This window comes from Thamnophis sirtalis, unplaced genomic scaffold (genome assembly GCF_051295495.1).
Source record: "Thamnophis sirtalis isolate CommonGarterSnake01/CBP01778 unplaced genomic scaffold, rThaSir2_p1.2 scaffold_8, whole genome shotgun sequence".
Taxonomy (NCBI): domain Eukaryota; kingdom Metazoa; phylum Chordata; class Lepidosauria; order Squamata; family Natricidae; genus Thamnophis; species Thamnophis sirtalis.
The window spans coordinates 9409204-9544203 of record NW_028261388.1 but is presented as its reverse complement, the minus strand read 5'-3'; the positions used below and the strand labels follow the sequence as shown (position 1 = coordinate 9544203).

The 135000-nt window shown below is 43.8% G+C and overlaps 2 protein-coding genes across 3 annotated transcripts in view; one reads left to right on the top strand and one right to left on the bottom strand.

The window, feature by feature from the left end:
- The window catches only part of NOX4 (NADPH oxidase 4), a 117925-nt gene extending 72543 nt beyond the window's left edge, over window positions 1-45382 (top strand). Inside the window, exons 13-18 of the mRNA XM_087722073.1 lie at window positions 2547-2628; window positions 28531-28650; window positions 30311-30419; window positions 34133-34201; window positions 37802-37902; window positions 45201-45382. Of these exons, the coding sequence (XP_087578199.1) occupies window positions 2547-2628; window positions 28531-28650; window positions 30311-30419; window positions 34133-34201; window positions 37802-37902; window positions 45201-45321 (602 nt within the window). The 3' untranslated portion in view covers window positions 45322-45382. The remainder of the gene's footprint in view (window positions 1-2546; window positions 2629-28530; window positions 28651-30310; window positions 30420-34132; window positions 34202-37801; window positions 37903-45200) is intronic.
- A 21216-nt stretch (window positions 45383-66598) lies between these two features.
- Window positions 66599-129943, bottom strand: TYR (tyrosinase). 2 transcript variants are annotated; one of them, XM_087722071.1, is made up of 6 exons: window positions 129125-129943; window positions 108321-108537; window positions 88550-88697; window positions 77750-77931; window positions 68288-68290; window positions 66599-66909 (listed from the first exon to the last, which is right to left on the bottom strand). In XM_087722071.1, the coding sequence occupies exons 1-6, from the start codon at window positions 129941-129943 to the stop codon at window positions 66689-66691; spliced, it is 1590 nt and encodes a 529-aa protein (XP_087578197.1). In that variant the 3' UTR covers window positions 66599-66688. The 2 variants fall into 2 exon arrangements, with proteins under 2 accessions (XP_087578197.1, XP_087578196.1); XM_087722070.1 differs by lacking the exon at window positions 68288-68290.
- Window positions 129944-135000: the final 5057 nt, after the last annotated feature.

The following is a 135000-nucleotide window of genomic DNA, read 5'->3' as shown; positions in this document are numbered from 1 at the left end:
AAATCTGCTAACTGAGTTGCCGTTTGACCTCAGGGTGTGGGGGCAGCTTAATATGTTGGGGAGGGCAGCTGTAGTGGCCAAGTGCTAAGGCAGGACTTCCCTCAGACCCCTTCCACCCTCTTGTTATAATCTTCCGTCCTTCCTTTTCTTCTTTTCCCTTCCCTGTTCATTCTCCTTTCTTCTTCCTTCCCCTCTTTCCTTATTTTCCCTTCCTTGATCTCTTCCCATCTTCCCTTTTTCTTTGCCTTTTCTCTTTCCCTTTCTCCTTTCCTGTCCCTTCTTGGATGCTCAAATGGAAAAGGGGAAACATTTCTCCTTTTGTTTCGCTTTCATTCGTTTTGCTAGCCCTCTGTTTCCAGGGCAACCCCTGTGGGCCAGATCTAAGCTGGGTCTGGGCCACGGGCCTTGAGTTTTGACACCCCTGGACTATGCGAAAGAGACAATCAACCAGTCCAAAAGAGAACAAAAAGAATCCAGCATTTCTCCACCAGCAATCAGCACTCAGATCAACATAGATTAACTTTTACCAAGGTTAACATCAGACCAACAATCAATACCCCAATCTAGAAACTGCCAAAGAGCCAAGAGTAAACAGCCCAAACAAAGAATCTCTAAGACAACTCTCACTGACACCAACAGGGTCACATGGTCCAATCCGGTGCCATGTGGTTGCCTAGTAACTTCACTCCTCCTCTTTTTGACCACCTGTGGGAATGTCCTTGGTTCCCAAGAGAAAGTATTTTGTTTTGGCTACAAAACCTCAGCTATCTCTATTCCACACCCCCATATCTCAGCTTCAGTGTGGCAACAATGAAGCCTCAAAATGGCCTTGGTCAGGTCAGCTTCAGGGTTGACAGTTGGGCTCAGTTGTGAAGACCGTCAAGGACCGCCTGTATTTAAACCGCTTTCCATCTAATTTTTCAAGATTTTTTTCCCCCTAGCATACATGTTTTAAAATATATTTTTTTCTTCTGAGCGCATTAAGCCTATCTTGCTTGTTTATATTTTTAGAAGAAAAAGAACTCCTTATTTCTTCCTTCCTTTCTTCTTTTTTCTCTTCAATAGGTTTTAGACCAAAGTTTTTTCTTTTGACTAAATAATGAATGAAGATCTTTTATTCTTTAAGTTCTTAAAAGTTGATGTATTCCGCTGACTGATGATAACGCCGATGCTTTCAACAGCCGAGTTTTATTTTTCTAAAATGATCTTTGATTATTTCATCATCATATCGCTGTAACTCTTTTTAACTCTCCCAGAGAAAGCCGCACAGTTTTGTTATACAGCATCACTGAATCGCAAATGCAGCTGCGGGCAGAAAATAGCTATTTTTCCCCCTGAAATGTTCCCAATAATATTTTAAAGTGGCGTTTCTGCAACTTGGAAATTTGAAGATGTGGACTTCAACTCCCAGAGTTCCCCAAACTAGGGAATTCTGGGAGTTGAAGTTCACACTTTTTAAAGTTGCTAAAATTGAGAAGCATTGTTCTAAGATATTTGATGTAATGTTCTCCTGTATCTATCCATAAAAAAGCTTTAACATTTACTCTTACCTCAACATTTGCCTTTTTAGAACAGGAACAAGCCAGAAATCCAGCTAAGATTTTATTCCTAATGAAACCATAAAAGAAACTCTTTTTTGTTTGTTTGATCTGTTTGCTGGGAACAGGAGTTCCTAGAGTCTGTTCTGACCAAGGCTTCCCAAGAGCATGAAGCAAACTCCTGGTCCAGACAAAAAACCCTTTTATTAATTCTGCTCATTCACATCCAACAAAGTATTTCAAGGGAGGATTTACAGTCACAGAACTTCTCTGGCTTGGAGAGCTGACAGGCCGATATTTGCAAAACTTGGCAAGGAGTCTCGGAGAGTCACGAATCAATTAACTAATTGTCTCTTGCAAACTCCACTCCCCTTTTGCTCCTCTTTTATTTCCTCTGGAAGGGGCCATTCATTGTCCACCGATGGCCTTACTCCCCAGTTGACCCCTGTTCTTTAGATGTTCCCTTCGTCTGGAAACTCTGTGCATGCACACACTGGGAACAGGCTCCAGTTCATCTGCCTCACTGATGTCTAACTCTGAAGGCAGCTGATAACTGGCATACGGCTCTGGCCAGCTCTCTGCGTCTGACACAGAGCCCTCATCAGAGCCTTCCCCAGACTCCAGGACTGGCCCATGTTCCTCCCGAAACTCCTCATTGTCTGAATCTGCTGCCAGCTCTGCTGGCCACTGGCAGACCACAACACGATCCTACACTGTTTCCAGAGTGACCCTGTGGGTCAGATCCCAGGGGTGGGTTCCAGCCACCATTATTACTGGTTCGGTAGTAAAAAAAAAATTGCTAAGATCTAAGCCTTGAATTTGACACCCCTGCACTAGATCAAACATTTCTCATCACCTGTTATTACTACCTGACCATAACAGCTACGATAGCCTTAGGTGCCGTGTTTATACAGGCCTGGCCTAAATTCGGAAACTGTGTTGAGAGGGCCGATTCTTCTGCATCAAAATATTATGCATTTGTTTATGATTGTTACCCTCATTTTACAGAGAGATTTCGAGATCAGCTGCTCCTGTCTTCAAGCTGGGATGCCGCGATTCTGCCAGTCTTCCATCAAAGATCTTATCCTAAGTAAGTAAATCCAGGAAGACTTTTTTAAATGGGGAACTTTTGATATGACTCACGTGAGGTGAGGGTACCTGGAGAATCGACTGATGGATCCGTATCTTTTGAGCACTTACATTTGGTGAGATGCACCTAATTTGGCTTGGCCTTGTATGTCTGAATAACAAACACAGGCTTCTTTGTTTAGTTTATACGTCTGAGAGAGTTCAACTTTTTCGTGATACAGATTTTTAGATATTTTTTGTTTATAAGTTCATACACTTTGAAGGAACTTCTGCAAGCATATGTTGTGAAGTAGGTTTTGCTAGTATTGTTATGTCTATGTAAATAAGTACCATATTTTATCGGAGTATAAGACGCACCAAGGTTTTGAAGAGGCAAATTAACAAAAAAAGGTTTTGCACTCTGCAGACCTCCCCAAAATGGCCCATTTTTCACAAAAACTGGCCATTTTCTTTTCAAAAAAAGGTCATGCATAGCCTTTAGGAGGCTTATACAGTTCTCCTGGGGGTTGGGGGTGGGGGGGAAATCATTTCTGCCCTTTCCAGCCCCCAGGAGCTCTCTGAAAGCCCCCTAAAGGCTCTGCATGGCCATTTTGGTGAAGAGGGTAGGGTTTCCGGAGGCAAAAAATGTTGTATTCAGTGTATAAACCGCACCCAGATTTTCAGCCTCTTTTTTGAGGGAAAAAGGTGCTTCTTATACTCTGAAAAATACTGTATATTGACTTATTTATTGAATTTATTTGCTGCCCTACCTCATTTGAAAGCGACTCTGGGCAGCGTAAAAATTCCTTGTATGTATTGTACACTGCTCGGAATTGCAGTCTTCAAACTGGGCGGTCTTAAAAATTATTTAAATACTTTACGTGTACACAAGTATAGGTAAAGTGTAACAAAATTGGCTTTTGTAAAAGAATGAAAGTTGCTTCTGTTGGAAGAAAGGTCCATCCGGGTTCAGTTCCAAGTAGGGAGAAAGGCACTGAAAATCGCATGTCACATGGAGGCTGCTTGGAAAGATGGTTTAATGGTGAAGCAGAACCACCAAGCATGTGTGATTCTGGGTAGCTGACCACATGGAATGGAGAGTGAGAGGTATTTATACCCTCTCTTGGGCTTTGAACTTGAGCTTCCTGTTCCTGTGCCAAGAGCATGTATTCTATTGGTTGCTGTCAGACTCCCACGAGGTCATGTTTGTCTTGAAGTCAAGTTTGGTTGAATTTGGGGCTGGTGTAATGTAGGGGCTTGGTTATGCCATGTGATGAGTTCTGCTGATAGATAATCCTATTATGTCCTGGGGGGTCATGTCTTAATCCCATCACCCTGGAGCTGGAGGCCTTTTGTCTTGTAGATAGGCTAGTGCCAAAATATCTGCCAGGGTAGGGAGCTGGGACTCTGTTTCTGTCTCCAAGAACCTGTTTCTCAATTTCTCATCTTGGGAAATATAATATTCTGCCTTTTTATTTTATTTTATTATTTTTTTAGCAGATTTTTTATTATTTTTTCCCTTCTACAACATCTTACAGTCATTACATCAACATTGTTATGTCATCATACCTGTACATGTATATAATATTTCGCTTCTATATTTACACACCTTTATATACAGTTCTATATATATTTATATATATAGTTTTTTGGCTTAATTAATTTTATTCTTGTTTTGCAGCCATTTGTACCAATTGTTCCAAATTTCATAATATTCCGACTCTTCTTTATCTTTTAATTTCAGTGTTAATTTGTCCATCTCTGCACAATCCAAGGTGTTTTTTTTTATCACTAATTCATCCGAGGGGGTATTATTTTGTTTCCAGCATTGAACAAATGCTATTCTAGCTGTAGTTAGCAGATGTGTTAATATGTACTTAATTTTCTTTGTATATTTTCCTTTGATTATTCCCAGTAGAAAGATTTTGGGTTTGTATTTTATCTGTTCTCCTGTAATTTCTTGTCCAATATTTCCTAAAATATTTCATTCTTCTAGGAGACGGGTGGGTGCTAACTTTCTACGCTTCTTTTTTTAAAGACTGTTTCCTCTTTCTCACTCACTTTTTCCTTCTGCCTTTCTCCTTCTTTCTTTCTTTCCATCCTTCTTTCTTTCCTTCCTTCCTTCCTCCCTCTTTCTCTCTCCTAGCCTCCCTCGTTCCTTCCTTCGTTCCTTCTTTCTTCCCTCCCTCCCTTGCTGTATTGAAATGATTGGCAGGCCCCAGATATTGTCATAATAGCTGTGTGTAGGTTTGGCTGTAGGATGCTTGCTTACCACCCCACCTCTTCCAACCCCCCCCCCCCCCCCGAATTCTTGACTGTGTAATTTACATGCAAAGAACAGCTTCCCACTGCTTCTGCTCTTGATGCTTCCTGGAAGTAAGAGCCAAATGGACTGCACATTTTAGCTCCTTGTTCAGCTCCATCAAATCAGTGGGCAGGAGACCTTCTCTGAAAACCCCATATTGTTTGAACCAGAGTCTCACGCTGCTTTAGATTACAAGTCATACACTTTTTGAAAGGATAACAGTCTCTCATTATAGCACAGGGAACAGGACTGGCTGAAATCTTTTCTGTAACAAGGCTGATGGCTTGAGTGGGTGGGTGGGTAGGTGGGTGGGTTTGTATTTTCGTGCATGTTTCTAGCCCCTCTTCAGCAGTTAATTAAACCTTTACCTGTGTTCTTCTGAGCCATTGACTGCTGTTTATAATGACATTAATTTAAAAGAGAGAGAGAGAGAGAGAGAAGAATTCTGCTCATTACAGGAAATGAGTCATTGGCATTGCAGCTCGTTAACAAATAAGCTGAAGACTATTGATAGAACATACACGGATTCTTAAGAAATCCAGGCAAACATTCGCGCACGTATTGAGACTCCTTAAGCAGGAACTGTGGATTGAAAATGAGAGCTGGTTTGAATCATCTCTAAAGAAGTACTTGGGATCCACAAATTTGGCAGAGTAGCTTGTTGTGTTGTTGTTGTTGTTGTTGCTTATTTTGTATCTGACCCTTTCAAAATCATTGTCACCATACTACATGTTCCATCGATCAAATGTACAAGTACAGTTGAGGGGAAACCTGGCTCAGTAGCAGTCACTGTGAAAGGGATCTTGGAGTCCTAGTGGACAATCACTTAAACATGAGCCAGCCGTGTGTGGCAGCAGCCAAAAAAGCCAACGCAATCTAGGTTGCATTAACAGAGGGATGCAATCAAGATCACCGTATGCCAAACAGGTGCACACACGTGTGCTATCCATGCTAACATGTGGCTCCTCCCCCGTGTGCTACATGTGCAACCACACCATCTATGCATGTCTGTGACTTTAACAAGCTCCCCTTATGTGCTGTGTGCGCAATTGCACCATCTGTGCATCCATGCAGTTTTCCTGCACACAATGCACATGCACGAATGCCATCTGCGCATGCGGGCACAGCAGTACTCTCACACACATGTGCAAATTCATGCGCAGGAGATCTCCAAGACCAGCTGAGTTCCCTGAATTGCGCACATGCGCACCAGAGGCCCAAACACCAGCTGGGGTGCACACAAATGCGTATCTGCAGGTGAGTTGGGTGACAGCTTGCGTGTCCGGAAAGATGGGTCTGCGTGCCATCTCGGGCATGCGTGCCATAGGTTTGCCATCACGGGTATATGGTCTCCTGCTTGAGCAGGGGGTTGGACTAGAAGACTTCCAAGATTCCTTCCAATTCTTATTCTGATCTTTAGACCTACAGTTTTCCCCATTTCTTGTCTTATTTTCACGATGTACAAAGGATACAGATTGAGGATGAGATCTGACATGACTCCATATCCATTCTCATTTAGGAGCGAGCAGCCTTGAGATCTTTAAATATCACACCACTGATCTGAAAGTGTTGACATCAACCCCAGAAGTTTCCTTCTGAAAAAGGGATGAAAATGTTCATCTATCAGCAGTTTGTGAAGGAGAAGCCAGATTAATTTGGGGGGCTGCCTTATGCTGCTCTTTGATTAGCGATGTCACAGTTTGACACACCAGCTCGACTCAAACTTATTTCTCAGGCAGTGTGCTACTTTTCACTTTCTAATATTTATCTCTGGCTTATAGGAAACAAAGTTCTTTAGATTTCTTTTAGTGAAATTTAATAACAAGTAATAGGAAGAATTGTTAAAATAAGAAGGAAGGTTTTAATCCAGAAGTCAAAAAATAACAAAAAGCAGAAGAAAAAAAATCAATCCGTTCACTTTAAGAGGAGAAATGAGAAACGTTGCGAGCACTTCAATCCACAAAGAATAGTTACAAAGAAAAAAAACCTTTCCACAGCTATCCAATTAGGGTTAATTTCGCCGCTCAATTCTTTTGCTTAAGGATCTAATTTGGCTTTAAAGAAAAATTTCATTGGGCAGTCTTTCGCAAAATAGAAAAAAATACCTCACCAGATGGACTCACTTTCTCTTTTTATTTCCTTCCTTCTGGAACATCCCGATTTTATCAGCCTGGGGGCTGTCTGTTTACCGCCGGCTTGAAGTGCTTCCCTTGGGTCAATCAGGGACTTTGCGATGTCTGTGAGACCAGCAAGGCTTCGGCTTCCTGATCACCATCTCTATGGGACAGTTTACCTCTCATGGACCGTCCAGTGGCAAAAGTGTCAACGGTGGTCTCGGAGTATCGAGACCGCACATTGTGACATTGCGACGTGGATCCTCCTTCTCCTAAAGGTGCTTTTTCAGGAGGCCACTGGACTTTCTTGTTTTGTTTTGAAGACATTTTGCTTCTCATCCAAGAAGCTTCTTCAGCTCTAACAAGATAGTGGGGAATGGAAGGATTTATATTCCTTGCAGACAGCTGGTCATTTGCATCCTTTTAGAAGGTCGTTGTAGCACTGTGGGCAGGTGGGCCCTCCAGAGGTTTATCTGTGTCCCAGTGATGGGTTCCGGATCCCGTTGCAACCATATGGTTGCAACAGGTCCCAGCATCCTCCACATGAATGTGCGCAGTGTGCACATGTACAGTGTGTGCATGCATCCTACCATCTAGCATGCCTCCTCAAGCATCCACGTTGCTCCAGCAGCTTGGCAGAGCGTCACGCAATACAAGCATGCACATGTGCAGAAGCGCCAAAGAGTTTAAAGACAGGTAAGGATGACAGGCGGGCAGGTGGGCCTTCCAGAACAGTACCCGGTGCTCCGGGCAGGCACCGGTATGCCCATACCAGGGCACACCACCTGCAACCCACCACTGCTGTGTCCTCAGAGTCACCTGAGTAGAGCTCCTGGTTCCTTCAGTCTGCAATTTTTACCTCTGGAAATCCATTCCTAGTCCCACACCATTGGAAGGGTGTTCATCCCAAATTGTAAACCTCTATAATTTACATGACTGTGAATTCCTTTCATTCACAGTCAGCAAGGCTTATCAAACAGTCTTTCAGAGGAATGTTTATCCACATGCACCTTATCTCATTAGGAGTGCTGCCAGATAACTAGTGTCCAAACACAGAGCCAAGCAAACTTGGCACAGAGTCTCTCACAAACAGAACTTTCCAGACCGATGAATGAATTGTTTCCTGCAAAAGCCTCCTCCCCATTCATTCCTCTTTTGTTTCCTCTGGGAGGGGCCAATGACCTCCAAGCTGTGGCTTTACTCCTAAGTCAACCCTGCTTTCTTAGTTGTTCTTGTCTTCTGGCAGCTCTGCGCATGCGCACACTGGGAACAGGCTCCAGCTGTTCTTCTGTCTCGCTGCTGTCTAGCTCCCTCTCTGCCTCCAACGCAGAGCCCTCATCGGAGCTGTCCTCAACCTCCAAGACTGGCCCATGTTCTTCCCCAACCTCCTCAGTGTCCGACTCTGCTTCCAGCTACGCAGGTCACCAGCAGACCACAAGACTGAGTTTGGATTAGATGACTCCTAAAATCATTTCTTATGCTTAGGATTTTATATTCTGCTTGCTATTAGGATGCAAACTTGCATCTTCATGTAACCTGCTGTGAGTTTAGCTTTTCCTAAGTCAATGGATGTCGCGCAGTGGGGCCCAGCTGGGACGGGCATCCACTTAGCCTCTTTTCTCAGTCAAGTACATTGCCTCTGGCATGTTTTTTCATGATTTATTTTATCTTTATTGGAGCATTAGACAAGAGCCAGTAAGAGCTGGAAAGCTCTTTTTGCTTCTCCAAGGGGCATTTGAGTGAATTCCTATTAAGCTTCTCAAAGGGTTTCTTAGCCTCCGTGGGGTCTTTTTTACATTTTCCAATATTTTGACATTTCAATACTTTGCTATTCTACCGTTTTATTTCTGCCTGGAGCCAGAGGTATATTGACATCCTCTGCACTCTGGACCAATCAATTGGATCGACTGGAGGAAGGATTTTATTGCAAATTACTTGACACTCAGTCCTAGACAGGGTGGCAATTGGAGGCTGAGCCCTGAAACACCCCTGCTTCTTTCAAATACAATACAATACAATAGCAGAGTTGGAAGGGACCTTGGAGGTCTTCTAGTCCAACCCCCTGCCTAGGCAGGAAATTATACCATTTCAGACCTCCAAGGTCCCTTCCAACTCTGCTATTGTATTGTATTGCATTGCATTGCATTGCATTACAGTACATTACATTACATTACATTATATTATATTATATCATTTTATTTCCTACTATTATGTCTACAATTTTGTATTTCCACCTTTATTCACTTTCCGGTTTTGTAATTATTTTTTTTAATTTCTTGATCTTTCTTCTTTACTTTATTGCTTTCCTGCTTTTTTCCCTCTTTCCTCTAGCCAATTATACCATAAGTCCCATACTGAGTAATATTCGGATTCTTCTTTATCTTTTAATTCTTTCGTAAGCCTATCCATCGCATTCCAGTATTTTTTTTTATTACGTTTTCTTCCGTTAGTATGTATTTATTTTTCCAATTCCGTGCAAATGAAATTCTCACTGCCATGATTATGTGTAGAATTAGATATTTGATACTTTTCTTCTTAAAAGCCTCCAGTGTTGGAGCACCCACAACTTCTAGAGGCAAGTTGTTCCACCGGTTAATTGTTCTAACTGTCAGGGGATTTCTCCTTAGTTCTAGGTTGCTTGTCTCCTTGATTAGTTTCCATCCATCGTTTCTTATCTTGCCTTCTGGTGCTTCGGAAAATATGTTGACACCCCTCCCTCTTCATTTCCATAAACTACAATCTTAGGACCCTGGAAGTCTTGGGGTCCAAACTCCTGTCCAAATCTGGAATCTTTATATCATCCTGGACAAATGGTTATCCAATCTTATCTTGGAAACCTCCAGCAATAGAGCACCACAACTCCAGGTGGCGAACTGTTCCATTGATTACCGTATATACTCAAGTATAAGCCGAGTTTTTCAGCCCACTTTTTGGGCTGAAAAAAGCCGCCTCGGCTTATACTCGAGTCAGTGAAAAATTTGCCTGAAATGGAGGAGAAAAAGGGGCGGGGCCATGCCGCTGGGTGACGCTCGTGAATGGCCCGGCGCCCCTGTGAGTTTCCCCTCCCTCTGTGTCAGTTTGCCGCGCAGCGCGCACCGCACCATCCCCCCTCCTCACGTTCTAATGTAATGCAGGGCTGTCTTACGATTCCCCTTCCTCCCCCTCCTGCCGCTCTGCAACGATGTCCCACCTCCTCCTTGTTATGGCAAGCAGCCACATAACGATGTCCCAGAGCTAGTTTACTGTTTTTCTTTGAAATAAATATTCAAAAACATTATTGGTATCTATTTTTATTTTTGAAATTTACCGGTAGCTGCTGCATTTCCCACCCTAGGCTTATACTCGAGTCAATAACTTTTCCAGTTTTTTGTGGTAAAATTAGGTGCCTCGGCTTATATTCGGGTCGGCCTATACTCGAGTATATACGGTAATTGTTCTCACTGTCGGGAAATCCCTTCTTATTTCCAGGTTGGATATCCCACTGAGAAGTGTCCACTCTTTGCTTCTTGTCCTGCCTTCAGGTGCTATGGAGATGTATTAACCATCTCTTTCCTACAACAGGCCTTCAAGTATTAGAAAACTTGAAATGAGAAACACTGAGCTAGATTATCTATCATCTCTTGATTTAAAAAATCCCCAGCCGTAGAGGGCAGCAAAGGGAAGCATAAAATTTTAACTCTGCTTCCATCTGGTGAATTATTTTTGTTTTAAATTGAAAATTTTGAAAAAAAAAACTTTTACAAATGTTTACTTCCCTCCCCCTACCCTCCCCACTCAAACCCCACCCCCTACCTCCCCCGCCCCCCAACTTCCCAGAACCAATACTGTATAAATCTTTAACAAAGATATTCTAAAATAAACTTTTAAAAAAAGAATCGAGTGGATTCTTTTACAGCTTAAATCTGATTGCCTTACTGACATTTAAGCCTTGCTGTGTTTAGAGTAGAGTAGAGTAGAGTAGAGTAGAGTATGAATAGGAGTAGGAGTAGGAGTAGGAATAGGAATAGGAATAGGAATAGGAATAGGAATAGGAATAGGAATAGGAATAGGAATAGGAATAGGAATAGGAATAGGAATAGCAGAGTTGGAAGGGACCTTGGAGGTCTTCTAATCCAACTCCCTGCTTAGGCAAGAAGCCCTACACCTCTTCAGACAAATGGTTATCCAATCTCTTCTTAAAAACTTCCAGTGTTGAAACATTTACAACTTCTGGAGGCAAGTTGTCCCACTGATTAATTGCCTTTACCAATTGCCTTCAGTTTCTCCCACCCTAGCCTCAAATTAGTACCGCCAACATTTGACAACAAAACAGTTGTTATTTTTTTCAGACTTAAGTTTTTTAATTTCCTCCCCCCCCCAAAAAAAAATAAGTTTGTGGGCTTCTTGTGCAACGAAATAGTTCACATCTGCTCAACACATGCTTAAGGTTAGGTTCTTGCAAATTTCAGACTCCTCTGTGTCATTTGGTACAAGGGTTACACTTTGTTGGAAGTCACACAAGGGCTTGGTGATCTGTTAGTATCAGGAATTCCTCTCATTTGCAGCATCTTATTTTTATCAACAACCCACGCAATGAGTAAACACTTGTTTTGCCCCGCCAACATATTCTTTTCTTGAGGCATCAGTTTCCTGTTTAAAAATACAGTGCGGTATTTTTATTCCATTGTGTTCCTGCGCCAGAAATGGTATCCCCAAATAACTTGTGAGGGAAAAGATTAATTGCCTGGTTTTGTTTTTCTGTTTTGCTTTTTTAATGAAAAAAACCCAAAATCTTGCTCTTTCAAAAACATATAATTTGTTACACCCCCTTGGAACAAATTGTCACAAATCAAATTAAAGTAAAGTATAGAAAGACTGAGGGCGATATGATAACAGTGAAGCAACCTAGAACAAAGGAGAAATTTCCTGACAATGAGGACAATTAATCAGTGGAACTATTTGATTTAGATTTAGATTTAGATTGCTTTTATTTATAGGCCGCCCTTTTCCCTGAGGGGACTCAGGGCGGCTTACAACCTATAGGGAAGGGATACACGTAATGACATATACAGACAATACACAATTAAAAATAGAAGCAACATTCATTCATCATTCGGGTGGGGACGGATCCCAATCTTTAACCCCAGGCCTGGCGGGATAGCCAGATCTTAAGGGCTGTGCGGAAGGTCTGGAGGGTGGTGAGGGTACGAATCTCCACGGGGAGGTCGTTCCAAAGGGTCGGAGCTACTACTGAAAAGGCTCTCCTCCGCGTAGTTGCCAGTCGGCACTGGCTGGCAGATGGAACTCGGAGGAGGCCTAATCTGTGTGATCTAATCGGTCGCGAGGAGGTAATTGGCAGGAGGCGGTCTCAGAAGTTGTGAATGCTCCAACATTGGAGGTTTTTAAGAAGAGGTTGGACAACCATTTGTCTGAAATGGTATAGGGTCTCCTGCTTGAGCAGGGGGTAGTAGACTAGAAGAGTAGAAGACTTCTAGTATCATTTCAAACAAATGTTTGCCCAATCTCTTCTGAAAAACATCCAGTGATGGAGCATCCACAATTTCTGAAGGCAAGTTGTTCCACTGATTAATTGTTCTAACCATCAGGAAATTGCTCCCTAGTTCTAGGTTGGATCCTCTCCCTGATTAGTTTCCATCCATTTCTTCTTTCATACCTGTTATCAATTTAACAGGGTTGGAAGGAACCTTGTAGGTCATCTAATCCAATCCCCCTGCCCAGGCAGACCCATTTACACCATTTTTGACAGATGGCAGTCCAATCTCTTTTTGAAAGCTTCCAGTGATGAAGCTCCCACAACTTCTGAAGGCAACTTCTGTTCCATTGGTTGATTGTTCTCACTGTCAGGAGATTTCTCCTTATTTCTAAATCGAAACTCTCCTTGATCAGTTTCCATCCATTATTCCTTTTCTGTACCTTCAGGTGCTTTGGAAAGTAGCTTGACCCTTTCCTCTCTGTGGCAGCCCCACAAATATTGGAAGATTGCTATCATATCTACCCTGGTCCTTCTCTTCTCTTCTAGACTAGGCATCTTATTCTGCCCTCAAGTCCTTTGGAGAATAGTTTAACTCCCTCTTCTTTGTGGCAACCCCTGAGATATCAGAACACCTAATCCTTCTTTTCATTAAACTAGACATACACAATTCATGCAACCGTGTTCTTTGTATGTTTTAGCCTCATGCCCCTAAAGTTAATTAACAATAACTATTTGGCTCAGTAGTTGTTTCAGTCTTTTAATTTTTTTTTTTCACTCTAGCAAGAGACAAAATCCAGAATGTGTATGCGTCATCCCACAGTTCATTTTCTGCAAAGGTGTAAGGTGGGACTAAAGCTCACCATCTCCTGGTGATTGGCCCAAAGTCACCCGCTGGCTTTCAGGCCTAAGACGGGACTGGAACTCACCATCTCCTGGTTTCTGGGCCAGCATGCTCATCATTACACCAATCTGATTATGTTCCCCATATTATGACATCTTCACATCTGGGAATTTTATGTCCTTTGCCCGCTGATATTATAATATGTCTGATGTTACTTGCCCCCCAGCTCAGATGCCCAAGTCTGTCACTCTTCATTTTAAAAATGACAGATTCCCAAAGTACGAATAATAATCTTAATATAGTTTAGCACATTTACGTTTCAAAACTGTGACTCTATCCCTTCAAACAATGCGCACCTACCCAGGCATGTTGCATTGTGCAAGTTCTCAAACCTGCCCACTGACTTTTAAAAACAATTGAGCCATGCATTTTTGCTTGTAAGTCATGACGGCTGTTAAGCAGGTCACCGCGTCAGTGCTTCTGATTTCATGACTTTTGCAGCAAATCATTCAGTGAATGTGAACATTTGGGAAGTGAATGCAGTGGTTTACTTATTTTTACTTATGGTATTGGTGGCCCACCATTATTATTTCTACGAATAACACAAGGCAATCAAGGACAACTGCCGATGAAACAGAATTAGCAAGTACAGGCCAAATGAAGCTGTTAAGTGAATACACTGTTCGTGATGGGGTGTTGTTTAGCTGGAAAACAGAAGTAAACATCTGTTGACTTAAATTGCATAAATCACAGTCAAGTGACCATTGGGTGCTGCAAACAGCCATAAATGTGGGTTGCCAAGCAACCAAAATGTCATGTGACTAGAGGAAGATAGTAGCTATTGGAAGTTCAAATCTGGGCTGTAAGTCCCCTTTTTCATATAGTTGCTAGGCAACTAGTCATACGTTGAGGACTATCTGTAATTGTTTTAGGGACAAAGATCTTGATCGTTTGTGGCAGGGTTGTTATTACGGATCTCTGGCAACTTGCTTATCTAGCATAGACGTCTGAGCAAGAAAACCACAAAGGTTGGTTTCTCTTTTGAGAGATCGCCTAGTGTCCTCCTTTCCGTTTCTATTCTGCTACTATTATATGTATAAAATGTTTAAAGCTGGAATATCAAAACCTACTTCCCATTGTGACTGATGAAAACCAATTCAAGCCACATGAATTTAAATAGGATTATAGCAATAGCAATAGCAATAGCAGATTTTTATATACCGCTTCATAGGGCTTTCAGCCCTCTCGAAGCGGTTTACAGAGTCAGCATATTGCCCCCAACAACAATCCGGGTCCTCATTTTACCCACCTCGGAAGGATGGAAGGCTGAGTCAACCCTGAGCCGGTGAGATTTGAACCGCTGAACTGCTGATCTAGCAGTCAGCTGAAGTGGCCTGCAGTACTGCACTCTACCCACTGCGCCACCTCGGCTCTTGGATATACTCTAAATCCTACCTATGAATGTTAGAAGCATTAGCAGCGGCACTTAGACTTATATACTGCTTCACAGTGCTTTTACAGTCCTCTCTAAGCGGTTTACAGAGCCAGCTTATTGCCCCCCCAACAATCTGGGTCCTCGTTTTACCGGCTTCGGAAGGATAGAAGGCCGAATCAATGTTGAACCGGTGAGGATCGAACTCCTGGCAGTGGGCAGTTAGTCTGCAATACTTCTAACCACTGTGCCACATATCTCATCAAGTAAGCAAGTAGCGATAGCACTTAGATTTATATACAGCTTCATAGTGCTTTTACAACCCTCTCTAAACGGTTTACAGAGTCAGCCTATTGCCCCCAACAATCTGGGTCCTCATTTTACCCACCTCGGAAGGATGGAAGGCTGAAAGATCCTGAAAAATTAACATAGGCCTGTGCATTTTGGTTGTGATATGTGGAATGTGTCATTTGATTAGAAGAAATGAAAAAGGCAGTTTATGACAGAGCTCTTAGGGTGGTATTCATATTCGGTGTGGTGCGGTGGCCTAGAGGGGGAGATCATGCCTCACAATCACGGGGCTCTGAGTTCGCAGATATTTCTCTCTCTGGGCACAATGAGAATATATCTGCGGAACAAAACTCCACATTGGTGACAGGAAGGGCATCTGGCCAGTAAACACACTGGTAGCTCCATTCAGTTGCCCGGACTCCACCCTGCAAGGGATTATGGGCTCATTAAAAAGAAGATGATCGTAGAGTGGATTTCTCAACCCGGAAACTTTAAGATGTGTGGGTGTTTGATAATATTGATAAATATGAAACTTTATACAAATTGTGAGGATTATGGAGAGGATGTTTAAAGCCTTGATATTAAATATAAACAATTTTTATATGCGATATGGTATAAAGATGTAATATTATTGGATGATTTTAGGAGGATGTAATGAAATGCCGTAATATAGATTTACTTTAAATTTAGAATATTTCATATAAAAGGATGTAACAACAGTTATAGTCAAATGAATGTTTAATCATCGGAACAATTGTTTATCTATATATTGGATTGATGATATGAGAATTTGTGTAAATTCCAAGCGGGGACTATTGTGAGGAAGCACAAAGCTTTGTAACCAATCGACATACTGTATGTAACTGGAGGATGATTGTTATGTATTGTGTGTGTGTATGTCTGTTTGTTTTATGTTTGTTTAAAAATAAAATAAAAAATAAAAAAAGATGTGTGGGTGTGTGAACATCAACTCCCAGAATTCCTCGGCCAGCATGTTGGCTAGGGAATTCTGGGAGTTGACATCCACACACCACCTTAAACCTGTCAAGGTTGAGAAACGTTGTCTTAGGATTTCTCGAGCAGCCAGTGCAGCAAAAATTCTCTGGCCTTGAACTGCTACGCATCCTACCATATGTAGCAATATATGTTCAGCAATTTATTTTACCCACTGATATAGTAATTACAGTATACCTGGAGGCGCAGTTGAGGAACAGAAGGGAACCTGACATCTTTCTTACCATCTGCCAGTCAGCATTGACGAATGTTCAGCACTTCTGTAAAAATGCTAAATCTCAGCAGGTGGCAGCTTGTCCTGGTCCCAAAATGTAACCAGGTTGGATTTGGAAAGGATTTGGAAAGGAAACCAGTAGGGGATGCCAGGTTTGTAGGCTAGGTTGGGAAATTGAAAAAAAAAAATATAGTTAGGAACAAAACGCTTCTGTTTTACTGGGGCCAGTGGTGGGATGCAAATAATTTGAACAATAAGATCGCACAGGTTGGGCCTCCTTCGGGTGCCGTCGACCGGACAATGCTGGCTGGCGGCCCCCCAAGGGAGGGCCTTCTCTGTAGCTGCACCGGCCCTGTGGAATGATCTACCCGTAGAGATCCGGACCCTCACCACTCTCCCGGCCTTCCGTAAAGCAACCAAGACCTGGCTGTTCCGGCAGGCCTGGGGCTGTTGATTATATCCAGCCCCACTTAGACTGAATGGATGGTGTATTATTTTAATAATTGTATCTTTTCTTAAATTTTTAAATGCTTTTATCTTGCTTGTGAGCCGCCCAGAGTCCCAATGGGAGTGGGCGGCATACAAATTTTATTAAACTAAACTAAAACTAAACTAATTTAACAACTGGTTCTCTGCCCTAATGACCAGCAGGGTAGGTGGGGCTTGGTGATCATGTTACTGGGTGGGCATGGCCAACTCAACATCACTCAAGATGATGGGTGCTTCACCTCAACTCTTACAATGTAATCAGGGTTAACCGGAGAGGCAGTTTCTGTAAGCAGGGCAATAAAGATTAGGCTAGAAACAACACTAGAATGTTTCCTTCCTGCCTTCCTTACAGGATTAGCCCTATAAAGTGGGGAAAAACAAAAGGAGATTTCTTCCAATAACCGGTTCTTCCAGCTGCTTAGAAAGTTACCAATCGGTTCTCCCAAATAGGGGCGAACTGGCTGAATCCCACCACTGACTGGGGCCCACAGTGTTTCATGGATTTGTCCGTAAACCATCAGGAGTTGAGTCTGTTTTGAAGGACATTTTAGCTTTAAATTGTATAAAGGCCTGCATTTATTTGCTGAACTGTATAAACAGGAAGGGGATGCGGTGGCTCAGTGGCTAAGGCGCTGAGCTTGTCGATCAGAAAGGTCAGGGGTTCGAATCCCTAGTGCCACCTAATGGAATGAGCTCCCATTACTTGTCCCAGCTACTGCCAACCTAGGAGTTTGAAAGCATGTAAAAATGCAAGTAGAAAAATAGACACTACCTTAGTGGGAATATAACAGTGTTTCATATGCCTTTGGTGTTTATTCATGCCAGCAACATGACCACGGAGATGTCTAGGACAGTGCTGGCTCTTCGGCTTTGAAATGGAGATGAGCACCGCCCCCTAGAGTCAGGAACGACTAGCACATATGTGCGAGGGGAACCTTTACCTTTTATAAACAGGGGAAGTTCATGCAAGTTAATTCTGCAGCTAAATTCACAATTTCTGAATCACATGTTTCAGATAAAAGGAAACAGAGACAAGGAGTAAAAAGGAACATGATGATCACATGAACTCAGGACACTGCAACCGTCATAAATATGAGTCAGCCGTCATAAATATGAGTCAGTGGCCAAGTGTCCGAATTTTGATATTGGACCATGGAAATGTTGCAATGGTCGTAAGCGTAAAAAACGCGCAAGTCACTTTTTTCCATGCCGTTGTAACTTCGGTCACGGAACGAATGGTTGTAAGTTGAGCTGTAGTCCTTGACTTACGGCAGTTCATTTAATGACTGTCCAAAGTTGCAAAGGCACTGAAAAAAGTGACTGATGGTCATTTTTCACACTTACGACCATTGCAGCATCCCCCTGCCCATGTGGTCAAAGTTCAGACACTTTGGCAACTGGCTCACATTTATGACGGTCGCTGTGTCCCAGGGTGACGCGATCCCCTTTTGCGACTTTCTGACAAGCAATGGGGAAGCCCGATTCATTTAAGAACCGTGTGACTAACTTAACAACTCCAGTGATTCACTTAACTTCTGGGGGGGGGGGCAAAAACTCACTTCACAAATGTCTCACTTAGGAACAGAAACTTTAGGCTCAATTGTGGTTGTAAGTCGAGGACTACCTGGATGCAACTGCCATTGCGTTTTAAAATTTTCCTCTGTTCAGTTTCGTTGAATAAGTGGGAAAAAAACAAAGAAAGAGAAAGAAAGCCACTTTTTAAGGAGAAAAGAAATGAGGGGAAGGAAAAACTTTTGTTTTGGCGAAGGAAATCAAAGAGCTGCTTCATCAGTGAATTAAATATTCTTGTGTCCCTCCAGGTTTCCCCACCCCCACCCCAGAGCAGTGATCACCTCTGGCGATAGCAATCGAGTGATCGGTCCCTTAGCAAAAAAAGTATTTTCTGGTCTTTGAACGGGCTAACTGGACAGCTGGCAGGCATGCTTGACAGATGCCAAAGAGGCTGAACAGCCAGTAAAGCTCAGATCCAAACCTGTTCCAGGTCATCACACAGGTTTGCTGAAAATGTCGAGATCAATGTGGTTAGAGGGGAGATGCAATGTGCTCCCAGGTTGAAAATGTTCTTGCCTTGAGTAGAGCAGGTGTGAGTAGGAAGGGTGACAGACTGTGAGCAACCTGGCTGGTAACAATGCATGATTGATTGGGATACCTGCTCGAGTGTTTGCAACGTAATAGAATAACAGAGTTGGAAGGGACCTTGGAGGTCTTCTAGTCCAACCCAGGCAGGAAGCCCTACACCATTTCAGGCAAATGGTTGTCCAATCTCTTCTTAAAAACTTCCAGTGTTGGAGCACTCACAACTTCTGGAGGCAAGTTGTTCCAAAATGCATCACTGTTTGGCTTGATGGCAGCAGTGCCTCAGATAGAAGGTCCCTACAGAGAGTGGTGAGGACAGCCGAGAAGATTATAGGACGCTCGCTTCTCATTATTCAGGATGTTACTTATAAGCCCTATGTGCTTAGAGCTCAAAACATTGTTAAGGACACACACACACACCTACTTCACAGCCTCTGTTTCTGCTGCTCCCTTCAGGGAGGTTTCAAAGTATCTGTAGCAGGAGTGCTAGATTCTGTAATTTTAAACTTTAAACTTTAATAAAATTTGTATGCCGCCCACTCCCTAGGGACTCTGGGCGGCTCACAACAAGTAAAAAGCATTTAAAACATTTAAAAATACAAAATTAAAATCAGTACAACATCCATTCCATCAGTGGGGCTGGGATTTCATCAACAGACCTAGGCCTGCCGGAACAGCCAGGTCTTAGTCGCTTTATGGAAGGCCGGGAGAGTGGTGAGGGTCCGGATCTCAGCAGGTAGCTCGTTCCACAAGGCCGGTGCAGCTACAGAGAAGGCCCTCCCTCAGGGAGCCGCCAGCCAGCATTGTCCAGTCGACGGCACCCAGAGGAGGCCCAACCTGTGTGATCTTATTGGTCGTTGGGAGGTAAATGGCAGGAGGCGGTCTCTCAGGTAGCCAGGTCCGATACCATACAGGGCTTTAAAAGTAACGACTAGCCCCTTAACAGCTTTGTTGCTTATGCAATCCAACTTGTAAATCCATAGGATTCTTCTCCCCCCACCCCCGCCATATTACATGTACTGCATACACGTGAACTAGACTGTGATGTTTCTCTATGTCATATATGTGTGCATATGTGGGTATATGTTTAATGGTTCTCTTTTGAGACCTAGATACAATGAAATTTTATTTTAATGTATGTTGATTAGGGTATATTTAAAGTGACAACGATTCATTTTTATTTCTATTCTATTCTATCCTATTCTATTTTAAACTTTTCTGTTTCTATTCTGTTGTTAGTTGTGAAGTCGTGTCTGACCCATCACAACCCCATGGACAACATTCCTCCAGGCCTTCCTGTCTTCTACCATCCTCTGGAGTCCATTTAAGCTTCAGTGACTCCATCCAGCCACCTCATGCTCTCTCATCCCCTTCTTCTTTTGCCCTCCATCTTTCCCAGCATGAGGCTCTTCTCCAGGGAATCCTTCCTTCTCATTAGGTGGCCAAAGCATATGAGTTTCATCTTTAGGATCTGGCCTTCTAAAGAGCAGTCAGGGTTGATCTCCTCCAGGACTGACCAGTTGGATGGCCTTGCAGTCCAAGGGATTCGCAGGAGTCTTCTCCAGCATCCTGTTCTATCCTATTCTATCGTATTCTATCCCATTCTATTCTATTCTTCCATTCCATTCTATCTCCTGATTAACTGTTCTTGCTGTCAGGCAATATCTCCTTACTTCTAGCTTGCTTCTCTCCTTGATTAATTTCCATTTATTGCTTCTTGTCCTGCCTTCACGTGCTTTGGAGAATACCATGACTCCCTCTTCTTTGTGGCAACCCCTTAGACATTGGAATACTGCTATCATATCACCCGTAGTCCTTCTTTTAATTAATCGAGACATACCCAATTCCTGCAACTGCTTTTCATATGTTTTAGCCTTCAGTCACTTAATATCTTGGTTGCAACCTTTCTAGAGCCGAGGTGGCGCAGTGGTTAAATGCAGCACTGGAGGCTACTTCAGCTGACTGCAGTTCTGCAGTTCGGCTGTTCAAATCTCACCGGCTCAGGGTTGACTCAGCCTTCCATCCTTCCGAGGTGGGTGAAATGAGGACCCAGACTGTGGGGGTGATATGCTGACTCTGTAAACCGCTTAGAGAGGGCTGAAAGCCCTATGAAGCGGTATATAAGTCTAACTGCTATTGCTATTGCTAGAGTCTCAACATCTCTTTTCCATCGTGGCAACCAAAACTGGATGCAATATTCTAAGTGTGGTCTTCCTTCGGAATGGCTTTCTAATCACTCAGAATGGTTTTCATTCTGTGACAATACCTTTAGTAGAATCAATGGCCATCTCTTCCTTTCCCAGGCCCTTGGGAAGAACTCTTGAAGTGGACAAAAAAGCCAAATCCCGTCTAAACACTTGGCCGACTACAAGTCGACCATAATCGAGCCCAACATTTCTGTCACTAAGCGAGACAGTTGCTAATTGGGTTTTGCCCCCAGTTTACAAACCTTTCTTGTCACAGTTGTTAAGTCAGCAACATGGTTATTAAGCAAATCCAACTTCCCCATTGACTCTGCTTGTCTGAAGGCTGCGAAATTTGATCCTATGACCCCGGGGTACTGCAACTGTCATAAGTATGAGTCACTTGCCCCAATAGATGTAGCAAGCAATGTCCATCTGAATGTTGATCATGTGACCAGGGAGATGCTACAATGGGTCGTTAGTGTGGAAATCATTTTTTCCCACTGCCTTTGCAACTTCCAGCGGTCACTAAACAAACTGTCGTAAGTCGAGGACCATCTCTACTGTTTGCTTCCTCAGAGCTTTTCCCCACTTTGCAAACTTTTCGGAAAATGGGGTAGCTTCAACTGTACTTGAATGCTAGGCTTTGCTCTCTAAGGAGATTAAAAACAAAAAATGGCACACACATTTTTTTCAACAGTCTTTTGTATCCTAACAAAGAGCAAAGTCATCAGGGGTTGAGAGATAATAGCTGACCTCTGGCCTTGGTTTCGCTTCACCTAAAGAGCGGAGGAAGAAAACTTTTGGTAGAGACGCTGGGAACATTTTTCACCGCGTAGTAATCATTATAAGCTGCCCTATGAGCTGACCTCGCTTTGTTAGCGCATGATAAAACAAGCTGGACATTGCTTGCTACATCTATTGGGGCACTGAACTTCTGATGGAAATTTCAGTGCAACGGAAATGCAAGAAAACTGGATAAATTCCATATTTGAGTCTGTCGGTGTTTGCAAAAGATGATTGGGGCACCGAAGGCTAAAACATACGAAGAGCAGTTGTAGAAATGGTTCCACCACAAATCCGCGCACAACAAAAGCGTGCCTGACTAAAGCGCGGTGACTAAAGCGCGGTGACAAAACCGCGCGGCGAATGAGCGACTAATTAGCCCTAAAGCGCACCGACAAAAGCGCACCGACAGAAGCGCGCTGTAACGGAACCCTAAACCTAACCCTAAACCTAACCCTAAACCTAACCCTAAACCTTACCTTAAATTAAATCGCGCTTCTGTCGGCGCGCTGTTGTCGGCGCGCTGTTGTCAGCGCGCTTTTGACATCGCGGTTTTAGCACCGCGGTGTTGTCGGCGCGCTTATGACGTTCGTGCTTTTGTCAGGTCACGGTAGAAATTGGGTATGTCTAGTTTAACGAAAAGAAGAACGAGGGGTGACGTGACACCGGTGTTCCAATATCTAAGAGGCTTCCGTAAAGAAGAAGGGACCTGCCTATTCTCCAAAGCACCTGAAGGCAGGACAGGAAGCAATAGATGGAAACTAATTAAGGAGAGAAGCAGAACTAAGGAGACATTTTTCTGACAGTTAGAACAATTAATCAATAGAACGACTTCCCTTCAGAGGTTGTGGGTGCTCCAACACTGGAGGTTTTTAAGAAGAGATTGGACCAGAGGTGTCATTCAGCAGGTTCTGACCAATTCTGGAGAACCGTAGAGGAAATTTTGAGTAGTTCGGAGAACCGGCAAATGCCACCTCTGACTGGCCCTGCCCCCATCTATTCTCTGCCTCCCGAGTCTCAGCTGATTGGGAGGAAATGGGGATTTTGCAGTAACCTTCCCCTGTAGTGGGGAGGAAATGGAGATTTTACTATATACTTCCCCTGCCACGCCCGCCACGCCCACCAAGCCACGCCCACAGAACCAGTAGTAAAAAAATTTGAATCCCACCACTGGATTGGAGAACCATTTGTCTAACATAGTATAAGGTTAAGGTTTAATAGTATAAGGTTTAATGCGCTCTACATGGGGCTGCCCTTGAAGAGTGTTCGAAGACTCCAATTAGTCCAGAACACAGCCGCGCGAGCGATTGTAGGTGCACCCAGGTACACCCATGTCACACCTATCCTCCGTGAGCTGCACTGGCTACCCATTAGTCTCCGAATCCGCTTCAAGGTGCTGGTCGCTACCTATAAAGCCCTACATGGCATCGGACCTGGGTACCTGAGAGACCGCCTCCTGCCGATTACCTCTCTCAGACCAATTAGATCGCACAGGTTGGGTCTCCTCTGGATTCCATCTGCCAGCCAATGTCGGCTGGCAACCCCCCGGGGGAGAGCCTTCTCTGTTGCAGCTCCAGCCCTCTGGAATGACCTCCCTGTCGAGATCCGGACCCTTACTACCCTCCCGGCCTTCCGCAAAGCCGTTAAGTCCTGGCTGCTCCAGCTGGCCGGGGGGGGGGGGGGCTGTGAAATATCCAGCCCCACGGAAATTGTGAATGTTGCGGTTTTGTTTTTAAAGTGTTGCCTTTGTCTAGTTTTCCCCCTTTCCCTTGTCTATTGTGAGCCGCCCGGAGTCCTTCGGGAGTGGGCGGCATACAAGACAAATAAAATCAAAAATCAAATCAAAAGGTCTCTTGCTTGAGCGGGGAGTTGGACTAGAAGATCTCCAAGGTCCCTTCCAATTCTGTTACTTTGTTAAAAGAGGAGACTGGGTACAAATAACTGAAATTATTAATTAATTGAACAGTTTCGTCTACACTGTTGCACACCTGACAATCAAACCCAAAGCAGTTGGCAGCTACACATTTTAAAAATTCCAGAATTATGAAGTGAGAACAAGCCATTCAAAAGTCTAATATTAGTGATGAAAAGACCAAGTTAAAAAACAACAACAACCAGAGGTGAGCCATAAAACATGTTGCATTCATTCTTCCCAAACTTAAAATAAGAAAAATATTTTACAGAAGGGCCAGTTCTGTTCCAAGAAAAGATAAGAGATTATGAATGCCATTGTCAACACATAAAGCATTGGCATGTCTGTTATAATTAGGGCAACTTTCGGAAATCTGACAGCCATGTTCCAAAAGAGGAAAATTTGTAATTTGTCTCCAGACAAGCTTTGTCTTCATGGATTAAATAAAACCACATGATAATCAACAGTGTTTCTCAACCTTGGAGTCTTTAAGGCAAGTGTGGACTTCAACTCCCAGAATTCCCCAGCCAGCCTTGCTGTTAAGACCTGTGAACCCTTGCTGGCTGTGGAATTCTGGGAGTTGAAGTCCACACATCTTAAAGCTGCCAAGATTGAAAAAACACGGTCTCTAAAATATATTTCTTTCACTTTTGTTTTGTCATCAAGCAATTTAATCCCATTGGGTTATATTCTGGACTGTTTATTAAAACATTCATTCCATACTAACAAATTTCCAAAGAAGTAAGATTTATAACCTTCTTGGAAGAAATGTCCATCTGGGTTCAGTTCCAAGTGTGTGTACGTACATACACTTATACACACACAGGTTTTCGTGCATTCGGATCTTTTCCTGTGTAAGATTGATAGTATCTTGGCGACGTTTTGACGAGGTCCCACTCATCATCTTCAGGCTGGTGTCTTCGGCCTCGTGCCTGTATTATATATATATATGTATATATATATATATAATACATATATATATGTTGTATTTGTGCTTGGGGCATAATTTGGGCATACCAGGGGTTGTGACACTATATATATATATATATATATATATATATATATATATATATATATATATATATATATATATATATATATATATATATATATATATATATATATATATATATATATATATATATATATATATATATATATATATATATTCATAGATTTTCACGGATGTAGGTATGCTGGTCTTGTTGTATTCGGGTCTTCCCCCGTGTAAGATTGAGATTGTCTTGGCAACATTTCGGCGAGGTCTCATTCCCCATCTTCAGGCTGGTGTTTTGGGTTTAAAGCATGATCAGAGCTGCCATCCCTCTACAAACTTTGGTGTGGGTGTGTGGAGTGCTGGCCCCATTTCAGCAAGTGGATTGATTTGATGTGTGGCTGTATCATGATTGGTAGATTGGTGCTGATTGGTGCTGGCTGTGTGTCCGTTGTTGTTTAGTGCTGTAACGGCCTGGGTGGTGGGTGGGGCTCGTTTGTTGACTAGGACTGGTTTCCAGATGTCTGGTAGGCAGGCGGTATTATCACGTTTATTCATGTTGTGGAGGTGTTTCTCTATTTTGATAGCTTCCATAATTATTCTCTTGTTGAAGTGTTCAGTTTTTGAGATTAATTTGGTTCCTTCAAAATCAATTTCATATTCTGTAGCTTTAAGGTGTTGGAAAAGGGAGAAAGTTTTTTTCTTTCTTTCTTACTGTATTCTTGTGTTCTGTGATGCATGCATTTATTCTCCTATTAGTTTGTCCTATGTATGTTGCAGGACAGATTTTGCATGGTATTTCGTAGACTCCTTGGTTTTCTAGCTGGATTTTGTCTTTGGGGTTTCTTAAGATGTTGGCTATTTTTTGGTCAGTGTTGAAGGTTGTCTTGATATTTGGAAGATAGAAGAGTGAAAAATAGACTAGTCTTTTCCCTTCAAAGTGATGTTCAGTGCTGTGTAACTAGAGCAAAGAAAAGGACACTTCACTGACATTCAGTAAAATCCTAGTGATAACAAGAGACACAGGAAGCTAATTGGATTTCTAAGGAATGTAAGATAGCCCTGATGAATTAGATTAAAGCTTTCCTGTCCAGTTTCTTGTCTTCTATAGTGGCCAATGTATCTCCAGGATGCATGGTAGATTATTTCATGCCTTCCGAAGAGACATGATTGATAGAGTAGATTGACAACTATCAATAAGGAAGGAAATTCTAGAAGTGGATTGGGAAGATTATGGTAACCACAGAAAGAGAAAGAAAGGAAGAAAGAAAGAAAAAAGAAAAAAAGAAAAAAGAAAAAAAGAAAAAAGAAAGAAAAAGTGAGAGAGAGATGAAAGAAAAAAAGGAAAAAGGGACAGAGAGACAAAAGGAAGGAGAGAGAGAGAGAGAGAGAGAGAGAGAGAGAGAGAGAGAGAGAGAGAGAGAGAACACATGGCCGGCGAGCCACTCCCACCAGGTCACATGGCCGGCAAGCCACTCCTACAAAAGAGGCCACACCCACAGAGTAGGTTCAAAAAATTTTTGAAACCCACCACTGGACAGTTGGAAGTGATTTACAGGCCATAATGCACCTTTTCCATGGCTGCTGTAAGTTTGAACAATCGCGAAGCGAAGACTTACTTATAAAGTCATTGAAAGAAGTTAATATCACCTTGGAAAGTTTTTCTTTTGCTTCACAATGCTGTCCCCTTTTTCTTTCTTTTTACTCCTCAGTTAGCAGAGCCTGCTATTTCTCTGGAGTTTTTAAAGCTTGTGTAATTAACGGCTCTCAAGGGCCTTTTAATGCATTTTTTTTAAAAAAAAACAACGCTCTTATTTGAACGACTTTGCTAAAATGATTACAGTTCTAATCCCTTTGTCGTGGTTTTAAATGTCTGTATTCTGAAACAAAGGAGGCTGCGGCCTTGGTTTTCTCTCAGCCATGACAACCTCTTACAGTAGAGCACTTTGGAAATCTCATGAATATCGAAGCATTGTTAAATGCCAAACAATTGCAAGATGTGCAAAACTATGCTTGGGGGGCCGTTCGTGTTCTGGTTTCCAGGCAAGAAGTCTTAAATCATTTCATTTGGGTTTCATCCCCATTCAAGCAACCCTTTCTAAAAATGGGCTTGGATAAATTCACAGAAGGGTGGGGGGTAGTCTTAGGAGGTCCTTTGGGAAGTAGGCCTTCTCAAGGCCCTCGAGGGGGGAATGAAGGATCAGATGATGGAATGTATGTCTAGATGAGGCCCTTGGGATCAGAGGAAGGGTTGTATGTGGAGATAGGACCCAAGTGTAGATGGAATGGACATGAGAGTGAGGAATATGAATTCTGATAAAAACATTTTCTCTTGTCTTCATTTCTTTGCCTTGACAATTAAGAGCTTTGCTACTTTCCGGTCTCTCTCAATCAGTGGTAGGATTCAGCCAGTTCTCACCTATCCGGGAGAACCGGTTGGTAACTTTCTAAGCAGTTCGGAGAACCGGTTGTTGGAAGAAATCTCCTTTTGTTTTTTTCCATTTTTACAGGGCTAATTCTGTAGGGAAGGCAGGAAGGAAACATTCTGGCGTTGTTTCTAGCCTCATCTTTATTGCCCTGCTTACAGAAACTGCCTCTCCTGTTAACCCTTAGTACATTTTAACAGCTAAGGCAAAGCGCCCGTCGACCTGAGTGACATTGAGTTGGCCACGCCCACCCAGTCACATGACCACTGAGCCCCACCTACCCAGCTGGTGATCAGGGCAGAGAACCGGTTGCTAAATTATTTGAATCCCACCACTGCTCTCACTGCACAGGTTGCTGCCGCAGATAAAAATTTTAAACTGCTATTACTTTTCTCTGTGGATGGAGGGGGGGGGTCGCAGGGGAGCTGCATCAGATAAAACCATTTGTTCTTTTATTCTGCTCTGCAATAGGAAGCGGGGGGGGGGGGCTGCACATTAATAGCAAGACAGAACTTAGCACCTTAAAACCACTAGCCAGGATATTAGGAACAAAAATAGCTCACTTATAAGAAAAACCCCAAACCCACATAGCTGGCACATTTGCAAGATACCCGTGACCTGAAATGAAAAATAGGTGACGTGACATTTAGCTACTTAACATAACAAGCGTAAGGATTTAGGGGGGGGGGGGGGGGGGCTGAAATCCAAATAACCAATCAATATTATCTGTAATGCATGCATTATTAGGGGAAGGGCAAAGAGTTGAATGAGACCATCCCTTATTAAAACTGCTGTAAGAGCCTAATCTTGGCCCTTGGTTAGCGCTGGCTCTTCAGCTTTGAAATGGAGATGAGCACCGCCCCCTAGAGTTGGGAACGACTAACACATATATACGAGGGGAACCTTTACCTTTAGCTTTAAAGTATATCTAATCTATATTATCTAAATCAATCAATCAATCAATCTAGCTATCTATATATCTATCTATCTATCATCTAATATCTATCTATCATCCATCATCTATCTATCATCTATCCATCCATCTATTATCTATCATCCATCCATCCATCACCTATCTATCTATCTATCTATCTATCTATCTATCTATCTATCTATCTATCTATCTATCTATCTATCATCTATCATCTATCATCTATCATCTATCTATCTATCATCCATCCATCCATCTATTATCTATCATCCATCCATCATCTATCTATCTATCTATCTATCTATCTATCTATCTATCTATCTATCTATCTATCTATCTATCTATCTATCATCTATTTATCTATCTACCTATCAAGAGCTGTGCTAACTGATTCTTTAAAATGTTCCTCCTTTCTCCTGTAGGCTGTATGTAGATGGTCCCTTTGGGAGTCCTTTTGAAGAATCTTTCAATTATGAAGTCAGCCTGTGCATAGCCGGAGGCATCGGAGTAACTCCATTTGCAGCTATCTTCAATACCCTGCTGTATGTAAGCTTCATCGCATTAAAGTCCCCCCCCCCCATGTCACCCCAAGATTGACCCAGAGTCTTCTACCAAATACATTTTGCAGTAACGAGATTCCCCCTGGAATATCAAAACCCATGATTTCTATTCAGCAACATTTGCAGATCGGGGATATTAAATCTGTGCAGGAATTTGAAATCTTGATGCAGGGGAGATCCAGTTGGCATGACCCCATCAAGCAGGGGCATTTGCAACAAACTCCAGCTGTCCCCACTGAATGACTTGAAAACTTGAGTTTCCACTGTGGGAAAATAAAACGGAAGGAAGGAAAGGGGTGAAGGGAGGTGTAAATTGTTCACCAAACAATTTTATCTTGCAATTTTCCGTGGCAGTAAACTCTTATTGCCAGCAGCTTCCCCTACCATACTAGTCAGCATAACAAACTAGAACTGCACATATATGGCTAGAAATACATAGATGGGTAACCAAGTGATTTTATTCAAGCTTTATCTGATTTGCTGCTATCTGCAAGAGCAATTCTTGTAGTAAACCTGAAGTATTCATTTGTATTTATTCTGTATTGTATTATTTATTTATTTATTCTGGGCACTGAATAATAAAAATGAAAGTTAGTGCAATAAATGTAAGATGCAAACTATTGTAACATCCCCTACATAGCTCAAACCGAGGGCACCACTTCAGAGATGTTAGCAAAATAGCATCTACCTGTAGAAGAGGCAATTCCTAAGTACAATTAGGAATTCTACCAAGTACTTAGGAATTCTAAGTACCATCATAAGAACTCAGGAATTCTACTAAGGATTAAGTAGAAGATACTTCTGAGAATAGGATAGAATAGGATTGAATGGAATGGACTAGAATAGAATAGAATAGAATAGAATAGAAAATATGGAATGGAATGGAATGGAATAGAATAGAATAGAATAGAATAGAATAAAGCTGAAAGGGACCTTGGAGGTCTTCTAGTCCAGAAGATCTCACGGAATCTAACAGATTCTTTACAGATACCTAGGCTGGGTAACAGATTCAGTTCTGGCTACTCACTTGCCTGCTGCTGCGCTATGTAGAAATTTAAAAGGAACAACCAAGAATTTGAATTGGCCCCAGCACTTAGTGGCAATGATGCGGCAACTTTAAAATAGGTATCTGTTTACTTGGCTTTCAGCCACCGAGATTCTGGTCTTGTTATTAAAGGACATTCCATTTAAGCTTGTCTCGGCTTTCGTTACTGGACGGAGGAGGGGGTCAGAACAGGTGTCCTTCTAAACTGGTGTTGTTGTTTCACTAGCCATCTCATTGTTGCCTGGTTATCAGCTACACCTTCTCAACACAATGTCTCCAAAGGGGTTTTAAGGAGCCTTGGTGGAGCAGTAGTTAGAATGCAGCATTGCGGGCAAACTCTGCCCACAGCCTAAGGTTCAATCATGAGAGGATCAAGGTTGACTCAGCCTTCCATCCTTCTGAGGTTGGTAAAAAGAAGACCCACATTGTTGGGGGCAACAGGCAGACATTGTAAACTGCCCAGTGAGTGCTGTAAAGTACTATTGGGTGGTATATAAGTCTTAAGTGCTAATGCTATTAAATTGCTGCTTGATTTTGAACTATCGATTTCTTATTGCCTCCTCCCTCCCTCCCAAAAAACGTGGTTCGTGTGTGAAGGGATGACTGGAGCCACTACAAACTCAGGAGGCTTTACTTCATTTGGGTGTGCAGAGACATCTTGTCCTTCCACTGGTTTGCGGATCTACTCTGCAAATTGCATAGCAAGGTAAAGAGTAAGTGAGTCAGAATAGAGCTGGAAGGGGCCTTGGAGGCTGTCTAGTCCAGCCCCCTGCTCAAGCAGTAGAACCTTTACCAGTGATGGCTAATCTTTTTCTCCTCGCATGCCGAAATTGTGCGTGTCCACACCCATAATGCAATGCGCTCCCATGCATATGTGCTCCCCCTACACATGTGTACTCCCCCCCAGGCTCCCTTGCACATGCGTGTGTCACCCCCCCCCGCACCCTGTTTTGGCCTAGCAGGTCTCCCTGAAGCCTCCTGGGACCAAACATGGGCTGCTGTAGGGGGCGCACACACCCCACACTCCCCCCTGCACATGATCATGTGGGCCCCCACGCATGCATGCGCATCTCCCACATACATGGCAGAGACTCAAAAAACAGCTGGCCCGCAGGAGATGCGCACGCATGCGCAGTGGAGCTGAGCTGGGGGATGGCTTGCATGCATGCCATAGGTTCACCATCACAGATCTCTACCATCTCAGACAAGTAACTGTCCAGCCTCTTCTTAAAACCCTCCAGTGATGGAGCACCCATTTCTGGAGGCAAGCTGTTCCACTGGTTCATTGTCCTGGCTGTGAGGAAATTTCTCTTTAATCCCCACGTTGCTTCTCTCCTCGATTAATTTCCATCCATTGTTTCCTATCTTGCCTTCGGGTGCTTTGGAAAATAAGTTTTCTTTATGGCAGCCCCTCCAATACTGGAATACCACTATCATGTCCCCCCTCTAGTCCTTCTTTCCTCTGGACTAGCCAAACCCAAATCCTGCAACCGTTCTTCATATATTTTTGTCTCCAGGCCCTGTTGGATGTTGAATAGCCATTTGTCTGAAACGGTATAGGGTTTCCTGCCTAGGCAGGGGGTTGGACTAGAAGACCTCCAAGGTCCCTTCCAACTCTGCTATTGTATTGTATTGTATTGTATTGTATTGTATTGTATTGTATTGTATTGTATTGTATTGTATTGTATTGTATTGTATTGTATTAATCGTCTTCGTTGCTCTTCTTTGCACTTTTTCCAAAGTCTCAACATTTTTTTTTTTCTTAATCTGGTGACCAAAGCGGGATGCAGTATTCCAGGGGTTGCCTTACTAAGGATTTATACATTGGTACTAATACTGATTTTGATTCCGTGTCTCTGTTTATACAACCCAGGATTGTATCAGCTTCCTTGGCAGCTGCCTCATATTCACTAGGACTCCAAGGTCCCTCTCACAGTTACTGTTCTTGACTTCCCCATAGTGCCATAATAAAAATAATTGACGATTGTCTTAGAACTGGTGGTCAGATATCAGGGATGGACTATGTTCTGTTAACTTTTCGAATTGGCATGTTTCATCTGCACAGTACTCTGAACCAAGTGGGCTGTGTCTCCAAGGTGGCGCAGTGGTTAAATGCAGCACTGCAGGCTACTGCTAGATCAGCAGGTCAGCGGTTCAAATCTCACCGACTCAGGGTTGACTCAGCCTTCCATCCTTCCGAGGTGGGTAAAATGAGGACCCAGATTGTTGGGGGCAATATGCTGACTCTCTGTAAACCGCTTAGAGAGGCCTGAAAGGCCTATGAAGCGGTATATAAGTCTACTGCTATTGCTATTGCTATTGCTATTATAACGTACTCAGCCTCCCCAAGCCAATAAAATTTAACTAAAGTTGACCCTAAATACTGCATTACACTTAGCATTTTGTGTGATGCAGTCCTTAAGTTTTTAATCATACTGGTTAAAAATGCAGTGGGATCTCAGTTTATATTTGTTCTGGTCTAGGCTTCCCAAGATTGTGAAGCCGACTCCTCGTCCTGATGAAACCTCTTTTATTTAGCTTAAAGGGAATTCCTCTCCAGCAAAGTCCCAGCCAACAGTCTTTCATGAGATTTCACAACTACAGACCTTTATCAGGCTTGGAAAGCTGCCAGGCCGATATCTTCCAAACGCCACGCTGTAGCAGACAATACTTGGCAAGAAGTCAGGAAGAGATCTTCACTCTAATGAATTGAACTAATTGTCTCCTGCAAATTCCATTCCCCTGTCGCTCCTCTTTATTCCCTATGAGAGGGGCCATTCCAGTGGTGGGATTCCGCCAGTTCGCACCTATTTGGGAGAACCGGTTGGTAACTTTCTAAGCAGTTCAGAGAACCGATTGTTGGAAGAAATCTCCTTTTGTTTTTTTCCACTTTACAGGGCTAATCCTGTAAGGAAGGCAGGAAGGAAACATTCTAGTGTTGTTTCTAACCTAATCTTTATTGACCTGCTTTTGAGAAACTGCCTCTCCGGTTAACCCTTATTACATTGTCACAGCTAAGGCGAAGCGCCCATTGACCTGAGTGACCTTGAGTTGGCCATGCCCATCCAGTCACATGACCACCGAGCCCCACCTACCCAGATGGTCATTAGGGCAGAGAACCGATTGTTAAATTATTTGAATCCCACCACTGGGCCATTCACTGTTCACCTGTGCTTTTACTCCTGAGTCAATCCTTGTTCTTCAGCTGTTCCCTTCTCCTGAGAGCTCTGTGCATGCGCACACTGGGAACAGGCTCCAGCTGTTCTTCTGCCCCACTGATCTCCGACTCCAAAGGCAACTGACAACTGTCGGATGGCCCTGGCACCATCTCTGCCTCCGACGCAGAGTCCTCATCAAAGCCTTCCCCAGACTCCAGGACTGGCCCATGTTCCTCCCCAACCTGCTCACTCTCTGAGTCTGCCACCAGCTCCTCTGGCAGCTGGCGGGCCAACTCTGTATCTTGGAACTCTTGAAAGCTAGCTTTTGACCATGTTCAGGATGGGCTGAACAGAGACCGAGATAGAATTTGTTCCAGGAATGTATTCCTAGTCCTTTTGTGTGGCTATGTTCTTTTTAGGTACGATTCCTGGTTCCATCCCTTTAATATTGTTTTGGACACTTGGTTCTTGATTTTTGGCTCCTTTCAGACAGCTGCCCAATGGCTCAACTTTGGCGGAGAGGTGGATCGTATGGAGAAGATCCATACCTCTTCCTTCCCACAGTCTCATCACAATCAGTCTCCGGATACGCTTCAAGGTGCTAGTCGTAACTTATAAAGCCCTTCATGGTATTGGATCTGGGTACTTGAGAGACTGCCTGCTGCCAATTACCTCCCACAGACCCATTAGATCTCACAGGTTTGGCCTCCTCCGGGTGCCATCTACCAGCCAATGCCATCTGGCTATTACCCGGGGGAGGGCCTTCTCTGTGGCAGCTCCAGCCCTCTGGAATGAACTCCCCGCAGGGATTGGGACCCTCACCTCTCTCCAGGCCTTCCAAAAAGCCGTCAAAACCTGGCTTTGCCAGCAGGCCTGGGGGTGATGAGTTCCCTCCCCTCTCGACATGTATGGTTGTGCGACTGTTGTCTACTTTTATTATTTGTATTTTGTCTTTTTATGTTCCCCTTTTTTCCCCCTTGAATTGTCCGCCGCCCTGAGTCCTCCCGGAGAAGGGCGGCATACAAATAATAAAATACAAATACAAATACAATGGAAGAGCCAAATTCCTTGGCTAAGAAAAAACAGAGCCGAGATTTTTACACCCTTGCTGTCAAGATACGACAGCGAAACACGATAGATTGGCTATCTAAACCTTTCTCAAGAGTGAAATTAATGATAGAAATAGCTTTGTTTCCGCAAATAAGAACATATGCTAATTCACTTATTATTATTTTCTTCCTCTTTTTCTACTATGCACTAGCTCTGGAAAGAAAACCGACCAGATTTTATCAATATTCAGCTGTACCTTAGTCAAACAGACGGGATACAGGTATGTCGCAAAATACAGTTCGCAGGTGAAGTGGTGCTTCAAATACGTGAAAAAAAACCTATGTCTGATTAAGATTTGGAGGTTGCCTTAAGCACCATGGATCGTCCACTGATGCTGGGAGCTTGAGAAACGAAATTGAGCCGATGATGAGTATTCTACTGCTTAGGTTCATTGGGGACCCAGTGGAACGATGGAAAATATGAAGGTGGCATCCAGAGCTGGTATTCAGATGGGAGTGGAAATCGCAGGTGGGCCTGCCTCCCCCCCTGGCTCTATGCCATCCTATTTAGGCACGTTTTCAAGCCATGCACATGCGTGCAAGCCAGGGGTGGGTTTCTCGCCCCGTTCCAACTGGTTCGGTTGGAACGGGACCGGCGGCGTCCTCGTGCACGCGCGCAGTGCACGCATGCGTACTAGCGTCTGTGCGATGCTCCAGCTGCTCCTGGAGGATCGCGCAGGCGCTGTATGCATCCTGCGCATGCGTGGAAGCGCAGAACTCGTCAAAACCGGGTAAGAAACGTGGGTGGGCGGGCGGACCCTTCGGCGTTCCCGGAAGTTACTTACTTCCGGGTTCGCCAACCAACCGGTTCGCAGGGACCGCCGCGAACTGCCTGAAACCCACCCCTGGTGCAAGCTGTGTGCGCAATCAAAGTGCATGCACGGAAGTCCGAGCACATGCGTGGACGCTCTTGCTCACATTTGCAATTCAGTAGGGAAAGTAAGTGAATACCATCCCTGGTGACATGCTACCTTCATCCAGGGATGTTAGCCTGTGGCTGCCTGTGGACCACTTCAGCAGCAAAATGATTTTCAGCAAAGTATTTTTTTTTATTTCGTTTTAATTCACCTACTTTTAAATTCTTTTACACCTAAAAGAATCAGTTTGGTTTAAAGCAAGGGTGTCAAACTCAATTTCATTGAGGGCCGCATCAAGGTTGTGTTTGACTTTGGGGGCTGACCAGATGGGTGTGGCCAGCATGACATCATTCATGTCGGAGGGGTTCCACCACAAAACCGCGCCCGACTGAACCGCGCCCGACTAAACCGTGCCCGACTAAACCGCGTCGCTGATGTCATCAACAGAGCAACAACAGCGCAGAGACAGAAGCACGCTGTAAACCTAAACCTAAAATTAACCCCTAAGCCTAAACCTAACCTCCCTAAACCTAACCCTTAACCTAACCCTAAACCTAATCCTAACAACCTAACCCTAAACCTAACCCTTAACCTAACCCTAAAGCTAACCCTAAACCTAACTCTTATCTTAAGTTGAATCGGCTTGCTTTCAAAGCGCTATTTAAAGCGCCCTTCTTTCTCCGCGCTGCCTGTTGTCGCCCTGTTGATGACGTCAGCGACGCGGTTTAATCGGGCGCGGCTTAGTCGAGCACGGTTTTGACGGGTCACGTGTCGGAGGTGCCTGTGATGGCCTGAGTACTCTGCCAACGAAAATAGGTACTGGTTGGAACAGGATACGGAACCCACCACTGCTAAACATGCACTGCAGAGACCCAAAAATGAGTTGGCCATTGGGAGATGCATGCGCAGCTGAGCTGGGGCGATGGCTCGCGTGCCCGCAGAGAGTGCCATAGGTTCGCCATCACGGCTCCAATCTTCTTGGAATAAGAACTGGCTTGTGCAAGATGCTAGAATTAGACCCAGGAGAGTTCAGATGTTTGTAATTCCAATGTAAATATGGGACCCCTGACTTCATTTTAGATGAGTCTAATACGTTATGCAATTCTAGCAAGTTATGTGAAACAGGTGATAGCATTAAGACATAATATTATTTATTTGTTGGGGAAATGCATGCTAGGGGAGTGCAGATCATGTGAACTTGACCTATTCCCCACCCCCACCAAGAAATGAGGATATCCGTTTCTACAGTATAGTGGACCTTCCGGGGCACCAAGTCTCAACAGATACCGAAGGAAGATATTCATGGATGCAGGAGAATTTTCATATAAGCAGATGCATGCACAAACACAAACAGATTCCATTGAGCATCTGTACACTGCATGAGTCAAAAAGAAGGCCGGAAAAATATCTACGGACCCCTCACATCCTGGACATAAATTGTTTCAACTTCTACCCTCAAAACGACATTATAGGGCACTGCACACCAAGACAACTAAACACAAGGACAGTTTTCCCCCGAACGCCATCACTCTGCTAAACAACTAATTCCCTCACCACTGTCAAACCATTCATTAAGGCTGCATTACTATTATTACTAGTCTTCTCATCGTTCCTATCACCCATCTCCCCACACTTATGACTGCAGGACTGTAACTTTGTTGCTTGTATCCTTACGATTTATATTGATATTGTTTCCTGATTGCTTATTTGTACCCTGTGACTATTGTTAGGGGTTGTACCTTATAATTCTTGACGAATGTATCTTGTCTTTTTATGCACACTAAGAGCATATGCACCAAAGACAAATTCCTTGTGTGTCCAATCACACTTGGCCAATAAAGAGTTCTATTCTATTCTCTATCCTATCCTATTCTAATTCTATTATATTTTCTCTTCTGTTCTATTCTATTCTATTCTCTATCCTATTCTATTCTAATTCTCTTTTCTCTTTTCTGTTCTATTCTATTCTACATGCTATTCTGTTCTATTCTCTATCCTATTCTATTCTAATTCTATTATATTTTCTCTTCTCTGTTCTATTCTATTCTACATGCTAGTCTATTGTATTCTCTATCCTATTTTATTCTATTGTATTCTCTATATGATTCTAATTCTATTATATTTTCTCTTCTCTGTTCTATCCTATCCTATCCTATTCTAATTCTATTATATTTTCTCTTCTGTTCTATTCTATTCTCTATCCTATTCTATTTTAATTCTCTTTTCTCTTTTCTGTTCTATTCTATTCTACATGCTATTCTATTCTATTCTATTCTCTATCCTATTCTATTCTAATTCTATTATATTTTCTCTTCTCTGCTCTTTTCTATTCTACATGCTATTCTATTCTATTCTCTATCCTATTTTATTCTATTGTATTCTCTATATGATTCTAATTCTATTATATTTTCTCTTCTCTTCTCTGTTCTATCCTATCCTATCCTATTCTATTCTATTCTATTCTATTCTATTCTATTCTATTCTAATTCTATTATATTTTCTCTTCTGTTCTATTCTATTCTCTATCCTATTCTATTCTAATTCTATTTTCTCTTTTCTGTTCTATTCTATTCTACATGCTATTCTATTCTCTTTCCTATTCTATTCTAATTCTATTATATTTTCTCTTCTCTGCTCTATTCTATTCTACATGCTATTCTATTGTATTCTCTATCCTATTCTAATTCTATTGTATTTTCTCTTCTCTTCTCTGTTCTATCCTATCCTATCCTGTTCTATTCTATTCTATTCTATTCTATTCTAATCTAATTCTATTATATTCTCTCTTCTCTGTTCTATTCTATTCAGATGAATCAAACTGTGCATCAGTAGTTTCAGTTGTCCGGATGATATTCAGGTCAAGTTCTTAGCTTGACATGCAAAGTTGAGACTGGTTGATCGGCAGCAATCTTGCAAAATACACCAAAGGGAATATTTTGGGCTATTTATTTTTTTCCCCCCCAGAAAATAATTGGCGAGAAATACCAAGTGCTGAACTGCCGGCTTTTCATTGGACGGCCGCGATGGAAACTCCTATTTAATGAAATAGCCAAGTATAACAGACAGTAAGTAAGATTCCCAACTTGGTTTATGCAGCAGCTTGAGGAATGGGTGTGAGGCGGGGGTGGGGGTGGGGGTTGCTTTAATAAACTGCATTTGTATGGAAATGAGTCTGGGTTTAACACATTCATTTAATGCCAAGGCACCGGATGCTTGCTGTTATCTAATATGTTGCATCTTGAGAAATGGAGTTTTAACAAAGGCCTGTCATCTTCCACAATGGAAGTGCTTCATCTTCCCAGTTAACCAAGCAGCTGGTAGAGCGGGGGGGGGGGGGAAAAAATAAAGAAAGAAAAACGAAACTCTTCTGTTTCAACATCCGTCCACGGTGTTGCGCTTTCTGCTATATTTCCATACCTTGGCCTTGTTTGCAGTCTGCGTTGCTTTGGCGCTGGCACCTGTCTCGTCTGCTGTTATCATTTCTTCGAGTTTGTTAGCTTAGGAAAAGATCTGTAATCCGTGGGGAAATTTTCCGGCACAGAACTCTTGAAGTGAACGGGAGCTGATCATTGGCAGCCCTTTCCCCATTTAGGTGGGACTTGTGAAGGAGATGCTGGATATACAGTATTATCTTTGGAAAACAAAATGGTTGTGGCCCTTGCATTCTCTCATCCTGTCCCAGAAACGTAACAATGGCTCTGTTTGTGTGTGTGTGTGTGTGTGTGTGTGTGTGTTCCAGCATAACTCTGGAACACCTCAAGCAATTTCAACCAAACTTGGTACGCAGATGACTTACTCTCTAGAGACAAATACTATGGGGATAAGGGGATACCCCTAACACCCCTCGGGGTGTGTGTGTGTGTTCTGTTAAGATACAGCCTGTTGTGCCTTAAAATGGCTTCTACCGCACGGCCTTAAAATGGCTTCTACTGTACAGCGCAGTGGAGTTGCCATAGTAATGGCTTCACAGTACTCCAAAAGGGGGCTCCCTCTGGTAAGGGGAGGAAATCCAACATTAGAAATTGCAGCAATGTTCATGGAAGGAGGGTTGGGATAAATAAACACCGAGGCAATGCCGGCTTAGTGTCTTGCTCGATCAGATTTAAAGGATATCCAATCCAGCACTCTTTTTCCAACAGCAGCCAAACATATGTCTCTTCTTGGTCTTTTGGATAACAGAATGCAGAGTTGGAAGGGACCTTGGAGGTCTTCCAGTCCAACCCCCTGCTCAAGCAGGAGGCCCTATACTGTTTCAGACAAATGGCTGTCCAATCTTCTTCTTTAAAAGCCTGCGGTGATGGAGCACCCACAATTTCTGGAGGCAAACTGTTCAATTGATTTAATTATTCTGTTGGGAGAATTCTCCTTCGTTGCAGCTGTTAAGTTAGTAACGCGATTGGTAAGCGAATCTGGTTTCCCCATTGACTTTGCCTATGATAAGGAGACCACATGGTGACCCCAGGACAGTGCAACTCTCATAAATATTAGTCTGTTGCCAAGTGTTGAATGTTGATCACGTGACTCTGGGAATGGTAGAATAGTTGCATGAAAAATGGTCATGTCATTCTTTTCAGCGTCAGTAATAACTTCAAAAAGTCTTTAAATGAACGATTGCGTAATTCTCTCAGCCCTAGTTCTCCTCCCTTTCTCTACATTGGACTTCTCCAGGCATGTTAGAACTAAATACCTGTCCCCTCAAATCATTGGTATCAGAACTCTTGATAATAACCAGGACTGGAAATGAACTTACAAGGAACAAGCCTTGGAGTACTGACATTTATTGAGAAAATGGTTTGTTGGAAGAAATGTCCTTCTGGGTTCAGTTCCAAGTGGGGAAAAAGACACTGGATTCATGGAAGTTGCTTGGAAAGAAGGTTTATTGATGAACAGGATCACATGGCTGGAGATGCTGAGGTGGCGCAGTGGTTAGAGTGCAGTACTGCAGGCTACTTCAGCTGACTGCTAGTTCGGCAGTTCGGCTGTTCAAATCTCACCAGCTCAGGGTTGACTCAGCCTTCCATCTTTCCGAGGTGGGTAAAATGAGGACCCGGATTGTTGGGGGCAATATGCTGACTCTGTAAACCGCTTATAGAGGGCTGAAAGCCCTATGAAGCGGTATATAAGTCTAACTGCTATTGCTATTGCTATTGCTATGCTGTGGGGGGGGGGGGAGGGAAGAGATGCTGAGAGTGCCCGGGTTTTATGCCCTCTCTGGGCTTTTAAATTTGAGCTTGTATTCTGATTGGTTGTCAGACTCCCATGGGGCCATGCAGGGACAACTCGGTAGGCTGTCCTGAGTCCCAAGCTTGGTTGAGCCTTGCTGGGTGATGTAATCTTCCCAGGTGCCATGTGGTAGAGGGCTAATCCTATGTCCTGAAGGCTATATCTTAATCCCATCACCCTGGAGCTGCAGGAAGCTGCTTTGTCTTTAAAAACATGTTTCTCCTTTTCTCATCTGCCTTTTTAACGTTTCCTAGAATATTTCATTTTTCTAGGAGAGGGGTGGGTGCAAACTTCCTACAATGGTTTTAAGTGACAAAATGTGAATTCCAATGAGTATTTTGGGCTCAAGAGGTGTGAGATTATCATTTGCAGCCTTTCCAGGTGACTAGCTGGGGAGGTGTGTCTCAGAACATCTGGAGGGGGCAGGTGAGAAAGGCTGTTTGGCACACTAATGCTGTATCTGCAGGCAAATAACTAAAGGAGCTGTTAAAAAGGAGGAGTTGGTTAGAAGATTGAATGCACTACCTTCTCCCAAGTGTCCAATTTATATATTTGCAATTTCTCTGAATAGATTGGATTTCTGTTTATTGTTAGTCAGGCTGAGGGATCCAGCACAAAAACATCTTTTGTGTTTACAGGATCTTTTCGGGTTTTGTTGTTGTTGTTGTTGTTGTTGTTGTTGTTGTTTTTACGTGTAAATGTGTTTTTATTTTCCATTTTCATTTCGTACAGTCACATATATACTGTGCATAACCAGGGCCATATAACATTAAACAATAAACACAGCCATTCCTCTTGTCAACAATACCCCCCAAAATAGAAACCCAATGTACCTCTTCAACCCTCCATACACCCTTTCTTTCGCCCCCCCTCCAACTTTCCATCTTCCCTCCAACATTCCCCTCTACCCTACTTCCCCTCCCCCTCTACCACTCCTCTCTCCCGATACACTCCCTCCCTTCCTTCTCACCCTCCCTCCCTTCCTCTCTCCCACCCTCTCTACCCCTCTTTCTTCTATCCCTCTACTCCTCCCTTCGGTGTATTTCTATTAATATATTCAGCTTGTCCTATTTTTACAGTGAAGTTAAAGAGCAACAGTATACAAGTGCAGTCGTGTTACTTTAAAATCTAACACATACTATATATCCCCCTCCCCCCTCCCCCCTAACACCCCACCTCCCCCCCCCCCGACTTCCCAAAGCCCGTACACGGTATAGGTTTTTAACAAATACAGTCTAAAATATATTAAGACAAAGGAAATAAAAAAAAGAAGTTAATAACATCTCTGCATTAAACTCAGCTTCTTCCTGTTGCACTAACTTTAAGCAGTTTAGATTATTCCTAATCTTAAACATAGGCTATCTGTAATTTCTTAGTCCCGTATTTGTTTTGTATATAACCCTATATACAGGATCTTTTTAAATGAGGAAAGACTGCCTTTGGTCTCAAGAAATGGTGTTTTTTTTTTATAAAAAAGTGTTTAATGCGTCTTGTATTCCCTACTGAAAACACACATGGCAAGTAATAGCAGTAGCAGTAGACTTATATACCGCTTCATAGGCCTTTCAGGCCTCTCTAAGCGGTTTACAGAGAGTCAGCATATTGCCCCCAACAATCTGGGTCCTCATTTTACCCACCTCGGAAGGATGGAAGGCTGAGTCAACCCTGAGCCGGTGAGATTTGAACCGCTGAACTGCTGATCTAGCAGTAGCCTGCAGTGCTGCATTTAACCACTGCGCCACCTTGGCTCTTAGATTTGCCTGCAAGCCTATTGTCTAGAAATCCAATCATTTAGAACCATTCACCAAGTCCACCTTCCAGCAGTGAGTTTGTAATTCGTTAATTGCGTGTTGTGTTTCCCTTGCACCTCATCTCAGGATGAGAGGCACGGAAGGGTTGCGGTAGAGATGTTTCCTCAGTGAGAGACTGATCCGCAAGGCTTCTCGTAGCCCTCGGACAGATGTTCAAGGTTGCAGGTGCCGCTTCCATAACACAACTGTAACATCTGTTGCTGCAGTTAAGAGGCAGTCATTTGCACAATAGAACTGACAAGAGAATTTTGTTTCACAAAGAAACACAAGGGGAGGTAATATATACAGGTTGTCCTCCACTTATGACGGTAATGGAACCCCACATTTCTGTTGATAAGTGAGATAGCAACAGCACTTACTTATATACTGCTTTATAGTGCTTTCCAGCCCTTTCTAAGTGGTTTCCAGCCCTCTCTAAGCGAACCTATGGCCATAATGGACCCTCAAATTTATGCTGATAGCAATAGCACTTAGACTTATATACTGCTTTACAATGCTTTCCAGCCCTCTCTAAGTGGTTTACAGAGTCAGCGTATTGCCCCAACAGTCTAGGTCCTTATTTTACCCACCTCGGAAGTATGGAAGGCTGAGTCAATCTTGAGCCTGGTGAAATTTGAATTGCCAAATTGCTTAGAGCACTGTGAAGTAGTATATAAGTGCTATTGCTATTTCTATTGCGGGTTGAATCTTAAATGATCTGAGTAACCCCTTCCAGGTGTATAGGCCATTCAGTTGTGGATCAATATTCAGACTATACTGGAAGAGCAAGAAAGATGATTAGGAGTCTGGTGACTAAACCATGAAGAACACTTACAGGAATTGGGAATGTCCAGTTTAATGAAAAGAAGGACTAAGGGTGGCATGATAGCAGTGTTTTTGCGCGCACCGAATTGGCAGTAATGCCAGCAGCAACCCACTCCTGTGCCTACAGTATTTGTTTCCAGAGAGTAAGTAGTCTGTGTTGGTTGAAATTAGCAATAGCAATAGCAGTTAGACTTATATACCGCTTCATAGGGCTTTCAGCCCTCTCTAAGCGGTTTACAGAGTCAGCATATCGCCCCCAACAATCCGGGTCCTCATTTTACCGACCTCGGAAGGATGGAAAGCTGAGTCAACCTTGATTCAATTGTTCAAGGCGTTCCAGAGTTATGTTGGAACACACGCACACACACACACAGCCATTTTTATATAGATAGATCAGTGTTTCTCAACCTTGGCAACTTGAAGATGACTGGACTTCAACTCCCATAATTCCCCAGCCAGCGAATGCTGGCTGGGGAATTCTGGGAGTTGAAGTCCAGACATCTTCAAGTTGCCAAGGTTGAGAAACACTGAGATAGATAATAATAATCTCCAGGTGAAGCTTGGCAGGAGATTCAAATTCTGATTCTTAAGAGCTCATTAATCACTGTGTAGAACTGATCTACGGAAGGGGTAACTGGTGCCATCTTCGAATCATCTTATTTCAAAATGACAGTAACGATTAGGAAGCGAGAAGAACATCTGGCATAGATGCTGTCACTACGAAATGTTCCTGGCAACATTAAAAGGATTATTAATTGTGACTCTCCCACAGGAGATTGTAGATGGGCAGAAGACTTGTGGTCGGTCCCGTCAATCCAGGATTGTCAAGCACCAGACCGATTAAATTAATTAGCCACCCAGAGGAGCTCTAGAAGCCTAGACCCATCTAAGAGAGAGACAGATGCCAACAATTAATGGATCAACACCAAAAAAAAAAAAAAATCTCTCTGGACTAGTTTTGTGATGAGAATCTCTTTCTCCCAAAGAACGAAGAGCTATGGAGACCAGTCAGGCCCAAGAACTTTGAGTGATAAGGAATAGTTGCATGCTATAGCAATAGCAATAGCAGTTAGACTTATATACGGCTTCATAGGGCTTTCAGCCCTCTCTAAGCGGTTTACAGAGTCAGCATATTGCCCCCAACAACAATCCAGGTCCTCATTTTACCCACCTCGGAAGGATGGAAGGCTGAGTCAACCCTGAGCCGGTGAGATTTGAACAGCCGAACTGCTGAACTGCAGCCAGCTGAAGTAGCCTGCAGTGCCGCATTTAACCACTGCGCCACCTCGGCTCTGGTTGCTCCAAGCAGCAATCACTGTGCAAAAGGCAAATGTTCTCTTGAGGCCATTAAGAAAAAGGTCACACCAAATATATAATGGCTTTCAAACAAATATCTTGTGCAACCAAAGTTGGAACGATGTGATTTGGGCAATCAAAGAAAATAATAGAGCTGGAGTGGATGAGCTGGGACCGTTAAAATGATCAAGGGATTGGATATACATATGTACACACCAGGGGTGGGTTTCTCACCCCGTTCCAACCAGTTTGGTTGGAACGGGGCCGGCGGCGTCCTCGTGCACGTGCGCAGCGCACGCATGCGTACTAGCGCTTGTGAGATGCTCCAGCTGCTCCTGGAGGATCGCACAGGCACTGTATGCGTCCTGCGCATGCATGGAAGCGCAGAACTCATCTAAACCGGGTAAGGAACGCGGGCGGGCGGGTGCGCCCTTCGCCGTTCCCGGAAGTTACTTACTTCCGGGTTCGCCGCGAACCGGTTCGCGGGGACCGCCGCGAACCGGTTGAAACCCACCCCTGGTACACACACACACACACACACACACACGGGAGGGAACATACTGCTTCCCTTTCGCCTTTCAGCCCCAGTCTAGGAGCCTTCCAGGCAGTCGCTTACATGACAAACCATTTTGTGTTACGTTTTTGCTGATAAATAAATGAAGGGAAACTAGTATAGATCTATTTCAAGCTATTTAGCCCTCATCAACTAGCCATACCCTTGCTGGGATTCGAACTTGGGCTGTTTTTACATATTAGGCAGTTGTATTGACCTCTAAGCCACAAGCTCTCCTCCCTTATCAGCTGAGCCACGGGAGTTTGGGCACACCAGGTGCTTTGACAAAAGAAAAAAAACACTTAGTTACTCCCCTGGCTCAGCTGATAAGGGAGGGAAGCTTGTGGCAGCAATGCAGTTTGTTAAAACGCTCTCAATCGTGCCTCGTTCAAAAGTGGCCAGAACAAAGAGAAAGATATGCTCTTCTCATCCAACCCAGGAAATGCAAACACCGGGAACTGTTAGGGAAGAGATGTTTTCACCTGCTTTCTCCCATGCAAACTATGTAAACTAAGCTTCCTGTTGCTCCTCTCTCCCTCCTGGGAATCCAGACTATATTCCACCACACCTGTTAGCCTTTACAAGCCAGGGAAGGAGAAGGGTGGGCTCAATGTTATTATTTTTAAATTTTTTTTTGCATCGATGACTTTGGTAATTGTCTCCTTGGTCTCTGCAGGAAAACAGTTGGCGTTTTTTGCTGCGGCCCTCGCGGAATCTCCAAAGCTGTTCACAGACAAAGCAACAGGGGCAATCCTTATGGGACAAGGTTTGAATACAACAAAGAGTCATTTAGCTGAGAGCATCTGAGGCTTTCCAAGAACTGCTTGAAGACTTGAGTGCAATTTTTTTTTGTGTTAAAAAAAAACCCAACGGCTTTACTTTAATCACTTGTGCCAAAGCCTCTTTTTTTTTTCTTCCTTGCTTTCTCTTTTTCTTAATAATTTATAACTATTTAAATCCAGGAATGCAGTGGCTCAGTGGCTAAGAAGCTGAGCTTGTCGAATCAGAAAGGTCGGCAGTTCGGAGGTTCGAATCCCTAGCGCTGTGTAACGGAGTGAGCTCCCGTTACTTGTCCCAGCTTTTGCCAACCTAGCAGTTCGAAAGCACGTAAAAGTGTAAGTAGAAAAATAGGAACCACCTTTGGCGGGAAGGTAACAGTGTTCCATGCGCCTTTGATGTTTAGTCATGCCGGCCACATGACCACGGAGACCACAGCTGTCTTTGGACAGTGCCGCCTCTTCAGCTTTGAAATGGAGATAAGCACTGCCCCCTAGAGTTGGGAATGAGTGGCACATATGTGCGAGGGGAACCTTTACCTAACTCCAGGAAGCATTTAAAAAAAAATGAAATACATTCCTTCTGGATAGGCAAAAAATAAATGAAATTGAAGTCATTAAAGTCGTTGGCCGTCTGCCCAAATTACACAAAGGCAATTAGAGAAGGAGATTTGCATCTTTGGCTGCTTTTTTCAGAACAAATCGCTGGGACTGTTGAACTTTCCTCAAATCCCAGGAAATAACATGGCTTGATGGGCCAGGAGATTGGCGCCTGTAATGGAAGTGAAATTCTTCCCCTTTGCTGGCAGATGAATAAGGCAACTTGAAAATGAAGGCAAACCTGCTACAGATTCAACAGGAGGAAATAAATATTCTCAGTCAATTACAGTTAATTAGAAAGGGATCAAATATATCCCAGAGGCAAGGCCAGATTAACACACGTAAGCAAGGCAAAGGATTTGGGGAAACCATGGCCTTTACTTTACGCGGTGGCTAAGATGCTGAGCTTGTCGATCAGAAAGGTCGGCAATTCAGCAGTTCGAATCTCTAACACCGCACAACGGAGTGAGCTCCCGTTACTTGTCCCAGCTTCTGCCAACCTAGCAGTTCGAAAGCATGTAAAAATGCAAATAGAAAAATAGGAACCACCTTTGGTGGGAAGGTAACAGCGTTCCATGCATCTTCGGCATTTAGTCATGCTGGTCACATGACCACGGAGACGTCTTCGGACAGCGCTGGCTCTTCGGCTTAGAAACGGAGATGAGTACCGCCCGCTAGAGTCGAGAACGACTAGCACATATGCGCGAGGGGAACCTTTGCCTTTATGGCCTTTACTTTCCAAACCTATCTGCTTGATGGCAGAACGTATCGGTAGTCCTCGACTTATGACAGTCCATTTAGTGACCGTTTGATGTCCAGCCTAACTCTATATCAAGAGCCGAGTTGGCCCAGTGGTTAAATGCAGCACTGCAGGCTACTTCAGATGACTGCAGTCCAGCAGTTGGACTGTTCAAATCCCACTAGGCTCAAGGTTGACTCAGCCTTCCATCCTTCCGAGGTGGGTAAAATGAGGACCCGGATTGTTGTTGGGGGCAATATGCTGACTCTGTAAACCGCTTAGAGAGGGCTGAAAGCCCTATGAAGCGGTATATAAGTCTAACTATTGCTGATTGCTATTGCTATCAATCTCAGCCACTTCATATCCAGCCTCCCAACCTTTCAAAATAATCCACTCTCCAATCCTTTAACTTAATGCCTGAAATCCCCTTCCATCATCCTGGCTTCTCAGGAGGCATCCTAGGGCTAAGCCAAAGAGTCCTACTCCAGTTCCAAGTGAAGATTCAGGGACAATCGGATTCACTTTGAGCAGCTTGAATTTTAACGTGACCCGTCAAGAGCGCGGAGGACAAAATCGCGCTCGACGAAAGGGCGCATGTGACGTCATCACAGCGCGACGAAAAAAATTAAAAATTGAAATAAAATTAAAATTAAACCAAGCCGATTCACATAAAGGTAAGGGTTAGGGTTAGGGTTAGGTTAAGGGTTAGGGTTAGGTTTAGAGCGTTAGTGTTAGGTTTAGCGTTAGGTTAAGGGTTAGCGTTAGGTTTAGCGTTACGTTAACGGTTAGGTTTAGGGTTAGATTTAGGGTTAGGTTAAGGGTTAGGTTTAGAGTTAGGTTTAGGGTTAGGTTTGGGGGGGTTAGGGTAAGGTTTTAGCTTTATTTTTACATTTTTCGATCACAGCGCGATGTTTTCATCGCGCTGTGATGACGTCAAATGTGCGCTTTTGTCGAGCGCGATTTTGTCCTCCGCGATTTTGTGGTGGAACCGAATTTTAAAACAGGGTCCATCCATAAGGCGCCATTAAGAAGTCTCAAAACTGCAACTCTATCATTGGGGAAGAGGAGTGGCAAAATGAACTGAAAACACAGGTAGTCCTCAACTTATGACCACAATTGAGCCCAGGCTTTATGTTGCTAAGCAAGGCTGCTACGTGAGTTTTTCCTGGTTTTATGACCTTGCTTGCCACCATTGCTGGTTTTTTTTAATAAAGTTTGTTTTATTTTATTTAATACAATCTTTCATTAAACAGTGTATCGTCTAGGTACAAATATTTTGTGCAATAATTATTAAAATTACAGCCATATTCTTTATCTAGTCTTACCTTAATCCTAATACATAACCTACTAGTATAACAATCCCCTTCTTATTTTTTTAAATAAATAATTTTTATTAAATGTTTTGATCTTTAAAAACAATAGGAAAGAAAAGAATAAGACAAAACAAAACACAGAACATACCTAACAATATACAGTAATTTTACAGCTTCCTCTATCAGCTTTCCTTCTTAATTTATTTAATTTTATTAATACAATTTCCCTATTTCACTCCTCTGCTTTCATTTCTAAATTTTCATATTTATTCTCTAACCATTGATAAAAATAACGCCCATGTACTGTAATAGTCAGATTCTCCCTTTTCTTTAATTGCAAATGTTAATCTATTCATTTCTGCACATTCTAATATTTTCTTAATCACATTCTCATCCGCAGGGGATCTCTTCACTTTTCCGATTTTGTGCAAATACAATTCTAGCTGCAATTATTACATGAATAATCAAATTGCTTGCCACAGTTGCTAAGTGAATCACTGCAGTTGTTAAGTTAGCAACGTGGTTGTTAAAAGTGAATCTGTCTTCCCTGTGGACTTTGCTTGTCCAAAGGTCACAGAAGGTGACCCCATGACCCCAGGACAATGCAACTGTCATAAATATGAACCAGTTGCCAAGAATTGGAATTTTGATCATGTGACCATGAGGATACAACCGTCATAAGTGTGGGAAATGTTCATAAGTCATTTTTTTTCAGCGCCTCTGCAACTTTGAATGGTCATTAAGTGAACTTTTGTAAGTTAAGGACTACCAGTAGTACAGATGGTAGATTCTTTAGGCATTGCACCCCGGTACACCCACGTTACACCTATCCTCCGCGAGCTGCACTGGCTACCGATCGGTCTCCGGATACGCTTCAAAGTGCTAGTCGTAACTTATAAAGCCCTTCATGGTATTGGATCTGGATACTTGAGAGACCGCCTGCTGCCAATTACCTCCCAAAGACCCGTTAGATCTCACAGGGTCGGCCTCCTCCGGGTTCTGTCCACCAGCCAATGCCATCTGGCTACTACCCGGGGGAGGGCCTTCTCTGTAGCAGCTCCGGCCCTTTGGAATGAACTCCCCGTGGAGATCCGGACCCTCACCTCTCTCCAGGCCTTCCGGAAAGCCGTCAAAACCTGGCTGTGCCAGCAGGCCTGGGGTTGATGAGTTCCCCTCCCCTCTCGACTGGTATGGCTGTGTGATTTTCGTGCATTTTAATTATGTGTACTGTTGTTTATGTTCCCTTTCCCCCCTGAGTTGTTCGCCGCCCTGAGTCCCTCCTGGAGAAGGGCGGCATACAAATAAACCAAATACAATACAATACAATACAATTGACCCTAGCAAGTTTCAGCTAAATATCTTCAAGAAGTTTATCAAAGTATATCTCTTTAAATATCCCCTTTCTACCGCCTTCAAGGAAGAGCTAACAAGGACGAGGAAAGGATAACAGTTTCTAGATTGTTCAGAAAAGAACCCACATGTTGTCACCCGCCAGCGGAGCTAGTGGCAAACTCAGACAATGAGGAGTTTGGGGGGGGGGGGACATGGGCCAGTCCTGAAGTCTGAGGAAGGCTCTGATGAGGGCTCCGTGTCGAAGGCAGAGATGGGGCCAGAGCCATCTGACAGTTATCAGCAGCCTTCAGAATCAGAGATCAGTGAGGCAGAAGAACAGCTGGAGCCTGTTCCCAGTGTGCGCATGTGCAGAGTTGCCAGGAGAAGGGAACAGTTAAGGAACAAGGGCCGACTTGGGAGTAAAGGCACAGGTGGACGGTGAATGGCCCCTCTCACAGGAAATAAAGAGAAGCGAAAGGGGAGTGGAGTTTGCAGGAGACAATTAATTCGCTTCATTAGTGTGAAGATTTGTTCGTGACTCTCAGAGACTCCTTGCCAAGTATTTTCTTGTACACCGTTGTGTTTGGAAGATATCGGCCTGGCAGCTCTCCAAGCCTGATAAGGTCTGTGGTTGTAAATTCACCCTTGAAAGACTGTTTGCCGGGAGTTTGCTGGATGTGAATGAGAGGGATTCACATTAGCTTAATGAAAAGGGGTTTTGTCGGGACAAGGAGTCTGCTTCGTGATTTGGGGAAGCCTAGGTCAGAACACCACATTGGGGATGAACAAAGGGACAAGGGCCATATTCTAATTTAAAAATAAATACTTTAATCAGCATTTAGTCAGCTCCTTTGTTTTTTCACTTGCTTTTCTAAGCTGAGCATCCAGCATCACATGGGAAAAAAAACAGTGAGTCTCTCATGATGTGCCATGTTAGAAGAGTTTATATATATTGGTGTTGCTCAAAACCAGAGGTTTGTGCAGAGAACCCGACAGGAAAAATAAATGTGTTAGCTAAGGAAATGACAGGTATTAACCAAGGGAATCTGTGTTAGTGACAGTGAAAACCTGATTGAGATCACCAAGGGAAGAAGGAAGAAGTAATTATATTCCTGCATTTTTGCTGTCCAAGGAATAGCAAACTCTCACCTCTAGCCTCAAATCTACACCATTTGCTTGGCAACTTGTATGAAGTCAGTACAGTAGAGAAGAGGTTGACAGGGGATGGAGTTGCAGCTAAATAGTGTCATCACACATTCGTCACATGGCAGAGGAATTCAGGAATCGGAATAATAAGAAAACTACAGTCAAATATCTACAGGTGACCTGAAGCAGAAAGCCTTAGCAAAATCATGGAACTTTCTAGCTTCAGCCCAGCATTTCTGTTCTGACCCAGCTCCACAAACACGACAAAACCTCAGAAGTGAACTCAAAAGTTAGGAGTGCCAGCAGCCCTGGCAAAAAGTTTCTCTCTCAACGCAGGCTAACAAAACCGTCCAACCAAGAGATGGAATAGTTATCTGCCATATCTATTCATCTCCGCCCCCTGCCTTTTATCCCTAGAGCTAGGATGGGGCTTTGCTAGCAGCAGTGGCTCTTCCTTCCCAAGGACCGGCCCACAGATTTCCACTGCTCTCCTCTCCTCTGCCTTCTGGGCATCTGTGCGTCAGGCACTGGACCCAGCTTTTCCTCCTGTTCCTCATCAGCCACCTCCAGACCTGGGGATTGTTGACTCTCCATCTGAGGGATGATGGACAGCTCAGGCTCTACTTCTCTCTCTCTCTCTCTCTGCCAGCTCCATTCCCTCTTCCCCCTCGGAGGTCTCAGGTTGCCTTGATGCTGATGCTGACTTCCACTCCTCCTCCTCCTCTGATTCGGCTGCTGGAGGGGTCAGCGGCCGACGAGCCACACCAATTTCTGACAAACTTGAATCGGACAAAGGGATCAGCTGCATACACACTTAGCCCCTATTCATTTAGTTATTAAATTTGTAAAGCGTGCACGAAGAAAATCAGTTGTTACACCAGTTGAATCCCACCAATAGCCATAGGCCAAAACACCAGAAGGCAGGAGAAGAAGCAATGGATGGAAACTAATCAAGGAGCGAAACAATTCAGAACCAAGGAGACATTTCCTGACAGTGAGGACAATTAGTCAGTGGAACAACCTGCCTCCAGAAGTTGGTGGTGCTCCAACACTGGAGGTTTTTAAGAAGAGATTGGACAGCCTCTTATCTGAAATGGTATAGGGTCTCCTGCTTGAGAAGGGGGCTGGACTAGAAGACCTCCAAGGTCCTTTCCAGCTCTAGTCTGATTGATAACAGTTGCCAATTGCTGATTTCCTGCTGTAGTTATAGCTTTTCAAGAATCTATTATAAAACATACTCAGAATCCCTGCCTATGAGAGTCGTGGTGGCACAGTGGTTAGAATGCAGTATAGCAGGCTACTTCTGCTGATCACTGGCTGCCAGCAGTTTGGCAGTTCGATTCTCGTTGGCTCAAGGTTGACTCCGTCTTCCATCCTTCCAAGGTCAATAAGATGAGGACCCAGATTGTTGGGGGCAACATGCTGGCTCTGTAAACTGCTTAGAGAGGGCTGTAAAGCACTGTAAAATGGTATATAAGTCTATGCGCTACATCTATAAGATTCCAAGTTGGACTGCCTGCCCGCTATTGCTCTCAATACTTGCCCTCCCGGCCCCAGCCTTTATTGAAACGTTTGTCAATAGTCCAATTTGAATCACATAGGTTGTGTGTTGCTGGAACAAGGATGGGCAACCTGTAGCTCTGGAGCCGCATGTGGCTCTGGAGCCGCCTGCAGCTCTTTCATCCTTCTGCTGCAGCTCCCTGTCACTGTTCAGTGCCACAATTTTGAGAGGAGCTTCTGCGGGGGGAACACGGCACACCAGGATGAGACTCTATGGCAAGGGGCGGGTTTTTCCGATTGGCTCTACAATTGATAAGGCTTTCGGTTAGGACAGGTAGAGGAAAAAGGATGCCGTGCTGGGAGGAGACACTACAGTGGGGGAACCGGACTCCAGAATTGAATGGGAGGGGCTTCTGGTTAGGACCTTTGTGGTTGTTTGAGTGTTTAAGGCTGCTGACCCTTATGCTGGAAGAAAAATGTCTCCATGAAGACCATCTCACATGTCCTCAATGGCTCAAAGGAGCATTTTGAGATGTCATTCTCTGCAGCCCTACATGGCATGACTTGGTGGGAGGGGGCAGCAATATTTCAGAAAGGGCTTCTCGGTCACCGTCTTTGATCTGAATATCTATCTATCTATCTATCTATCTATCTATCTGTCTGTCTGTCTGTCTGTCTGTCTGTCTGTCTGTCTGTCTGTCTGCCTGCCTGCCTGCCTGCCTGCCTGCCTGCCTGCCTGCCTGCCTGTCTGCCTGCCTGCCTACCTACCTACATCTATCTATCTATCTATCTATCTATCTATCTATCTATCTATCTATCTATCTATCTATCTATCTACCTACCTACCTACCTACCTACCTACCTACCTACCTACCTACCTACCTCTATCTATCTATCTATCTATATCTATCTATCTATCTATCTACCTACCTACCTACCTACCTACCTACCTACCTACCTACCTATCTCTATCTCTCTCTCTCTCTCTCTCTCTCTCTCTCTCCCTACCTACCTACCTACCTACCTACCTACCTCTATCTATCTATCTGTCTGTCTGTCTGTCTGTCTGTCTGTCTGTCTGTCTGTCTGTCTGTCTATCTATCTATCTATCTATCTGTCTCTATCTATCTATCTATCTATCATCTGTCTGTCTATCTATCTATCTATCTATCTCTATCTATCTATCTATCTATCATCTATCTATCTATCTATCTATCTATCTATCTATCTATCTATCTATCTATCTATCTATCTATCTATCTATCTATCTATCTATCTATCGAGCCGCCCTGAGTCCCCTCAGGGAAAAGGGCGGCCTACAAATTTCAATAAAAAAAAAAAATCACTATCTATCTATCTATCTATCTATCTATCTATCTATCTATCTATCTATCTATCTATCTATCTATCTATCTATCTATCTATCATCTATCTATCTAATTAACTCCACCTCCCAGTGCTGTCAAAAAGTGGGAACAGAGCATCCCTGGATGTAAGCAATTTGACAGCTTGATAAATAAATCTTGGTTAAACGGCTTGTTGACCTCAGGTAAGGACAAGCATGAAGGCTGAGAAGCAGACTTACATAAATGTCTGGTGTATATAGGAACACTTGGAAGAGCGAGAGAAAGAGAGAAAGAGGGAGGGAGGGAGGGAGAGCGCACAGGCTGGCAAGCCAAAGCACTGCTTTAGTAGTGCCAGCCACCCATTAAAATTCTGTCATTGCAAGGTCAATCTGTTTGTCTTCTGATCCTTCTGCTGCCTTCTCCCTCCGGGCTCAGGACTTGGATAGGAAAATGACAATTGTGTGCCTTCCCACTGTTACTCGAGAGAGAGGTCTTCACACTGTTGCAGGGCATTTCTTGCTGCTTATCTTACCCTCTTTTTTGGGGGGGGTGTAAAAGATGGCACCCTTCTCGGTTTGGCGGATTTACTGTTCTGATCAAGAGGCTTTCTTTCGCTGGCCAGACGATGCAGCGAGACGCCCTGGTTTTACCCAAACAAGGGGAGAGCTGCCAGACACACCATTAATAATCCCAGAGATATGTCACCTGGCCGCTGCCTTTGCAGAGAGTGTCCTGGTGTGTCTTCCCAATGCAGTGGGCACCCTCATTAAGCATGCACTGCCATGCTCTCTGGAAAACTCCCGGGGAGAAATCTACAGAGACAAAAAGAAATAAAATCTAGCAGAAGAGAAGCATAACAGAAGCCCTGAGATCAGCTGGTGGGAACTGACCTCCCTGTTTTGAGCAGTGGTTCTGAATTGTTGCCTTTTTTAAAAAAATGGTAATTTAGCTTAACGTTACAAATGAAAAAGTTAAAAACTAAGGCAAACTCAAAGGGAGAAAAATCAATGTAATTGATTGCAATTTTGAAATGACGACTAAACAAATGGTTAGAAATCAAGGATTACCTGTACATGATTCTATATATCTCGGTTGTTTGTTTCCCTCTTTAGCATGTACACCAGGGGTAAAATTCAGCAGGTTCTGGAGAACCGGTAGCGGAAATTTTGAGTAGTTTGGAGAACCGGCAAATATCACCTCTGGCTGGCCCCGCCCCCATCTATTCTCTGCTTCCCAAGTCCCAGCTGATTCGGAGGGAATTGAGATTTTACAGTTATCTTCCCCTGCCATGCCAGCTAAGCCACGTCCACAGAACCGGTAGGGAAAAAAATGAATTTCACCACTGATGTACACCTATAAACATAAACAGAAAAGAAGGAAATGGATGAAACTAATTAAGGAGAGGGGCAACCTAGAACTAAGGAGAAATTTCCTGATAGGACAATGAACCAATGGAACGGCTTGCCTCCAGAAGTTGTAGGTAGCTCCAACTTTGTAGGTTTTTAAAAAAGAGATTGGACAGCCATTTGTATAAAAAGATATAGAGTCTCCTGCTTGAGCATGGGGTTGAACTAAATGCCCTCTAAGGTCCCGTCCAACTCTGTGATTCTGTTAAATCACGACGGCTCATGTAGTATGAGGGTGCAATAGCACTTAGATTTATATACCATTTCACAGTGCTTTGCAGCCCTCTCTAAGCGGTTTACAGAGTCAGCCTATTGCCCCCAACAATCTGAGTCTTCATTTTACTGTCCAAGTAAGGATGGAAGGCTGAGTCAACCTTGAGCCGGTCAAGATTGAACTGCTGGCAGTCGGCAGTCAGCAGAATTATTAGCAATTCTACTTTTGTGAGTTTAATAAATCCTGCAAATGTTTCCAGCTTCCCCATTTAAAAAAAATAACTATGGGAGAAACAGCCTGCGCAGAACAGCACAATACAAACTTTACTGAACCAACCCAACAATTAATGAGGGTCGGGTTGTGTTTAACTTCACATCCAGGGCATGTAGAAAATGACCTCCTTCCTTTGTGGCTTCCCATCTGTGGTCATTTAATGGCAAGACAGATTGCTAGAGAGCCCTATTCTTCACCTTGTATTGTTCCATCTCACATAAAGTCTCTTTTGTACATCAGCTAGCTAATATAGGCATTACAACCGATCAACATGGTATATGCAGTACAATGTATGTGTAGTTACATACATTGGGGAAACAAAACAACTACTTCATAAGCACATGACACAACGTAGGAGAATAAACCCGTTAGGTCTAGATTCAGCCATGACCCGTCAAAACCGCGCTTGACTAAACCGCGCCCGATTAAACCACGTCGCTGACGTCATCAAAGGGCGACAACAGCCAGCGCAGAGAAAGAAGGGCACTTTAAATAGCGCTTTGAAAGCAAGCCGATTCAACTTAAGGTAAGGGTTAGGTTTAGGGTTAGGTTTAGGGTTAAGTTAAGGGTTAGGATTAGGTTTAGGGTTAGGTTAAGGGTTAGGTTTAGGGTTAGGTTAAGGGTTAGGTTTAGGGTTAGGTTAAGGGGTTAGGTTTAGGTTAGGTTTAGGATTAGATTTAGGGGGGTTAGGTTTAGGGGTTAATTTTAGGTTTAGGGTTTACAGCGTGCTTCTGTCTCCGCGCTGTTGTCGCCCTGTTGATGACACGGTTTAGTTGGACGCGGTTTAGTCGAGCGCGGTTTTGTGGTGGAACCAGATTCAGAAGTCCCATCTGCATTTGAAAGACACAGCAAAGTCCACGTTCTGGACAGAGGAGACCCAGAAACTCAGAAACTAAAAGTGATCAGATTTCCTTCATAAATGCTTGGGCAACTGTCAGGGGTTGGCTTCAAAAATGTTAGCAATGGATTCACTGCCCGGTTGCTGGGTGGGCGTGGCCATGGTGGGTGTGGCCTAGTTGGCCTCCTGCACCACGGTGGGAGGGGCATTTTTGCCCTCCCCAGGTTCTGGAGGCTCTCTGAAGGCCCGTTTTTTGCCCCCCCCTGGTTTCCAGAGGCTCTCATTGAGCCTCTGGAAGCGTGAAAATGGCCTCCCCCAGGCTCCAGAGGCTCTGTGGAGACCAGAAACGGACCCATGTCCGGCCTTCTGGAACTCTTGGGAGGCTCATTTTTCACCTTCCCCAGGCTCCAGAGGCTTTCCTTGAGCCTCTGGGAGCATGAAAACGTCCTCCCCTGGGCTCTGGAGGCCAGAAATGGGTGTGGAGTCTCCTGGGAGGGATGTGGCAAGGTGGGCAGGGACAGCCAGGAGTGGGATTTGGGGGTTTGCCAAATCGCACAGAATCTTTGCTAGAGGATTGACCGAACCTGGGGAAACCCAGAGATGCCCACCCTTGGCAGCCATCCGCCCCCCCCTCCAAAAAAAAGCCACAAGGCTGTAGGCTAAATTGGGAATTTGGAGGGCAAAAGCACTCAGAGAAAGTCAACAGCAAACTACCTCTGGCTTGTTATCCAGAAAAGTAACATGGACTTCTACATGTACTGTAGTTGCCAGGAGTTGAGCCGATTGGACTGAATTTAGATTTCCGTTCTTACACTTCAGGTGTCAGTGAAAGTATTCGTTAAGGGTGTCCCGACTCTGATTTCGCCTGCCAACTGAATACTTTAAACAGTGTCTTTGGAATCATACAGCAGAATGGATTTATTTCCCTGCTACGTTTGGAGCAAGATCTTGGAGAGGAAGCTTGCAAAAGCTCTCGGATTATGTCTGTGGCCAATTTTGTAGTTATCAGGAAGCTGATATTTGGCAGAGATTCCACTGTGGAAGAAATTCTTTTCATCTTCTAGGATGCTGCCAGTTCAGAGAAGAATTCAGGCATTTAACTAAAATAAATAGATTTCCACTGAGAAAATTGGTAGAAAACGCTATGACACAAGGCCAGAGAATCCTAACTTTTTCATACATATAGCTATACATCAGCAGTGGGTTGCAAATATTTTTAATTACTGGTTCAGGCGTGCTCCCATGCATGCTCGTTCACTCCTGCGTGCAACACTTTTGTGCATGCCTCCCGCCACCGCTACTACCACTAAGGCCGAACCGAGCCAAACCTGGAGCAACCCACCACTACTATACATGCAGAATAGACCTGGAAGGGACCTTGGAGGTCTTCTAGCCCAAGCAAGAGACCCTATACCAGTGGTGAAATTCAAAAAAAATTACTATTGGTTCTGTGGGCGTGGCTTGGTGGGCATGGCAGTGAAAGGATACTGCAAAATCCCCATTCCCTCCCCCCACTCCTGAGGGAAGGATACTGCAAAATTCTTCGGTGGTTCTCCTCCTACCTCTCGGACAGGTCGCAGTCGGTGTTAGTTGGAGGGCAGAGATTGACCCCTAGGCCCCTTAAGTATGGGGTGCCGCAGGATTCGGTCCTGTCCCCCCTCCTGTTTAACATCTACATGAAGCCGCTGGGTGAGATCATTCGGCGGCACAGGATAAAATATCACCAGTACTTGGATGATACACAGCTGTATCTGTCCGCCCCCTGCCAACTCAGTGAAGCGGTTGACATGATGTGTCAGTGCCTGGAGGCTGTTAGGGTCTGGATGGGGGTAAACAAGCTTGCACTCAATCCTGACAAGACCGAGTGGCTTGTGTGTTTCCCTCCCAACAATTGGCCAAGTATTCCATCTCTCAGGCTGGTGGTGGTGGTGAAATTGTACGCCCCTCAGACAGGGTTCGCAATTTGGGAGTCCTCCTGGACCCACAGCTGACTTTAGAACACCATTTGTCGGCTGTGACCAGGGGGGCATTTGCCCAGATTCGCCTGGTGCACCAATTGCGTCCCTACCTGAACCGGGAGGCCCTCGCAACAGTCACTCATGCCCTTGTGACCTCAAGACTGGACTACTGCAATACACTCTACATGGGGCAGCCCCTGAAGAGCATTCAGAGACTTCAGCTTGTCCAGAATGCAGCCGCGCGAGCGATTGTGGGTGCACCCCGGTACACCCACGTTACACCTATCCTCCGTGAGCTGCACTGGCTGCCTATTGGTCTCTGGATATGCTTCAAGGTGCTAGTCGTCACTTATAAAGCCCTTCATGGTATTGGACCTGGGTACTTGAGAGACCGCCTGCTGCCAATTACCTCCAATAGACCTATTAGATCCCACAGACTAGCCTCCTCCGAATCCCATCTACCGGCCAATGCTGATTGTCTACCACCCGGAGGAGGGCCTTCTCTGTGGCTGCTCCGGCTCTCTGGAACAAGCTCCCCATGGAGATTCGGACCCTCACCACCCTTCAGGCTTTCCGCAAAGCCCTTAAAACCTGGCTGTTCCGACAGGCCTGGGGCTGACGAGTTCCCATCCCCGCTCGAATTGTGTGGCTGTTGTTTGTTTTTAAATTCTTTCTGCTTGTTTGTTGTTTTTCCTCTTGTCTGTATTCCCTCCTTTTGGTTTGTTAGCCGTCCTGAGTCCCTTCGGGAATAGGGCAGCATATAAGTGCAATAAAATCTAATCTAATCTAAAAAAAATCCCCATTCCCTCCCCACTCCAGGGAAAGGATACTGCAAAATCCCCATTCCCTCCCCACTCCAGGGGAAGGATACTGCAAAATCCCCATTCCCTCCCCACTCTGGGGCCAGCCAGAGGTGGCATTTGCCGATTCCTGTCGTAGTAATAATTACTTTCCACTACTGGTTCTCCAGAACCTGCTGAGTTTCATCCCTGCCCTATACCATTTCAGACAAGCGGCTGTCCAGTCTCTTCTTAAAAACCTCCAGCAATGGGGCACCACAACTTCAGGAGGCAAGCCGTTCCATTGGTTGATTGTTCCCACTGTCAGGAAGTTTCTCCTTAGTTTTAGGTTGCTTCTTTCTTTGGTTAGTTTCCATCCATTGTTTCTTGTCTTGCCTTCTCGTGCTTTGGAGACTAGATCCAATCAATCAGAGCAGAGTTGGAAGGGGCCTTGGAGGTCTTCTTGTCCAAACCCTGCTCAAGAGGGGGACCATTACCCATTATGTCAAACCTATGGCACCCATGCCAGAGGTGGCACACAGAGCCATCGCTGTGGGCATGTGTCCCATTGCCACCTGCTCTTCCGGGTCTTCCCATTAAGATCAGCTGTCCAGCACATATGTGCGCGCTGAAACCTGGAAGAGAGCAGCTGACTGCTGGGCATGCGCATCAGACCATCTGACTTTTGCACATGCGCATACCAGATCCTGGAAGAGCAGCTGGCCACCCTGCATATGCATACTGACCAACTGTTCTCTTCCAGGCTCCAGTGCTCTTACACGCACGCGCACTCCAGTTTTAGCACTCAGTGCCAAAAAGTTTAGCCATCACTGCCCAGGCAAGTGGCAGTCCAGTCTCTTCTCAAAAACCTCCAGTGATGAAGCACCCACAACATCTGAAAGCAAGTCATTCCACTGGTTGATTGTCCTCACTGTTAGGAAGCTTCTCCTTAATTTTAGGATGCTTCTCTCCTTGATTAGTTTCCAGCCATTGGTTCTTGCCTTGCCTTCTCGTGCTTTGGAAAATACATTGACCCCCCTCTTCTTTGTGGCAGCCCCTCAAATATTGGGACACTGCTGTCGTGTCCCACCTAGTCCTTTTTTCCCCTAGAGATCAGTGGTGGGTTTCAAAAATTGTTCGAATCTACTCTGTGGGTGTGGCCTCCTTTGTGGGAGTGACTTGCCACCCATGTGACCGGATGTGAGTGGCTTGCCGCCAGTGCCGGATTTTCCTATAGGCTAACTAGGCTTCAGCCTAGGGCCTCAAGATCAAGAGGGGCGTACATTCAAATTGTTAGCAAAATTAAAATTACACTATTCTAAAAACAGTGAACACTAAAACACTGAACCGAAAATAAGGAGAAATTCTACGCATACGACTAATAAACAATGATAAAAATGTATTGGTTAAGATCGTTCCAGTGCCACGGCAGTTGGGGAGCCCGCCCACATTCCCAGCACTGGCAGCCGGGCGAGAGGTGCAGCCGCTCCCAGTAGCCGCCCCGTCGACGCGGAGCCCACCAGCAGCCAGGCAGCGAGCCGGACAGCTGAGCGCAGCAGGGGAGGCGGCTGGCCTCGCTGCCTTTGCCACAGAGCAGAGCCGCCCTCCGTCGGGAGGCCAGCTATATATATTGACATATATTGATATATATCATAGTAATGATGTATTTTATTGTCTCTCATGTAATTTACAAACTTAAAAATGGGAGGTGAAAGGGCCTCATAAGTGGAATAGCCTAGGGCTTCTTTTCATCTAAATCCGGCCCTGCTTGCCGCCCATGTGACCGGATATGAAGATGCCGCTGACACTTGTCAGAACCACCTTAAATTACCTCACACACAGCACTGGCCTGCATAAGAATATGATGTAAACTTGTTTTTTAAAAGGCATCTTTGGTTTGCGTTAAAACAACTTCAACACACGCAATGTTCTGATTGCACCACAAACGCAGTAGTCACCCTTACCTTTCACAGAGGCACTGAGTTTTATAAAAATGAGCATGATAGTGTAGAATAATCATATCCAAGGACCAGTGGTGGGTTTCAAACATTTTTGGAACCTCTTCTGTAGGTGTGGCCTGCTTTCCGGGTCCACTGGTGGAACCTCTTCTAACCGGTTCGGTAGATTTGACGAACCGATTCTACCGAATAGGTGCGAACTGGTAGGAACCCACCTCTGCTAGAGATGGACTAAGGTTGACATGATAACAGTGTTTCAATATTTGAGGGGCTTCTATTTCTTTAGATGTCCATGTTGCGTCCATTGATGCAGTAGAGCTTGCAAAGCATTGGAATTTCTCAACTGGAAACCACCCCCCACCCACCACTTTTCTTATGAAACGCCAAGGAAAGCATTTGATTTGCACTTCTCTTTAATGGCATACAATTCTCCTCTCCCTTATTATTATTTTTTTATACGTTTTAACCTGCTGTGACATGTTGGGTCATTTTATGGAACTGTGTTTAATTAGCCTGACTGCGAAATTGCTTTGTGAGCTGCCATAACTTAGCTAAAAGGAAGGAAGCCTCTTTTTTTTTTAACCATTTGAAAAGGTTTTGAAAATCAATTTCAGTTGTTACAAATTTCATTTCCCTTCTACCCCCCCTCCCCATTCTGAATAATAGGCTTGACCGCTAATGGCTCCTTTGGCATCCTCTGTCTTGGCGTGCAATTTTTGCAGGCACTAATTGACTTGTGCAAAATTGGAACAACTCTCAGATATAGCATTGTTGAGCAATACGCAACAAAGCACTTAGTGTATTAAAAGTACTGTAACAATCGGGCTTTATTTATTTTTTTCGCAAGCGCAGATTTTTTTTTCTCCAAACCCCACATTAAATCTTGGGACAATTGTAGGGTTCCAGTACTGTACAGAACTTGGGACCAACCCCAAAACATTTGGGGAAAAAAAGAACATTTATGGAAGATTAAATCTGGGATTTTTTTTGAATATGGGTCATTAAAATCCGTACCTTGCCCTGCCTCATACAGCTGGTCCTCAACGTACGACCACAATTGAGCCCGACATTTTTCTTGGTAAGCATGATGGTTGTTAAATGGGTATTGCCTCCTTAGGAGCCGAGGTGGCGCAGTGGTTAAATGCAGCACTGCAGGCTACCTCAGCTGACTGCAGTTCTGCAGTTCGGCTGTTCAAATCTCACCGGTTCAAGGTTGACTCAGCCTTCCATCCTTTCGAGGTGGGTAAAATGAGGACCCGGATTGTTGTTGGGGGCAAGATGCTGACTCTGTAAACCGCTTAGAGAGGGCTGAAAGCCCTATGAAGCGGTATATAAGTAATAAGCTATTGCTATTGCTTTTCCAGCCTTTCTTGTCGCAGTCGCTAAGGGAATCATTGTAGTTGTTAACCTGCCGTTGTAAAGTGAATTTGGCTCCCCCTTTGACATTGCTTGTGAGAAGGTCACAAAAGCATCCCTGCAACTGTCATAAATACGAGTCAGTTGCCAAGCATCTGAGTGTTGATGACATGACCATGGGGATGCTACAACGGATGTTAAGCATGAAAAATGATCATGTCAGTTTTTTTCAGTGCTGATGTGACTTCAACCATCAAACAGTTGTAAGTCAAGGATCAATGCAGATGGACAACCTGTGGCCCTAATGCCATTTATATCTCTAGGCTGACTCTCTAAGTATTGCAGGCTGAATTCTGCTCACAGCCTGCAGTTCGATCCTGACAGGCTCAAGGTTGACTCATCCTTCCAAAGTCTGTAAAATGAGGACACAGATTGTTGGGAGCAATAGACTGACTCTCTTAAGTATTGCAGGCTGAATTCTGCCCACAGCCTGCAGTTCAATTCTGACAGGCTCAAGGTTGACTCATCTTTCCATCCTTCCAAAGTCTGTAAAATGAGGACACAGATTGTTGGGAGCAATAGACTGACTCTCTTAAGTATTGCAGGCTGAATTCTGCCCACAGCCTGCAGTTCGATCCTGACAGGCTCAAGGTTGACTCATCTTTCCATCCTTCCAAAGTCTGTAAAATGGGGACTCAGATTGTTGGGAGCAATAGACTGACTCTCTTAAGTATTGCAGGCTGAATTCTGCCCACAGCCTGCAGTTCAATTCTGGCTCAAGGTTGACTCATCTTTCCATCCTTCCAAAGTCTGTAAAATGAGGACACAGATTGTTGGGAGCAATAGACTGACTCTCTTAAGTATTGCAGGCTGAATTCTGCCCACAGCCTGCAGTTCGATCCTGACAGGCTCAAGGTTGACTCATCTTTCCATCCTTCCAAAGTCTGTAAAATGGGAACTCAGATTGTTGGGGGCAATAGACTGACTCTCTTAAGTATTGCAGGCTGAATTCTGCCCACAGTCTGCAGTTCGATCCTGACAGGCTCAAGGTTGACTCATCCTTCCAAAGTCTGTAAAATGAGGACTCAGATTGTTGGGGGCAATAGACTGACTCTATAAAACCACTTAAGAGAGGGCTGTAAAGCCCTGTGAAGCGGTATATAAGTCTAAGTGCTTTTGCTATTGCTATAATTGAGTCACGCAGTAGGAGATCCCATTGCAGTTGTTTGTTGCCAAATCCTTCTCATACCTGCTGCCATTTTTTTTTGACTGAATGACTGAAGAACTGTTGGAGATCTTCTCTTGTCCCTGCCTGAAAAGTCAAAGAAATTTTGAGCGTGTGCCATTCAGTCCGTCTTTCCAGATTGAAAAATGCCTCGACGCCAGATTCAATTCATATTAATTGCTGCTGTTGCCAGGACTGCATTTGACAGAGAACTCTTTCCGGAAATGTATTGGGTGTTATGAAAATATATTGTCATGAACACACACTTTAAATGAAGCAACTTATTCCCCCCCTGCCCCCCCCAAGTTGTTATGATCAGGAAAGCATTTGTGGCTTTGCAGGAAACCGCAATCTTGGAACACTGCTGGAATATTAAGTAGGAAACAGCTAGAGTTCTGCTTTTAAGAAAACCTGGGAATTTTATGGACCCATTCATGCAACCTTATTTCTATAAGTGGTCCTCAACATACGAACAAAATTGAGTCCCAAATTTCCATTGCTAAGCAAGACAATGTAGCTAAGTGAGTTTTGCCTGTCAGCATCTTGCCCCCAACTATCTGGGTCCTCATTTTGCCCACCTCCGAAGGATGGAAGGCTGAGTCAACATTGAGCCTGGTGAGATATGAACTGCCAAATTGCAGGCAGCCAGCAGGAGTAGCTTGCACTACTGCATTCTAACCACTGCGCCACCACGGCTCTTAATAATCTCTCTATATAAAAATGGCTGTCAGGGTTCCAAATAGCATCCAAAAGTAGATCAAGATCCTGCCCCAATGGTGGGTTTCAAAAAATTTTCGAACCTACTCTGTGGGTGTGGCTTCCTTTGTGGGAGTGGCTTGCTGGTCATGTGACCTGGTGGGAGTGGCTTGGCGGCCATGTGTTCTCTCTCTCTCTCTCTCTCTCTCTCTCTTCTTCCTTTTGTCTCTCTGTCCCTTTTTCCTTTTTTTCTTTCATCTCTCTCTCACTTTTTCTTTTTTTTCTTTTTTTCTTTATTTCTTCCTTCCTTTTTTTCTCTCTCTCTCTGTGAGTCTGTCTGTCTGTTTGTCTGTCTGTGTGAGTGGTGGGTTTCAAAAAATTTTGGAACCTCTTCTGTAGGTGTGGCCTGCTTTCCGGGTCTACTGGTGGAACCTCTTCTAACCGGTTTGATAGATTTGACGAACCAGTTCTACAGAGGAACCCACCTCTGTCCTGCCCCCACACCCACAAGTCCATCACAATGGCTTTGTGTGTGTGTGTGCCTGTGTATGTTCCAGCATAACTCTGGAATGCCTTGAGAAATTTCACCCAAACTTGGTACACAGATTACTTGCTCTCTAGAACAAATATTGTGGAGGTAAGACACCGCTAATACCCCTCGGGGTGTGTGTTCTGTTAAGATACAGCCTGTTGTGTCTTAAAATGGCTTCTACTGTACTGAATAGAATTCTATTCTGTTCTGTTCCGTTCCATTCCATTCCATTCTATTCTAATTCATCCAAGTTGTTTTTACAGAGAAAGTTAGTTGAGCTGGGAGTTGTTGAAATCTACCAACTCCTCACTATACGTCTATAGTAGAACTGAAATATTTGATTCCTTCTAACTCTCATAGTCTAAGGGCAAATAAATGGTCCCTTCCAACTCTGTTATTTTATTCTATTCTAATATAATATGTACCATTCAGACAACGCAAGCATACATTAAAAAAGAAAACCTTTATCCTTTCCTCATCACTCAACCAACTTAGTTGCAGATACAAAGGAGACCAAAGTCAGCTTTGAAATGACTATTGGACAGTTTTCAGTGACTTTAATTTCAATTAGCATCTTAAAATAACTTTTGGATTTACAGGTCAAGGTCAATGGGACTCCAGCAGATGTGCAAACTCTTGGTTTTCTCTCAACGTTTAACATGGAGTGACCTCAGGAAGGAGATCCAATCCATAGCGCCATAGGGATTAAAAGGGTTTCCCACATTTTTTGATCTGTTTCTAAATCCACCAGAGAGGCTTGCTGCAAGAATCACACACAATGACAGCTATTTTGTAGAGGAGGAGGAATATGTAGGAAAATATTCTGTAAACATCAATAAGTTTGGAAACCCTCAAAAGATGGCCATCACAAATGTCTATGGAGATTCGCAGTCCTCCAGGTCATGGTTGTCCCAAAGGTGCTTTTTCAAAAGGCAACTGGACTTTGTTTTTCCTTAAATAAATTTCACTTTTCATCCAAAAAGCTTCTTCAATTCTGACTGAATGGTGTTGTCACCTTCTGGTGATTTTAGCTGGGAGCGAACTGGTTCATCCCGATGATCGGATTGGGCTACCCGCCAACCCATGCTATTTTCCTACCTTTATCCTCTCAGCTGATTCGCGCGGCAGAGCAAATTGCCACAAGAATCAGCTGTGTTACTACGGGGTGAAATTCAGCCGGTTCTGACAGGTTCTGGAGAACCGGTAGCGGAAATTTTGAGTAGTTTGAAGAACCAGCAAATACCACCTCTGGCTGGCCCCAGAATGGGGTGGGAATGGGGATTTGGCAGTATCCTTCCCCTGCCACGCCCACCAAGCCATGCCCACAGAACCAGTAGTAAAAAATATTGAATTTCACCACTGGTGTTTCTCCTCTGAAGAAACCCAGAAGTAGAGATTTCTTCAAACTTGTGCATGCACACACAGCTCTGCGATCACTGAACTGGTTGTTAAACTGGGAGCCTCCCACCACTGATCTATCTCCTGGTTGCAACCAGTGGTGGGATTCAGCCAGTTCACACCTATTCGGGAGAACCGGTTATTAGCTTTTTAAGCAGTTCAGAGAACCGGTTGTTGGAAGAAATCTCATTTTGTTTTTTTCCACTTTACGGGGCTAATCCTATAAGGATGGCAGGGAGGAAACATTCTGTTGTTGTTTCTAGCCTCATCTTTATTGCCCTGCTTACAGAAACTGCCTCTCCGGTTAATCCTTATTACATTGTAATAGCTAAGGCGAAGCGCCCATTGATGTGAGTGATATTGAGTTAGCCACACCTACACAGTCACATGACCACTGAGCCCCGCCTACCCAGCTGGTCATTAGGGCAGAGAACCTGTTGTTAAATTATTTGAATCCCACCACTGGTTGCAAGAGTCCTATCAGCAGCTGCAGGAAGGTTCCACATCCATTGGCACTATTCGGATGACCCAGATACACCTCCAAGCGGCCTCAATGATCCTCAGAGGGAGCACTAACAACCAGAGGATTGCAAGGAATATAAATCCTTCCATCCTCCATCATTCAGTCAGCTTTGAAGAAGCTTCATGGATGAGAAGTGAAACATCTTCAAGGAAAAACGAAATCCAGTTGCCTTATGAAAGAGCACTTTGGCGACATGCCAACACATATTTTCTTCATCATCACAAAGTTAGCTTTAGGTGTCAGTGCCAGGATGGTTTTATAAGTGTGACTGATATGTGAGGTGTGGATAATTTTCATCCTCCATGAGTAAAGGCTGGGTCTCTTCCATGCTTCTTTTCTTCTTTCGAGTCCCTAGTGTGATGAGTCCTTTGACCACCATTGCTATTATGGCACCAATCACAGCAGCTCCAAGTAACCATGGCCAGATCTGACGAGCTTGTTCCAAGTAAGGGGTGAAGAAAGTCTGAAAGGGAGAGGCTGTAAAAAAGGAAACAAAAAAAAAAGAATATGTCTTTTATTTCACATGAAATACCGTATTTTTCAGAGTATAAGATTCACTTTTTTCCCCTCTAAAAGAGGGTGAAAATTTGGGTGAGTCTTATACACCGAATGTAGCCCCACCCACCCACCTGTGAGCAACTTGGGCAGTGGTGGGTTCTGGATCCCGTTGCAACCGATACGGTTGCAATGGAGCCCAGCGTCCACCAATTGAACGCACACAGTGCGCACATGCATCCTCACCTCTTGTGACACCTCTATGACACTCCAGCTGCTCGGCGGAGTGTCACGCAAGCAGCGGGTGCTCTGTGTGCGGAAGCGCCGAAGAGCTCAAATACAGTTAAGGAGCTCGGGTGGGTGGGCGGGCCCTTCGGAGCACCGTACTGGAACGGTACCCGGTGCTCTGGGCAAGCACTGGTCCGCCCATACCAAGGCGTACCGGCTGCAACCCACCACTTGGGAGTAAGGCTTGGAGATGATTGGCCCCTCCCATAAGACATAAAAGAGGAAGGAATGGGACATGAGCCTTTGCAGGACGCAATTAGTTCATATAGTTGGTTCAAGCTTTGAGAAGTCCTGTTTGACTCTGTGCTACCTTTGGCCTTGCAAAACTAATTGGCAATTAGGTCTCTGGCAGCATTTCAAGGGAGATAAAGGTGGGTTCTTATCAACATTACCCTGAAAGACTGTGGCAACTCAGGCAGACATGTGTCGGACTCTTCACAGATTGTTTGTGAATCATTACGGACTGTGAATGACCATAATTCTCAGCCGTCTAAATAAAAGAGGCTTTTGGGGACTAAGATTGTGATTTGTGCTTTCTTGGGGAGCCAAAGTTAGAAGGCCATGGCTGTTTCATCAAGGACCAACCGGTATGGACCTTCTTACCTCTTTGGAATCAATCCCAGTTTTTAGTTTAGTTTAGTTTAGTTTAGTTTAGTTTAGTTTAGTTTAGTTTAGTTTAGTTTAGTTTAGTTTAGTTTAGTTTAGTTTAGTTTATTGGTCTTGTATGCCACCCACTCCCGAAGGACTCCGGGCGGCTTACAATAAACAGGGGAAGGGGATAAATAGACAAAACAACAATTTAAAATACACAACATTCATAGTTACCATGGGGCTGGATACTACAACAGCCCCCCGGCCTGCCGAAGCAGCCAGGACTTAGTGGCTATGCGGAAGGCCGGGAGAGTAGTAAGGGTCCAGATCTTCATGGGGAGCTTGTTCCAGAGGGCTGGAGCTGCAACAGAGAAGGCTGTCCCCCGGGGAGTCGCCAGCCGACTTTGGCTGGCAGATAGGATCCGGAGAAGGCCTAGTCTGTGCGATCTGATCGGTCTACGGGAGGTAATTGGCAGGAGGCGGTCTCTCAGGTACTCTCAGGTTAGATGCTGCCACTTAATGAGTGTAGGTTAAAAAGGCAGAGTATAAAATGAATATCCCTCTGCTATTGATGTAAGTAGTCTAGGATAGCCATATGGCCAATCAAGCGCAATGAAAGATAATGGGGTAGAGAGTTGGGGGAAGATTTGGATCAATGCCAATCCATCTCGATCAAGTCGGGAGCTGAAATCCTCAACTTTCAGGAAGCAATAACTTCTGAGGTAGTAATAAGGTGAAACTGAGGTAAATGCTACTGGAAGCTGAAGTACGGGTAGTCTTTGACTTATGACCATTTGTTTAACAACCATTTGGAGTTACGACAATGCTGAAAAAGTGACTTATGGCTGTTCTTCACACTTTACGACTGTTGTGTCCCTGGGGGCCACGTGATCAAAATCCAGTTCCTGGGCAACTTGCATGTACAACGGTTGCCATGTTGCAGAATCATCTTACCGCCATTTATGCCTTTACCAAAGGGATTCTGACCACCAAGGTCAATGAGGAACGCCTTGTTCGCATTATGACCACGGCGACCCACTTAATGACCATGCCGAAATGCCAAAAAATTGGACACAATTCACTTCGTGACTGCATCTGATCTAAAATTAGAGATTTTTTTTTTCATCTCCTTCCCTTGGAATCAACACTTTGTAGTAAATAAGCAGACTAAATAATTCTTACACCTTTCAGAAACTGCAGTTCACCAACTAAAATGGATCTGTGCGACACACACGGGGGAGAATACCTATAAAAACCGTGCATAGGTAGTCCTCAACTTACAACAGTTCATTTAGTGGCCATTCAAAGTTAAAAGGGCACTGAAAAAAGTGAGGTACGAACATTTTTAACACTTATGACCATTGTAGCGTCCCCTACATTCGGACGCTTGACATCTGATTCACGTTTATGACCATTGCAGTGTCCCAGAGTATTGTGAGCCCCTTTTGCAACCTGACAAGCATAATCAATGGGGAAACCAGGTTCACTTAACGACCATGTTAACTACCGTATTTTTCAGAGTATAAGACGCACCCTTTTTCCTCAAAAAAGAGGCTGAAAATCTGGGTGCGTCTTATACACTGAATACAGCAATTTTTTTTGCCCCCCAAAGCCCCGCCCCTTCACCAAACTGGCCGTGCATAGCCTTATGGAAGCTTTCAGAGAGCTCCTGGGGGCTGGGGAGGGCAGAAATGAGCAAAAAATGGGCCGTTTTTTGCCCCCCTACGCCCCAGCAGCACTCTATAAGCCTCCGTAAGGCTATGCATGTAATTTTTTTTGACAAAAAACGGGCCCATTTTTGCGAAAAATGGGCTGGTTTTTTGCTAGTTGGGGGGGCCAACCCCGTCCAGGAGCACTCTGCAGGCCCCCCCCCCCAAGGCTATTCATGCCTTTTATTTGGAAAAAACGATTTGGGGAGGTTTGCAGCGTGCAACAAGGTTTTTTTTTTTCCTTTTGGAAAGCTCTTTAACTGATTGATGAGAATTACATTGATCAAGTGCTGTGCCAGCAGAAAGAAAGTCTTAGGTGCTTCAGCAATTTCCTTCTCCAGCACATGGATAAATACACCTGGAAACATCTACCTACCTACTCTCTCTCTCTCTCCCTCCCTACCTACTGTATTTCTCTCTCTCTCTCTCTCTCTCTCTCTCTCTCTCTCTCTCTCTCTCTCTCTCTTTCTCTCTATCCCTCTACCTACCAGCCTACCTACTCTCTCTCTCTCCCTACCTACCTACTGTATTTCTCTCTCTATCCCTCTACCTACCTACCTACTCTCTCTCTCTCCCTACCTATTGTATTTCTCTCTCTCCCCCCTCTCTCTACCTACCTACCTACTCTCTCTCTCCCTCTCCCTACCTATCTACTGTATTTCTCTCTCTCTCTCCCCCTCTATCTACCTACATACCTATCTACTCTCTCCCTACCTATCTATTGTATTCCTGTCTCTCTTTCTCTCTCTATCCCTCTACCTACCAACCTACCTACTCTCTCTCTCTCCCTACCTACCTACAGTATTTCTCTCTCTTTCTCTCTCTCTCTCTTTCTCTCTATCCCTTTACCTACCAACCTACCTACTCTCTCTCTCTCTCCCTACCAACCTACCTACTCTATCTCTCTCCCTACCTACCTACAGTATTTCTCTCTCTTTCTCTCTCTCTCTCTTTCTCTCTATCCCTTTACCTACCAACCTACCTACTCTCTCTCTCTCTCTCCCTACCTACCTACTGTATTTCTCTCTCTCTCTCTCTCTCTCTTTCTCTCTATCCCTCTACCTACCAACCTACCTACTCTCTCTCCCTACCAATCTACTGTATTTCTTTCTCTATCTCTTTCTATTTCTCTCTCTCTACCCCTATCCCTACCTACCTAGTGTATTTCTCTCTCCCCCCTCTATCTACCTACGTACCTACCTACCTTCTCTCTCCCTACTTATCTACTGTATTTCTCTCTCTCCCCCCATCTACCTACCAACCTACCTACTCTCTCTCTCTCTTCCTACCTATTGTATTTCTCTATTTCTATTTCTCTCTCTCTCTCCCTACCTACCTATTGTATTTCTCTCTCTCTCTCTCTCTCTCTCTCTCTCTCTCTCTCTCTCTCTCTCTCTCTCTCTCTCTCTCTCTCTCTCTCTCTCTCTTCTCTCTCTCTCTCTCTCTCCCTACCAACCTACCTACACTCTTTCTCTCCCCCTACCTACTGTATTTCTCTCTCTCTCTCTCTATTTCTGTCTTTCTCTTTATCTACCTTCCTACCTAACTACTCTCTCTCTCTCTACCTACCTACCTACCTATTTCTCTCTCTTTCTCTCCCTCTCTATCCCTCTAGCTACCTACCTACTTTTTTTGCAGTATCCTTCCCCTGAAGTGTGGTGGAAATGGAGATTTTACAGTATCCTTCCCCTGAAGTGTGGTGGGAAAGGAGATTTTGCAGTATTCTTTTCCTGAAGTGTGGTGGAAATGGAGATTTTACAGTATCCTTCCCCTGAAGTGTGGTGGGAAAGGAGATTTTGCAGTATCCTTTTCCTGAAGTGTGGTGAGAATGGAGATTTTGCAGTATCCTTCCCCTGAAGTGGGGTGAGAATGGAGATTTTGCAGTATCTTTCCCCTGCCACGCCTACCAAGCCACACCCACAGAACCGGTAGTAAAAAATAAAATTGAATTTCACCACTGGGAAAAAACCAAGACTTACAGTTTTCTTTGGCAGAAGCAGAATTAAAAGGCTGTGCCAAAACAAGTCTTTTTAGCCTGTCACAGTCTTGGGATCATAATTTATGGCAGGGGTGTCAAATTTGATTTCATTGAGTGCTGCATCAGGGTTGTGTTTGACCTTGGGGGGGATGGGATGGGCGTGGCCTGGGTGGGCATGGCCAGCTTGTCATCCCTTGTCACTAGTCATGTCACTCATGGCAGCCCGAGCACTCGGCCAGCGAAAATGGCCCTTCCAAGCTCCATTTTTGCTGGCGGATGCACTGCGAGCCGGCCCTTCGCTGTTTCCAGGCCGCCCATGGGCCAGATCTAAGCACCTAGCGGGCTGGATGTGGGCCGCGGGCCTTGAGTTTGCTTTAGAGTATAATTCTTTTAGAAAATCTAAGCTTGCCAGAAATAGCCCCTTTGCTGTGGGTTTTTTAAAAAAATGGGTCTGGGAAACTGCATGAATCCGAAGATTGTCATTCCTACCATTAAAAAGTCATTTATCAATCAAAGACGTTGGCTGCTAAATCTGACTAAAGTCACCTCCAGCATGTCCCTGCATTCATTTCTGGCCTGAACTCCTCTGCTGACAGGTACCTGTTCCAATAGCCTTGAAAAGAAATCATAATTACTTTTCCAAAGATTGACTGTTTCTGCGAATAATTAAGTCAATGCGGAAGATAACAGCTGTAATAAGCTACAGCATATTATCTGCAGGATGAGCGGACAGGGGCAGGGAAGAGAAAATCCCTTCCTTCCTCTTGTCTCCCTTTCTCTTTTCAATTACTTTTATTTTCCTTTCCTCCTGACCTCCCTCAAAATTGCCTAGGGCTAAATTTTTCTTTTTCTAATCCCTCCTGTTAATTTGACATTTTAATTTTGTTTTCAGCCACACGTTATTGGTGTTTAAACACATATATCTCAAGAGGAGAGTCCCTGTGGGCTGTCAACTCTAATTAATGCCAATTGGTCAACTGTCATCATTGTTTCATTGGAACTCAATAGAGGTTTTTCAGTGCCACCTGATCGGATTCCCAAAACAAGTCTTTAGAAGGGGCTCATTGGTAGCATTCCATGTTACATTTAAACATTTAAATAGGAGCCAGGCGTGTGCAGCAGCTGCCAAAAAAAGCCAACACAGTTCTAGGCTGCATCAACAGGGGGATAGAATCAAGATCACATGAAGGGTTAATACCACTTTATAATGCCTTGGTAAGGCCACACTTGGAATACTGCATCCAGTTTTGGTCGCCACGATGTAAAAAAGATGTGGAGACTCTAGAAAGAGTGTAGAGAAGAACAACAAAGATGATTAGGGGACTGGAGGCTAAAGCATATGAAGAACGGTTGCAGGAACTGGGTATGTCTAGTTTAATAGAAAGAAGGATTAGGGGAGACATGACAGCAGTCGTCCAATATCTCAGGAGTTGCCACAAAGAAGAGGGAGTCAAACTATTCTCCAAGGCACTTGAGGGTAGAATAAGAAGCAATGGATGGAAACTAATCAAGGAGAGAAGCAACTTAGAACTGAGAAGAAATTTCCTGACAGAATAATTAATCAGTGGGACAACTTGCCTCCAGAAGTTGTGAATGCCCCAACACTAGAAGTCTTTAAGAAGATGTTGGATAGCCATTTCTCTGAAGTGGTGCAGGGTTTCCTGCCTAGGCAGAGGGTTGGACTAGAAGACCTCCAAGGTCCCTTCCAACTGTGTTATATTCTATTCTATGTGGTTGTTAAACTGCATTTTTAAAGGGGAAAACTTTGGCTGGCTGTTCTTGAAGAGTATATACAATTCTACACAGAGGTTCACAGGTTTGTATTGTAAAAATTAGGCTGTTTATGCAGCCGAGAACTATGTTGGCTTTTTTTGGCAGCTGCTGCACACTGCTGGTTCATATTTAAGTGATTGTCCACTAGGACTCCAAGATCCCTCTCACCAGTTACTACTATTGAGCAAGCTACCACCTATACTGTACCTGTGCATTTTGTGCAGAGGTGTACATGTATGTGCACATTGGTTTGGGGTTATTGTCAGGCATGAAGAATCACAACGACACAATAACTTCCGGTTAAGCGTATATATTTCTCATGCCTAAAGTAGCTAGTCAACTAATGGTCAGCACTAGGTGCTAGATAAGAGTTAACAGAATTCAAGGAAGGTTGGAGTTCTTAGACCCTTTGTGGGAACATAATAATTCTATGCTGATTTCTCTCTTGATTCCAGCACCACATTCTGCCTTGTCCGACTCCTACAGTTACTGAAATAAAGTTTGAGCGTCTTCCTCCCTTCTGTCTTCTCAAATTCTTATCCTCTCAGACTTCTAGGTTTGGACAAACCTCAGTATGTTCAGGAGTGGGATTCAGCTGTTTGGACCAGTTTGGGTAAACTGAATGCTAATTTTGCATCTGGTTCGCTGAACTGGTAGTTAGAAGGACTGGCTGGCCCTACCCACCCTGGCCCTTCCCTCCCTCCCACCCTGCCCCTCCCCTCCCAAGAGTCTCTACGCAGCCCATTCATCATGCCAGGTAAATGCAGGGCCCACGCAGAGGCTCTGGGAGGGCAAAAAACGGGCCTCCCAGAAGTTCTGGAAGTCCAGAAACGGGCCTGTTTCCAGCCTCCAGAGGCCCTCCAGAGCATGGGGGAGGATGTTTTCACCCTCCCGGCGGCTCGACGAAAACCTCAGGAACCTGGGTAGGGTGAAAAATGGGCCTTCTGAAAGTCTGGAAACAGCCCTCCCGGAGGCTTGAGGAAAGCTTCCAGAGCCTGGGGAGGGTTAAAAACAGGCTTCCTGGAAGTTCCAGAAGTCTGGAAACAGACCTATTTCCAGTCTCCGGGGGGCTCTGGAGCCCAGGGGAGGCTGTTTTCGCCCTCCGGAGTCTCGAGGAAAGCCTCTGGAGCATGGGGAGGGCAAAAGTGCCCCACCCCTGCTATGGTGCAGGGGGCCAAGTAGGCCACACACCCCATGGCCACGTCCACCCAGCAACCAGGCAGAAAACCAGTTCCTAAGATTTTTCAAGCCCACCCCTGAGTATGTTGGATTGATTATTTAAGCCTGGCAATCATGAGCCTACAGAAACCATGGTTTGGGAGCTGGAACAAGGCAGCATTGGGTTTACAGCTTGCTCTCGAACTAATTTAGCACATAAAGTTGGAAGAAATGGCACCGATGGAATGAAGATAAACTAGGACTTGTTAACCAACCAGAAACAAAATATTTCTACTTCAAGGAAACTTTACTTTTAAAAAGAAATGAAGTGCATTTAGATGAAGAGTGAGATGGTTAAAGCGGAGGGCAGCAGAGGCCCTATAGGGAATTGATTAGTACCTGACCTATTTGCTAAAAATAATGTGAGTCTCCCTCTCTCCATTCCCCCAAGACAGAAGATTAAATGGTTTCCCGAAAAAGCATTGCACAGAGGATCAGTCTGGCAGAATGCCCACTGGTGTCGGATGGGATGTGGTAGCAAGAGCAGGTGGGAGGAAAAGAGATTTAAACATTACTGGGGCTGAGACATTCCCTGTCACCCTTGGTAACTGGCCTCCAGGCTCTAGAATGCATTTTCTGCCAAAGCTAAAATACACTGTATGAAGTTTTGCAGCAGAGACAGGAAAGCGGGCTCAGAGGCAGCTTATTCTGACCTAGGCTTCCCAAGAGCACGAAGCCAACTCCTGGTCCGGACAAAAAAACCCTTTTATTAATTCACTGTGAATTCTGCTCATTCACATCCAGCAAAGTCTTTCGAGGGAGGATTTACAGTCACAGACCTTATCTGGCTTGGAGAGCTGCCAGGCCGATATCTGCAGAACTTGGCAAGGAGTCTCAGAGAGTCACAAACCAATTAAGTGAATGAATGATCTCCTGCAAACTCCACTCCCCTTTTGCTCCTCTTTTATTTCCTCTGGGAAGGGCCATTCATCGTCCTCTTCTGGCCTTACTCCCAAGTCGACCCCTGTTCTTTACCTGTCCCCTTTGTCTGGCAAGTCTGTGCATGTGCACACTGGGAAGAGGCTCCAGCTGTTCATCTGCCTCACTGATGTCTGACTCTGAAGGCAGCTGATAACTGGCATATGGCTCTGTCCCCTTCTCTGCCTCTGACACAAAACCCTCATCAGGACCCGGATTGTTGTTGGGGGCAATATGCTGATTCTGTAAACCGCTTAGAGAGGGCTGAAAGCCCTATGAAGCGGTATATAAGTCTAACTGATATTGCTATTACTGCTATTCTCCAGACTCCAGGACTGACCCATGTTCCTCCCCAACCTCCTCACTCTCCGAATCTGCTGCCAGCTCTGCTGATCGGCCACAACACAGCTCTCGGCTTGCATTTATCACCTTTGAAGAGCAGAGCAAGCAAACAGAATGCACACATGCACCGTTAGCCTTCAACTTACAACAGGACATATAGTAACTGTTCAAAGTTACAACGGCACTGAAAAAAAAGTGACGTATGGCTATTTTTCACGTGACAACCCTGAAGCCGGCCTAACGGTGGCCATTTTCTTTCTGTAGCTTTTCTCTAAGCAGGTTTCTCTTCCCTTCGCTTCATGGCTGACGCAGCCTGGAGCTAAGGAGCCAGGGAGGGAGGTGTCGAGATAGCTGAGGTGTTACAGCCTAAATAAAATTCTTTCCCCTGGGAATCAAGGACGTTCGTGCAGGTGTTTGAAAAGTGAAGAGTGAGGTCACCTAGACTACATGCTGAGGTCACTGTACTTCATCCTGATTGGATCATGTGACTGGGGACTCAGGGGAGGGAGTGACAAAGCTTTACTTTTAATTGAGAGCCGAGGTGGCGCAGTGGTTAGGGTGCAGTACTGCAGCCACTTCAGCTGACTGTTAGCTGCAGTTCAGCGGTTCTAATCTCACCGGCTCAGGGTTGACTCAGCCTTCCATCCTTCCGAGGTGGGTAAAATGAGGACTCGGATTGTTGTTGGGGGCAATATGCTGACTCTGTAAACCGCTTAGAGAGGGCTGAAAGCCCTATGAAGCGGTATATAAGTCTAACTGCTATTGCTATTGCTATTGCTAATTGGATATAAAACAGGCGGGAACTTAGACCCTGTTTTCCACCAAGACTGTGCCAAGTTGATATGTCCCCCTAAAATGTTCTTTGGGGAATATACCTGTCTCAGAGTTCTCATTGAAGAGGATGTATTACTTCGAACCTTGACATCATGTGGAGCCCCAGTCCGAGGCTCGTCATTACCTGTGGTGGTGAGGGGGGGGAGAGATTGACTATGGGTGGCCTCCAGAGCAGTTACCTCCATTGCGACAGAGTCTGCAGAACCTGCAGAGACCTGAAGCAGCTGCAAGGGACTAACACCGGCGATTAATGGAGGCGTCACTGGCTGATAATGTCACGTCAGCGCTGCGCTGCACCAGTGCTGCGCTGCGCAGCTGGGTGGGCTGTTTGATCTAACTGCAATGCACTCCTGCAATCATCTGCGAGAGAGAGCAACACTGGATGGTGGCTGCTTGAACCGACCAATGGGAAATCAGCTGCTAGAGGGAGCAGTACTGGATGGGGGCTACTGGGACCCTATAAGAGGCGCTGGAAGGCGGAGGCTCCCAGCGCTGGCTTTATTTGGTTATCTGAAATCGTTGTGTGCTAAGGTCTTAGTCTGTAGCACGAATAAAGCTCAGAGGTTTACTCGCAAATAGAGGTTCCTGCGCATTTCCTGTGCTGAGGTGGCGCAGTGGTTAGAGTGCAGCACTGCAGGCTACTTCAGCTGACTGCAGTTCTGCAATTCGGCTGTTCAAATCTCACCGGCTCAGGGTTGACTCAGCCTTCCATCCTTCCGAGGTGGGTAAAATGAGGACCCGGATTGTTGGGGGCAATATGCTGACTTTGTAAACCGCTTAGAGAGGGCTGAAAGCCCTATGAAGCGGTATATAAGTCTAACTGCTATTGCTATTATTGCTGCACAGGCTGGCCTAAACCAGCTGAGATCTTGTTGAAAGGGATGTATTACTTAGAACCTTGGCATCATGCTTGTGACCGTTTCCACATCCTCACGGTTATGTGATCAACATTCAAACACCCAGCATCAGTTGTAAGTCGTTTTTTTTTTAGGGAACTCCGAAAAGTCACTCAGTGAACAGCTACAAATTGAGGACTACCCGTATTATGCTTCTCCATGGGATCTTATCTCTGAGAGTCCGGTTGAGCCAATGCATCAAAATAAAGACTGGCACAGAAATGCCAACTACCTTGCCTCTACTGGTCCTCCTTAGAATGAGGGGGTCAGATTACCTGGTTCCACGAGATATTCATAGTCGTAGCCCAATTCCTTGGATGAAATGAAGAATTCCCCGTTCCTATAGAGAGGAATGAACGGGACCATGAAATATTCCCGGTTGTGTCCAATAGGAGCGTTGGCCTCGGGGTAGTCTTGAAGCTGGGGTTTGTGTCTCCGGAGCCACTGTTCATAAATGCTGTGGGAGGAAAATGTGATATGAATATTTCAACGAAGGAAACAACGGCGCTTTTCTGATCTAAAATAGGTAGGAATAAATGTCCATGCGGTAGTTGGTCCTAGATTGATCCAGATGCAGGAGCTCAACCACAGGTTTCCATGAGAATGGTGAAAACACCTACCTGGAGGGTCCACTGGAGGACCAGAAGTCCATTAGAAATTCAGAAAGTCTTGGGCACAGATGGTCCTTGACATAACCTGCCAGCTAGCCTGCTGTTTGCTGCCACAGAAAAGGGTGTATGGATCAGTGGAGAATTTTTCATTGCAGCTTTGCAACTGCGGCCTAGACTTTGCTTATCTCTCCAAGATCATTTCTTCCAACTTTGGTATGCAGCAGTCCTCTGGTTGACTAACTACAAGAGGGTTGGTCTATATCAGGGGTCGGCAACCTTAAATACTCAAAGAGCCACAAAGGTCCTAACCAGAAGCCCCCCCCCCAATTTAATTCTGGAGTTCACCGGAAGTCTGGTTCCCCTGCCATAGAGTCTCCTCCCAGAATTCTTTTTCCTCTATCTGTCCTAACCGAAACCCCTATCAATTGCGGAGCTGACCGGAAAACCTACTCCTTGCCATAGAGTCTCATCCTAGTGTGCTATGCTTCCCCCTCCTAATCAGAAGCTTCTCTCAAAATTGTGGCGGCAACAGGGAGCTGCAGCAGAGGGATGAAAGGGCCACATGTGGCTCCAGAGCCACAGATTGCCAACCCCTGATCTGATCTATACAGTTTGTTTCAAGTTGCTGTTTTCACGCGCTTTGCCTCAGATCTTGCCTGGAACTTCTTGCTTTCGGTTCATTCCTAGTAAAAGTACTTTTCTCTAAATCTATGGAGCTGAGGATTTTTCTTTCTTAGGAAATGGACAGAGAGGCAGCTCTGACACAACCGTAACAGATCCTGTCTTAAGACCCTGACGGTTTTCAATCAGCTCAGTCATGTCAGTGATTCAATTTTATGACCTCTTTTTGCAGTGGTCGTCAAGTGAATATGGCAGTCATAAAACTAACAACAGTGCTCCTTAAATGAATGCCATGATTGTTAAGCGGACTGATCATTCGCTATGGCATAGTTTTGCTGAAGATGGCAATTAAGATGTGGTTTTGAGCAAAAACATCCTGAGAGGCGGTGTGATCGTGGGGGTTCTGCAAATGGGCATAAATGTTGTGTTGCTGAGTGCCTGTGGTGTGGTTACATGGCTATTGGGGAGGGCAGCTATCAGAACTTTGGAAGTGAGTGAGAACTCCCTCCTTCCAGGTATGTCACAACTTTGAATGGCACTAAACATTCAAGTAAACTCAACAGTGCACAGAGCCACTGATTAAACAAAAAATGAAAGTTAATAAGGCAATATGAATATGCATAAGGTTGCCGACCCCTGATATAGACCAACCCTCTTGTAGCATATGTATGCTAAACGTAACCAATATGATTAATAACATCTCAGCTTTATTAGGTAGAATGTGGTGATTGATATAAAAAATAGATTGAAATATTGAATAACTAAACGACAACTCGAATAAGCAATAATGGAAGATCTTAATGTAATATAAATGTTGGGATTAATATTAGTTACCTAAGTTTGTTAAATGAAACAAATATAATTGCTAATATTTTACTCATATTAAAAGGTATGATAATTAAGTATGACTGGTATAAAAAAAACATATTGAAATACTGAATAACCCAACAATGAAAGATTACAATTTAATATAAAGATGTGTATTACTATTAGCATTATATAAGCTTGTTAAATGAAGCAAATGTGATCGATACTAATTTGCTAGTATGAAATGTATGAGACTCACTATTCACACCACTGATATGTTTGTAAAAGAGAAAAGAGAAAAAGCGTATTTAAAAAAAACATTCAAATAAACTCTACAGGTAGTTCTCAATTTACAGCCATTATTAAGTGTCCATTTGAAGTCACAACGGCACTAAAAAGTGACTTATGACCATTTTTCACACTTAACGACCATTGCCGCATCCCTGTGGTCATGTGATCAAAATTCGGACACTTGGCAACTGGCGTGCATTTATGACGGTTGCAGTGTCCCTGGGATCATGCAATCCCCTTTTGTGACCTCCTGACAAGCAAGTCCAAAGGGAAGACAGATTCACCTAACAACTGCAGTGGTTCACTTAACAACGGTGGCAAGAAAGGTCGCAAAATGAGGCAAAACTCACTTCACAAACTTTCCTGCTTAGCACAAGAAATCTTGGTCTCAGTTGTGGCTGTAAGTTGTATTGTTCTTAAATTGGAAGTTGCTGGACTTCTTAATAAACAACATTTCTTTTTGTCTCAATAAATCTTGTTAAAGTGGCAGCGTGAGATTGGTGCCTGAGAAAGAATTGCTCTTGTGCTGCGCCAAGGTACCTGATCAGTCACCACGAATAATCATGAAAGAAAAATACAGCGAGTCCAACAGAAGCTCAAGAACTGCTTTAACTCTGTGGCTGAAAGCTAACAAAGAAACAGCAGTGGGATCAACCCAGTGGTGAAATTTGAATTTTTTTACTGCTGGTTCTGTGGGCATGGCTTGGTGGGTGTGGCGTGGCTTGGTGGGCATAGCAGGGGAAGGATACTGCAAAATCTCCATTTCCTCCTGATAAGATGGGACTTGGCAGGCAGAGAATAGATGGGGCATGACCAGCCAGAAGTGGCCGTATTAATGCAACCTTGGTTTGTGTTGGCTTTTTTTGGTGGCTGCTCTGATATATTGTTTGATTCAGAAAATATTAAAAATGGATTTAAAATTGAAACCAGAAGATATATTTTTTTAGTTTCATGAATAAGGAGATGGAGAGAAACCATGCAAAGAAATAATTTTGGGAGTTGGAGTCCACACATCTCAAAGTTGCCAAGGTTGAGAAATATTATTCTAGAGCAGTGTTTCTCAACCTTGGCAACTTGAAGATGTCCGGACTTCAACTCCCAGAATTCCCCAGCCAGCGAATGCTGGCTGGGGAATTCTGGGAGTTGAAGTCCAGACATCTTCAAGTTGCCAAGGTTGAGAAACACTGTTCTAGAGCCTTGATGAATTTCTAGCCACAAAATGAAAGAGGAATGGGCATTTTAGTCTTTCTTGTTATCTAAACCTTGTACTGTATTCCTTTTTGTCTTATAGCAAACTAGTTACTACTACACAGACTATGGAAATTACCATACCAGATTTTTAATGAGTAATTTGAACATCAAAGGGAATATTAATTACTGAAACAGTTACACAATTGTCTTGTGATTTCCAGTTCAACTCATTTTGCCAGCCAGACGAAGTTTCTCTCTCACTTCCATGTTGGCTTTCCTTTCTCAGGCTCCAGGCTGCTGGAGGAGGAACTGAATTTTTCACGGTGAGAATTTATGTATTTTGGGTACATGCTTTTCATTTAGCATAAAGTAATCCTATTAGCCAATGTAGGCTAAGGAAGTTTCTTTACAGGAATAAAATTAACATGGCTGGAAAACAAAATAAAATATATTTTAAATATCACCAATTATTAACCCCATAAAGCTTTACAAAAGCTGCATAAAAATAGGTTGGATTTAATTCTACATTCAGGCAAGAAAAACAAAATGCACAGGTACAGTATAGGTGTCACATTGCTCAATAGTAGTAACTGTGAGAGGGATCTTGGAGTCCTAGTGGGCAGCCATTTAAATAGGAGTCAGCTGTGTGCAGCAGCTGCCAAAAAAGCCAACATAGTTCTAGGCTGCAAAAACAGAGGGAGAGAATCAAGATCATGTGAAGTGTTAATACCACTTGGTAAGGCCACACTTGGAATACTGCATTCGGTTTTGGTCACCACGATGTAGAAAAGATGTGGAGACTCTGGAAAGATTGCAGAGAAGAGCAACAAAGGTAATTAGGGGACTGGAGACTAAAACATATGAAGAACAGCTGCAGGAACTGGGTATGTCTAGTTTAATAGAAAGAAGGACCAGGGGAAACGTGATAGGAGTGTTCCAATATCTCAGGGGTTGCCACAAAGAAGAGGGAGTCAAACTATTCTCCAAGGCACCTGAGGGTAGAACAAGAAGCAATGGGTAGAAACTAATCAAGGAGAGAAGCAACTTAGAACTGAGGAGAAATTTCCTGACAGTTAGAACAATTAATCCGTGGAACAGAATTTGCCTCCAGAAGTTGTAAATGCTCCAACAGTGGAAGTCTTTAAGAAGATGTTGGATAGCCATTTGTCTGAAATGGTATAGGGTTTTCTGCCTAGCAGGGAGTTTGATTAGAAGACTTCCAAGGTCCTTTCCAAATCTATTCTATTCTATTCTATTCTATTCTATTCTATTCTATTCTATTCTATTCTATTCTATTCTATTCTATTCTAATGTAATAACTGAAAATGATAGTGTGGTTTTTAAAAATGTTGCATATTGTATTACTCCTGGCAATTTGATTGAAGACTACTTAATGAAATATGGAACTTTACATTTCATAGGTATTTTCCTATCCATCATGCTATTCCCATTGGGGGCAAGAATGAAGGAGCCAAAAAATAATAATCTGATTTATGCCAACACCCTTTGACTCTTGTTCTTTATACCTTTCAGTCTTTATAATCTTTTTAGCTGCCATCACATCCATACACTGTTTCAATCTTTTCATTTTGTTCTTTAGAGCTTTTTAATTGAAGAATTAAATTAAATTTTAAAGAAGTCAGAACTGATTATCAACATCTTTTGTCATCTTCTATTCATGCCAGGAGAATAGACACAAAACTATTCAGTCACCCGGCAAAACCTTCGGTATCCTTTCCGAATTTGGCTTGGTTTTATTTTGCTGTTTCCTCCTCCACTATTTTTTTCCCAGTGGTCCCTGCTGAGTTAACAATGTTTAGGTCGCAAGAGAGAGATCTCCTATAGATCTCTCCCTATAGATTATGGTCCTATATGAATTTTCTTCCTTCCTCCCACCCTTCAATCCCTTGTCCTTCCTTCCTTCCTCCCACCCTTCAATCCTTTGTCCTTCCTTCCTTCCTTCCTTCCTTCCTTCCTTCCTTCCTTCCTTCCTTCCTTCCTTCCTCCCTCCCTCCCTCCCTCCCTCCCACTTCCCCTCCCTCCCTTCTTTCCTTCCTTCCTGTTTATATTTTGAAGAATGTCAATGATTATTTACTGCTCTGTATGCTGATGATTTACTGTAGGAAATAAGCCTCAAATATTTTTTTAACAATTGTTTCAAATGAACATTAATCCTGCTTTCATTGTTTGGATTTCCAGAAGCCTGTTCAGTTGTAGACTCTATAATTGTATATCTTTTAATCACATTTAATGTTACTGTTTGGTTATATGATTGTATTACAATAAGGCACATATGCTCTATGTATACATTAGTACAGCTAGTCCCCGACATACGACCGCAATAGCAATAGAACTTAGACTTATATACTGATTCACAATGCTTTTACAGTGCAGTCTAAATGGTTTACAGAGTCAGCCTCTTGCCCCCAACAATCTGGGTCCTCATTTTACCCACCTCGGAAGGATGGAAGGCTGAGTCAACCGTGATCCTGATGAGATTTGAACTGTCAAATTGCAGGCAGCCGGCAGTCAGAAGAAGTAGCCTGCAGTACTGCATTCTAACCACTGCACCACCACAGCTCTTAATGGACCCCAAATTTCAGTTGCTAAGGGAGACAGTTGTTAAGTGAGTTTTGGCCCATTGTACGCCCTTTCTTGCCACAGTCGTTAAGTGAATCACTGCAACTGTTAAGTTAATAACACAGTTGTTAAGTGAATCTGGCTTCCCCATTGATTTGGCTTGTCAGAAGGTCGCAAAAGAGGATTGCACGACCCCGAGACACTGCAATTGTCGTAAATATGAGTCAGTTGCCTAGCACCTGATTTTTGATCACGTGACCGTGGGGATGCTTCGATGGTCGTAAGTGTAAAAAAATGGCCATAAATCACCTTTTTCAGCGTTTTTGTAACTTTGAATGGTCATTAAATGAACTCTTTGTATGTCGAGGACCACTGGCAAGCGACATCCTCAATACTCCAAAAAGAAAGTGGTGCTGTTGGAAGCCCCAAGTCATCACAGAGCGCAGCCTACCTCGCAGGGTTGTTGTTCTGACAATAAAACAAAGGGAGGATCTCTTCATAAGGATTTTTGACTTCCTGGGGGAAAGGTTACCAACCAATCCAGAGGTGAAATCCAGCAGGTTCTGGAGAACCGGTAGCAAAAATTTTGAGTAGTTTGAGTAGTTGGGAGAACCAGCAAATGCCACCTCTGGCTGGCCTCGCCCCCCCCGTCTATTCTCTGCCTCCCATGTCCCAGCTGATCAGGAGGAAACAGGGATTTTGCAGTGACCTTCCCCTGCCACGCCCACCAAGCCATGCCCACAGAACGGGTAGTAAAAAATTTTTGAATCCTACCACTGAACCAATCCAGAAAAAAAGAAATCTCTTCTAACAAATGGATCTGTAGAAATGATCTCTCTGCTGTTCTTAACCTCCTATGGCTGTGATGGTGAACCTATGACACATGTGCCCAAAGTGGCACACAAAGCCAGGTCACACGGCACGCATGGCCTTGCCTGTTTGTCTTCCTGGTTTCAGGCGAGCATGCACATCCGATGATCAGCTGTCCTTTGTGCGCGTAGCAGTGCCGAAAACCGGAGTGCACATACATGCCAGCCAGCTAATCATCGGGTGTGCATGCATGCCAGAACCCAGAGCTTTGGCTTTTCCGAAGCATGGTCGCTTCACGCGCACGACAGTGCTGAAAACCAGCCTGTGTATGCGCGCAGGCCAGCTGATCATCAGGCACGAATGAATGCTAGAAGCCGGAGATTTGGCTTATTCCGGAGCACAGCACTGACAAGCGTGCACATGGCATTTCCACGCAAAGGTTACTAGGGAATTCTGGGAGTTGAAGTCCACCAAGCTTAAAGTTGCCAAGGTTCGAGACCCCTATCCTAAGGTGCTTATTTTGAGGCTAGAAATCCCCCAGGCAACCAGATCTCAAACCAAAACCAGCCACTTGTCCCCACTGTGCACAGGAAATTATGGTCAATAACCAACACAACTCAGTAGGTATATGCAGCTTCATGGTAATTTTCAAGTGGCTAATCACTTATTCCGGCCATTAGCTGGCAATTCCGGGCAGAGGGCCAGAGAAGGCTGGTCTGCTACATTTTGGAAATTCAATTTGTTGTGCATTCCAATAAACTCTAACTAGACCTGTGCTTCTCAGGCTAATGGGATTTTAGTGAGCCTGCCTCTAACCTTTGCACTCACCAAAAAGCTCTGTTATCCTTTGGCGCTGCAAAGCTACAGGGAAATATATATATATATTCCCGAAATAACTGGATAAAAATGTAGCACAAGTAGGATAATTGTTATGTAATTGTCTTTTTTAAAAAAATCCAAAATCGGGGTCAAACAGTCCAATAAAAGATGACAAAATTAGGACCCGAGGGTGTTGCTTTCTCTAACAATTACAATTGTTCTGTGAAGTGTTTGTGATTGCTGTACAAGTGTTCTAAAGAATAAAGGAAGAATCTCCTCTTTTTATTAGAGGAGGAAATGAAGGTGTGTAGTCCGCTCTGCCAATTTCTAAAAATACAGGAATAATATAGTTGATTATAAACGATGTATGTGAATAGATAGCGAGTAGTACTTATATTTAATACTTATATTTGGAGTTTCACCCTGCCAACAAAAGTGCGTATAGTCAAGGCGATGGTTTTCCCAGTGGCAATGGCTGGCTGTGAAAGTTGGACCATAAGGTAGGCCAAAGGATGGAGGCCTTTGAACTCTGGTGCTGGAGAAGACTCCTGCGAGTCCCTTGGACTGCAAGGCGATCCAACTGGTCAGTCCTAGAGGAGATCAATCCTGACTGCTCTTTAGAAGGCCAGATCCTGAAGAGGAAGCTCAAGTACTTTGGCCACCTAAGGAGAAGGAAGGACTCAGTGGAGAAGAATCTAATGCTGGAATGATGGAGGGCAAAAGAAGAAGGGGACGACAGAGAAGGATGTGGCTGGATGGAGTCACCAAAGCAGTCGGAGTGAGCTTAAATGGACTCCAGAGGATGGTAGAGGACAGAAGGACTGGAGGAACATTGTCCATGGGGTTGCGATAGGTGGAACACAACTTCACAACTAGCAATAACAACAGTGAAATTGGACAATATTAAGTAATTGGACTCAATAGGCTACATGGCCCAACTGTATGCTTTTAAAATTCTCTGCTTGCATGATCTTTATCTTATTATTCATTTGAATGCAGCCTTCTGTTTGTCTTTCCAAATCTCTGCAAAAGGCTTGAGTTGCCTATCCTGAATTTAAACTTCAGAAAGAGGAAGGTGAATAGTTTAGTTTGGAAAACTGAGAGCCAGAAATTTCCTCTGAGAATGAGAAAAGGAGAAACGTGTTTTTAGAGACAAAGAGCAGCTCCCTGCAGCTCCGTGCCCCGGAGCAGATACCAAACTGAGGCCAGCATCTAGAAATTCAGATTTGATAATCCATTCAAGACAGGATATTCTGAACAGAGGGAGGGCAAAGCCATTCAACCACAATAAGAATCGCTCTTCATTGCATCAGCCCAAGGTTCAATCAAACTTGATTCAGACAAACTTGACTGCACATGGGAGTCTGATGGCAACCAATAGAATACATTTCTTGCACAGGAACAGGTAGCTCAAGGCCAAGGCCCAAGAAAGGGTATAAATCTCTCCTCCATGTGTTCAGCTGCCCAGGGCCTAAAACCCATGTGGTCCTGTCCATCAATTAAACCAACTTTCCAATCAGCCTCCATGTTTCCAGGTTCTTTCTCCCCACTTGGAACTGAAGCCAGACGGACATTTCTTCCAACACAACATTCTTTTTTTAAAAAAACAACAACTATATCAATTCAACAATGAGGAGGAAATATAGCGTAGGTCAAACCAATTCCAATAAAACTGAGTTTTCAAACATCGCCAGGTTGTGGTCTCTTCCGCTTTCAGATAGAATTGACTTTTCTCTGTTATCACAAATGTAAGAATCTGCTCTGAGTAATACTATTCAGGTAATGTTAAACTGAAACTCTTGGGAAATGCAGGGATGGGGTGGAAAGGAGGATTCCATATAATCCTTTGAGCTGGATGGCATTTCTTGATAGCAAAAAGGTTAGAATGTTTGCTTTAGTCAGAGAACTAAAAGCAGAAGGAGCAACAGCTTGATGTGCATCTTTGAAGTGTGGTTTTTCTAATTTATTTATTTAAACTCAACTTTTTTTTTCTTTTGCTTTGTTAACATGGAAAATATTTATATGGTTAAAACAATTTAAAGGGCTTTACTAATTCAGAAGCATCAACTGCAACCCTAAACTCAATGACCCCATTTCTGCTTGATAAACTTGACGGACATGTTTCTGCTTATAACTGGACAAATGTAATACAGTTTTGTTCCTGGAGTCCAGTGGTGGGTTGCAGGTGGTACACCTCAGTATGGGCGTACCGGAGCCTGTCTGGACTACCGGATACCGTTCCGGTATATGGTGCTCTGGAGGGCCCACCTGCCCGCCTGAGCTCCTTACCAGTCTTTTAAGTCTTCGGCGCTTCCGTGCATGGCACGTACAGTGCCTGTGTGATGCTCCACTGAGCAGCTGGAGCATCGCAGAGGCTCGCAGAGGCACTAAGACGCAGGCGCGCACTGCGCGTATCCATGTGGATGCCGCTGGGCCCGTTCCAACCGTACCAGTTGGAACGGGATCCGGAAACCCACCACTGCTGGAGTCCTATGGAATTCAAAAGGTATATACAGAGACAGCTTTTTGCCTCACAATCAGGAGGCTGTGAGTTCGATCCTAGTTAAAGGCAGATATTTATCTCTCTGGGCACAATGAGAAGTTGCCTTCTGTTCCATTCTGCCTTTTTTCTGCATTCTATTCTATTCTATTCTATTCTATTCTAGTCTAGCCTAGCCTAGCCTAGCCTAGCCTAGCCTAGCCTACCCTAGCCTAGCCTAGCCTAGCCTTAGTCTTAGTCTTAGTCTTAAGCTTAGCCTTAGCCTTAGCCTTAGCCTTAGCCTTAGCCTTAGCCTTAGCCTTAGCCTTAGCCTTAGCCTTAGCCTTAGCCTTAGCCTTAGCCTTAGCCTTAGGCTTAGGCTTAGGCTTAGCCTTAGCCTTAGCCTTAGCCTTAGCCTTAGCCTTAGCCTTAGCCTTAGCCTTAGCCTTAGCCTTAGCCTTAGCCTTAGCCTTAGCCTTAGCCTTAGGCTTAGGCTTAGGCTTAGGCTTAGGCTTAGGCTTAGGTTTCGGCTTAGGTTTCGGCTTAGTGTCTAGTCTAGTCTAGTCTAGTCTAGTCTAGTCTAGTCTAGTCCAGTCCAGTCTAGTCTAGTCTAGTCTAGTCCAGTCTATCCCATCCCATCCCATTCAAGACACTTAACCTTAGAACGTAGTATGGTCTTCATCCGGCATTCTTTCTAGCATATTATCCATGGGACAACAATTCCTAAATAGATATAAAAAATAGCTAACATCTAGATCCTAGAATCTCTGCAAAGCCTCTCTTCTAAGCCATATGCAATATATCCCATTATTGTGATCTCTTTTATCATGGAAGATATAATATTTACCAGGAAGCGTCCAACTTACCTGTCAACAAAGGCATGGTGCAGGATGAAGATGGGATCATTGGCTGAACCTTGCACCTGAGACATGGAGCCATTCATGTAAATGTGTAGCGCATTGTGTAGACTACTCTGTGACAAATTAGATATTCCAGTACTTGGGCTCGCAAAGCCTGTAAATTAAAGAAAAACGGAGCAGGTGAGAAGATGCAGTGGTTAGACCTTACTTAAGAGTTTTCTTTGTGGCATTCCTTGCCCTTCCCCTGAAATTGGTTGGATGGCTGTGAAACAGAGGCTGTATTCAGATGTTTAGACCGGTTCAGGCAAGTGTAAATTTTGAGTAGTTTGGAGTATGGTAAATGCCACCTCTGGTTGGCTCCACCCTCCTGCCCATGTCGTTCCCTGTCCTATATTCCCTTGTTTTTTAGCTCAGCTGATTCACACCTCATAGCAGATTGCCAGGCCACACTTGGAATCCTGCATTCAGTTTTGGTCACCATGATGTAGAAAAGATGTGGAGACTCTAGAAAGAGTGCAGAGAAGAGCCACAAAGATGATTAAGGGACTGGAGACTAAAACATATCAAGAACGGTTGCAGGAACTGAGTATGTCTAGTTTAATAGAAAGAAGGACTAGGGGAGACATGATAGCAGTGTTCCACTATCTCAGGGGTTGCCACAAAGAAGAGGGAGTCAAGCTATTCTCTAAGGCACCTGAGGGTAGAATAAGAAGCAATGGATGGAAACTAATCAAGGAGAGCAGCAACTTAGAATGAGAAGAAATTTCCTGACAGTTAGAACAATTAATCAGTGGAATAGCTTGCCTCCAGAAGTTTTGAATGCCCCAACACTGGAAGTCTTTAAGAAGATGTTGGATAGCCATTTGTCTGAAATGGTATAAGGTTTCCTGCCTAGGCAGGGGGTTGGACTAGAAGACCTCCAAGGTCCCTTCCAACTCTGCTGTTGTATTGTAAGCCTGAGCCGAGATAAGAAACAGCTCAGCTCACCCCCACTGACACTGAATGCTTTGAATGCTGTGCCTGAGAGCGGAGCACAAGGCCGCGCGCCTGAAGTGCGCTTTCATAGAACCGGTAGGAAAAGATTTGGAATCCCACCACTGCTGTGAAATTCCTTTCACAAATTTCTGATCTCAGGCTGCTTGTTGCTGAATGTCCCAAAGGTGCTTTTCCAAAAGGCAAACAGACTTTCTTATCTTTTTTTCCTTGAAAAACAAACTTGAAGCTTCTTCAATGCTGAAGAACTGAGAGGGGCAAACTATTTTTTTTTTTTAGTAAAACATTTATTGTTAAAAGAAAAAAAAATTGGACATGGTGAAACCATCTTAGCGATCACTCCGCCATACAGAGTATAACACCGATCTCTTGAGTATTCAATACCCATTACTACTTGCTAATTATATATGCATACTTAACCTCTTCTACATGATTGCAGTTACAATTACATGATATATTACCTATATTGCCTCTTATTTCAACCTATGTATCCTTGTGCTTATTTACTATTTTCCAAAGCATCAGAAGGGAAGGCAAGAGCCAATGGACGGAGACTAATCCAGCAGAGAAGTAACGTAGAACTAAAGAGAAATTTCCTGATTACTTGGAACAATTAATCAGGGGAACGATTTGCCTCCAGACGTTTTGGTGCCCTATTGTTGGAGGCTTTCAAGAAGAGACTGGACAGCCATTTGTCTGGAATGGTATAGGGCCGGGATGGCGAAGTCACTTCCGGTTTGCTCGTAGAGCTGTTTTTAGTCCTCTGGAGCCTTCAGGGAAGCCCCCTGAAAGTCCCTGAAGGCTCCGGAGGACTAAAAATGGCCCTACGAGCAAACCGGAGTGACTTCTGATTTTCTCGTAGCAGGGGTGGGTTCCTGCCAGTTCTAACCTCTTCTATAGAAGAGGTTCCACAAAGCTACAGTGCCGTTTAGAACCAGTTCCAGCTTCCTCCCCCTGCCCGTCCGAACATCATCAAGATGAAGAGCGAGTGGAGGAATTCTGGGAGTTGAAGTCCACAAGTCTTAAAGCTGTCAAGTTTGAACACCCCTGGGGTTTTTTTTTCTAAAGGCTTAGGAGTGCAAGGGTTTTGTAACTTGACAGCTTTAAGACTTGCGTGCTTCAAATGCCAGAGTTTCTGAGCCAACATTTTGGTTGCTAAGCAAGAGCGTTGTTAAGTGAGTTTTACCACATTTTACAAGTTGGCCACACCCACCCAGTCACTTGACTGTCAAGCCACTCCCACTCAGTCACATGGCTGGCAAGTCACTCCCACCCGGTTGCATGGCCGGCAAGCCACTCCCAAAAATCAGGCCACACCTACGGAAGAGGTCCTAAAAATTTTTGAAACCCACCACTGGCTCATAGGGTCATTTTTCATCCTCCAGAGCCTTCAGGGAAGCCTCCGGAAGGGCCCTGAAGGCTCTGGAGGGCTTAAACCGGCCTTACGAGAAAACCAGAAGTCCGTTCCCAAATTTCCAGTTTGCCCTAAGGGCTGGTTGTTTTGCGCTCTGGAGGCTTCAGGGGGTGCAGGGAAGGCTGTTTTCGCCCTTCCCAGGCTCCTATAAAGCCTCTGTTGCCTGGGGAGGGTGAAAAAAGCATGCAAAAAATGGGGGGGGGAGCCCCTGTCATGTGCGCTGGTGGGAGTCGCACATTGCATTATGGGTGTGGCATGCTCACGCACGACCCCCCCCCCGCGCTCCCTCCCCGCTTATGGCACGTGAGCAAAAAAAAGTTCATCGCTGGTATAAGGTTTCCTGCTTGAGCAGGGGGTCAGACTAGAAGACCTCCAAGGTCCCTTCCAACTCTTATTCTACAAGTTCTTTGCATACAGGTAGTCCTTGACTTACGACAGATCATTCAGTGACCATTCAAGGATACAACGGCACTGAAAAAAGCGACATGATCATTTTTCACACTTACGACTGTTGCAGAAGCCCCATGCTCACATGATCAAAATTCAGACGCTTCCTATATAGTTACCGTTACAGTGTCCTGGGGGAATCATGTGATCATAGGAGAGCTTGTGGCTTAGACGCTAATACAACTGCCTATCATGTAAAAACAGCCCAGGTTCAAATCTCAGTAAGGTTGTTTAAGAGCCGAGGTGGCGCAGTGGTTAGGGTGCAGTACTGCAGGCCACTTTAGCTGACTGTGATCTGCAGTTCAGCGGTTCAAATCTCACCGGCTCAAGGTCGACTCAGCCTTCCACCCTTCCGAGATGGGTGAAATGAAGACCCGGACTGTGGGGGGCAAGTTGCTGACTCAATTTGCTAAAAAAAAAATTGTAAACCGCTTAGAGAGGGCTGAAAGCCCTATGAAGCGGTATATAAGTCTAATTAATAAATAAATAAATCACCGAATGCGACCTTCCAGCAAGCAAAATCAATTGGGAAGTCCGGTTCACTTAACAACCATCTTGCTACATTAACACCTGCAGCGATTCGCTTCCCAAGGGTGGCAAGAAAAGTCGTCAAATGGGGCAAACTCGCTTAACCAATGCTTTACTTAGCAGCATAAACGTTGGGCTCAATCGGGGTCATAACTCGAGGACATTTTTTTTTTTTTTGCAGCCACATCAAGCTGCCAGCACCCTTTCAGTTTCCTAAGCAAGGAACGTTACATTTGCCTCTGTTAACTTTTATTCCATTACTTTCTCATTTCTTTAACCTGTGAAGTTTAGGGTTAGGCTTTGTCTGCACAAGCCTGTGGGTTATACCTCTATCGATTATAATGCCTGTGGCAGGAAGTGTGGCTTAACAAAACAAGGGGAGCTGAAATGCTGATTCTATGCCCATTACTATGACCGTGCAGTTTCAGAGACATTATCTGAAAATCTGCATAGCCGAGGAGGCTGAAAAAAAGCAGAGGAGCTGCAGATCAAAGGAACGGAGTGAACAGTTTGAATATTTAACAGCTGCACATGTTTTTCTAACAATATTCTGGTGGGGAAAGTTGACAGCATTTTTGAGATAGCTCTGAGCTCAGCAGTAACAGACAGAAGGTGGTGCCTGTTTTCGAACATCAGTGCCTCAAGGAGTTGATGCTTCTAATAGTATCCAGGCAGGGGGAAAAAAGAATTAGAAAACCAGCTGTACAGCTAGTTGGTCTGTTGGGTGCAGTTTGAGGAGATACACTGATGGGACCTGAAATAGAATAGAGTAGGGTAGAATAGGAATAGGAATAGGGTAGGGTAGGATAGGTAGGGTAGAAGAGGAATAGGGTAGGGTAGGGTAGGGTAGGGTAGGATAGGGTAGCATAGCATAGCATAGCATAGCATAGCATAGCATAGCGTAGGGCAGTTTGATTAAATACACTGATGGGATCTAAAATAGAATACAATAGAGTAGGGTAAGGTAGGTTGGGGTAGGGGTAGGGTAGAACAGGAACAGGAAAAGGAAAAGGAACAGGAACAGGAACAGGAACAGGAACAGGAACAGAATAGAATAGAATAGAGTAAGGTAGGGTAGGGTAGGGGTAGAGGTAGAGGTAGAGGTAGGGATAGGGTAGGGGTAGGGTAAAATAGGAATAGGAACAGGAATAAGAACTAGAATGGAATGAAGGAATGGAATAGAATAGAATAGAACAGAATAGAATAGAGTAGGGTAGGGTAGGATAGGGTAAGGTAGGGGTAGAGGTAGGGATAGGGTAGGGGGTAGGGTAAAATAGGAATAGAAATAGGAGCAGGAATAAGAACTAGAATGGAATGGAATGGAATGGAATGGAATAGAATAGAATAGAATAGAGTAAGGTAGGATAGGATAGGATAGGATAGGATAGGGTAAGGTAGGGGTAGAGGTAGAGGTAGAGGTAGGGATAGGGTAGGGGTAGGGTAAAATAGGAATAGGAACAGGAATAAGAACTAGAATGGAATGAAGGAATGGAATAGAATAGAATAGAACAGAATAGAATAGAGTAGGGTAGGGTAGGATAGGGTAAGGTAGGGGTAGAGGTAGGGATAGGGTAGGGGGTAGGGTAAAATAGGAATAGAAATAGGAGCAGGAATAAGAACTAGAATGGAATGGAATGGAATGGAATAGAATAGAATAGAATAGAGTAAGGTAGGATAGGATAGGATAGGATAGGGTAAGGTAGGGGTAGAGGTAGAGGTAGAGGTAGGGATAGGGTAGGGGTAGGGTAAAATAGGAATAGGAACAGGAATAAGAACTAGAATGGAATGAAATGGAATGGAATGGAATAGAATAGAATAGAACAGAACAGAATAGAATAGAGTAGGGTAGGGTAGGATAGGGTAAGGTAGGGGTAGAGGTAGGGATAGGGTAGGGGGTAGGGTAAAATAGGAATAGAAATAGGAGCAGGAATAAGAACTAGAATGGAATGGAATGGAATGGAATAGAATAGAATAGAATAGAGTAAGGTAGGATAGGATAGGATAGGATAGGATAGGGTAAGGTAGGGGTAGAGGTAGAGGTAGAGGTAGGGATAGGGTAGGGGTAGGGTAAAATAGGAATAGGAACAGGAATAAGAACTAGAATGGAATGAAATGGAATGGAATGGAATAGAATAGAATAGAACAGAACAGAATAGAATAGAGTAGGGTAGGGTAGGATAGGGTAAGGTAGGGGTAGAGGTAGGGATAGGGTAGGGGGTAGGGTAAAATAGGAATAGAAATAGGAGCAGGAATAAGAACTAGAATGGAATGGAATGGAATGGAATAGAATAGAATAGAATAGAGTAAGGTAGGATAGGATAGGATAGGATAGGATAGGATAGGATAGGATAGGATAGGATAGGGTAAGGTAGGGGTAGAGGTAGAGGTAGAGGTAGGGATAGGGTAGGGGTAGGGTAAAATAGGAATAGGAACAGGAATAAGAACTAGAATGGAATGGAATGGAATGGAATGGAATAGAATAGAATAGAACAGAACAGAACAGAACAGAACAGAATAGAATAGAATAGAGTAGGGTAGGGTAGGATAGGGTAAGGTAGGGGTAGAGGTAGGGATAGGGTAGGGGGTAGGGTAAAATAGGAATAGAAATAGGAGCAGGAATAAGAACTAGAATGGAATGGAATGGAATAGAATAGAATAGAATAGAATAGAATAGAATAGAGTAAGGTAGGGTAGGATAGGATAGGATAGGATAGGGTAAGGTAGGGGTAGAGGTAGAGGTAGAGGTAGGGATAGGGTAGGGGTAGGGTAAAATAGGAATAGAAATAGGAGCAGGAATAAGAACTAGAATGGAATGGAATGGAATGGAATGGAATGGAATGGAATGGAATGGAATGGAATGGAATGGAATGGAATAGAATAGAATAGAATAGAATAGAATAGAATAGAATAGAATAGAATAGAATAGAATAGAATAGAATAGAATTATTTATTGGCCAAGTGTGATTGGACACACAAGGAATTTGTCTTTGATGCATAAGCTCTCAGTGCACATAAAAGAGCTAAGTGCTAAATCATGATCATCGTCATCATAAATACATTCATCATAAATCCTAAGACACAACACTTAGTGATAGTCATAGGATACGAAGTAAGCAATCGACATAATCATGCTAAGAAACTAAATAAAACAATATAAATCAGAAAGATACAAGCAGCAAAGTTATAGTCGTAAGTAGAAAAGGAGAGAGGAAATAGGAAGGATGGGAAGAAGAATAGTAATACAGTCTTAGTAAATAGTTTGACTATTTGGCAATAGCACTTAGACTTCTGTACCGTTTCAGAGGGCTTCATAGCCCTCTCTAAGTAGTTTATAGAGTCAACATATTGCCCCCCAACAATTTGGGTCCTCATTTTTACCGACCTCGGAAAGATGGAAGGCTGAGTCAACCTTGTGCTTGGTGAGAATCGAAATCCTGGCTGTGGACAGAGTTAGCCTGCGATCCTGCATTCTAACCATTGCGCCACCACAACTATGCATCACAGTAATGCATAGAAATAGGGCCCAGTTTAGTGATCACGGAGTCATAGCATCATTTAAGAACCTCTTGGATTCAGGTGTGAAGGCAATGGCCATGGTGACTAAAGAGAGATAGTGAAAATTGCTTTTAAGACAAGATGTTCTCTTCCATTCAGCTTCCTGGGCAATTAAGCCCAAAGTTTCTGTGGCTAAGCAAGACATTGGTTGGGTGAGTTTTGCTCCATTTTATGACAGGCATGAAATCCTCTTACCTTCGCTACCGGTTTGGAAACGGGAGAGTGTGCGTGCGTGTACTCGCTTCACACACAGTGCTTCTGCACATGCGCAGAGCGCCTCTGTTTTACGACCTTTCTTGCCGTAATAGTTAAATCCCTGCAGCTCTTAAGTTAGCAATACAGGCAGGGGTGAGCTTCAAAAATTTCAGCAATGAGTTCTCTGCCCTGTTGCTGGATGGGGGTGCCCATGGTGGGCATGGTGGGCATGGGCGTGGTGGCCTAGTCAGCCTCCTGCACTATGGTGGCAACAGGGGGGCATTTTTGCCTTGCCCAGACTCTGGAGGCTTTCCTTGAGCCTCTGGGAGGGTGAAAATTATGGAGGCTGGAAACAGACCCATTTCTGGCCTTCCAGAACTTACGGGAGGCCTGTTTCCCCCCCCCCTTCCCAAGCCTCTGCGCAGGCCCAGCACTTACTTCACATCTAAAACGGGCTGGAGACTCCTGGGAGGGGAGGGGGGAGGGGAGGGGTGGGCATGGCCAGCCACTGGTGGGATTTGGAGGTTTTCTGAAGTGGCCATAATGTTTAGCTACGTCTTCTCCCGAACCCAGGCGAACCTGTAGCAACTCACCCCTGAACACAGGTTGCTAAGTGAATCTGGCTTCCCCATTGACTCTGCTTGTCAGAAGGTTGCAAAAGGGGATGGCATGACCCCGGGACACTGCAACCGTCATAAATAGGAGTCAGTTTGCCAAACGTCTGAATTTTGACCAGGTGACCATGAAGATGCTGCAATGGTCATAAGCGTGAAAAATCACCACGAGTCTCTTATTTTCAGTGGCGTCGTAACTTCAAATGGTCACTAAGCGAACTGTTGTCAGTTAAGGACGGCCTGCATTGTTTTGACAAATAACTCGAGGCAGCGAACATCTCCAGCCCACCTTCCTCCTCCTACGCCGCGGCACAAGTCATAAAATATTATCTAACACGGTGGCTGCGCTTGATCTTTATTTTATAAGTGATTCTGTTTTCATTCGCTCTAGGTGTGAGAGCCACAGGAGAGCCAGTGGCCTTAGGAGAGTCTATCTGAATGCATAAACTAGGTGGGGGAGAGACGGAGCTGCCCCGTGTTTGCTTTTTGATGTTTAATTCTGAAACATGTCACGTCGCTGGTCGTGTTGCTGGAAATAAGTGTACAAATAAGAGTAACCATTTGCTTTCCTTCAGTTGAATACCAGTCGCCCTGGGGTGGCTCACATTTGATCTGCAAAAAGCTCCCTCGGTGTGACATGATAGCAGTCTTCCAATATCTCAGCAGCTGCCACAAAGAAGAGGCAGTCAAGCTATTCTCCAAAGCCCCTGAGGGCGGGACAAGAAGCAATTGGGTGGAAACTAATCAAGGAGAGAAGCAACCTAGAACTAAGGAGAAATTTCCTGACAGTGAGAACAATTAACCAGTGGAACGACTTGCCTCCAGAGGTTGTAGGTGCTCCAATACCAGGGGTGGGCTGCTGCAGGTTCGCACAGGTTCGGGAGAACCTCTAGCTAAGAATCTGCCCAGTTTGGAGAACCCTCAAATCCCGCCGCTAGCTGGCCCTGCCCAGCCTGATCCTCTCCTCCCAGGAGTCCCCACGCAGCCCATTTGGGAAGCCAGGTAAGTACAGGGCCTGCACGGAGTCTCAGGTATGATGAAAAACGGGCCTCTGTTTACTTTTATTATTTGTATTTTGTTTTTTTATGTTCCCCTTTTCCCCCTTGAATTGTTCGCCGCCCTGAGTCCTCCCGGAGAAGGGCGGCATACAAATAATAAAATTCTATTCTATTCTATTTTATTCTCCCAGAGGTTTCCTTCCTCAGGAGGACCTCTGGAGTCCGTGGAGGGTGAAAACGCCCCCATCATGGTGCAGGAGGCCAACCAGGCCATACCCACCATGGCCACGCCTACCCAGCAACCGGGCAGAGAACCCATTGCTAAAATTTTTGAAGCCCACCTCTGTCCAACACTGGAGGTTTTTAAGAAGAGGTTGGACAACCATTTGTCTGAAGTGGTGTAGGGTTTCCTGCCTAAGCAGGGGGTTGGACTAGAAGACCTCCAAGGTCCCTTCCAACTCTGTTATTCTATCCTATTCTTTTTTTAAAAAAAACTTGTTCTGCCTAAGTGACGGATTCTATAAGATTTTGTGTAGATTTAAGAGGCAGAAAGGTCCAAGAATTTATCACTGTTTGCTCCTCAAGATCCCTATGGCTCCCATCTTGATTGTGTTCTCTACGTTTTTGAAAAGTTGGCTCTGCTTCCAGGTGTTTGAGTCCTTCTGAGGGTTTTGTTGGATGGGTTTTGCCTGCTACTTCTAGACGTATATGATCTTTGCCTTTTCTTTATGTTTTAAAATGTAAGCTGGCCAGAGACAGCTGGAATTGGCCAGCTGCAAATAAGCAAGCTGATTGAGCGAGATTTTAATACCCTGATATAGTGACTGTCATACTGGATTTGTGCAACAGCAATGGATTTTCGTTTTCCAAAATCACATAACCTGAAACCTGGCTCATATCAGGAAAAAAACAACAACACATCCCTATGAAAATGGACAGACGATAACATTATTCTGGTTTGTCATGCAGTCAGCCAGATGTTCACTGGATTTGGCATTTTTATCCACTTATGGAGACTTTCCCAAGGATCTGGGATAATCAACAACAACAATTTATTATTATTACAGACCAGCAACAAACCTGGGATAGAAAAATGTGGTTGTGTGATGGTCTCAAAGATACCGTCTCAGGATGGAAGCTGTTCCATGTTTGCACTTGACTGATGGTGAATTTTTTCAGCGCTGATGGTGTTTTAGTGATGTTTCAGATGTTTTGGGATGACACTCAAGGCGCCTATTACTATTAGTACTATCATGGCTTCCTTTTGCCACAGTGGTTCTATTTCTATTTGTAGATCTTTTACAAATGTCTCCAGTTCCTTCTCTTCTCTTGAGGAGGGCCTTCTCTGTGGCTGCTCCGGCCCTTTGGAACGAGCTCCCCGTGGTGATTCGGACCCTCGCCACCCTTCAGGCCTTCCGGACAGCCGTTAAGGCCTGGCTGTCCCAGCAAGCCTGGGGTTGAGTCCCCCCCTCCTACTCGAATTTGCTGTGCTTGCTGTGCTTTTTTAAATTGTTGTATCACTGTCCTGTTTGTCTTACTTTCTGTATTTGTTTTTCCCCTTCCCTTGGTTTTTGTTCAGCTGCCCTGAGTCCCTTCGGGGAATAGGGCGGCTTACAAATCGAATAAATATCAAATACCAAATTGAGTTCGATTCAAGGCTGAGTCAATGTTGAACTGGTGAGGATCGAACTCCTGGCAGTGGGCAGAGTTAGTCTGCAATACTGTCTCCTAACCACTCTGCCACACGTCTCATCAAGTAAGCAAGTAGGATATGAAGATACTGAAAAATTAACATATGCCTGTGCATTTTGGTTCTGAGATGTGGACGGTGTCATTTGATTAGAACAAAAAAAAGGGCAGTTTATGATTGAGCTCTTAGGGTGGCATTTATATACGGAGTGGTGCGGTGGCCTGGAGGTGGAGCTCTCGCCTCACAATCAGGAGGCTGCGAGTTCGATCCTAGGTAGAGGCAGGTATTTCTCTCTCTGGGCACAATGAGAATATATCTGCTGAACAAAACTCCGCACTGGCGACAGGAAGGGCAGAAAACACTCAGCTCCATTCACTTGCCCAGACTCCAAGGGATTATGGGGTGATTAAAAGAGGTTGAGAGATATCTCATTGCTTGCCCAGGCAGCTTCCTAAGTCAGCACAGAGTGGTCAGGCAGAGTCATTGGAATGTACCAACTCCACCAACCTCAGGGGATTCTTCCCCCCAAATATGTTGCAAAATGTCAATGAAGATTCTCAAGCACCCATACAGAAATGTCTGATGATTGTCTGAAGTTCGAAGGGCTTCCTCATCTATAGTTGAATATAAATAGCCTCTGGAAATTCATTTCCAATTTAGATGGATCTAGTCCTCTTGAGATGCCCGTTGGAGAGGAAAGTAGCATTGCAATTGAGAACGTGAATGTGCTCTTGATGTCTCCTTTGGAATTTGATGGAAGTGTAGAAAAGCAGATGCAGGATGCGGTGGCTCAGTGGCTAAGGTGCTAAGCTTGTCGATCAGAAAGGTTGGCAGTTTGGCGGTTCAAATCCCTAGCGCCATGTAACAGAGTGAGCTCCCAATACTTGTCCCAGATTCTGCCAACCTAACAGTTTGAAAGCATGTAAAAATGCAAGTAGAAAAATAGGAACCCCATTTGGTGGGAAGATAGCAGCGTTCCATGCGCCTTTGGCATTTAGTTATGCCGGCCACATGACCATGGAGACGTCTTCGGACAGCGCTGGCTCTTTAGCTTTGAAACGGAGATGACTACTGCCCTCTAGAGTTGGGAATGACTAGCACATATGTGCAAGGGGAACCTTTACCTTTAGAAAAGCAGAGAGCTTACATACCTGACGAAGACTTAGGGCTAAGATTGAATTGCCCAGTGAAAGGGAGGGCATTCACATCTGCTTCTTGGCCACCTAACTAATACAGTTGTGTAAAATACAACTGTATTAAAATACAGTCTGGAAGGTGCTTTTTTTCCAAAGGTAATTGGATTTCTTTGGTGCCTTTCAGTTGCCTTTTTGGGAAAAGGACCTTTGGGACAGCCACAATTGAAAATCTCCATAGACCTTCAGTCTGGAGATTGAATTTGAAGTTATTTGATCATAAATTTGAGGACATAAAATTTATGAGTGGGAAAGGGCCACTTGGGAAAATGTCTACCTAAAACCTGTGGGGGGGGGGGATAGGAATACAATCACAGGATCATTGAGATCATTGAGATTGTTGAAAGAGAGCCGTGTGATGGCCTAGAGGTGGAGCTGTCGCCTCACAATCAGGACGCTGTGAGTTCAATCCTAGGTAGAGGCAGATATTTCTCTCTCTGGGCACGATGAGAATATGTCTGCTGAACAAACCTCGGGATTGGTGACAGGAAGAGCATCCGGCCATTAAAATGCTCTGCTAGCTCCATTCAGTTGCCCAGGTTCCACCCCGCAAGGGATTATGGGGTTGTTAAGTGATGATGAAAATTGAGATTGTTAAATCCAACCTGTTGTTCCATGTAGGAATTAAGAGTGAAGTGTTGCCTTTCCCCAAGTCTTCTCCAATTTGTCTCATTCCTCCTTAAAGTGTGATCCTTAGTACTTAAATATTGCATGGAGGCCATTGAGTTTGACTGTCCTGCTGCCAAATTAAAGCTTTTTTTTTAAAAAAATAGCTCTTCAGTCTCTACTGGATCACACAAGTCCTTATCCTGTCCTCTGCAGTGATAATAAGTCTTAGCTTTCTTTGATATGTCAACGTACATGTGGTCACATATCAAATCTTTCAGTCTCTTTTTAAAGAGCTTAGTGTCTAACCCCCTGGTCATTTCTATTGATTTTTCTGTACTGATTCCAATTTGTCTGAATCCTTCTTAAAGTTTGACATACAGAATTGAACACAAGATTTCGTGTGCAAGCTCGTCAAAGGAGAATAAAATGGAAGGGGATCAATCCTCTTCTCGTTATTCAGAATTATGCTTCTGTTGATCCATCTTAAAAATGCAGTTCTCTTCCTCCCCCCAACCTTATTACATCAGTGAATAGAACAGAATAGAATAGAATAACAGAGTTGGAATGGACCTTGGAGGTCTTCTAGTCCAACCCCCTGTTTAAGCAAGGAACCCTACACTACTTCAGACAAATGGTTATTCAACATCTTCTTAAAAACCTCCAGTGTTGGAGCATTCACAACTTCTGGAGGCAAGTTGTTCCATTGATTAATTGTCCTAACTGCCAGGAAATTTCTCCTTAGTTCTAGGTTGCTTCTCTCCTTGATTAATTTCCACCCATTGCTTCTTGTCCTACCCTCAGCTGCTTTGGAGAATAGCTTGACTCCCTCTTCTTTGTGGAAGCCGTGAGATATCGGAAGACTGCTATCATGTCTCCCTTAGTCCTTCTTTTCATTAAACGAGACATACCCAGTTCCTGCAACCGTTCTTCATATGTCTTAGCCTCCAGTACCCTGATCCTCTTTGTTGCTCTTCTCTGCACTCTTTCTAGAGTCTCCACATCTTTTCTACATCATGGCAACCAAAAACTGAAAGTCCATCTTATAATTAATTATTGTTTCACCGAGTTGACCTTTTGAAGTGAATCAGGGATTTAGAGTCAATTGCACAGGGATATTCTGAATTGAATTGACCCAATTAGATATTCTGATTCAAAGTCTTATATCAAATGGACTCAGTTTTCCTAGTTTAATCACTGAGCCGAGAGTCAATTATGCACAAAGCCAGCTGGGTGATCCTGGGCCGATCACTTCTTCTTAGCGCAAGGAAAGTGGCAATGGCAAACCACTTCTGAAATCTTGGCAAGGAAAATGAAAGGATTGTTTGACACCATGAGTCAAATAGCAATAGCAATAGCACTTAGACTTATATACCCCTTTACATTGCTTTACAGCCCACTCTAAGCTGTTTACAGAGTCAGCCCATAGCTCCCAAGAATTTGGGCCCTGATTTTATCCACCTCAGAAGGATGGAAGGCTGGGTCAACCTTGAGCCTGGTGAGATTTGAACTGCCAAATTGCAGGCAGCCGGCAGGCAGCAGAAGTAGCCTGCAGTACTGCACTCTCACCACTGCGCCACCGTCAAATCTGAGTTTAAAGCATGCACACGGAGAGAAAAAAAATCACTGATCCAAATTAACACCTTTGACCATCTGAATCAAACAGATTTTGAATCATTTAAAAGCGAACTCACACATCCCTACTGCATATATCCAAAGATACTACCTCCTAGCCCAGTGGTTCCCAAACTTGGCAACTTTAAGACTTGTGGACTTCAACTCCCAGAATTCTCCAGCCAGCTGGAGAATTCTGGGAGTTGAAGTCCACAAGTCTTAAAGTTGCCAAGTTTGGGAACCACTGTCCTAGCCATTTCTGAAGTGGTTGGCCATTGTCTAAAATTTTGTCCTTTAATACAAATTGCAGACAAGATTCTCTTTCTTTAATGGCCCCAGAATTGGTGTCTAGTTTAATGAAAAGAAGGATTAGGGGGTGACATGATAGCAGTCTTCCAATATCTCAGGGGCTGCCTCAAAGAAGAGGGAGTCAAGCTATTCTACAAAGCATCTGAAGGCAGGACAAGGAGCAATGGGTGTAAACTAATCAAGGAGAGAAGCAACCTAGAACTAAATAGAAATTTCCTGATCATTAGAACAATAAATCAGTGGAACAATTTGCCTCCAGAAGTTGTGAATACTAGAAGATTTTTAAAGAAGAGATTGGACAACCACTTGTCTGAACTTGTATCAAATTTCCTGCAGGGGCTTGGATTAGGAGACCTCCAAGTCCTTTCCAACTCTTGTTTTCTGTTATGGATTTCCCACCCAAGAATTCTTTCTGGGGGCCATGCCAGCTGGGGAATTTTGAGAACTGAAGTCCATGCATTGGCAAGATATCAAATTTGCAGAAATCTCCTATAAATCCACTGGTATTAAAAAAGCAGGGTTGCGGGACTGAAATCATATATTTTCAAATTATATATATATATATAATGTATTTAGTGTCACAACCCCTGGTATGCCCAAATATGGGAGAAGGCCTATTGCTTCCTTTCTCTGTCTATCGGCTCGTCACAAGAGACCATCCAGACCAGTGTTTCTCAACCTTGGCGACTTTAAGTCTTGTGGACTTCAATTCCCAGAATTCCCCAGCCAGCACAGCTGGCTGGGGGATTCTGGGAGTTGAAGTCCACAGGACTTAAAGTCGCCAAGGTTGAGAAACACTGATCCAGACAGAAAGCCAATATTTGGATGGTCTCCTGTGACGAGCCGATAGACAGAGAAAGGAAGCAATAGGCCTTCTCCCATATTTGGGCATACCAGGGGTTGTGACACTAAATACATACCTATTTCCCTGGCTCAGCTGATAAAGGAGGAGAACCTTGTGGCTTAGTGGTTAACACATCTGCCTAAGATGTAATACAGCACAGGTTCTAATCCCAGTAAGGGTATGGCTAGCTGATGAGAGCTAAATAGCTTGAAATAGATCTATACTAGTCTCCCTTTATTTATTTATCAGCACAAATACAATACATACATACATACATACATACATACATACATACATACATACATGAAAAAAATCAAGATATTTCCCCCCAACATTAGATATGTGTGGACCATGACACAGTTAGACAGCTCAGTGTCAAGAGACACCTGGTGTTTTTTTCCTATGTTAAGAGTCTGTTGTTTTCTCTAACATTTTTCTTTCAACAACCTATGGGATAGTTTTAGTAAACCATCGTTCCTCTTGGCCTATTTATAAAGCAAAGTGGGTTTTGTGTTATTCCGGAGAGGCTCAAGATTGTAACGAGGCGAACATAATGGGATTATTTAAAAAAAATTCTCTCCTTTGTCTTCCTCTGTACCTCCCCTCTTAAAGTAGTTTTGAAACACCCACATGAACCTTACATCATTTTTTCCAAATATTACCATATTTTTCAGAATATAAGACGCACTGGAGTATAAGATGCAGCAAAGTTTTGAAGAGGAAGATTTTAAAAAAAGTTTTTGCACTCTGCAAACCTCCCAAAAACAGCCAGGTTTTTTTTGCAAAAACGGGCCCGTTTTTTGTCAAAAAAAGAGCATGCATAGCCTTTAGGAAGCTTAGAGTGCTGCTGGAGGCTGGGGGGCAAACAATGAGCTGTTTTTCATTCATTTCTTCCCTCCCCAGTCCCCAGGAGCATTCTGGAAGCCTCCTAAAGGCTATGCATGGCCATTTTGGTGAAGGGGCGGGGTTTCAGGAGGCAAAAAAATGCTGTATTCCGTGTATAAGATGCACCCAGATTTTCAGTCTCTTTTTTGAGGGAAAAAGGTGCGTCTTATACTCCAAAAAATATGGTAGTTTTTCTTTCTGTGGTTTTAGCTAGAATTCTCCCATCAGTTTATATCCTAGTTCAGTGATGGAGGACCTTTTCACGCCGGGTGTCAAAAGTACACCCGTACGCACTATCGCTCATGCTCAAGCTCGCGTACCCACCCCCAGAATTTCATGCCCCCCACTATGCCGTGCCCCCTGTGCATGCATGTCTGACCCCCTCCTCTGCCCTGTGCATGTGGGCATGGCTTTCTTGGAGCCTGGGGTGGTTAAAATGGCCTCCCCTGCCCTCCCGGAGGCCCTCCGAAGGCTGGAAATGGCCCATTTTCCAACTTCTTGTGGGCTTGGTAGGTCTGTTTTCCGTCCTCCCCAGGCTCCAGAGGCTTTCTAGGAACTAGGGAGGGCAAAACATGGCCCAACACGCAAACCAGAAGTTCGGGAACGGCCACTTTTCTCCCTCCAAAGGCTTCAGGAGGCTTCAGGGAAGCTATAGATAGATAGATAGATAGATAGATAGATAGATAGATAGATAGATAGGTAGGTAGGTAGGTAGGTAGGTAGGTAGGTAGGTAGGTAGGTAGGTAGGTAGGTAGGTAGGTAGGTAGAGATAGAGATAGAGATAGAGAGATAGAGAGATAGAGAGATAGAGAGATAGAGAGATAGAGAGATAGAGAGATAGAGAGATAATATAGATATAGGTAAGTAGGTAGGTAGGTAGGTAGGTAGGTAGGTAGGTAGGTAGGTAGGTAGATAGATAGATAGATAGATAGATAGATAGATAGATAGATAGATAGATAGATAGATAGATAGATAGATAGATAGATATACTGTATGTAGAGGTAGAGATAGAGATAGAGATAGAGGTAGGTAGGTGGGTAGGTAGGTAGGTAGGTAGGTAGGTAAGTAGGTAGGTAGGTAAGTAGATAGATAGATAGATAGATAGATAGATAGATAGATAGATAGATAGATAGATAGATAGATAGATATACTGTATATAGATGTAGATGTAGATGTAGATGTAGATATAGATATAGATATAGACATAGACATAGACATAGACATAGACATAGACATAGACATAGACATAGACATAGACATAGCTATAGGTAGGTAGGTAGGTAGGTAGGTAGGTAGGTAGGTAGGTAGGTAGATAGATAGATAGATAGATAGATAGATAGATAGATAGATAGATAGATAGATAGATAGATAGATAGATATACTGTATGTAGAGGTAGAGATAGAGATAGAGATAGAGATAGAGGTAGGTAGGTGGGTAGGTAGGTAGGTAGGTAGGTAGGTAAGTAGGTAGGTAGGTAAGTAGATAGATAGATAGATAGATAGATAGATAGATAGATAGATAGATAGATAGATAGATAGATAGATAGATAGATATACTGTATATAGATGTAGATGTAGATGTAGATATAGATATAGATATAGATATAGACATAGACATAGACATAGACATAGACATAGACATAGACATAGACATAGACATAGACATAGACATAGACATAGACATAGCTATAGGTAGGTAGGTAGGTAGGTAGGTAGGTAGGTAGGTAGGTAGGTAGGTAGGTAGATAGATAGATAGATAGATAGATAGATAGATAGATAGATAGATAGATAGATAGATAGATAGATAGATAGACAGACAGACAGACAGACAGACAGACAGAGATAGATAGATGATAGATAGATAGATAGATAGATAGATAGATAGACAGACAGACAGACAGACAGACAGACAGATAGATAGATAGATAGATAGATAGATATACTGTATATAGATGTAGATGTAGATGTAGATATAGATATAGACATAGACATAGACATAGACATAGACATAGACATAGCTATAGGTAGGTAGGTAGGTAGGTAGGTAGGTAGGTAGGTAGGTAGGTAGGTAGGTAGGTAGGTAGGTAGGTAGGTAGATAGATAGATAGATAGATAGATAGATAGATAGATAGATAGATAGATAGATAGATAGATATGATAGATAGACAGACAGACAGACAGATAGATAGATAGATATATAAAGATAGATGATAGATAGATAGATAGATAGATAGATAGATAGATAGATAGATAGATAGATAGATAGATAGATAGATAGATAGATATACTTTATAATATAGATGTAGATGTAGATATAGACATAGACATAGACATAGACATAGACATATCCTTCAGTGCATAAAAGAAATCTAAACAAAGGTTCATAAAATAGGATAAAGGGCAAATAAAAATATTTCATTACACCATCATATTCCTCTGTGTCTCTTCAAAGGATCAATCATGCCCACTTGTGGTTAACAGAATTGCAGGTTTATTTAATTATGTATTTGCCTCTTTCCTTCAGGTGTTTGGTAGTTATTCTTCCTAATTTTTATCCCCCAGATCATGAACCCCACAAGAATCTGAGTAGGCCAAAGAAGAAGATTTGCCTGAAAATGGATTAAAATTGGGATATCTCAATTCTTGAATCCTTGAACTTCTGCATCAGGCTCACTATCGTTTTTGTTGTGGCAAGCTGGGTTTTATTTTGTTTTTATTTGCCTAAACGTGACTGTGCAAAATCTTGTGAGAGATTGCTGGCAAACATATAGACCACAATTGTATAACCATTATTAGCATTTCCACAAAAATTACATTTATTTACTGAGAATATTTTTTTAATGTTAATTTCACGGACATAAATAGAAGCGAAGAAGAGATAACCGTTTGTTCCAAATAACTTTAAGGGCATGGATTTGTACTGGAAGCTGATATTTAAAGTTATTTATTTTGCGGAGATATAATATTTGCAAAGGTACACAATGTGGTCCTCTTTGGCGAGCAAAGCGAAAACATTTTAAATGTTTCTATTGTGCAGTGAATACACAGCTGCACAAAATAAGCAAGTGTAATACATGGGTTTAGTGCATTTGGAGGACTGTGTCCAATCTGGCTACATTAGTTCGAAAAAGACAGTGATAAGATGGTAAAAGATTTGTGGGGGGTAGGGGAGACCTTTGAGGAACAGTTAAAGGAGCTGGATATGTTAAAACTACAGAGAAGACAGCTGAAGGAAAATAGGACATTGGGCTTCAACTTATCAAGGGTGAAGGAACAGGTCCATGCCTGTGAAGATCTAAATAAATTGATTTATTGCTGCTCGTGCCTATGCACAAGAATATTCCCAGTTAATTCCCACCTGCTAGGAGTTAGGTAAAGGTCAACAGAATTCAAAGGAGTGTTTAGACTTAGTCCACTTGTGGCTACATAGAGATTCTAGGCTGATTCCTTCTTTAACTCTGCCCCCAGGTTCTGCCATTTCTTTCCCTACACAAATATCTGAAGGCCTTCACTTTGTTGTATGTACATTATGAGCTTGCGCATATGAATTCTTTGTGTGTCCAATCACACTTGGCCAATAAAAAATTCTATTCTATTCTATTCTACTCTACTCTACTCTACTCTACTCTACTCTACTCTACTCTATTCTACTCTACCCTACCCTATCCTACCCTACCCTATCCTATCCTATCCTACCCTACTCTACCCTACCCTACCCTACCCTACTCCACTCCACTCCACTCCATCCATTCCATTCTTCCAGTCTTGTCTGGTCTTGTCTGGTCTAATCTATTGAAATTTTGTGGTTAATTGTGGTCATAAGTCGAGGACTACCTGTAACACTGATACACACAATTGCATTAGAAATCATGAAAAGAGGGGCAAACCTTACCCTCCAAAGTATTCCGGAAACTGAAGTTAGCCATTTTATCCATCGTCCCAGTTTCATATTGCGTCAGACTTAAGCAGAATTCAACTTCTGCTGAAGTTGGAAGCCGAGGCGTTCTCCTTTTATCGTGGTTGCCAGGATTCCGAAGGACCGGCCCTTCATTCGTTCCATTACAAAGTGATTGGCGGCTATTGTACTCTTCCGATTGGGTGCAAATGACCTAGAAGAGGATAGAGAAGGTGAGACAGGGTTGCGATCAGACCTTTGGGACCAGTTGGACTGTTTGCAAAACCATGAAGTTCCAGTTCAAATCAGGAGATCCGTGCAGATAAATAAGCATTTCAAACTTCTTTTATAAAATCACTATGTGTGGCTATCTTACCAGGTCTTCCAACTTGGTAACTTTCAGAGTTCTGGATTTCAAATCCCAAAGTACCTCGGCCAGCCATGCTGGTTGAAGTCTGGAAGTCTTAAAAGTTGCCAACTTTGGAAACCTCTGCTATAATAGATGCATGTCCCAATCCGTGTTTTTTCATTTGTATGTAAACAAAGAGATATCTTTCCATCAAATATCATTTGCATGACACTGAAGCTGTTGCAGTCTGTTCAGTTAAATTGTACCTTTTTAATATTCTAGTAGAATATTGTAGCTTGATAGGAATGGATGCTGTCTCGTTGCTTTCTACTGAATATATACACATCTTATTTAAAATACTTGAAATGATATGCAGTAGACAATATATATATTTATATTAAAAAAAACCACAAATATAACAAAGGCAACAGTAAAAATATTGGGTTTCTGTCGTGATGGACTCTTGTGACAAGCCGATTGACAGATGATGGAAGCAGTTAGCGTCCTCCCATAATTGGGGCTTACCAGGGGTTGTGACTCTAAATATATACCTTCTTCCCTGGCTTCGCTGATAACGGATAAGAGCCTGTGGCCTAATGGCTAAGATGTCTGCCTAGTATGTAACATAGCCCAGGTTCAAATCCCAGTAAGGGTATGGCTAGCTGATGAGAGCTAAATAGCTTGAAATAGATCTATACTAGTCTCCCTTTATTTATTTATCATCACAAATAAACACACACACACACACTATATATTTAGAGTCACAACCCCTAGTAAGCCCCAATTATGGGAGGAAGCCAATTGCTTCCATCATCTGTCAATCGGCTTGTCACAAGAGTCCATCACAACAGAAACCCAATATTTTTACTGTTGCCTTTGTTATATTTGTGTTTTTGATGTACTAATTGATAACCTGGCATTGCCTGGGTATTTATTTATAGGGGGGAAATGTCAGCACAAATAAAAAACATATATATGGATAACACCCCTTGGGGTGTGTATTCTGTTAAGATACAGCCTGTTGTGCCCTAAAATGGCTTCTATTGTACTGCTGTAAAATGGCTTCTACTTTACAGTGCACTGGAGTTGCCATGGTAACAGCTTCACAGTACTCCACAAGGGGGCTCCCTCTGGCAAGGGGGAAAATCCAACATTAGAAATTACATTTGGTCGGGACATTTCCCACCTATAAATAAATACCCAGGCAATGCCAGGTTATCAATTAGTACATCAATAAAAATAATCATTCTCCAAATGCCTTAGTTCAATAATACTATGAACGGTGGACATTAGAAAATATTTTGTGCAGTCCTTGGTGATTTCTGACCCCACACTTCAACTCTGAGCTACATATATTTTCTTCTAGTCAGGGGCGAGTTTGTGTGTGCGCAGTGCAATTAAAATTGTTCTGTGCATGCGCAGAAGCGAAGAACAAGATGGGGCTGCCAGAGAACCTGTTCGGGGGCATGGCAGGCCTGGGGCGCTGCCGGTTCTAGCAACCTAGGCCACCAAACCACTACCGATTCAGCCGAACCAGTCCCAACTGGTAGGAACCCACCACTGCTTCTATTGGTATACAACATCCTATTAATTCATTCTACGTGCATCTTCCATGGGTGTTAATTTCAATTTCCATTATCCCTCACCTAACATGATTGTATGGAACTTAACAACGAATATTATGGAACCAGAAATCTAATAGGAAATGAAACACATGCAGGGTACTCTAGAGTAACAAAAATTATTCAGTACATTGACTCAAATAAATTTTACTCATTGTGTTTAATGAGACTTGATCCCAGGAAGATATGCCTTTCGTAGCAATTTGGGAAGATGCACATAATGAAAAAAGTGTGTTTGATGCAGAAATCAAGGACGCACAATGGAACCTCATCATTTAGGACACTCCATAAATAATAGTTGCATGCAGTCTATGTTTATGGAGTTTCTCAGTCCTCCAGGTCATGGTTGTCCCAAAGGTGCTTTTTCAAGAGGCAACTGGACTTCCTTGTTTTTTTGTTTGAAGGCATTTCACTTCTCATCCAAGAAGCTTCTTCAGTTCTGACTGGATTGTAGATTGTAGATTGTAGAAGTTTATTTATATGCCGCCCTTTTCCCTGGGGGGACTCAGGGCGGCTTACAACCAAAAGTGGGGGGGGGAAACAAACTTTTAACATATAAGACGATACATAATTAAAACACAACATTCATACCATTCGGGCGGGTTACAGTCTTAGCCCCAGGCCTGACGGGATAGCCAGATTCTAAGGGCTGTGCGGAAGGTCTGGAGGGTGGTGAGGGTACGAATCTCCATGGGGAGTTCGTTCCAAAGGGTCGGAGCTGCCACCGAGAAGGCTCTCCTCCATGTGATTGCCAGTCGGCATTGACCGGCAGATGGAACTCGGAGGAGGCCTAATCGATGAGATCTAATAGGTCGCGTGGAGGTGATTGGCAGTAGGCGGTCTCTCAAGATGGTGGGGAATGGAAGGATTTATACTCTGTGCAGACAGCTGGTCATTTGCATCCTTTTTAGAGGGTCATTGAAGCCATTTAGAGGTTTATCTGTGTCCTCAGGGTCACTTCGGTAATGCCCTGGTTCATGTAGTCTGTAATTTTTTTTTCTTCTGGAAATCCATTCCTACTCCCACAAGGAATCCTTCCATTCCCCACTATCCTGTAAGAGCTGAAGAAGCTTCTTGGATGAGAAGCAAAACCTCTTCAAAAGAAAAAAAAAAACCAGAAAGTCGAGTTGCCTCCTGGAATGAAAAGCACCTTTGGGATTCAACAGGAAGGTGCCTTCTGTTGCTCAGTTGTTCACTTGTCTATTTCTGACTCTTTCCGATTCTTCTCGCATCTCAAAATATTCTCAGCCATTCTTTCTCCAGCCTCGCAGTCAAAGGCTTCAGTTCCAGTTCATTCAGCCTTCCTGATGATCCGGCTTTCAGAGACCTCTGTTACAATTGGGAAAATCATAACCTTGACTGTCCAGATCTTTGCTGTCAGGGTGATGTCTCTCCACTTTGATATTTTGACTGGATTTCTCAGAGACGGTTACCCCACACCCCCCAAGCAGCTGTCATCTCTGTATTGTGGGGCTACAGTCACAATCCAGTGAATCTGTGAAACTAGGAAGATAGCGTCTCTTATTATTCTTCCTATTTGCATTGAGTGTGCCTTGCCTGCTAACACAGGTTTCTTGGTTGTTTCCTACTAAGCAGCACATAGATTTTTGCATTCTTTTCTTCCTCGTTCAACAGTGCTAGTCGTAACTTATAAAGCCCTTCATGGTATTGGACCTGGGTACTTGAGAGACCGCCTGCTGCCAATTACCTCCCAAAGACCCGTCAGATCTCACAGGGTCGGCCTCCTCCGGGTTCCGTCCACCAGCCAATGCCATCTGGCTACTACCCGGGGGAGGGCCTTCTCTGTGGCGGCTCTGGCCCTTTGGAATGAACTCTCCGCGGAGATCCGGACCCTCACCTCTCTCCAGGCCTTCCGGAAAACCGTCAAAACCTGGCTGTGCCGGCAGGCCTGGGGTTGATGAGTTCCCCTCCCCTCTCGACTGGTATGGCTGTGTGATTTTCGTGTATTTTAATTATGTGTACTGTTGTTTATGTTCCCTTTCCCCTTTGAGTTGTTCGCCGCCCTGAGTCCCTCCTGGAGAAGGGCGGCATACAAATAAACCAAAACTAAACTAAACTAAACTAAACTAAACTAAACAAAGGTTCTTGTTTAGCATTACTACCCATTTTTGGAAGGAGATTTTTTTTTTAAAAAAAAAGTTCCTTGGCCACTGCTGTGTTTCCCCTACCGAATTAAAAGCGACAGCATTGATTGCATTTGTCTTATAAGATTTTTAATCAATAAACTGATATGTCTCAGTCATCCAGGTTGTGGTTTGTCTCGAAGGAGCTTTTTTTCAAAAGGCAACTGGACTTTCTTCTTTTTCCCTTGAAGACATTTCGCTTCTCATCCAAGAAGTTCCTTCAGTTCTGAAGAAGGAACTGAAGAAGCTTCTTGGATGAAAAAGCAAAACATCTTCAAGGAAAAAACAAAAAAGTCCAGGGGCCTCTTGAAAAAGCACAACCATGATCTGGATGCCTGAGAATCTTCAGAGACAACTACATCTATCAGTGACTGGAAACCCTTTATTGGACTTTTTGCTGGAAAATAAAGAGAAGAACTTGCTTGTGAATTATGGGTCTGGCGATTATAAAATTTAGCTCATGGGAAAAAAGGAATTAGTGATTTAACTGTAGAGAGGATAAAAAGAAACACAAAAGATTGTCAGTGTAGATATATTCATGAACTGGAATAGGGCTTAGTAACAAGGCCAGCCAATGGGAGCTGAAACAGTTTGGAGCCTGGGCGTGGCTTAGCTCTGTAGCTCTGAGTCTGCTGAGCTCTAAACTAGTCTGCTGCGCTAAACTAAAACTGAAACTGTTTTCTCCTCTGCCTGTGTTTTGAACGTATTTACTACCACGTTGGAAAACCTGCTTTTGGTATTGTATATTTACTTCATGTGTTATATATAAAGAGAAACTAAGGAATCTTGCTGAATCAGTTACCTGTGAGTGCTTTCTGGATGTGATTGCTGCTGCAAACTCTGACAGAGATCAGAATCCATTTCTTTATAATCCTTTCTCTCTTTTTTCTATTTTCTTTCTTACTGATATATTTTTCTCTCTTATGTTCTTCGCTTCGTTTCTAAGTCATATTGTTTAACATTTGTTCAATAAAAAGTGTATGTGTGTATGTATGGGTATATACACACACACACACACAAACACAAACACAAAAGTTTTTTAAAAAGTTCTTTTTCCCTCTAGATGCATTGACAACGGAACATCCTTTTGGCTTTTTATTTCTGCTCATCATAAATAGCAATGCTACTGTTTGAATACTTTCCTGATACGTTTAAAAATTGAATAGGCAGTATCCATTTTCAGAGAAAGAAAAGATTGGCCATTTGAAACAAATAGAGACATCATGTAGCATACTCATCAAAGGAAGGCATATACCATGTATATCTTATGCATTGAAAAACCATAGCTGTTTTAGCTTTAATAAAGAGACATTTGTTTAGCTATAAATAAGAAGCAATCTGCTTTCACTCTGAGATAAGGAAAGCTTTGTTTTGTAATAAGCTGATACATTCCATTCTCTCGATAATGATTGGCTAAATTTCTGAACTTCGGAGCCCTACAGAAAGGCAAATGCAGAGAATGTGTCTAGTCTAGTGAAAAGAAGGACTAGGGGGAGACATGATAGCAGTGTTCCAATATCTCAGGGGTTGCCACAAAGAAGAGGGAGTCAAGCTATTCTCCAAAGCTCACGGAAGCAGGACAAGAAGCAATGGGTGGAAACCAGAGGCGGGTTGCTCCCGGTTCATCCCGGATCGAGCGAACCGGTAGTAGCAGCAGCGGGAGGCTCCTCCCACCAACCCCGATGCTGCTGCACATGCACAGAAGCATCACACGTGTGCAAGAGGAAGCACGGGAGCATGCCCAAACTGTTCCACCACCTCTGGTGGAAACCAATCAAACAGAGAAGCAACTTAGAACTCAGGAGAAATTTCCCTACAGTGAGAACAATCAATCAGTGGAACGGCTTGCCTCCAGAAGTAGTAGTTGTAGTTTGTAGTTTATTCAATTTGTATGCCGCCCTATTCCCGAGAGACTCAGAAGTTATGGGTGCTCCATCACTGAAGGTTGTAAAGAAAAGATTGGACAACCATTTGCCTGAAATGGTACAGAGTTTCCAGCTTGAGCAGAGGGTTGGACTAGAAGACCTCCAAGGTCTCTTTCAACTATGCTATTCCATTATTCTGTTAATAGAAGTGATGCAGTCACCCACCCACTGTCGCAGACGAAAGTGGGGCACAGGAATCCATTTTTGCTGGCAGAGCATTAGGGCTACCACAAGCACCCCTGACATGAGTGACATCAAGCTGGCCACACCCCCTATGCCCCCTCCCTCCGAGGTCAAACACAACCCTGATGCATCCCTCAATGAAATCGAGTTCAATGCAATGCAATGCAACGCAACGCAACGCAACGCAACGCAACGCAACGCAATACAATACAATAGCAGAGTTGGAAGGGACTTTGGAGGTCTTCTAGTCCAACCCCCTGCCTAGGCAGGAAACCTTATACCATTTCAGACAAATGGCTATCCAACATCTTTTTAAAGACTTCCAGTGTTGGGGCACGTGACCCGACAAAAGCGCGAACGTCAAAAGCGCGCCGACAAAACCGCGGCGCTAAAACCACGATGTCAAAAGCACGCCGACAACAGCGCGCTGGCAACAGCGCGCCAACAGAAGCACAATTTAAGTTAAGGTAAGGTTTAGGGTTAGGTTTAGGGTTAGGTTTAGGGTTAGGTTTAGGGTTAAGTTTAGGGTTAGGGTTAGGGTTAGGGTTAGGGTTAGGTTTAGGGTTAGGTTTAGGGTTAGGTTTAGGGTTAGGTTTAGGGTTAGGGTTAGGGTTAGGGTTAGGGTTAGGTTTAGGGTTAGGTTTAGGGTTACGTTACAGCGCGCTTCTGTCGGCGCGCTTCTGTCGGCGCGCTTTAGGGCTAATTCGTCGCTCATTCGTCGCGCGGTTTTGTCGGCGCGGTTTTGTCACCGCGGTTTAGTCAGGCGCGCTTTTGTCGTTCGCGCATTTGTGGTGGAACCGTTGTGGCATTCACAACTTCTGGAGGCAAATTCTGTTCCACTGATTAATTGTTCTAACTGTCAGGAAATTTCTCCTCAGTTCTAGGTTGCTTCTCTCCTTGATTAGTTTCCACCCATTAGTTTGACACCCCTTGTTCTATTGTCCCAAAAGTGCTTTTTCAAAAGGCAACTGGACTTTCTGGTTTTTCCCTGAAGACATTTCGCTTCTCATCCGAGAAGCTTCTTCAGTGTGGAACGCTTCTTCAGTCAGAGCTGAATGAGAAGTGAAACGTCTTCAAAGAAAAACCAGAAAGTCCAGTTGCCTTTTGAAAAAGCACCTTTGGGACCTAAGGGACTGAGAATCTCCATAGACACATGCTTCTATTGATGCAATTTGATGCCAGGTGTCATTTCCTAACCATGCTTGTCTGCCTTGCTCTGCATTCTCATTACGCAATATATATATATATTTTTCAGATTATTTCAGACTATTAAAGTACCTTCAAATGTCTATCATATCTCCAGACCCAAAATGGATACCTAACATCAAAATCATCATCAAAAAAGGGCAACAAAGAATGTTCTTTATGCACCAACTCAGGAAGCTCAAACTGCGCCAAAGAGCTGCTGATTCTGTTCTACAGAGGAATGATTGAGTCTGTCATCTGCACCTCCATAACTGTCTGGTTTGGTTCTGCAACCCAACAAGACAGACCCAGACCTCGGAGGACAATCAGAACGGCAGAAAAAACAATTACTGCCAACCTGCCTTCCATTGAGGACCTGTACACTGCACTAGTCAAAAAGAGGGCTGTGAAAATATCTATCGACCCCTCACATCCTGGACATAAATTGTTTCAACTCCTACCCTCAAAACGACACTATAGAGCAGTGCAAGACAACTAAACACAAGAACAGTTTTTCCCCGAACGCCATCACTCTGCTAAACAACTAATTCCCTCACCACTGTCAAACCATTCATTAAGGCTGCATTACTATTATTACTAGTCTTCTCATTGTTCCTATCACCCATCTCTTCCCACTTATGACTGCAGGACTGTAACTTTGTTGCTTGTAGCCTTACAATTTATATTAGAATAGAATAGAATAGAATAGAATACAATAGAATACAATAGAATTTTATTATTTGTATGCCGCCCTTCTCCGGGAGGACTCAGGGCGGCGAACAATTCAAGGGGGAAAAAGGGGAACATAAAAAACAAAATACAAATAATAAAAGTAAACAACAGTCGCACAACCATACATGTCGAGAGGGGAGGGAACTCATCACCCCCAGGCCTGCCGGCAAAGCCAGGTTTTGACAGCTTTTCGGAAGGCCTGGAGAGAGGTGAGGGTCCGAATCCCTGCGGGGAGCTCATTCCAGAGGGCCGGAGCTGCCACAGAGAAGGCCCTCCCCCGGGTAACAGCCAGGTGGCATTGGCTGGTAGATGGCACCCGGAGGAGGCCAACCCTGTGAGATCTAATGGGTCTGTGGGAGGTAATTGGCAGCATATTGATAGTGATTGTTTCCTGATTGCTTATTTGTACCCTATCACTAATTAAGTGCTGTACCTTATGATTCTTGACGAATGTATCTTGTCTTTTTATGTACACTGAGAACTTATGCACCAAAGACAAATTTCTTGTGTGTCCAACTACACTTGGCTAATAAAGAATTGTATTCTGTTCTGTTCTGTTCTGTTCTGTTCTGTTCTGTTCTGTTCTGTTCTATTCTATTCTATTCTATTCTATTCTATTCAATGGTCAAATTTCCTACCATGACCAGAGGTGGGTTGCTCCTGGTTCAGCCCAGATTGGGTGAACCTGTAGTAGCAGCAGTGGGAGGCTCCGCCCACCCGCCCGGATGCTTCTGCGGATGCACAGAAGCTTTGCGCACATACACACAAGCAAAGCAGTAGTAAAAACAATGAAAACCCAGCATTGATCATGACCCAAATGTTTAGAAAGAGAAATCCAGAGGATTCTCCCTGTTGCTTATTGCCAGAGAGTTTCAATGTTCATGCTTATTTGCTTTCTCACTCTCTCCTGTCCTTTATGCACTGTGTCAATAAAGAATAATTCTACCATCACTGTCAGAATTATTGCAAAGAACGAAGTCAAAATCTGGCCTTTACTTCATGTTGTTATGACAACAGTACTTCTTCCTGGCACATTTTGACATTCCAAAGGAACACCCACCTCTCCTTCATTTCTAACCTTTCTATTAATGTGTTTTCATACTTATAAATAAAGATTTCAAAAGTACAGAAGAATACCAAACATATCCCACACACCACCACGGATTGTCAGGCGACAAGTTTCCACGGTGAGCTACAGTTCTCAAAAGTCAATCATCGCTTAATGTTCAGAATTTCGACTCCTCCTAATTAGGGAAGGCTGCCGCTCTTGAAGAGTGAGATTTTTTCAGGAGATTGCATTGAATAATGATTTTCGGATAGATTTATTCGGCACAGCCACTTCGTGAAAATGAAGTTCATAAATGAATTTAGACAAGGAAGTGGTGTAAGCTCAAATGGAATAATCTCACCAAGCTAAGAAAGCCACCTTTCCCCAAATCCCTGCTCTTTTTTTTCCCCCACCTCATTTTTATGCCTCTGAAACTTTAGATATTAACGAAGTAAGATCCACTCTGTCAAGATGAATTGTCAAGATGAATTGCTTTTTTTCCAGGGGCGTGGAGGTGTGCCCTTGTGGGGTGGTGCATAAATAACTCTACAATGAAAAAGAGTCCAGTAACACCTTCCCAATGCTAGTACAGGGTCAGAGGTGTATGTGGGTTGTCCAAAAAGTGCTTTTTTCAGGAGGCAACTGGACTTCCTTGCTTTTTCTTTTGAAGATGTTTTGCTTCTCATCCAAAAAGCTTCTTCAACTCTGACTGGATGGTGGGGAATGGAAGGATTTATATTCCTTGCAGACAGGTGATCAAGAAAGGGTTGGAGCTGTGATGATGAACCTATACTTGAGAGACCGCCTACTGCCAATTACCTCCACTAGACCAATAAGATCGCATAGATTAGGCCTCCTCCGAATTCCATCAGCCAACCAATGTCGACTGGCAACTACCCGGAGGAGAGCCTTCTCGGTGGCTGCTCCGACCCTCTGGAACGAACTCCCCGTGGAGATCCGGACCCTCACCACCCTCCAGACCTTCCGTGCTGCCCTCAAAATCTGGCTGTCCCAGCAGGCCTGGGGCTAATGACTTTAACCCCACCCGAATGGTATGACTGTTGTGCTTTTTTTAACAATGTACTGTCTTCATGTTTGTAACTTGTTTGTCTCCCCTTCCCCCTGAACTGTGAGCCGCCCTGAGTCCCCTCAGGGAAAAGGGCGGCATACAAATAAAGTATACCATACCATACCATGGCATGCGTGCCAGAGGTGGTATGCAACGCCCTCTCTGTGGGCATGCAAGCCATCACCCCAGTTCAGCTCCATCGCGCATGTGCATGCACCTCCCACCAGCCAGCTGGTTTTCGGGTCTCTGTCGTGCCTGCATGGGCAATGAGGCATGTGTGCAGGGGCGCACATGCATGGGGGGGGTGCATGCACGTATTGCATTTTTGGGGTTCAGGCACGTACTTTGGGCACTCAGTCCGGAAAAGGTTAGCCATCACTGGGTTAGAGCAAGGGAGCTAAATTGACTTGACTTGAGGAAGTCTGATGAAAGATGAAGCTGAAGTAACTTGGAATGTCCAATCTGGAGAAAGAAGACCATGAGGTGACGTGATAGACATGTTCAGGTTCAAAAAGTGAAGCTAGACAAAAGTTTATCAACAACTATTTCTGTTGCCTCAGGACCAGAAATAACGATGATAGTGTCAGCTCCGAAACTAGCCTGACTGAGGCCATTTTGGAGGGTTCAGTGTTGCCACAATGGTGCTGAGGGATTGTGAGGAGGGAATAGAGATAGCTGGGGTTTTGTAGCCAAAACAAAATCATTTCCCCTGAGAACCAAGGACATTCCCACAGGTGGCTGAAAAGAGGAGGAGTGAAGTTTCCAACCAACCGGAGAGTACTTCGATTGGACCATGTGACTGTTTGGGAAAGGGGGGGGAAGCCTTACTTTTAATTAGGTGAAAACGGTGGGAACCTTTAGAGTCCGTTTTCACCAGTCTGTGCCAATACAATGTGTCCAATAAACCTGTTCTTTGAGGAACCTGCGTACCTCAGAGCTCTATTTGCTATGGAGGTATTACTTAGAACCCTAACTAGTTTTATTTTAAACCAGTGTTTCTCAACCTTGGCGACTTTAAGTCCTGTGGACTTCAACTCCCAGAATCCCCCAGCCAGCTCTGCTGGGGAATTCTGGGAGTTGAAGTCCATGGGACTTAAAGTCACCAAGGTTGAGAAACACTGGTTTAAACATAAGGTTGGGGGGAATCTCCCAACTGTAAGTTCTGTACAATTATGCTCAAAATAAGGAAATTCCCTCTGACGGAGTTTTTAAGAAAAGGTGGAAGAGGTACCTCTTGAGGATGGTTTCTCATTCTACATTGCAGATTGTTTCAGATTTTTGCGGTGTCCTCCAATTCAGCAATGTTGTGATCCCATGAACCGCAAGGTGGTTGGCAGATAAATACATACATAAATAAGTTCCAGAGATTGTTTTAAATGCTTTTTGGGATATTCCATTTCATTTTTTTTTTTAACTTTTATATTATGTGTTTCTTTTCATTGTTGTACGCCGCCCTGAGTCCTTGGGAGAAGGGTGGCATATAAATCTAATAAATCTAATAAATCTCAAATCTCTTTTTAAAAAAACTGATCAATAACTACAAACGCACATGCGCTATACAGATTTCTCCTGGAATATAAACTTGAGGAAGAACATGTCAAAGAAACTATGGTCACCTGGATGAAAATTTTTGGTTATAATGTGGAATTGGCTAAATGGGAAAGACTTTGGAGACTTAATTGGAAACTAACAATGGCCACGGCTTATAAAGAAAATCTGTATAAGATGTTCTAAAGATGGATCTTCCCCCAGCACGGCTCTCCAAAATGTTTGAAAATTTGGCCCCAAATTGTTGGAAGTGCAAAAAAAGAAAAAAAAAGAAAACACCAGGCACCTTTTATCATATGTGGTAGACATGCAATGAGGCAAAAAGATATTGGAAAATGATACAATCATGGTTGGAACAAATTGTGGGAGATCAAATTTTGTTCAAACCAGAAATCTAGGCATAATACCAGAAGGGTATAAGAAAAGGTTCCACCACAAAACCGCGGTCGACTAAAGCGCGCTCGTCGAAACCGCGTACCTGACGTCATCACAGCGCGACGAAAAAAGCATGCTGTGAGCACTAAAGCTAAAATTAACCCCTAAACCTAAACCTAACCCCCCGAAACCTAACCCTAAACCTAACCCTAAACCTAACCCTTAACCTAACGCTAAACCTAACGCTAACCCTTAACCTAACCCTAAACCTAACCCTAACGCTTAACCTAACCCTAACCCTAACCCTAACCCTAACCCTAACCCTAACCCTAACCCTAACCCTTACCTTAACGTGAATCGGCTTGCTTTCAAAGCGCTTTTTAAAGCGCCCTTTTTTCTCCGCGGTAGCTGTTGTCGCGCTGCTGATGACGTCAGTGACGCGCTTTAATCGGGCGCGCTTTAGTGGACCATGGTTTTGTCGTGCTACGATAAGAAAGATGTGGTCTCTCTAATTATATATGTACTAACTGTAGCGTATATAACCTATGCGCAGTATTGGAAAAAAGAAAATATCCCATCAGAGTTAGACATAATTAGAAAAATTTTGGCCTGTGCGGAAACAGATAAGCTCACCCTCAAATTAAAAAACAAAGGGGAATCAGAATATTATGAAATATGGAATAGGTTTTATTATTGGTATAAGACAAAGTAACAAGACTGGAACAAATTGTTAATAATGTGATGGGATAGAAGGATAGATAATGTTTTAAGTAAGCTAATAGATATTGGACGAGATTATTTGTATATAATGTGATTGAATGGTCATAATGACTTGGCTGTGCTGCACTGTTTTAAATGTAAAAAGAATAAAAATATATATTAAAAAAAATAACTACAAGTCAAATGGCAATGATAGGATGCCAAGGAAAAGGAGAGAGAGACAGCTTGGAATGTTTTAGGAACTTGTTTTTAATTTTAGCGATGGGCAGTCCTTGGCTTACGACTGAAATTGAGCCCAACATTTCTGTCGCTAAGCGAGACATTTGTTATGTGAGTTTTGTCCCATTGTGCCATCTTTCTTGCCACCGTTGCTAAGCGAATCAGCGCAGCTGTAAAGTTAGTCATAAAGTTGTCAAAGTGAATCTGATTTCCCCATTGACTTTGCTTGTCAGATAACCCTGGGATACTGCAACCGTCATAAATAGGAGTCAGTTGCTAAGCATTTTAATTTTGACCAGGTGATCCTGAGGAATGTGAATAGGTGTTCTCTTTGCCCAAATTGTTGTGGTCCACAGCCAGCCTGCAGAGCTGGCAGCAGATTCGGACAGTGAGGAGGTTGGGGAGGAATATGGGCCAGTCCTGGAGTCTGGGGAAAGCTCTGATGAGGGCTCTGTGTCGGAGGCAGAGAGGGGGACAGAGCCGTATACGAGTTATCAGCTGCCTTCAGAGTCAGACATCAGTGAGGCAGACAAACAACTGGAGCCTGTTTCCCAGTGTGCCCATGCGCAGAGTGGCCAGACAAAGGGAAGAGCTAAAGAACAGGGGAGTAAGGCCACTGTTGGATGATGAATGGCCCCTCCCAGAGGAAATAAAAGAGGAGCGAAAGGGGAGTGGAGTTTGCAGGAGACAATTAGTTCGCTTAATTGGTTTGTGACTCTCCGAGATTCCTTGCCACATTTTGCAGATATCGGCCTGGCAGCTCTCCAAACCAGATAAGGTCTGTGACTGTAAATCCTCCCTCGAAAGACTTTGCTGGATGTGAATGAGCAGAATTCACAGTAAATTAATAAAAGAATTCACAGTAAATTAATAAAAGAATTCACAGTTAATTAATAAAATTTTCTCCGGACAAGGAGTTTGTTTCTTACTCTTGGGAAGCCTTGGTCAGAATACAAATTCTCTCTCCTCTCTCTCTCTCCCTCTCTCTCTTTCCCTCCCTCCCTCTTTCTCTCTCTCCCTCCCTCTCCCTCTCTCTCTCTCCCCCATGTCCCAAAAATAAATCAGCGGAAAATCTTCTCCCTGCAATTCTTCATTTTGCCTGCAATTTTCAGAATTTAAAATTTCACAGTCTGGGGAAGGGGGAAAAAAAGTAGCCTGTATTTTTTTATATACACCCTCCAGACTCTGAAATCCTTTAAACCAGTGTTTTTCAACCACTGTGCCATGGCACACTAGTGTGCCGTGACATAGTGTAAGGTGTGCCATGGGAAAATTACTTTATATATAGTCAATATAGGCACAGAGTTAAAATTTTTTAACATTTTCTAATGGTGGTGTGCCTCGTGATTTTTTTCATGAAAAAAGTGTGCCTTTGCACAAAAAAGATTGAAAAACACTGCTTTAAACAGACTCTTCCCTTTAGTCCTAACTGGAAAACTCACCTGGAGTGGATTACAATCAACATTTACCTTGAGGGAAAATGGAAGGGTGGGAGGGGAGTGAGTAAATGGCTTTTTTAATAGCACTGATGTCAAGTGCAGGCACCCCTTAAGCCCGCGAACGTGTGGAAAATATGGCTTGCAAATTTGTTTAGCGAAGGGCTAACAACAGTTGGCCGAGGAAGTCTTTAAAGGTTTGAGGTGGGTTTGAGGGAGGGGGGGAGCGAAGTCAGTATTTCACCAAGCGTTCACAGTTATTGCAGTTTCCATGGCAACAGCCTCCCGAGAATAAAGTATGGCCTCTTTTCTTTAGAAGAAAGGATAGCTGAGTTAGAAATAGAAACTTCACAGATTTCCCCTTCCCCTCCTCTCTCTCTCTCTCCCCCCCCCACCCACTTGAGTCTTGACGGTTCCCTGACTTTTCTCTCGAGTTTAATTTGGATTGGTGATTTAGGGTTACCCTGGTAAATCCCCCAGATTTTGCCCCCACCCCCACCCTTGCAAAAGAACAAGCTTTTTTTTTTTAAAAAAAATACTTTTTATGCATTTGCCAATGTGACGCCCTGAAAAACCACCTCCGTTCTCCCTTTTTATTCTTCTTCTTTGCTGGGTTTTGAGCTACGCCTGACAGAGTTCCAGCATGCAGCGCAGCAAAAGTGGGGTTGTTTTTATACCACAATGAGCCTCCGGTGTTTCTTTTCTCAAGTGCTACAGGGAGTGTGGTTTTTTCATCCGGCTTGCCCTGGTGTGATTTCCGAGAAGTTTGTCTGAATTTTGAATAAGACCTCCCCGGATAATAAGCCCAATTGAGCTTTGGAGCGCATGCACTAAAATTAAGCCCTCCCCTGAAAATAAGCCCTCCCCAAAAATATTGCAACACAGCAGCAATAGCAATAGCAATAGCAGTTAGACTTATATACCGCTTCATAGGGCTTTCAGCCCACTCTAAGCAGTTTACAGAGTCAGCATATTGCCCCCAATAACAATCTGGGTCCTCATTTTACCCACCTCGGAAGGATGGAAGGCTGAGTCAACCCTGAGCCGGTGAGTTTTGAACAGCCGAACTGCAGAACTGCAGTCAGCTGAAGTAGCCTGCAGTGCTGCATTTAACCACTGCGCCAGCCCGGCTCTTGTGTCACCAGGAGGTGACCACACTTGCCGCTTCCTGCATCTCAAAAATAAACATTAGGCCGAAAATAAGGCCAACTGCTGATTTCAGAGATCAAAAGTAAATAAGACACTGTCTTATTTTCAGGGAAACACGGTATTTTGGGGCATCATATGACCAGCTGTGACAGGAGACGATGGAGACACAAATAAAGGAGAATATTTGTAGCTCAGGGTTGAAATGAGGGTTACTTAGGGCTCTCTGAGCGTGACCCGTCAAAAGGGCGAACGACAAAATCGCGCCCAACTAATCCGCGTCGCTGACGTCATCAACAGGGCGACAACAGCCAGTGCAGAGAAAGAAGGGCGCTTTAAATAGCGTGTTGAAAGAAAGCCGATTCAACTTAAGGTAAGGGTTAGGTTTAGGGGATAGGGTTAGCTTTAAGGTTAGGTTTAGGGTTAGGTTAAGGGTTAGGGTTAGGGTTAGGTTAAGGGTTAGGGTTAGGTTTAGGGTTAGGTTAAGGGTTAGGATTAGGTTTAGGTTTAGGTTAAGGGTTAGGTTTAGGGTTAGGTTTAGGATTAGGTTTAGGGGGTTAGGTTTAAATTTAGGGGTTAAGTTTAGGTTTAGGGTTTACAGCGTGTTTCTATCTCCGCACTGTTGTCGCCCTGTTGATGACGTCAGCTTGCTTGGTTTCTTGCAGACGTTTCACCACCTGATTAGGTAACATCATCAGTGCTAGTAAGGAGTGGGCTTTGCTTTCAGTTTATATCCTAGAGGGTTGCCCTGTCAGTGTTTGTAGAAGTGGTCTTACAGGTTCTTTGGTTGGGCTGTTTACTGTTAGGCTGTTTAGCTGTTGCTTGATTGGGGTATTGTTTGTTTCTCAATTATTGATCTGGTGTTAATCTCTTGGTGTTAATCTCTGCTGATGATGTTACCTAGTTGGGTAATGAAATGTCTGCAAGAAAACAACCAAGCTCAGAGGACACCAAGGACCCCTTCATTTCAACCCTGAGCCACAGATATTTTCCTTTATGGATATTATCACTAATGATCTAAGCAGGTGCTTATAAGAAGTTAAAGAAGCTTTTAGATACTTTTTTGCTTTGGGATCCTTGATGCTCTCTGAGCTTGCTTGTTTTCTTGCAGACATTTCATTATCCAACTGGGTAACATCATCAGTGCCGGTAAGGAGTGCTGTTTGCTGTCCATTTATATTCTGGCCACTTGCTTGTCTGGGTGGGAGGGGAAGATTCTAGAGATTCTTTGGTTGAGCTGTGTGCTGTTGGCTTCTTTGGCAGTGTTGTGATTGGGGTGTTGTTTACTTGATTGTTGGTCTGATGTTAACCTATGCTGACCTGTGTGCTGATTACAGGTGGAGAAGTACTGGAGGTTTTTTTTTGTCAGAGTTTATTGCAGAAAAATCAAATCCAGGAGCACACACAGATAACTGATGCAGCAGGATTCATTAACTTCTTTGTATACATAAGAATAGATGAATAAATGTACAATACCAACAGGTGGTTCTTCCAAGTAAACACAAGGCAGGAGAGTTACAGGCAAACCCAAGTGGTTAGTTTCACTTCAGCTGACAAGCCCAGACAGACTGCTAGTTTACTTCTCAGAGCAGCAGACTGCTTAAGTTTCTGTTTCAATTCTCTGCACAGACTCAGATCTGCTTAAGCTCCCATTGGCTGATTTAGTTGCTATGCCTATTCATTGGCTGACTGATCTTGTTCCCATGTCTCTCCTAGTCATGAATATTTTAACATTTTTCTCTTATGGGCTGGTTGGTTGTCTCTTTTGCATAGTCTATATATGTTGTTAATGTCTAGGTATCTATTGAGGGCTGATTTGTCAGAGTGCCAGGCTTCTAGAAATCCCCTGGCATTTTTGGGCTTGGCCTGGTCTAGGATGGTCCCATTTTCCCAATTGAAACAATGGATAAATCTGTCTCTATGTTGTGAAATTAATGAATTTTCAGCATTTCTTCCGACTGCCCATTGGTGTTTGTGGATGCCAGTCTTCTGAACTGAAGAAGCCCCTTGGGGGCTTCCATCTTCGGGGAAAAACAAATTTCAGTTGCCTCTTGAAAAAAAATGCACCTATGGAATGTGGTGGCTGAGTGGCTAAGATGGCTGCAATCATCTTTTTTTTTTGGATCTTTGGCCCGCCACACTTTCTATTATTCTACTATGCATTTTCTATTATGGGAAAATGGGAGGGGGAATGGTAAGGAGTCGCATACTATGTAGCCATAACAAAATTCTTTCTAGGAAGCCAAGGACATCCTTTGTCTCTGCACCTGACCGGATCTGAATGGGTGGAACTGCCAGCATGGCAGTGGGAGATTGGACCATGGGATGGACTTGTGGGTGTGGGGGCAACATCTTGAACTTTCAACTGGGTGGGGAAAACCGGGAAGCTTTCAGATTCAGGTTTTCCCAGACGTGCCAAGATGGCTCTCTTAATAATTTGGAACTTTGAGCAATACTTTGCCTTGTTCTCTGATTTAATTTGGGATGCTTTTGGGGAATGCTGACAGCATGTCAATCGGAAAGGTTGCAAGTTTGGTGGTTCACATCCCTAGCACCATGTAATGGAGTGAGCTCTCAATACTTGTCCCAGCTTCTGCCAACCTGGCAGTTCAAAAGCACATAAAAATGCAAGTAGAAAAATAGGGACCACCTTTGGTGCGAAGGTAACAGCGTTCCGTGCGCCTTTGGCATTTAGTCATGCCAGCCATATGACCATGGAGACATCTTCAGACAGGGCTGGCTCTTCGGCTTTGAAACAGAGATGAGCACCACCCCTTAGAGTCAGGAACAACTAGCACATATGTGCAGGGGAAACCTTTACCTTTATGGATCTCTACTATTTTCAGGATCCCAGCTGACCTAGAGGCTTAAGATAATCTGATTGGTCAAAGTGACTTCGCTACAGGGTTAATCTTCCAATGTTTGGGCTGTTGATGTACGGTGCTGGCATCCCAACCGCCCTTTTTAAAAAACAAAATAGTGCACCGCATTTCCAATGTGTTGTAAGTCATGGTAAGCACTATGGCTGGGAGACAGAATATCCCTTGGGATGTCAGCTAAAAGCATTTCAAATGGCAAGGCTCATCAATATTTCTGAGCTCGAGACTTCAGGGAGCTATTGCCAGTGGGAATATACACATCACAGGACCAGCATAAGTCATCTTCATTTCACACGATATGATTGTAGCAATAGGCAAGTTAAGCCTAGATCTTCATAATTTTCTAGCTTAAAAGTAGGCTAAAGCAACCATTCTCTGCTCCGTTTGAGTGCAAGAAATCCCAATACAATTCTGTACAGGTAGTCCTCAACTTACAACCACAACCGAGACCAGAATTTCTGTTGCCAAGTGAGAACGTTGTTAAGTGACCTTTGCTCCATTTTACGACTTTTCTTGTTGCACTTGTTAAGTGAATCACTGCAGTTACAAAATTAGTAATGCAGTTGTTAAGTGAATCTGGCTTCCCCATTTCGTCAGAAGGTCACAACAGGTCATCACGTGACCCCAGGACACTACAACCAATATGCCTTCGATGCTCTCAGTGTACATATAAACAACTGATGAATCATGATTATAATAATGAAATGCAATAATCATAATTCATAAGATTCAACACTCAGTGACAGTCATAGAATGCTAAATAAAAGCAAGCAATATAAACCATAAGATACAAACAACAAAGTTATAGTCATATAATAGCTAAAGAAACAGGGAAAAGAAAAGATGAGAAAGATAATAGTAAATTATAGATAGGTAGATAGATAGATAGATAGATAGATAGATAGATAGATAGATAGGTAGGTAGGTAGGTAGGTAGGTAGGTAGGTAGGTAGGTAGGTAGGTAGGTGATAGATAGGTAGGTAGGTGGGTGGGTGGGTAGGTAGGTAGGTAGGTAGGTAGATGATAGATAGATAGATAGATAGATAGATAGATAGGTAGGTAGGTAGGTAGGTAGGTAGGTAGGTAGGTAGGTAGATAGATAGATAGATAGATAGATAGATAGATAGATAGATAGATAGATAGATAGATAGATAGATAGATAGATAGATAGATAGATAGATAGATACAGTATATCACAGAAGTGAGTACACCCACTCAGGTTTTGTAAATATTTTTCAGTATATCTTTTCATGTGCGAACACTGAAGACACTTTTATTTCCAGCAGTTTAGACATTAATGGCTGCGTGTTATGTTATTTTGAGGGGACCACACATTTACACTGTTATACAAACTGTATACTCACTACTTTACATTGTAGCCAAGTGTCATTTCTTCAGTGTTGTCATATGAAAAGATATACTGAAATATTTACAAAATGTGAGGGGGGCGGTACTCACTTCTGTGATATACTGGAGTGAGAGAGAAAGAGAGGGAGGGAGGGTGGGGGGGAGGGAAAGAGAGAAAGAGAGAAATAGTGTGTGTAAAAGATAGAGAGAAATAGTGTAAGAGATATATAGAAAGAGGTAGGTAGGTAGGTAGGTAGGTAGATAAAGATAGAGAAATAGTGTGTTTAAGAGAGAGAGAAAGAGTGAGAAATATTGTGTGTAAAAGATAGATAGATAGATAGATAGATAGATAGATAGATAGATAGATAGATAGATAGATAGATAGAGATAGATAGAAAGAAAGAAAGAAAGAAAGAAAGAAAGAAAGAAAGAAAGATAGATAGATAGATAGATAGATAGATAGATAGATAGATAGATAGATAGATAGATAGGAAGGTAGGTAGGTAGGTAGGTAGGTAGGTAGGTAGCGAGAGAGAGAGTTTAAGAGAGAGAGAAAGAGCGAGAAATATTGTGTGTAAAAGATAGATAGATAGATAGATAGATAGATAGATAGAGATAGATAGATAGATAGATAGAAAGAAAGAAAGAAAGATAGATAGATAGATAGATAGATAGATAGATAGATAGATAGATAGATAGATAGATAGATAAGAAGGTAGGTAGGTAGGTAGGTAGGTAGGTAGGTAGGTAGGTAGGTAGGTAGGTGATTAGGTAGGTAAATAAGTAGATAAGTAGATAGGTAGATAGATTAAAAATTTTGGTAGGGGGAAGCCAAGTTCCTCTCCTGCCTCCCCCCCCTCATGCCTGTACATACTTGCCATGAAGAGAAGAAGGATCCTGGGTTCAATAGGTTTGGTTGACTGGGATGTCTGCCTCCCATGTACTCATCTGTGCAGATGTCACAGCCTTCCGCATCTCTCCAATCCCAGTAGGGTATGGTGAAATCTTCATTCCCTGTCATCTTCTGGATCTCACGTTCCCACAGGAGCAAAAACAGCCGATGCCAAGGAAGGAAACCTGGAGCTTCGTGCGCAAAGTCAATATCCCTCCAGACGTTGGCGCCTCCCAGAAGCGTGTCTCGAGACGCATAATAATGCATCCAGACGAACAGGTCATAGACGCTGGTGTCTCGGAACATCGGAGTGGTGCCGTTGTTCATTTGGGCATACGTTCCAGTGGCAATGACGAAATCCCGGCTGGTGGTATATTTCGCCAAGTTGAGATAGGCAAGGAACTGGTAGCTTTCTCCGGCGTTGAGCTTGAAGATGTCTTTCCTGACCTGCAGTTTTCTTTCGGTGCAGTTGGGTCCTCCAAAGCTGAATTTGCAATCGCCGCAGTTGTGTCCCATGAAGTTGCCTGAGCACCTGCAAGTCTTGTTGTAAAACACCGCCGGCCAGTCCTCTCGGTCATCCACGCCAGAGAAAGGGAACTGAGGACCGAGAGGAGCAACCGAGAGAAGACTCCCTCGGCAAGTACCCCTGCCTGAAAGCTCTCCACAAGGAGAACCATCACCGGGCCATGTTGGACAACACTCCTTCCTCAACAAGTTGCCTGAGTTAGCACACGCCCGAGGGAACTGGCTGGACCCAAGGGGCAGGATCCCCAAAATTATGCTGATAGAAAAAAGAGACATTTCAGACACACACACACACAAATCTAGTGTCCTGGCTGGTCGTGCAGTTAACTCCCAGCAAGCAAGATTTTATCCGTCTCACTGGCTGAGAAATTCTTCTTGCTTATTTCTTCCTGGTATTTCATTCAACTGTGCTTCCCCCCCCCCCTTCTTGACCCAAACATGCACACTTCGGTAATCTGATTATCACATGCTCTGGGCTACATCCAAGAAGCATTCACCCACTTTCTACTCCAGTTATACACAGACTTATTTATTTTTTTTGAACCTTGTCTTCTGCCTAGCACATGACTTCTGACAGGCTGGATTGTAGTGCTTTCTCACACCGAGCTACTTGGATCACTGGGTTCCTGGGCAGATGGATGAGGAGGAACAATTGAGTGATATTGGACGGGGTGGGGTGGAGATACTCAACTTTGCAAGTCAAGACAAGTCTTGAACGAAAGGTAAAGGTTTCCCTGTCAGTCATGCCTGACTCTAGGGCAGGGGTGTTATACTCGAGGCCTGGGATGAGGTTTTTAGATGTGGCCCCTGGGGCTGCCCTGGAAACAGCAATGGCAATAGTTAGACTTATATACCGCTTCATAGGGCTTTCAGCCCTCTCTAAGCGGTTTACAGAGTCAGCATATTGCCCCCACAGTCTGGGTCCTCATTTCACCCACCTCGGAAGGATGGAAGGCTGAGTCAACCTTGAGCCTGGTGGGATTTGAACAGCTGAACTGCTGAACTGCAGTCAGCTGAAGTAGCCTGCAGTGCTGCATTTAACCACTGTGCCACCTCGGCTCTTAGGAACAGGAAAGAACCAATTCACGGGGCCTCTGTGCAGTCCTCCTGAGTTCTGTTTTTGGCCATGATGGCCTCCTGCAGCCCTCAGCCAGTGAACATGAAGCTTGGGGAGGCCATGCACAGCCCTCCCAACTCCATTTTTACTGCTTGAGGGCTGCAGGAGGCCGTCATGGCCAAAACTGGAGTTTGTTCACTGGCAGAGAGCTGCGGGAGGCTGTTGCGGCTGAAAACAGAGCCTTGATGAGTGATGTTGAGCTGTCTATGCCCAACCTGGCCACCCCCCATCCTCAACCTCCCATGGTCAAACATAAATCTGATGTGGCTCTCAACGAAATCGAGTTTGACACCCCTGCTCTAGGATGTAGTGATCATCTCCGTTTCCTGGTCGAAGGAGTCAGTGTTGTCCAAAGACAATTTCCGCGGCCATGTGACCAGCATGACTGTCCCCCCCCCCCAAGGTGCATGGAATGCTGTTACGTTCCCACTGAAGCGGTACCTATTTATCTACTCGCTGTCAAGCTTCAGAAGACGCTTTTGCTGTTGGAACTATTATTGCTTCTCAGCTTGCCAACGAACTATGGAAGGGGGAGACGGAATGTAGGTTCCAGACATCAAGAAAACAGCTGCGCTTCAGCAGGTGTTTACCAATGCGAAAAGACTTTCCCATCATAATACCATGAGACTCAATTGGACAATATGACCTGGTCTAATAGGGGGAGGGAAAATCTAAAACTTTAACTATGCGGGTTTGCCTGGGAATTAGCTAGATCTGGTTTTGCCCTCACCTTTGCCGAAGTGATATACTCAATAGAGTTTTGCATGAAGAGATTGGATCATCTCAGCCATCCTTGGCTTTGGTTGGGTTCATCATTCAGAATGTTGACACGCACATTTGCATGCTTTCGAACTGCTAGGTGGGCAGGAGCTGGTGTGAGTAATAGGAGCTCAACCCATTGTGTGGAGCTTGGGTCTTGAACCCCGGCAGTCAGCTCTCCAGCCCGGGTCCCTCTCAGTCTTTAACCGCTAAGCCATCATGCAAAATCTCAGAAATCAAAAAGAAATTTGATTTTAAGTCATTTAGATTTCCTTCCAAAGAAAGAGACGGTCCTATTGCATGTTTCTAGGGAGAAAGAAATCTGTACAAAACCTTGCTGGACACACAAAGGCCAATTAGCAGTAAAGGCAGACATGCTGGATCTTTGCATTTCCATTTAACAGAATAACAGAGTTGGAAGGGACCTTGGAGGTCCTCTAGTCCAACCCCCTGTTCAAGCAGGAAATCCTATACCATTTCAGACAAATGGCTGTCCAATCTCTCCTTTAAACATCTCCAGTTTTGGAGCATTCACAACTTCTGGAGGCAAATTGATTGATTGTTCTCACAGTCAGGGAATTTCTCTTTATTTCTAGATTGGTATAAGTGATGATAAGTGAAGTTTCAATGACACAATGCCCAACAGTAGGACAAGAAGCAACGGGTGGAAACTAATCAAGGAGAGAAGCAACTTAGAACTAAGGAGAAATTTCCTGACAGTGAGAACAATTAATCAGTGGAACAACTTGCCTCCAGATGTTGTGAATGCTCCAACACTGGGAGTTTTTAAGAAGATGCTGGAACATGTTGAAATAGTGTAAGGTTTCCTACCTAAGCAGTTTGGGCTAGAAGACCTCCAAGGTCCCTTCCAACTCTGTCATTCTATTCTATGATTCTATAACAGCCTAGAAGTGAAGTTGTGAATGCCCCAACACTGGAAGTTTTAAAGAAGATGTTGGATATCCATTTGTCTGAAGTGGTGAAGGGTTTCCTGCCTAGGCAGGAGGTTGGACTAGAAGACCTCCAAGGTCCCTTCTATAACAGCCTAGAAGTGATTGAAAAGGTAAGCTTGCAATGTGAGAAATGCGCAGGCACATTGGAGCATGATGGATCAGGCTCAGTTTCACCTCCCAGAGGGAGTAACTAAACCAGCGTCCTTGTGGGTGGGAGCATCACAACAACACCATGACAGCTCCAACTCTTTTTAATGTTCGTTAACATTAAAAGTTTTGGAAGTTTTTAAGAAGAGATTGGAGAACTCTTTGTCTGAAGTGGTGTAGTGTTTCCTGCCTAAGCAGGGGGTTGGACTAGAAGACCTCCAAGGTCCCCTCCAACTCTGTTATTCTGTTATTCTTCTAGATAGTTGATTATTGATTAGATCTTATGCAGTAGCTTCAACTTGACCAAGAAGCTTCACCTCCCAGAGGGAGTAACTAAACCAGTGTCCTTGTGGGTGGGAGCATCACAACAACACCATGACAGCTCCAACTCTTTTTAATGGGATGCTGTGTGGCTATACGAAAGGCCATGGCTCAACACTGGGGTCCTAGCTATAACAAAAGTGCTGGACTGAAAACAACCAGGAAGTTTTAATGCGGGTGCTCTTGAAAACTAACAACACCACAAATATGCCTTGGCAACCTCATTTTTCTTCCGTGTCATCATGACATTGCTTTGGTCTCATCCCAAGCCTTCGTCTCACAGGTATAAAATGGTCTTTTCACCTTTAGCCCAAGGGGAACCCATGAATGCATTCATCTTTCCATCTTTTGATGGATATGTGGGTGGCTCATTTTTATTCATTTATTTAGTTTGCCAAACGTGTAAAAGATCATAGGTATAAGTATAAACATAAATAGGAACACAGGAAATGAGTACAAATCAATGGGGACAGTAGGACAGGGAGGGTAGGCACGCTGGTGCGCTTATGCACGCCCCTTACAGACCTCTTAGGAATGGGGTGAGGTCGACGGTAGACAGTCTTAGGTTAAAATTATGAGGGTTTGAGGATGTGACCACAGAGCCAGGTAGAGCATTCCAGGCATTGACCCCTCTGTTGCTGAAGTCGTATTTTCTGCAATCGAGTTTGGAACGGTTTACCTTGAGTTTGTATCTATTGTTTGCCCATGCATTATTGTGGTTGAAGCTGAATTAGTCATTGACAGGTAGGACATTGTAGCGGATAATTTTATGCACTACGCTTAGGTCAGATCATTGGCAGCATAGTTCTAGGTTCTCCGAGCCTAAAATTTCGAGGCTGGTGGCATAAGGGATTCTATTGTGAGCAGAGGAGTGGAGGACTCTTCTCGTGAAATACCTCTGGGCTCTCTCAATTGTATTAATGTCCGATATACAGTGTGAATTCCAGGCAGACAAGCACTATTCGAGAATTGGTCTGGCAAAGGTTTTGTACGCCCTAGACTGCAGTACAATGTTACTGGAGAAGAAGCTTCACAAAATTAGGTTAACAACTCTTAATGCCTTTTTGGCAAGGCTGTTAAAGTGAGCTCTGGGGCTTAGGTTGTTTGAGATGAGTACTCCTAGGTCCTTGGAGGGCTTTGTTTATATATGTTTATATATGTTCCTATCAGTGGTCAAAATAAATAATATCCATCTCTCCATCCACAGGTGGGTTCCTACCAGTTCGCACCTATTCGGTAGAACCGGTTCGTCAAATCTACCGAACCGGTTAGAAGAGGTTCCACCAGTGGACCCGGAAAGCAGGCCACACCTACAGAAGAGGATCCAAAAGTTTTTAAAACCCACCACTGGTCCTTGGATATGATTATTCTACACTATCATGCTCATATTTATAAAACTCAGGGCCTCTGTGAAAGGTAAGGATGACTACTGCGTTTGTGGTGCAATCAGAACATTGCGTGTGTTGAAGTTGTTTTAACGCAAACCAAAGATGCCCTTTTAAAAAACAAGTTTACATCATATTCTTATGCAGGCCAGTGCTGTGTGTGAGGTAATTTAAGGTGGTTCTGACAAGTGTCGTCGGCATCTTCATATCCGGTCACATGGGCGGCAAGCCACTCCCATCCGGTCACATGGGCAGCAAGCCACTCCCACAAAGGAGGCCACACCCACAGAGTAGGTTCGAACAATTTTTGAAACCCACCACTGTCTCCATCCCTCCATCTATCCATCCATCCATCTATCCATCCATCCATCTGCAGTTTCCAAGTAAAGATAGTCCTTGATTTAGGATCGATCATTTCACGAGCATTCAGAGCTATAGCACTCAGAACAGGCATTTTACAGCCTGGGAAGCACTACTGGCCCTCATACAATGTGTGTGTGTATAGATAGATAGATAGATGATAGATAGATAGATAGATAGATAGATAGATAGATAGATAGATAGATAGATAGATAGATAGATAGATAGATAGATAGATAGATAGATAGATATAGATAGATGTGTGTGTGTGTGTGTGTGTGTGTGTGTGTT

Coding starts and splice junctions, on each gene's coding strand:
- TYR (XM_087722071.1), bottom strand. CDS start 129,943: ATGTCTCTTTTTTCTATCAGCATAATTTTGGGGATCCTGCCCCTTGGG. Junction 108,538..129,124: donor CCTTCTTCTCTTCATGGCAA/GTATGTACAGGC, acceptor ATCCTCTTCTAG/GTCATTTGCACCCAATCGGA. Junction 88,698..108,320: donor TTTCCGGAATACTTTGGAGG/GTAAGGTTTGCC, acceptor TTTAATTTACAG/GCTTTGCGAGCCCAAGTACT.